This window comes from Ostrea edulis, chromosome 2 (assembly GCF_947568905.1).
Source record: "Ostrea edulis chromosome 2, xbOstEdul1.1, whole genome shotgun sequence".
In the NCBI taxonomy this organism is placed as follows: domain Eukaryota; kingdom Metazoa; phylum Mollusca; class Bivalvia; order Ostreida; family Ostreidae; genus Ostrea; species Ostrea edulis.
The window spans coordinates 67,695,618-67,832,412 of record NC_079165.1 but is presented as its reverse complement, the minus strand read 5'-3'; the positions used below and the strand labels follow the sequence as shown (position 1 = coordinate 67,832,412).

General features: G+C 34.7%; 6 protein-coding genes across 16 annotated transcripts in view; all 6 read left to right on the top strand.

The window, feature by feature from the left end:
- LOC130052360 (uncharacterized) overlaps nucleotides 1-2,257 on the top strand; it is a 10,986-nt gene extending 8,729 nt beyond the window's left edge. The window contains exons 3-4 of the mRNA XM_056157023.1: nucleotides 62-202; nucleotides 1,219-2,257. Coding sequence (XP_056012998.1) covers nucleotides 62-202; nucleotides 1,219-2,015 — 938 coding nt within the window. The 3' untranslated portion in view covers nucleotides 2,016-2,257. The remainder of the gene's footprint in view (nucleotides 1-61; nucleotides 203-1,218) is intronic.
- A 25,415-nt stretch (nucleotides 2,258-27,672) lies between these two features.
- Nucleotides 27,673-30,079, top strand: LOC125653189 (uncharacterized). The gene is made up of 4 exons (XM_056157020.1): nucleotides 27,673-27,805; nucleotides 28,794-28,949; nucleotides 29,265-29,401; nucleotides 29,491-30,079. The coding sequence occupies exons 1-4, from the start codon at nucleotides 27,728-27,730 to the stop codon at nucleotides 29,708-29,710; spliced, it is 591 nt and encodes a 196-aa protein (XP_056012995.1). The 5' UTR covers nucleotides 27,673-27,727; the 3' UTR covers nucleotides 29,711-30,079.
- Nucleotides 30,080-36,539: 6,460 nt separating this feature from the next.
- LOC130052358 (uncharacterized) lies at nucleotides 36,540-45,949 on the top strand. Of its 8 annotated transcripts, XR_008800668.1 has the most exons (7): nucleotides 36,540-36,775; nucleotides 37,179-37,225; nucleotides 37,440-37,580; nucleotides 38,531-38,731; nucleotides 43,501-44,736; nucleotides 45,042-45,251; nucleotides 45,433-45,949. XR_008800668.1 is itself a non-coding variant. In XM_056157017.1 (4 exons), the coding sequence occupies exons 1-4, from the start codon at nucleotides 36,660-36,662 to the stop codon at nucleotides 39,358-39,360; spliced, it is 1,134 nt and encodes a 377-aa protein (XP_056012992.1). In that variant the 5' UTR covers nucleotides 36,541-36,659; the 3' UTR covers nucleotides 39,361-39,504. The 8 variants fall into 8 exon arrangements, 1 of the variants encoding a protein (XP_056012992.1); XR_008800667.1 differs by having other exon boundaries at nucleotides 43,501-45,251; XR_008800669.1 differs by having other exon boundaries at nucleotides 43,501-45,264.
- A 4,495-nt stretch (nucleotides 45,950-50,444) lies between these two features.
- Nucleotides 50,445-65,023, top strand: LOC130046406 (uncharacterized). Of its 3 annotated transcripts, XM_048922607.2 has the most exons (5): nucleotides 50,893-51,026; nucleotides 54,037-56,157; nucleotides 62,180-62,226; nucleotides 62,609-62,749; nucleotides 64,079-65,023. In XM_048922607.2, exons 2-5 carry the CDS (start codon nucleotides 55,976-55,978, stop codon nucleotides 64,906-64,908), a joined length of 1,200 nt encoding a protein of 399 aa, XP_048778564.2. In that variant the 5' UTR covers nucleotides 50,893-51,026; nucleotides 54,037-55,975; the 3' UTR covers nucleotides 64,909-65,023. The 3 variants fall into 3 exon arrangements, with proteins under 3 accessions (XP_048778566.2, XP_048778564.2, XP_048778565.2); XM_048922609.2 differs by lacking the exon at nucleotides 54,037-56,157 and having other exon boundaries at nucleotides 50,445-51,026; XM_048922608.2 differs by lacking the exon at nucleotides 50,893-51,026 and having other exon boundaries at nucleotides 55,979-56,142.
- Nucleotides 65,024-71,672: 6,649 nt separating this feature from the next.
- Nucleotides 71,673-85,183, top strand: LOC130052359 (cell death abnormality protein 1-like). The gene is made up of 5 exons (XM_056157021.1): nucleotides 71,673-71,815; nucleotides 72,952-72,998; nucleotides 73,212-73,352; nucleotides 82,500-82,598; nucleotides 84,896-85,183. Exons 1-5 carry the CDS (start codon nucleotides 71,694-71,696, stop codon nucleotides 84,955-84,957), a joined length of 471 nt encoding a protein of 156 aa, XP_056012996.1. The 5' UTR covers nucleotides 71,673-71,693; the 3' UTR covers nucleotides 84,958-85,183.
- Nucleotides 85,184-96,756: 11,573 nt separating this feature from the next.
- Nucleotides 96,757-117,123, top strand: LOC130046608 (uncharacterized). Of its 2 annotated transcripts, XM_056157019.1 has the most exons (5): nucleotides 96,768-97,335; nucleotides 102,387-102,433; nucleotides 102,807-102,947; nucleotides 103,716-103,916; nucleotides 116,592-117,123. In XM_056157019.1, exons 1-5 carry the CDS (start codon nucleotides 97,202-97,204, stop codon nucleotides 116,702-116,704), a joined length of 636 nt encoding a protein of 211 aa, XP_056012994.1. In that variant the 5' UTR covers nucleotides 96,768-97,201; the 3' UTR covers nucleotides 116,705-117,123. The 2 variants fall into 2 exon arrangements, with proteins under 2 accessions (XP_056012993.1, XP_056012994.1); XM_056157018.1 differs by lacking the exon at nucleotides 116,592-117,123 and having other exon boundaries at nucleotides 96,757-97,335; nucleotides 103,716-104,629.
- The last annotated feature ends 19,672 nt before the right edge of the window (nucleotides 117,124-136,795 follow it).

Here is a 136,795-nt window from a genome sequence, read left to right as displayed (position 1 = left end):
TATTCACGCTGTCTCTAACAACATTAAGAGTTTTATCATCTTACTTTCATTTTATATGTAGCCTGCCCTAGCGGTTCCTATGGAGATAACTGTTCCACTACTTGTCCATACCCGTCTTGGGGGGAGAACTGTCGTTTCCAGTGTAATTGTAGTGCGGATGAAGTTTGTAGTCCCCATATAGGGTGTGTCAAAACAAGTACCGGTAAGCATACAAATGGTTAGCAAAACATTAACCGGAAAGAGTAGAAAGGGTGAAACAGAATAACTGTATATAAGTGTATAAGGAAAAGATACCACCACGAGTGCAACGGGTGTGGAGGAAAAACTGGTAACTGTACAAAGAATGTATCAGAATAACTACCAGTGACTGTACAAAGAATGCATCAGAATAACTACCGGTAACTGTACAAACAATGCATCAGAATAACTACCGGTGACTGTACAAATAATGCACCAGAATAACTACCGGTGACTGTACAAAAAATGCATCACAATAACTACCGGTGACTGTACAAACAATGCATCACAATAACTACCGGTGACTGTACAAAGAATGCATGACAATAACTACCGATAACTGTACAAACAATGCATCAGAATAACTACCGGTAATTGTACAAACAATGCATCAGAATAACTACCGGTGACTGTACAAACAATGCATCAGAAAAACTACCGGTGACTGTACAAACAATGCATCAGATTAACTACCGGTAACTGTACAAACAATGCATCAAAATAACTACCGGTAACTGTACAAAGAATGTATCAGAATAACTACCGGTAACTGTACAAAGAATGTATCAGAATAGCTACCGGTAACTGTACAAATAGTATATTAGAATAACTACCAGTAAACGTACGAGGGGTGCATCAAAATAATCACAGGTAAGCAATCATAAATGTTTATCAAAATGAATGCCACTAATTTTACAAAGGTTGTATTGGAATAAATTACGGCTTGTGTATAGAAAGGATATATCAGTAGAATAACTACCAGGGGTATACAAATGGTGTAGCAGACTTACTACTGGTAAGTACAGAAAGGGAGTACAAAAAGAACTATCAACGTACAAAGGGTAAGTGTTGATTTCATATAAGTATCAACTAATCAGTGTGTATAATGAATTATTTAATGGATTATATAAAGACGACAATTCTTAAATTGATACATTCATATAAAACATGTATGCATTAACATTTCTAATTTTCTAATAGCGTCCACTTCTACAACAAGTACCGAAGCAGGAAACGACATGAAGTCAATTCAAAAATCCCCAAAAGTCGAAACAAAATCAACGAGAAATCCTAACAGTTCAAAAGTAGACGAAGTATATCCTGTTCCTACGGATATCATTCCTACCTTAGCAGTGGTATCCAAGGAAACAAATTCTGTGACTCCTAAGTCAGCTTCTGGAGGTAAGTCACAAACTTTGCAGGTCATCATAATCACAGGATCTGTATTATCTTTATTTCTGATTATTATAATAATTAACCAGATTCACGGAAAACTGAAAAAGCGTAGGAAAAACATTTCTGCAAGCAAAAAGCCCAAGCCCTCGGCTACAAACGAAGCAGAGGAAGAGCTTTATGTAGAAATAAACGAGTCTGGCATGCTGGAAAATATTTCAAGATACGACAAAATCGAGTCGCAACCGTCAATAAAACAACAAAACTCAAACGGAGATGTTTCGAAAATTGAAATCAATAATGAAACAAAACCAATGCTTCCAAAATTAAGAAATGAAGTCATTGGTACAAAATCAGAAGAACTTAGTATTAGACAAGAAGATGAAAGTTTGGAAGAGAGACGTTCAGTTTATCTGGATGTTGTGACAGACAATCTTAATGAATCCCCAGATAATTCTTACCTGAAACCAGTCTGTATGTTAAACACGTATATAGACGTGATAGGTTCGCCACCAAAAGGGATGTCAGAAAGCGGAAGTCGGACCGAGTGTCACACCTTTGAAGTGGAAAGTCCATCGATCTGTCAAAGAGAGCTAACCAGTTAAATGGACACATATCTTGAAGTTATCCATGAGTAGAGATAATTCACATATGTATTTTGATTTTTAATCTTGTATGACAAATACTTGTAAAAACTTATGTGGATCAACATCTACTAATACAGATTAAACGTAACTTTCAACGATAAAAACGAGATCAATCTTGTGATTGTATTATCTGAAACTGTCACCTACTTGATTTACATTTTATATCACTTAGACTATAATAACGTTCTTACAAATAGCGATGAATGATTGTAATTCGTTTGTGATTAATAGAATCCTTCATTAGTATGAGTGTGGGATAGGGAAATTCCACCGAGGGGACAAGATTCCCAGTCTAGGACGAGGCTTTGCCGAGTTCTAGACAGCGAATCTTGTTCCAGAGGTGGGATTTTCCTATCCCACACGAGTAGATAATGAAGGATTATTTTCTCACATTTTACCTACAATTTAGTACATAAATTTAGGAGCTTTGAGAAAATTAAAGATTATCAAAATCCTCATTTGAACTTCAATGCAAAAACTAATTAGATAGGCAGAAAGAGCATGCCCGAAAATTGTTTACACTGTAAGTGTAAACTAAAAAACCCAATCTTGTCCACCAGAAAGTATACTGCATTAAAATTTAAATAAATAATGCAAAATATTTTTATTTCACCATGTAACGTAAATCTTCACCGTGTAACGTAAATAATAGAAAATATATGACGGCACAATCAAATGACTTCGCAGCAGTGTGAGACAGAAAAATGTGAGAAAAAGTAGTCTTTAAGTTTTCTTTCTACACAAACTATTTAGGTTTTGTAAATTCCAGTTCTTAAAGAGAATGAGAAAATCCCTAATCCGTTAAACAAAGTACTTATTTTCTCAAAACTTTTTATAAAAGTCACCTTCCCATATTCCCATTTCTGCGTACAAATCGGCTTTCACTGAATACAATACTTTTATCTCTTGGAGGTTTGGGCAGTCAGCAAAACCAATACCTTTTTCTCTCAACCACTTGTCAGCATTCAGCTCACACTGTTTCCTAAAGAATCTGGCAGCTTGATCTGCTCGAATGCTTGTATATTCCTCAAGCTTTAGTTTTCACCTAGAAGGTTACCAAGACATTACGCAACATTTCATTATCAAGAAAATGTTATCAGGTTTAATCCTTCGTCGGAGTCCAGACGTCCAATAACGTCGCCTACTGTAATTCAACTTGTGAAGGCCCTAAATCACACCACCTCATCAACTTTCCTTAGACACCTTTTAAGATCCATGTTCATTTTTAGCATTTTGCGCTTTCTTGTGGATTCGGAAAATCACCTAGACACCCCGCCTAACCCAGCATTTTCTGTTGGTTAGAAATATTTCATTCCAATATGGACCCGACCAGCAACAAGTTATTGACATCAATATTCCACATTTCAAACATCCAAAGACAAATGTTACTTCTCTTAGGTTACACCAAAGTGCTAAACAACCAATTATTTGCCCCTGTGCTACGCTTAATTAGTGCTTTGGAATCATCATTGTTCGTGGTGAATTGATGTTCGTGGTTTTCGTGGGTCACTCTTTCCCACGAATTTGCGTGTCCTCGAACATTTTTTTAAAAGCAAGTAGAGTTAATATCAACTAGTGGCATCGTATTGTTTATCCACGAAATTACGTCCCCACGAACCAGCAAGATTTTACTTACCCACAAACATTGGTCCCCACGAATTAAAATGATTCCACAGTATTTGAAATTACAAAACATTCGTCTCAGTCTGAACCACTTTTTTCTTTCATGTACTGCGTCTCAGTTTCAAAACAATTCGTTACACAGCATCTTCGTTCCGCTCTGGCATTCTGTAATCTTGACTTGCAGCGTTATCAAACGCATAGCTTTAGAATAGGAGCAGCAACTACCGTTGCAGCATCTGGGTTCTCTAATCTTCAGATACAAAACATGGGTAGATGGAATTCAACTGTACTCAATAAATACATCCGTATTCCTACTCTTAATGTGTGAACATTCGCTATTTGATCATTAAGTCATGCAGACAGGGGTTATATGTCGTGATTGAGCTGCTAACCCAAAACAATGGACAATGTCATCAATTACCAATTGGTCACATTTAATTGAATGTTTCTGTTATGGGATGTGTAGACAGGGGCTGCACATTCTGGAATGTGAACCATTCAGTCAGGAACTGAGAGTTCCTTAGTGCAGGATGTGAAGTTAAGCAGTTAGGGGCTGCGATCGCTATACAGGTTTCTAGCTTTTATTTTCTTTAGTATTACTTTGTTTATATCCTGTTCGTTGTTCTCTTTCCTTAAGTTACATATGTTTGTTTAATGGGGTGTTAACAAGGTAGCCCAATTTTTATGGGGAGCAGTGGCATAACAAATCTGCCTACCTTGTTAATGTGGCGAGGTAACGCCCAATACTAGGATGTTTTATTAAATGGTCTCAATTTTCTAGTCAAATGTACTAGTACCAGTATCACGAAACTTTGTACATCTGTTACCAATTTAGTGCATAATGTAGCATTAGTCAACTCTATTTCATTATTTGGAGTTTTTGCCTGGTTAGGTGTTTTATTCATTGCATATTGTTTTCATATTCTAGGCAGCTGTTTTTATGCGTGTTTATCTGTTGTCATTTATACTTAATGAATGACGTATTTTATCTTCTCACTTTTTCCTTACCAACTTGAAATGTAATATACACAAAGAATAAAATGAGCATGCACAGTCATGACATGTACTAAACTTCACATAAAGCAACCACATAAACAATTTATTGTCATGAATTAGTTACTGCTACATGATTATGGGAAGATGACGATGGAGAATATTGAAGTATTCTTGTACTAATTGCTCGTCGTAATCAGCTGGACAGTTAATATCAATGGAGCTTGTCATCACGGGTTCGTGTGAGGAAATTATGGTTTCTTTTTTTTTCAAATGATATCACTCGAATGAACTTTTTTCCTTTGTTTTCCATATAAATCAATATTGCTGCAATGTTATAATTCTAACTATCTATGAAATGTGTCTTGCAAATTGTTTATTGGGTGTATATATATGTTCACATTTAACTATCTACAGGCAATTGGTATAGCAACTTTGTACAACGATGCAGTTTCCTTACTACATTGGAGGAAATTGTAGTAGTAAAAGATGATCACACATTTAGAATTTTTCTTGTATTCACGAAGTAATAAACGGTTTTAAAATGGTTATTGAAGAAACTTGGTGCTTTTTAAACTTCTTCAACTACTTCCGGTATCTGAAAGTAGAACAAAGTATTTAGCATGATTACCAACTTCGAAAATGCGATGAAACAGGAATCAGTAATTCTCGGTTGTTCTCTTGAAAATAGCATCCACATCGTGTCTTCCCTCCCAATACCACTCATATCTTTCAGACACTTGAGCATTCCATTTTGGTAACCGTACAATATGGCTTGTTCAGAGAATCTGAAAATCCCATCAACAATGTAAATAAGTGGTTGCCCCTGGTTTAAGTAAAATAGCGTGGGAGAAGTCTGCCGCAAAACAGAATATCCAAAGTAGGTTCAAGGCTTCCGGAATTTTCCCTTTAAGGTAGCAACGGAGAGCAACCACGTGATTAGTACATATTGTGTATTTTCACGTGAATTTATTTGCGGATTTCCTTACACCTTCATACATTTGTTGAAAAACAAAAGGGGATTCTGATAGTGTCATGTGACTGTGTATGACTTCATGATTAAGGGGGACGGCTCGATGGGTACCTAGAGGAAATTAACCATAGTTTATATTAGGAATAGTATGCTTCTATATAATAAAGTGTTTAAATCGAGGCAGGCTACTGACAAACAAGTTGATGGTGCAGGGGTTTCAACAATATCGTTTAAAGTCAGCATTTCGCAAATTCTATAGTCTTTATAACGATCTAGTTTGCCAATACATCCTATCATTGGGTCAAATGCTGTCTGACATGTTACATACCGATTGTTAGACTGTTTACCTGATCAAGATAGGGTTCACGGCGTATGTGACCGGTCAACAGGGGATTATTGCTCCTCATAGGCACCTGATCCCACCTCTGGTATATCCAGGGGTCCGTGTTTGCAAAATATCTATTTTGTATTACTTCTAGGAGTTATGAAATTTATCACTGTTTGTTATCTTCACCTTTCAAATGAATGAAAATGATTGTTGTGAATAGATAAAGCGTCATCCATATATCTAAATGTCGAGTTGAAGGCCACAATCTCAATATCCTCCTAAATTAACTGGATTACTTATTACTGATTTACTTATTCCTTTTTGATATGTTTTAGGATAACGTTCAAATCTTATAATAAATAGAATTGAGGAAATCGAATGGTTTTTAGGGACTAGCTATCAATAACTAACTTTTGAATAAAGAAATCATATGTATTTCTAATTCTGCTTACGTTTCGTCAATTCCAACTGACACCTTTGTATCTCACACACCTGCTACCTCTTCTGATGCCCTGCCCATGTCATGTTAGTGCGTTGTCTACCACTCTTGTTACATTCTCAGAGTCTGTAAAATCTAGTGCTGGTGTTAGTAATGATGGTCGAATAATTTTCGTTTATGATTGAAGGCTGCCAAGAACTATGTCTCTTAGAAATATGATTTGGTGTTGATTCTGACTGTAATTCTAAACTATATTGGTAAACGTGTTTCCCAATCAATGAATCTTCCGGGGTATAACACACTTTACTATGATTGAAAAATAAATGTTTGAAGGGAAATTAGCCATAGAGTTTCCATAGTATCTTTAAAAAGTATAGATGGAATGGATTCAATATTTCAAATGATAATTTTTAATTCGCGGAGAGGTCGAAACATAGGATTATTAGCCTATTTGGTTTCATCACTCAATGCAGAAACAACAACTAAAGGCAGCTGTGTTAACGATCGGTACGTAGAACAAGGAAATGCATGTTTAAACAAATATCAAACTGTTAAGATTGACAAGATATTAATATTTCTATAGCCACTCTTATTACATATTTTGATACTTTTTGCTGTATATTTTATTTAGAGTACCTGGGCATTTATTGAGCTATAATTGTCGGTAATGCAGACGCTCGGAGACCACTTAACTTAATTGTGACATCGCATCTGCCTACTTAACACGATTATTGTGATATCAGTTTTCAAAACCATAACCTGGGAATAGACTTAAGTCTAAATTTCAAATCCAATTAACTTTTCAAATATTTTTCATAAGAACATAACATTTCTAGTGTTTTGATTTTTAAAAGTCTATTTTCAGTGTATGGATTTGAGGCCTGATATGTTCACAAATATTCATGGACGTAAAGAACATCGTTTGCTAATTATAATATTTTCTTTTAAAATTGAGCATTCATAGAGTTAGAAGTACATAGATGTAGAGCAAATGTGATGAAAGGTGAAGATAACGAACAGTGCTCAATCTCATAACTCCTATAAGCAATACAAAATTTAGTTGGGCAAACATGGACCCCTGGACACACCAGAGGTGGGATCGGGTGCCTAGGAGGAGTAAGCATCCCCTGTCGACCGGTCACACCCGCCGCAAGCCCTATATCCTGATCAGGTAAACGGAGTTATCTGTAGTCAAAATCAGTGTGCCAAGAACGACCTAACAATCGGTATAAATACGTCAGACAGTATTTGACCCAATGATAGGTTTTTACTGCATATCGGGAAATATGCCAGCTCGTTATCGTTTTGCAGAATTTACAATAACAAAAACACCTCACAGAGTCCGCTTTTCGGCACAAGAACTTCTGAAAATATATTTCCCTATATCCAGTCATTAACCTACATGTATAAATAATGATATGACTTGGAATAGTATCTTGTGAGTGAAATGAATCCAGTGGGAGGATAAATCCATATCAGTACATTTTGAATTTTATTCATGGGTTAATTTTTTCTCAATATTTACTGAATTTAGAAGAGTACAAAATTTGATTCTTGGTAAAGGTACACATACATGTATATTCAAAATATTAAAATATAGATATTCTTCTTAGATTTATTGGAAGATAGAATCTAATTACCACACATTTTTCCCACAAACGAGTGCTGAACGAATTTTCACCATCACAATGGTGAATGCATTCGTAAGTTTTTACTAATTCTTCTTCATTCTGATCGAAAGCCATATTTAAAAGTTAAAAAATTAAGTCAAAGAAAAAATGATTGACTTTGATCTATGTTCTAGCTTGCAGTTTTTTCTCATGGTACAATGTACAAACCATTGTATATGGTACTGTATTATTCAGGCTGCGTCTATAATAACATTAAGAGTTTTATCATCTTCCTTTAACTTTTTCTGTAGCCTGCCCTACAGGTTCCTATGGAGATAATTGTTCCAATACTTGTCCACCCCCGTCGTATGGGGAGAACTGTGGTTTCCAGTGTAAATGTAGTCTGGATGAAATGTGTAGTCCCCATATAGGGTGTGTCAAAATAAGTACCGGTAAGCATACAAATGTTAGCAAAACATTTACCGGTAAGAGTAGAAAGGGTGAAACAAAATAACTTTATCTAATTGTACAAGGAATAAAACAGAATAACTACTGGTAACTGTACAAATAATGTATCAGAATAAATACCGGTAACTGTACAAATGATGCATCAGAATAACTACTGGTAACTGTACAAACAATATATCAGAATAACTACTGGTAACTGTACAAAGAATGTATCAGAATAACTACCGGTAACTGTACAAATAATGTATCAGAATAACTACCGGTAACTGTACAAATAATGTATCAGAATAACTACCGGCAACTGTACAAATAATGTATCAGAATAACTACCGGTAACTGTACAAATAATGTATCAGAATAACTACCGGTAGCTGTACAAAAAATGCATCAGAATAACTACCGGTAACTGTACAAACAATATATCAGAATAACTACTGGTAACTCTGCAAAAAATGCATCAGAACTACTACCAGTAACTGGACAAGTAACTGGTAACTGTACAAAGAATGTATCAGAATAACTACTGGTGACTGTACAAATAATGTATCAGAATAACTACCGGTAACTGTACAAATAATGTATCAGAATAACTACCGGTAACTGTACAATGTATCAGAATAACTAATGGTAACTCTGCAAAAAATGCATCAGAATTACTACCAGTAACTGGACAAATAACTGGTAACTGTACAAATAATGCTTCAGAATAATTACCGGTAATACATATAGTACAACGAATGCTTCAGAATAAAGACCGGTAACTATACAAATAATGCATCGGAATAGCTACCAGGAACTGTACAAAGAATGCATCAGAATAAAGACCGGTAACTGTACAAATAATGCATCGGAATAACTACCGGTAACTGTACAAATAATGCATCGGAATAACTACCAGTAAGTGTACAAATAATGCATCAGAATAACTACCGGTAACTGTACAAATAATGTATCAGAATAGCTATCGGTAAATGTACAAAGAATGCATCAAAATAAGTACCGGTAAGCATACAAATGTTAGCAAATCATTTACTGGTAAGAGTGCAAAGGGTGAATCAGAATAACTACATTCAATTGTACAAGGAATAAAAAAAGAATATCTACTGGTAACTGTATTAGCATAATTACCTGTAATACAAAGGGTGTATCCAAATACGCATAGGTAAGAATTCACAAGGTTTATCAAAATTATACAAAAGCTGTGTTACAATAAATAATGATATAAAATGGATCTATCACAATGACTGTCGTTAAGGGTAAAAGTACGTGTTAGAATAATGCCGATAAGATTTCAAAGGATAAATAAGACTAGCTACATGTACATTGTACCGATAAGTGTACAAAAGGTTATTCAAAATGACGATTGGTTTGAAGCATGTATGAATAATATAATTTCTAATTTTATAACAGAATCTACTTCTTCTACAAGTATCAAAGCGGAAAACGACATAAAGTCAATGACTCCATATATTACAAATCAAAAGTAGACAAAGCACTTCCTTTTTCTTTGAATACCATTGCTATCTTAAAAGTATTATTGAGGGTTTTTGATTGGGAAATCTCAGGTAACTCTATAGTGATGCCTGTGCATGCACAAAGATTAGACTCCATGAATGTGAATAAAACAACAACTGTTGCTCTCGTGTTGTTTTGGGAAAATGGCGTTCGGCATGAAAATTGTATAAATGACAATTTATTTATATATCGTAGTTCATTTTGATACCGAGCAGTATTCAATTTCTATTACATGAATATACATATACATGCAACGTGAAGATAACGAACAGTGATCAATCTCATAACTCCTATAAGCAATACGAAATAGATAGTTGGGCAAACACAGACCCCTGGACACACCAGAGGTGGGATCAGGTGCCTAGGAGGAGTAAGCATCCCCTGTTGACCGGTCACATCCGCCGTGAGCTCCATATCCTGATCAGGTAAACTGAGTTATCCGGAGTCAAAATCAGTGTGCCAAGAACGGCTTAATACTAAAATAGTGTAAATATCGTCAAAATTAAACCAAACGTAGACCGTATATAATTTACCCCAAAAATTTACTTCACATACAACATATTGAAATCAAAGCATACATCTAGCAATGCTTACAAATAGTTATATCAATGATTAAAACAAAACATCATTTACTTAAACTTTAGCTAAATGTATCTTTTTTCATGGTAATTTTGCTTTATATTCCCAAAATGTTATAATTTCACATGTCAAACTCAACATTTCTCTTCATTCTCCGCCATGTTTAACAGGTGATGCTCCCGTTAAATCCAGTAGTAATTTTTTCCAACACGTGTTTAACATTAATGTTATGAAATACACAAACAATTTTACATGAGTGTTGTTCATGTAACAAGCGATAATTTTACAGTCGACTATATGTCATTATCGTTTTAGATAAAAACATGAATGAAATTGAAAATCAGAATTGCATGTATAATGATCGCAGTAATTGATAAAAACGTTATTATACTTCATTTTATAATATCTGTACTTCAAAAAACGTAACATTTATTTGTCATGCATTTATGTTATCTTAATATCAAATGTGTGTGATGCGGAAATTTTTCCGGAAATATAAGATTTGATGATTTCACAATGTGCAGAGGGAATGCGATTGACGAAAGGCCCTTTTTATTATCAATTGAAGTACTACATTTAACACACGCAATTATCACCCATCGCCTTGTATGTGCACATATCAAATTAATGACAAATGCAAGTAAAATTTTGAAGTTTTGGTTAAAAAATAGCGATCCGGGTAAAATCGGGAGTGTATTATTCTACTATGTAACGATTTGGCGCCATTTCGTTTGTATATTTAAAGAGAGGGTGTTGCCCACAAATGACTTTGATAGATAAAAGTGCATCATCTTCTACTTCATATTTCTTGATTTTACTAAGCCAAATTTATATGCTAAGCGTACCTTCTCCTTACATAACTATATATAAGGACCATCAACATCAAATTTATCAAATGCTCTCTCTCTCTCTCTCTCTCTCTCTCTCTCTCTCTCTCTCTTGAGAGACGTAAACATCATATGCAAGTGATAACGGAATATTCCTACATAAATATGGGAAGTTGACAGTGGAAAAGTTTAAGTCATCCCGTTTGTCAAAAACCTGAGTCGTTAGTTTGCTGTTAAAATCTATTTTCAATCAAATATCTATGTATGATTGAATATTGTTTTATGGCCCTCTTGAGAATATTTCACTCATATGGAGATGTCACTACTGCCGGTGAAGGGCTGCAAAATGTAGGCCAATGTTCGGCGCTTATGGCCATTGAGCAGGGAGGGATCTTTATCGTGCCACACCTGCTGTGACACGGGACCTTGCTTTTTGCGGTCTCATCCGAACGACCGCCCCATTTAGTCGTCTCTTACGACAAGCCAGGGAGTACTGAGGACCTATTCTAACCCGGATCTCCACGGGAATCTAAGTACAAAGCCGATGTGGAAGACTATGTGGCGTCTTTTATTTTGAATTCACTGGGATATATCTAATAAACATACGAATGAAAATAAATATTGTTATTAGATAAAGGGTCGTCGATATATCTAAATGTCGAGTTGAAGGCCACGAAAAGAATTTTGTTTTACATGTAAAAGCTTTTGAATAAATTCTGCCTCATAACAATACAAGAATAGGTTAGCTAAGAAACGAGCACGATTGGTGCTGATCGGAATTCCAATACTGTTGGAAGACGTGATCACAAAAAAAAAAACTACGAGGATATTGTCAATAAGTAAATCCAGCATCTTTTTAATATTAACTTTAGAGTATTTGTACATAGAATCAGAGTGGTGCTTAACAAAGTGAATGACTGATCACAAGATATAAATACACCCTTTTTCCATTTTATTGGGGAAAAACTGTCTATGATGTGAAAATATATGGTCTTTTTAATTCATCATGAGGAATGATCGAGTAAAGTGTTGAAAAGTCATACGTTCTTATGTTGTTCTGATGTTGTTGATTTTTAAGAAAAGCTTTGAGATTTCAAATTTACTAAAAGGTATTTAGATTTTTTTTTAATAATACACCACTTCTGGTATATGTTGTGGCATAATAAGTTTGAATATTCTCTTTCGACAACAGTAAAACTTTTCGCGAGGAGCAAAGATAGGGGTTTACTGCATCCAGTATATATCTGATTATTTTATCATACTTGGGGAAACCAGCTATTTATACAGTCTGATGAACAATGCGTTGAACCTTGTTTGTTGTTACGTACAAGTGAAGGTGTGCATCCTAAATTCTGTGTTTCAGAAAAAAGGCTGATCAAAATTGTCCTAAAAATGAAAAATGAAATCCACAGCTTAAAATACTGCGTAGTAAATCAACATAATATAATATTGATATTAAGACGATATTTTCACTAGAATGAAAAGAAACTTCATAAAATTATAGACCCTACAGGTTGAATGGAACATGTAGGGAAGGAGTACATCAAACACAAACTTTACCCAAATTTTGTCAGATGATTCTTACTAGGGTGAAATTCCTTCTGATGAAAGGTGAAGATAACGAACAGTGATACATCTCATATCTCCTATAAGCAATACAAAATAAAGAGTTGTACAAACATGGGTTCCTGTATATACCAAAGGTGGGGTCAGGTGCTTAGGAGGAGTAAGGATCCCCTGTCGACCGGTCACCCCCGCCGTGAGCCCTATATCTTAATCAAGTAAACGGAGTTATCCGTAGTCAAAATCAGTGTGCCAAGAACGGCCTAACTATCGGTATGAAACACGCCAGACAGCATTTGACCCAGTGATAGTTTGTATTGGCGAACTAAATCATTATAACGACCATGGAATTTGTTTAATGCTGACCTTAAACGAGATAGTTAAAACCCCTGTGACATGAACTTGTTTGTAAGTAGCCTACCTCGATTGTTCTATCAATTAAAGCATAATGATATAATATAAATTTTGGAGTAACGCTTTGATAAACTGAGAGTTATATATGAAATCTGAATTTTCCACTGACGAAAACAAAATACAAAGATAATAAACTTCATTCAAATTGTCATGTTATGCAATAATCACCATTCTCTTCTCGACCATCTTTACAAATTTGAATTTCAATCCAACCCATGCGGATATAAACATAATTTAACGCGACTCAAATCTAGCAGTATGATATGTAAACAATATTCATTTATTCTGAGCATTCGTGTCCTTCTCTTTTCATTCTTTCCTTCCTTTTTAATGCTTGATATTTTTTTCCCGCACTAAACCTGCAATTGCAATGTGTACTAAATGGAAGGTAATGCACTGATGAAATATCATTAATGAATTATGTTAACCTCGTATTATAAAGAATAGTGATTGGGTAACGAAATCAAATTAATTTCACTAATCATTGAAATATTGATATAAAAATTCAGTGATCAATTGGCCAATTATCATAGGTAAGTATTGGTAAAACATCATGGAGAAGTTATATTATAGTCAATATGAATGTTTCTCATCAAATATATCTTGCAAATAAAAAAATGTATGTTTTAATATAGAGTTTCCTCTTTCTGAAATCTGTCTAGCAATATTTCTCTAATGATTAAAAACTTTTAAACATGCCTGTCATTATTGTAAAGATAGTTTCTTCCTCTTCCCGGAGTATGTTTTTACATGATATATCTTATTTGATCAAAAATATCTCTTTAACTATTAGAGATACTGGTATATCCCCCATTGATAATAAAAATGTATATCTATTTTCTATTACAGCATCCACTTTTTCTACAAAAACCAAAGCCGGAAACTACATGAAGTCCACTCAAAACTCCATAAAACCGGAAACTGACGCTGCAACAAATAACATCTCTTGTATGTCCAATTGATTATGAAAAGCCCAAATTTCATTTAGTTTTCTGCATGTATTAAGCATTTCATATTTCAGTGAAAGGTACACAAATTTAAATGCATACAAAAACCCATTCTTGGACATCTTTTGTTTTCAATGTTGTCTTCCCATGTTTCATAGTAACAAAATGTGAACTTAATATTTTATTTCACTAATGATTTTCTTCCTTTTTTCAAAACATTATCTGCTGCATTGACTAACAAATCATTCACTTCTATTTCCCTTTACTTCTCTTCTGTCATTTCAACACCAATCTATGTGATGAAATAGTTTAACGTACAGAAAAGTCGTTTTAAAGGTGACAATGTATAAACCTGACAATATAGGCAGGTTTTTGAAAGTTTGCATATGTAAAAATAATATACGTAGCAATTCTCAAACTAAATTTAGAAACTACTTTCAATGGAGAAAAATATTACATGAACAATTCCAGTTATTCAATGGCTGTTTTTGAATTCTATAAATCCATCAAATAAAGTACATGTACACGGGAAAAGGTAAGTAAATCAAAGATGTTTTTTTCTTTTTCGTTTATCTACCCGTCTCACGTAGTCTTTGTAGCTGATAAATCCTATTCCCTAGAAATAAAAAAGATGTCAACTTATTATTATTAAACTATTATGACATGAAATCCTGGGAAATGATTACACAGAAGTTGAACTGGTGCTTGAAATGAACAAGTGGCTTCACTGGACGTTATACAGATAAATTACTATTCATTTAAAATATCAATTCTGTATTTTCATATTATGTTGTGTCTATTTTACGATGCCTTGTTAGAGATTAGAATTGAATGATAGGGCGTTCCATTTATCTATTCTGAATATCCTCACAAAGCATCCATGACTAAAACTTCGTGTAGTTTCGGATAAATCTCTGTTTATCTTAATATTGATGTTCCAAGATTAAATAGCGTACATGTTATCCGAATTTCAATGCCCAAGACATTGTTCACCACCATTTTCATACCACTTTTAAACCCGACGGTCAATCTGGAATTCACGCGAAGGTTAAAATCGGCAAAAACGCAAACAAACAGGTGTATCACAACTCTTATAGCAAACCACAAAGTAGCATGTCTGAAGTTGAAATGGAATGAATGGTAAGTTAGGTGTCTTTATTATATAACGAATCAAACATATTTCATTTATTTGCTGTCGTGTACCATTTCACTGCTTATTACTTCTTTATGCTAAATAGATGATATTTGGTGCAAGGAATTATAAGTAGTCTTTTTGAAACTGAGATTTCTTATTTTTGGTATTAAATATTGTAATGCATTTCCCTCAGATTTTTCGCTATGGAGTTACCGATATATCAAGAATTTATTAATATTTCTATAGATATTCAACAATTCATTACGTAAAATTCGAATTATTGGTGTCCAGAATTCACCTGGTCTTTTCATATTAGTAAAAAGATAGGAATTTAAGGAGGGATTTGGCTTCACTAACTGGATCTTCAGGGTCATCTTCAGATGGTCTAGTCATACAACCATCAACATGTGATGCAAGTTTCTATAATCCAGAAGCTCGATATTTGCTGTGCTTCACGTACTTGAAATGAAGTGTCCTCTCAATAACGTGCAGCAGATTTAACAATAGATGATGCAATGCAGTCGAAAGGTATTTTATCTTGGTAAATACACGTATATAATACTTTGTATATTGGATATATATATATACATTGTATCGATAAGATATTAATGGTGCTTTTTGTAATCTATGTGCTTGTTGGTTTACTTTTTGTCCAGTTTATTCATTGATGCTGTTTTGTTATTCAATATGTAGATCTAGAAATTTCTTGTTGCTTTTAGATTGCAGAGTCTCAAGTAAACCTATCCCCACTATCACTAGATACAAGGCTAGCTCCATTTATACAACAATATATGTTGTGATTTGATTATATCGACTAGAGTAGACTGTCAAATTGTTTGGATCATGAAGGACTCCGAGTTGACCCCCCCCAAAAAAAGCATTGCAAAGTCGATCTGATTTTTTCAACACTTTCATTTCTGAAATAATTCAAGGGAACATAGAAGCAGAGCTGCTGTATACGGTGTAAATGCTTTTACATCCACATAGCCAGCTTGTCTAACATGTCAAGTAGCCAGTTTATCCTCTAAGTGAAGAGGGTGTACCGATAGAGTAAAGTAACTAGTCCAAGGATACAAATGATACCACAGAGCTTAGCTACTGACCGGAGATTTTTCAGCACTGCATATCATTTATATATGAACATGTCATAAAACTAATAAGCAAAAGATTTTTGTAGTTGAAAATGAGACACGAGATCAAATATTTTATCATCTGAGATGATGAAATAACAATTTAATCAAGTTGTTTCTTTCAAAGGGGTGCTTGCAATTTTACAAGAGAGGTACAAAGTTGGAAAATATTTGTTGATATAGGTGGGTATATTTCTGGAATGTGACGGAGAATTTTATGGTTCTTGATACCCTCATTTGCTTTTTAAACATGAGTACGGACCATTGCTATCTTGTAACATAGTGCTGCTTTTTGGGGCGTAAACTCATCACATGTTAATGAAAAAAAGCTATGTTCAAAGAAACATCTTGTGGCAACTGATCATGAATAGTAAAACCTTTGTCGGCTAGAATAAGATTCCTGCCTTAAACTTGTTTAAAACTTGACTAAAGCTTCGAGGCGGAACCTGGATATATATCTACAAATGTATATGGGAAAAATATCCCAACACTAGCTTTTCTATCTTAGCTTAAGTGTGATGATTAATTTAACACTATAACATGAATAACAATTTTCATGTTTGACGTTATCTTTTTAATATCATCACTTGATCTTTAAAATCGTTTTAAAAAACACATCAGTAAATGCATTCATTGACATTATTTTTCAAAGATGAGAAAATGTTTTGAGTAAAACTTTAAGTTGACAGCGATGCCTCTATGTATTGATTCAAATGATTATTATGAATGAAATAAAGCTGATAAGGTTAACATGTGTAAATAGATTTTTCAGCATCTAGCGTAACTTCCGTGGACACGAATGACCGACTCTGAGCATCTTCTTAAACCTTTGAACAGACGTCGAATTTCATGTTGTTGCCACTCCTGATACATTGCCTGTACTATTTCATTTAATGTTTGAATTTGCCGTGTCGTTTGACGAACTCGGCGACTGATGGAAAAGTGAAGAGTGAACAGTAATTAATCTCATAATTCCTATATAGAATACCGAATTATAAGAAGGACAAACACGGACACACCAGAGATGACATTAGGTTCCTAGGGGGATTAAGCATCCACTGTTGACTGGTCACATGCAATGTATCTCTGTAAGGGTATTCGGGTAGTTTTGGAATCCAATATCGATGCGGTAATTCATAGTCATCCGTTCCATGGACTGAAATATGAGATGTATTTTAAATAAAAACTGTAAGTTGGATTACCAAATGTGGAATTAAAGTCAAGTTCGTTTAAAATACAGGTGTACTGATGGACCTTATAAACAAAAACAATGTTGTTACAAGCATTGTCAGCTTCAATATCTAAGTCTTTCATCACCTCTGGTTTATCAGATACAGAAGAATAGGTAATACACACTTTTGTTTTAAAGTGTCTAATACAAGACTGAAATTGCTCTTATATTTTGTATCCGCTCTGACAAAATGTCAAGTTCTTCTTCGTATTTAGACCATCATCTGGCATAATCTTCGACATAATTCATAATAGAGATGAAGCTTTGTCGTCAATTGAACGATCGGAGCTCCTGAATTTTGGATCTTTTAAGATAAATGACTTGAGGTCGTCATTTTCAACTATGGCAACAGTAATTATATGTCCAGGTGAACTAAAGTTCAAAGATGTAGGTGAAATTTGTATAACATAGTACGAAAACCCAGAAGGCTCATTGGAGATTCGAAATTCAAAATACGAGATACGAAATTCAAAATACGATATTCGAATTTCGAAATTCAAAATCAAAATTAACCAATCAAAATGAAGGTCACAATAGATTAAAGGTTAGAGGGTACATGCATATACATGTGAACTTAAAATAATGAGAGAAATCTTATTTCTCTAATATGTTTACCAAACAACGAAACATTTCTTCTAAAACTATGAATGTTTTGATGTATCTTAGCACACAGACAGGCCCGTAGAAAGCGGGAAAGGAGGCAAACAGAAAACTTGTTCCAGCTCCCGCATATTAATTCTACACTGTATATGATAACCAGATCAAATAATGACGAATACACATCATGATATACCTTAAAGTGGCATCTTATATGAAGCCTATTAACCGATAATACCCCTCCAACAATTGATTCTAGTTTGATTTATTCGGTTATCTATATACATAATGTATAAACAATGCAGGAAATTCGATTCATGAATATATATTTATCTCGGATTTATGTTGTATTTTTTTTTTTTTTTTTTTTTTTTTTTTTTTTTTTACAATTTTCAGGCTCCAGGAAGCTTAACTACGTGCGTGATAACGGCAGAATACTAATCTATCCACGTTTTAAATTTATTTTATGCACTGATTCATATTATATCAGCCTAAGTACCACAGGAACTGGTAATTTTGTCTGTGATATAATAATAGTAGGGGTATATACTATATCACCTCCTAGTATTTATTGGGGATGATATAGTATAGAACCCTACTATTACTATTACGGACAAAATTACCGGTTCCTAGGATTATACATACTTGAACATAGAACATGCATGTACAAATATAAATCAATGGGACAAGCTATTTTTTTTAAAAACGTGGATAAATTAGTGTTCTGTTGTAAAGACTAATGACGCACGTAGTTAAGCTTCCTGTTCAAATATTAAAAAATATAAAAAGAGACAACATAGATAGGAGAGAAATAATTATCCATGGTTCGAATTTCCTCTGTTATTTACACCCAGGCGCATATAAAAAATAAACTGGTGAGGAAGATATTTGTACAGGTATCTGAAGTATGGACACTACTACCACCACCCCTCCCCCTTCTGATCTTTTCTGCGGCGATAAATTCTCCGAAATGTGTGGATTTCTTGTCGATCCCATCCCGAATTCGATTTATATATATATTATATATAATCGTTTCACGCCTTTTGTAAGTTTTAAAGATTGACATTCTACCGGTATAATAGAATACAAGTTGTTATACCAATAGAAGGCTAAGACAATCTCTAAAGCTTACAAAAGGCGTGAAACGATTATATAAATCGAAATTTATATTAAGCTTAACTACGTGCTTATCATTGTTATATAATTTTATATTTTTATTATATAAATTGGGGTCTGATAGACAAGGAATCCACACATTTCTAAGAAATTATCGTCGCAAAAAGAAAAAAAATCAGAAAAAGGGGGGATGGGTGTTGGTAGTAGTGTCGATACGGTGTACTTCAGGAGCCTGTAGATATTTGGTCAAACACTATAATGGGTGGATTGTTCCCAGTTATTTTTCCCTCTCCTCCCCCTTTTGAAATATTGCCAGCCGGGGGACGATGGGGGGGGGGGGGGGGGACCATGAGCCTGTGTCATTGTTAACATGTACGGTTATCTTCATGTAAAATAAATTATAACAATATGATTATTCAAGCAGAAAAAAAATGGTATACGGGTAAACCTATAGATTAATCTAAAATCAGAATCCATTGCTACGGGGTGTCATCAGTTAATTTTATTCATATAACCTTCGATTCCATTTCGATCAAAGTGTACTATTTGAGGTGTATTCCACCTGGTTCCACCCCCTCCCCGCTTTCTATGAATCTGACTTTCTACAGGCCTGTTTGCATATAATGACATGATTTATGATGTCAAAATATTGCCCATAATATGAATCAGTGGGATAAGATAATCTTTAAAACGTGGATAGATTATTTTTCTGTCATAATGACACATGTAGTTAAGCTTCCTGGACCCTAAAAAAATGAAAAATAGATCGGAGAGAAATATTTATTCATGGTTCGAATTTCCTCTATTGTTTATATATGATAGATAAAATCTTGTCCCAAACACCCTCAGCCTACGGGCCTGTCTGCATTCTAAGCATACATCATAACATTTGTAGTTTTAAAAGAAATGTTTCATTGTTTGGTAAACATATTAGAAGAAAAAGCTTTCTGCTATATTTTAAGTTTATATGCATGTACTCTCTACCCTTTAATTTATTATGACCTACATTTTGATTGGTTAATTTGGATTTTGAATTTCGAAATTCGAATCTCGTATTCTGAATTTCGAATCTCGTATTTTGAATTTCGAATTTCGAATGAGCCTTCTGGGCTTTCGTAACATAGTCTATATCTTTACACTATAAAGTTTGTAATTAAAAAGATTGCACACAATTGTGAATTTATATTTCTAGGAAGTACAAGTTGCAGACTAGAACTTGAAGTATGATGGAATGAACTTTTTATGACGATCTTGTTTATGCTGACAACATTTACTTCTTTGTTAGTAAATTTAAGTTTAAGAACAAGAAGGCGTGATTCGGAAGGATCATCATCCGTAACCCGCACTGTTTTAAAGATCCTATGATGGATTCAAAATTACTCCTACCATACTGGTGAACATACTTATCACGAATGAAATTTTCAAAAAAAGCTAAATGCACCATCTCCTCATTTTCTTTGATACCATCAATGGACAATGGTTTCTGCTTTACACACTCTAAATCCTGTGTGTGTTCAATTGGGATCTCAAAAACTAGACATTAAATAGGCCCAAGACTTATTGATATTATCAGAGATTTTAGAGAATTTGTGGTAATGATATTAATATATTTATTACTGCAGTAAAATAGTTTAATTCTCCTACATGCTGCGTTGTTGAGTTACATTCCGTTGTTTATATACGGTGAATACTTTAGTACGGTACTGTACAAACACAGTATTATTTTCATACGAAAAGAGTATTAAATCATCGAACTACATCATCTAAAGAGTATGATTACAACATGGAAGATTCCTATCAACTATTATACAACTTTAAGGTATTAGAAGTTGAAGATTAACGTAGTTAAACAACCCCAGACAGTTGAATACTTCGACGAACATCCTAAACGCACGTGCTCAGCACCTTCAAATCTCAGCGAGATTTTAACTTTAATACGTCTTATCATGCAATAAGAAAATGTTAGGCAAGACCTACAAGTGTCAAAAACTTACATTTAACTCTCTTGATGATGTTAAATATCGGAGATAATCCGTATCAGCCGTTTTCTCTGCAGAATATATCTGCACGGTTTACTCTGCAGACAGCCATTTTACTTCATGAATAATCATGAGGTCGGGGTCACGTGACGTCAACAGGCTATATATTGCCGAACCCGACTGGATTTCAGCACTTCGGTCACCGCATCCCCAGAGATGAGTCAACAACAACTGTTTCAGCCCGACATCCCCAGTCAGAAGGTGCATATTTAACATCTTATTGTTTAGTTGGAAATATTTGTTATTATGTTTCATTCATGAAACATCTCAATTAGCATCACCCTTCTGCATCAGCATCATCATCACCATCCCCTTATTTACTACACCTTCTCCATAGAATAGTCAACACCTTCTCCGGAATTGATTGATATCTATTAAGGACTTATTTAATAACCGTCTACTTAGAATTGTTGGTTTATACAGAAGGTTATCAACCTGTTGGTCAATGTTTTGCACCTTCTAATAGAAGTCAACACCTTCATACACTCAGTGTACCTTCTAATAGAAGTCAACACCTTCATACACTCAGCGTACCTTCTAATATAAGTCAACACCTTCATACACTCAGTGTACCTTCTAATAGAAGTCAACACCTTCATACACTCAGCGTACCTTCTAATAGAAGTCAACACCTTCATACACTCAGCGTACCTTCTAATAGAAGTCAACACCTTCATACACTCAGTGTACCTTCTAATAGAAGTCAACACCTTCATACACTCAGCGTACCTTCTAATAGAAGTCAACACCTTCATACACTCAGTGTACCTTCTAATAGAAGTCAACACCTTCATGCACTCAGTGTACCTTCTAATAGAAGTCAACACCTTCATACACTCAGCGTACCTTCTAATAGAAGTCAACACCTTCATACAATCAGTGTACCTTCTAGTCAAAGTGAAAGTCAGCACCTTCATACATTCTGTGTATTTGAGAGAATATCCGGTCAGCACCCCCAAGATAGGAGAAGGTCAACCCCGAGATTAACCCATGGAATTTACGGAACATATTTTGACTTTGTGTTTTTCTCTTAACCTTAATAAATTTTATAGGAACTTTTAATCATCTTGGTCATTGCTTGATTTGAGCCAGGTACAGAAGGGCTCACATACTTTGAAACCATCGAAACCATTAATTATAGTAATTTACAATTGGTCTCGGAGCGGAACGTTTCAATATATATGTTTTGTATGACATGTTAAATTTGTTTCTTCCACGTTTGATGGATGTTGGGTATGGACATTTTTCTGTTTGAGCCCCCTCCCCTTTTTGGGGGATGCCTCATATTGGTATGTTTCATATCGTCGCTGTCTTGGGTGGAAATTTTCGATCAGGCAAGCTGTACTTAGCCTATTACATGGATGACCAATCACAGCGCGCCGTTAGGACGCTTTGTTTGCTTGGAGTGCAACGACTGCTCAAGTAATTTGTATACACAAAGAAAAACTCAACCCTCCACATCCTCCTTTTGTTATGCTACTTTGATATGTGTGAGCTGGCCTGTTTTATTTGTAAGACCCACCTTATTTGATTGCAGGCAACTCTATTTTGATCTTTCATTATGTGTTGAAGGGGTCATATTGCATAATCATACCTATGCGATACATATGTTCTTGTATTTTTGTTTTCGACTCATTCTGACCCCCACTAGCTATTCTGTAATATAACTTCGTCATTTTCAAAATAAATGACATTTTTTCAATTCACATTACTGTCCTGTTTTCACTGCCTTTATCAAGTAACAAGCAAAGACTACTTGGCAAGTCATATTAGATAAGGAACATAGATATATTCTTGTATCAACACTATCATTGCTCTTGATTGTCTGATATTTGAATCAAGAAAATTCCGAATTTTCAATTCAAAGAAGATACAAAACTTTACACCAACCAAATGTTTGATTTCCCATATTGTCATTATCCTACACAGGAATTATATATATATTCAACATATACCAAATTCAATGTTGTGTGTGTATATGCCTGCGTGTGCGCACGCGCTGAATTCTTGGCCATCACAGGTTCTTTAAACCACTGCTGGCTATGGATGACGAAAGGCGAAGATAATCGAATAGTGATCAATCTCATAACTCCTATAACCATTACAAAATAGAGAGTTGGGCAAATACGGACGTCTGGACAAACCAGAGGTGGGATCAGGTGCTTAGGAGGAGGAAGCATCCCCTATCGACAGGTCACACCCGCTGTGAGTCCTGTATCTTGATCAGGTAAACGGAGTTATCCGTAGTCAAAATAAATGTACCAAGAACGGCCTAACGATCAGTATGAAACACGTTAGACAGCATTTGACACAATGTAATAATAATTGTTCTGAATAATACCGTTAGTTCCTTAAATTAACTTTACTAACAAAGGAATAGCTGCCTTCGTCATCAGCAACACATTTTGTCATAAAAAAGTGATGTCTTGTATTCCAGCATATTTCAAGTTTAAGTCTGCACCCTGTATTTATTACAAATATACTTCTACTTTTCGAATCCAAACTTTTTAATACAAAAAAAGAACAACTTTACAGCGCCTAGAAATAGAGCATCATATACATAATCCACCTACGTGTTCTTGTTCTTCGTCTTCTTTACGCCATAGGCCAGCTGGGCATGTCATTACTGATGATGCTGATACAGTTGAAAATGAGGACGTGAATAACTTATTTTTAAAGATCTTAAATTCAGAGAATCACGATCTTTCAATTGGCAATGCACCTTCATCTCTATTATGAATTCTGTCGAAGATTATGACAGTTGATAGGCTAAATATGAAAAGAAAGATCTTGAAACATTGTTAGAATGAAAACAAATTATCAGAGGAATATTAAAATCACTTATTAGGTACATTAAATCAAAAGTGCATACCACTCATCCATCTGTGTTTAGTAAACCAGAAGTGATAGAAGATTTTGATAGGTTACGTGAGGAATATATATTAGTTGCAGATGACAAAGTTTTAACAACATTGTCTTTGTAAGGCCAATTATCAAAACTCTTATTTTAAATAAATTCGGCATGAATCCCACTTTTGGCCTTTCTACTCAAACGTTGTCGTAGTCATCGTCTTATCACATTTCCGACTTCTTTTTTCAAACCAAGAATGGATCAATATCTATCAAACATGGTACTTAACTACATTTTTTAAAGGGAATTGAATTTTCACATGGATATACTAGTACTAGAGAGAGATAGGAGCGAGAGAGAGAGAGAGAGAGAGAGAGAGAGAGAGAGAGAGAGAGAGAGAGAACACAGGCTATCAAAGTCTTATCTCTCGCATCGTTCTGATGAACGGGAATAAAGTCCATTTACCAGCGAAATCAATCGTTAGTTATCGTCTACTGCTTCTCAAATGCGAAAAATCGATAAAGTGATTTGTGTGTAGCCTACCTAAGTTTGGAAATTGATCATACACAGAGCATGTTCTCGTGTATCGAATTAGTTGAGAGACATACACATTTCAGGGTCGTACAATAGTACAGAGTATGATTTAAATTGTGTTCTTAATACATGGTATAGGACAGTCGGTTCATGAATTTCAGTTTAAAGATTATGAAGAAAATCCATTTTCAAATAGAAGAGGATGAAGAAGCATGGGAGGGCCATCTTTTTCGCTATTTTCCTTGGGGTTTTTTAAATGAGGGGAAGTGTATTTGTTTTTTATGTTTGTTGTTCACTTTTTGGTCAATTGTTTTTGGATTTGTTATTGGTTTTTCAAACAAATATTTAGATATGTTCGAATAATACACAACACATCCAGGGTTTCACAAAACAGTCTTAAGATCTGTCATAAGATAGATTATAAGAGCTTCATAACAGTCAAAATCAGTAAACATCAAACATTTTGTGAAAAATGTGGAAAGTGGCATAAAAATATATTTTGATGAAACTGATATAAAATATTCATGATACATAGTCTAATAAAAAATGAACAAATTTTTTTCATTTTTTCACATTGTTACCATGGAAACCACGTGCCTTTTAGAGAGCATGTTATGCATTTACGTATATCACTAGAATTTCTCTTTATGCAAGCACATGTTTATTTCTGGTTATCATGAAACACTTTTGATTGGATTTTTTATTCAAACATAACACTGATTTATGTTAATTAACATGAATAATTGAAATTCTTTTAACCCCTTTGATAATTATATTGGTTTTCTGGGGCAAATTTTGCGTTCAAAAAGCAGTAAATTTAATAGACTTTTTAAAATAAAATCTACAACCACGTCAAGGTGTACTAAAAGATGTGACGTATGATAATCATAAAATACGACAGTACCGTTTCACAAAACTATCTTAGCTTTACGAAATCTTAAGATAGATCTTGACATCTTATTACACATATTACATTGTAAAATGCCATGTTTCTTTTATCATCTTTTAATTACATAGGTGTATTTGTGAAAATATATATGAAATATTAAAGTAGATAAACTAGATTTTACAATAGTCGTGATCAAGTGTATCAAAGGGTTTTACGCTCGGTTTGTCTATCATTTTATTACAGACATTGTGATACAAAATGAAAGGATTGAATGGTATTTGATATAAACGCCTGTTAAAAGAATAAATGTGGGATTCTGGTATATGTTTATCCACTACTTCTGTTGTGACTACAAACAATAAATGAATGTCATCTGTTAGTGGAATGTTCTTAACGAATGATGAATTCATCACACAGTTCAAAGATTACATATCATGACAAACGAAACTCGTCGATTATGAACATATCCTCCATATAGTCTAATGAATTGTTTCTGTCCCTGAATGCACGTCTTCTCCATATGAAATATCTAACATAGGCAGCCGTCATTTCAAACTTGATGTCTTAAGATTTCTAGCCATCTTGCGGTGATCATAAGATATGACAGTTTGTGAAACAGCTATGAGGGAATCTTAAGATAAATTTTGGTCTTAAAACAGATCTTCCTAGTAAAATAGTTTTATGAAACTAGTCCCATAGTTCAATGTGGTTCCAATAACACATATTAAGCTATAAATCCTCCACATACATTTTACTGACAATTAATATATGCATCCACAATATCGACTATTGCTTTATGCCATTTTGAAATCACCAAGGTATGATTGTTTGTTCTGCTAAAATGTTTCATGAAATTTTAGAAAGAGTGTGGGTAGGTATCGACAGAAACCTTTCCGCTATCATCTATGTTTTAACCCCAAAAGGGCTCTTGATGTTTGGATCTGATTTCACTCGTTTTCTTATTAATTAATAAAAGTTTTCAGACAGAAAAAAATTGCCGAATTGCATGCTCATGATCATTTTGTCAGCATTGAGTATCCAGTACCAAAATCCAATTTCACCTTTAGAAAGGGACCAAAGATTGAAAATGAAAGATAATGATGCTGTTCCCAAACCTATTAATGTTTAAGTAAAGTTTAATCCTCTTAACAGGTCTTTATTTGCATTGAAACCTCCATCATCGTATGAAAGTACAGGTTCTCATAATTTCACATTAACAAAAACCTATAATTATTTCATTTGGAACTATGAACATTGGTTAAAAAGAAAAGAAAAGATTGTTCAGATATCTCTGATTAATACTCTGTGGAGTAATCAATAATATTTAACAAATTGTGAGTCCAGGCCAACAATCTCAGATATGAAAGTTACATTTACCTTATTGCAGGCAAGAGGTAGTGAGGATTATCACTTGGATCCAGAGCAATGGCGGATCGGAATATCATCTATTTTGACTTCTGCTATTGGTCTGACGCCATACAAAGACACTTTCTGGTCTACACGTCGGCAAAATGGCAACCCACTTTACCCTGGTAGGTATTAAGGTTCAGCTCATTTTATATCTTGTATTAACGAAGGGGATACGAACCCTTGATATATTGTCATCTCTTCAATTATATTTGAATGAAAATATTTTTAAGAAATCAAGAATCACGATATGAATTTCGCTAATACATTAGGACTTTTCAAGGTTGTTGATTTTCACACAAGCAATTAAAGTTTCACGTACATGTATAAATATGTAATGAGTTTGTTTGATAAGAAGCTGTTACGGAGCCCTACCCTGTGTTAGAGGTGTTAGTATCGACCTTTGGTGCTGGACCTGTAGGTCCAGGGGACAAGATCAATAGTTCAGATGTCTATTTGATCATGAAATGTTGTGACGGAAACGGACGTCTCTTAAAACCTTCACTTCCTGCTACTGCCATCGACAGACAAATCATCAAGGTCTGTATGAATGGAAGAGGCGTACACTTTTAACAGGATTGCAATATGCATGAAAAATTCTTAAATTTACACTGATACCTCTATTTGTCACGTTTCTAGCTATGACACAACACTTAAATTTTGAAAACAAAATTATTGCTTACAATTGTAAAAAGCATGAGGATCGCGTATAAGATAAAGAGATTGTTGAATATAAGGGAGAGGAAAACATTTGCTTATGCGACATCAAGACCAAAGCAACATGGCTCCTGTAACGTTTCCACGGACTACTAGTAATTCCCCATCAACATTTCACTTTATCATATGATTTAAACAATGGGAATACTAAATATGTATCATGTGATTTTTATGATTGTTTCTTGTTTTATATCACATTCGATAATGTATCACTCATACAGGAACGTCATCAGCTGTAAGTGAAATGCCACATTTTTTTCACCTATTCAAGGAACTTAGGGCTGCAGTGAGGGTTCTTTATTGTTGGTTGATTGTATATTGTTTAACTTTCCGCTCGAGAATCTTTCATTCACATGGAGACCATTGCCGGCGAAGGGCTGTAAAATTGTGGCCTATGCTCGGTGTTTACGGACTTTGAGCCCGTTTGGTAGTATGGTGCATTACTAGCGGGGGCTATGCTGTCTAATTATAAGAAAATTGGTATTTTTGCCTGTAAAACAATCCACCTTCAGTCCCTGGCTGATACTATCTAGTTGTAAGAAATTTCTGCTTAGTACCCTCAGAATACAACATTCCTGGTAAAGATATGTAAAAGTTTCTAAAACCTTAATTAGTTACCCTTTTCCCTCTCAGATTAGGCACCTGGTCCCACCTCTGGTGTGTCCAGGGGTTCGTGTTTACCCAACTCTCTATTTTGTATTGCTTATAAGAGTTATGAGATTGATCACTGTTCGTTATCTTTCCCTTTCATTAAGGTCTCAAATGAATTTGTCTCCTCTTTATCCATTGATTCATGGTTTTTAATTTACAGGATGCCATTCCATCCGCTGATGATCCTGTAGGGGAAGTGTGGACGTCTTATACAACCATCGTCTCTGACCGTCCACGTGACTTTGGTATTCTTATGGCAGCCAATCTGTCCTCTCCATACACGGTCAAGTTCTCGGACACAGGGTTTCCAGATAGTGTGAGTATAGTCAAACTTAGCATCCAGACACATCACTCCCAGTCAGCACCAGTATAGAAACAATAAGTATTCAGACATGGGATTCCCAGTACCAGTTTATGAACTCAGAGAGTGTGAGTTTAGCCCCCAATAAATATTCGGGACACAGGATTCCCAGACAGTCTCATTAAACAATGAACATTCCAGTTACTAATCTTGTTTATTTCAATAATGATATATTGTCCCATCACGCAGGATAAATAACAAACCATAAAGGAAATAATTTGTATTGAAGTCAAGTCAAGTCTTGTTGTTTTAAACACGTTATACCTACAGCTGAAGCAATCTCTTGCCTTCCCTTTCGGTTTACCGGATATGTGGCAGCCATTTGATGATGATCATCCATTAGTCCTCGGCAACTGCACGCGTGAGGACTTCTGCTTGTACTTGTTCAGTGCCAGAGAACCTGGTTTGTAAGTACCAGTTTTCCACCTCATCCGTGTGAATCATGCAGTACAAAGATCACAATGCCGTAACTAATACTATACTGGTATATTTACAGGAATGGAACAGATATAGTTATATTTGGAGAAATTTCTAAATGGGTATCCATGTCCCCTGAGAGAGTTACTAACATTGTACATGCCGAAATAAACATGCGAGTGGGTATCAGGGGCAAACCTGGAGAAGATGTTACCATGGCATTCTTGATAAACAATTCTACGCGCCAGTCTACATGTCGTATAGATTCATCGGGTACCGCCATGTTGGATGCCATGTAGGGATGCTTTCCAAGTCCCTCACCGTCATACAGACCGACATCAGATCTGACAACGCAGAATTATTACTCTTCAGCTATCGATATTCATAAACAAGGAATACTACTCTGTATGATAACCACATTGTGGAGTTTAGTGATTGTGTAGACAAACATATGCATAGTCGTAGTGTGATTTGTGTAAGACTTTCAAAATACATGAGGACATGAACTGCGACTCTTCACGCCGTCATACTTTTCATGAAGTATGCTAGTGTGAAACATTGCTGTTTATACCCATATGTAATACCAAAAACGAAATTTACTTTCTATAATTACATTTCACTTTCATTTCTGTCGGAATTCCCAGTCATTAAAATATTCGTACTATATTCATGACGTGTTTCATAGCGATTGTTAGGCCGTTCTTGGCACAGTGGTTTTGACTGCGGATAACTCCGTTTACCTGAACAGGATATAGGGCTCACGGCGGGTGTGACCGGTCGACAGGGGATGCTTGCTCCCTCTGGGCACCTGGTCCCACCTCTGGTGTTTCCAGGGGTGCGTGTTTGCCCGGCTGTCTGTTTTGTATTGCTTGTAGGAGTTATGAGATTGATCACTCTTCGTTGTCTTCACCTTTCATTCATCAAAATTCATACGCATATTGTCCACATTCATGAGGAAATGACTGTCATTTCAATTCGACAAAGGTAAAAACATTGGAAATGTGAATATACTAGTGTGAAACTTCTGTATTTGTTTGATCCAATATTGAAGTACATGTAAGGATGAGAATTGGGCAGCGTACACAGGTTTCTCTTCTATGAATAAGATGGTATCACAGTGTCCATGATTTCCTGTTTTAAATGAAATTGATTTCGTGATACTTTGTTTGTGTGGAGCTTTATCCCATTTAATGAATAAACTATCACAACCAAGAGACGTTACTGATATTGTTGCAGCATGCTTACTACTATTATTGAATTATTTGCATATATATTAAATGAATAACTTAAATTGATTTTACATTCCCATTTCGACTAATATAGAATACGATATTAATCATGTACATAATTAAGATATATATTCATTAGTAGAAGTGCCATTTATTGACAAAACCCGACTTTGACTTTGTGAATATATGTTTTACTAAACCATTAACACTATTTTGTGCCAAATAAAATCCATTATATATAGCATTGTTTTAGATACGTCAAGTGATACAAAGCTTAGGTAATAATGTAATGTTGATTCCCAATCCATTAGATTATCATTTCCTTTTGTAGGATTATCTTGTAGCACCTTTCGTTCTGCCTAATTCATGTATGTTTACAATGTAGTTAATGAGTTCGTTCATAAAAAGATGAAGATAACGAACAGTGATCATTTTCATAAACCCCGTAAAGAATACAAAATAAAGATTATGGCTAACACGGATCAGGTGCCTAGGAGGATTAAGCATCCTCTGTTGACAGTACATAACCGCCGTAAGCCCTCTATCTTGGTCAGATAAAGGGAGTAATCCATAGTTAAATTCAATATGTAAAGAACGGTCTAACATGAAACATTTCAGACTGCATTCGACATAACGACAGGTTGTATTTGCGAATTAGATTAGTATAACGACCATAGAATTTGCGAAGTGTTGACTTCAAACGAGATTGTTCAAACCCTTGTAACATCAATTTTTTTGGTCAATAGCTTGCCTCGGTTAAGAATTCATCATATACACTTTCCATTCATAAGTCGATTCGATATATCCCTATGAGCTCAAAATAAAAGACACCACAGAGTCGTCCACTTCTTCATACTTAGATATTTTATTGAAAGTAGACATTAAGGGCAAACTGACAACTCAAATGTATGACAAACAGGATGATTTCAGCTTCTCCATCGTCAACTTCCCATATTTATGTAGCAATATTCCATTATCACCTGCATATGGTGTTTATATCTCTCAACTGATTCGATACGCAAGAGCTTGTTCTGCGTATAGTCAGTTTTTAAATCGAGACAAGCTACTGACAAACATGTTGATGGTACAGAGGTTTCAACAGTCTCGATTGAAGTAAGCATTTTGCAAATTCTCTGGTCGTTATAACGATTTAGTTCGTCAATACAACCTATCATTGGTTCAAATGCTGTCTGACGTGTTTCATACCGATTGTTAAGCCGTTCTTGGTACACTGATTTTAGCTACGCATGACTCCGTTTACCTGATCAGGATATAGGACTCACAGTGGGTGTGACCGGTCGACAGGGGATGCTTACTCCTCCTAGGCATCTGATCCCATCTCTGATGTGTCCAGGGGTCCGTGTTTGAACAACTATCTATTTTGTAATGCTTGTGGGAGTTATGAGATTGATTACGGTTCGTTATCTTCACCTTTCACACTGGAAATGCTCATACGTATCGAATCAGCTGAGAGACATGAACACCGTATGTAGGTGATAATGGAACATTGCTAAAAGATGTCCCGGACGTCATGTTGCCGTCTAAATTTTGCTTCTAGTCGTCGAAAGAAATCTACTGCGGACCTTCCCTATGAGTGGATACAATTCAGTTTACTGCGGACTTCCCCTATGAGTGGACACAAACGAGTGAAAGTACTAGTGTAGAGGCTATTGCGCTCGCTTCGAATCTTGATCCCATCGCCGTGTGAAGACTTCTGAGAAAGGTTATAACTGTTCCTTCGCCAAGCGCCCAGTATCAGAAGTGAAAGTCACGGGTCGACCAATCCCAAAGATCATTCACTCGTTCTACACTATTTTTGGACCATATCCTTGCAATATGGTGTTAATGACATTGGATAAAAACGTTTCATTTCTTCTCGACAGTCATAACTTTTGATTTTATTTAATCCTACTCTGGTCTCTATTGGACAAAATCAAGCTTTGTGTGTTCCACTGTTGCACAGAACTATTGAGAAATGTGTGATTATTTGTCATATCCTGCATATAAGAGTATTGGATTTACGTTTCTTTACTGAACCGGTATCGAATCACATTAATTGATTGAACTACGAGGATAATACAAAGGAACATAATTTCTTTAGTTTTGAAATAAAAAAATATCTCTAGATTAATAAAAGTGTGAGATTTAAAGTGTCACACTGCTTTTTCTCTTAATTTGCAAACAAATGATCTCGCATCGGGAGGAAATATCTTTTCATTTTTTGATCATGTGTTATCGTTATTAATTTTATATAACTTTCATCGGTTTTCATTGAAAAGTTCTGATACTTAAGAGGGCTGGGTCGCTTTTACCATTGTAAAACATGAATTTCACTTCGAAGTTTTGTAGCTCTTACTTAGCCCCGTAAGAGTTAATGCTCTTTATACTAACTTAATGCAGATTGCTAATCACATCAACGGCAAATATAAAAATCCGATACCACGAGGCAAAAATGGGCGGTTTATAGGACAAGCTGAAGATTTATCTGTACATTCAGGTAATAACAACAACAACAACAATACAATAACAACAGTAGTAGTAAGGATGATTGCTTGTATATATCCTAGGAGTAAGTATACAGTTCCAAAGAGAAGTAACTAGTTCGTCGTCAGCACTAGTGTTTCAAATCCTAACGAATGACCAGTACGCAGTTCTCTTGGGGTACAGGCGCGGATCTAGAAATTTTTCAAAGGGGGGGGGGGTGAAGAGGAAATGTAGGAGCGGATCCTGGAATTACGGTTACGGGGGCGCCACTTTATGAGGCAGAGGGTTTGGGGACCACCTTGAGGCCCCCAGTGGGTCCAGTGCGAAGCCCTGGTAGGAAGCTCCTGGATTTTACAGATTTTATAGGGCTTAAAATAAAGTCTCCTATTTAAGTCATTTTCACTATTTTCTATCATTCTTAATAGGCTGAAATTAGTAAAATGACGCAAATTTTAAGGGTGTTTGGAAAAAATTAAGTTCTCTCAATGAAGTAATTCAAGAAATCAAAAAGATTTTCAATTTTTGTCATTTATTTTTCCGGGAGTGGAAGAAATTACTGCTCCTTTTATCGTTTACTACATTTGTGTAAACAATATACCACGATTTAACTTAAATTTGAAAATTTTAGGTGGGGGTGGGGGGTGGGGCGCCGGCTGGGCCCCCTTAAATAAGCCACTGAAATGAAAGTTGTTATAACGTACGTTGACATAGTTAAACGACAACTTAAGAGGAATGCTATCAATTTGTATTTCTAAATTCAAATTGGGATTAATGTTATTGTATAATTATCAGACTAAATCTGTCACTCTTGATTTTAAAACAAATCCTGTTTTAAAATGCATTCCGATTTACTCCCAGTAATTCATTTTTTTAATAAATAAAATGAAATATTACAGATACGAGGTATATAAAAGATAATTTGAATTCTCATCACCTGATAGAAATATTGACACACAATTGTATAAACAATTTCCATCGCCTAGGATTTTAATAAGCTATAGTCATTCTCTCTCTCTCTCTTTTATTTTAATGAATCTAAACGGGGGGGGGGGGGGTTGCAATTCCTGTAACCCGTACCCTCCGTCTAGATCCGCCACTGGGGTAATATATTTTATTTTGTTTCTAAAAAATATTTTCTTATCAATGAAATTTAATTGGGAAACTGCTTGTTTTTCTTGATTTAGATTATACGTGTACATGCATTTATCATTTGTGTATTAAAAGTTGAGCAATATTTTATGGTTATTATTTTCTTCTTTTCAATTTTTGTATTTGAGTGACGTATGATATATATTTTCTGTATATATGCCTTTGCCTCTTTCCACTTTATATTTATATTGCAAGTTATTTTTCTGATGGTTTTATGTTATCATGATGTGCAATGAAAGGTGAAGATAACGAACAGTGATCAATCTCATAACCCTTATAAGCAATACAAAATAGAGAGTTGGGCAAACACGGACCCCTGGATATACCAGAGGTGGGATCAGGTGCCTAGGAGGAGTAAACATTCCCTGTCCACCGGTCACACCCGTCGTGAGCCCTATATCTTGATCAGGTAAACGGAGTTATCCGTACTCAAAACAGTGTGCCAAGAACGGCCTAACAATCGATATGAAACACATCAGACAGCATGTGACCCAATGATAAATTGAATTTGCAAACTAGATAGTTAATAAATTTCATTTTTGAAAATGAGGGTATTAACTGCGACACTTCACGCCAATATACTTCATGAAAGGATCGTTATAACTACCATAGAGTTTGCGAAATGCTGACTTTAAACGAGACTGTTGGAACCCCTACACCATCATCTTGTTTGTCAGTAGCCTGCCTCGATTTAAAAACTGACCATACGTAGAACAAGCTCTTGCGTATCGAATCAGTTGAGATATATAAACACCATATGCAGGTGATAATGGAATATTGCTACATAAATATGGGAAGTTGATGATGGAGAAGCTGAAACCATCCCGTTTGTCATACATTTGAGTTGTCAGTTTGCCGTTAATATATTGTGATGCAATGGTTTCTCTGAATACGTTGGAATATGAAGCGGTCGTTAACACTATAATTTGATGTAGGATTTCTTCTGATTTGAGGAATTTGGAAAGAAACATTTATTGACTTCCCAGTCTGCTTAAAGTTTATTTTACAAATCTTAGAATCCACTTTCGGTTGGTTATATATATAGTTAAATGTCCCGCTCGAGAATTTTTCCCTCGTGTGGAGACGTCCCCATTGCCGGTGAAGAGCTGCACAATATAGGCCTTTGAACAGGAAGAGCTCTTTATCGTGCCACACTTGCTGTGACACGGGGCCTCGGTTTTGCGGTCTCATTTGGAAGACCGCCCCATTTAGTCGCCTATTACAACAAGAAAGGAGTACTGAAGACCTATTCTAACCCGGATCCCCACGAGATTCACTTTCGGCAGTAAGGGGAATCAACAAATAATCATTATGCAAACCTGCGTCCGAAGATAAATTGGGATATATTTTTATACTCTATGATTGTTGAGTTCTCCACAACACATTTTACGAAGCGGTTAGCAATTCCACCAACACTAAATGACAACGATAAAAAAGATTAATTACAATGTCTAAAAACTTTATTTCCAACCACTTGATTATGTTTTATTGCAAGAGAGAATTACTTACAACTTAGTTTCTGGCTATATGTTGGAAAACAGTTTAGAAAATATCGAAGCCAAAGGCCAACTCGTCATGTATGGTCGAAAATTTCAGGCTTTATCTATGATTAAGGACTTCGGGGAAATAGGTCTATCTTTTGCCTTAGTTCTGACTGAAATTATAGTCTATATTATTAGTAAGTTGGTTGGTTGAATATTGTTTAACGTCCCTCTTGAGATTCTTTAGTCATATGGAGACGTCACCATTGCTGGTGAAGGGTTGCACAATTTAGGCCTATACTGCGCACTTTTGACCGTTGAGTAGGGATCGTCATCGTGCCACACCTGCTGTTACACGGGGTCTCGGTATTTGCGATTTCATCCGAAGGACCGCCCCATTTAGTCGCCTCTTACGACAAGCAAGGGTTATACTAAAGATATATTCTAACCCGGATACCCACGGGACAGTAATTAGGTTGGATAAGCAAAACAAATTATGGTTAATGGAACATAAATATACTGTGAACAAAGTCATAAATAAGGACATTCTTATCATTTTTTATGATGGCCAAAACTAGTGATTATTCTCAACCATATGTATTCAGACACCAGTGACTACGAATAGACTGGTATCAGTTTGGAAGAAAATTCAATTTGTTTTCAGATATGCATGTTGTCACATTTGCTCGTTTATAAATGATCATTATGTAAAGAGTCTGACCGGTTCCAATGTACAAATTGTTTCCTGTGTTTGAAAACTGCGTCACAGCCAATGGAGTTTCCGCGTTTTCTAACATTCTATCAGGATACATTTATAACACACTTGATTATCATAAATAAAAATAGATGTTGTAAGGGAATTTGATCAAAATGCTTCCAGTTAAAACTTAGAAAACATAGATGGAATGGACTCAATATTTCAAATGAGGATTTTTAATTCATGGAGAGGGCAAAACATAGGATTAGCCTTATTGGTTTTATCACTCAATGCAGAAACAACTAAAGGCTGTGTTAACGATAGGTACGTAGAACAAGTGTATACCCAGATAAATATCGAACTTAAGGGATATATAGAATATTAATATTTCAAATTACGGCAGAGGTGGAGACCTGCTATTAGGGTGTTTTTATAGTAGAGGCAAAGGCGGCAAATGTATCAACGTAACGGAAAAGCAAATGATTTATGTTATATTGGATGGGACATTAAATGATATTTTGTGAATGACATGAATTTATAGCATGGAGCTATTTCTATATGTATGTATTTACAAGTGTAATATTTTTTCTGGATATGTAATGAATTTATACCATTACGATAGCATGTCTAAATTTCGCTCTTGGGAAACGTATTCAAAATGCCATTGTCTAGTTGTTCGTGATAGATTTATTGCAAGATAAAATTTCATTATAAAATATTTTTCCAGAGGCGAGTGCTGTACGAATTTTTACCATGACAATGGGAAATGCATTCGTAAGTCATTCTATAATTTACCAATAGCCTGATCGAAAGAGTATTATATACGTACAAACGCATATAATTAATTGATTCAGGAGTTTGCTCTAGCTTGGATTTTTTTTCCACATGAAACAAACCGTTGCATATAATAATGCGTTACGTACATTGTACCTAAGACAACATTAAGAACAACACTGAGAGTGTTATATTTATTATTGTTTGTATTTAGCCTGTCCTGCGGGTTCATATGGAGATAACTGTTCCATAACCTGTTCACCTCCGTTCTACGGGAAGGACTGTGGGCACCGGTGTACATGTAGTCCGGATGAGGAGTGCAATCCCTATAAAGGATGTGTCAGAATCGATACCGGTAAGAATACGAAGGTTTAGGAAAACACTTCAGGTGAAGGTACAAAGGGTGAAACAGACTAACCACTGGAAAGTTACAAAGAAGGAAACAGAAGAATGCCTGTGAGTGTACAAAGGATATGTTAGGATATCTACCGGTAAGTGTACAAAGGATGTGTTAGGATATCTACCGGTAAATGTACAAAGTTTGTGTTAGGATATCTACCGGTAAATGTACAAAGGTTGTGTTAGGATATCTACCGGTAAGTGTACAAAGGTTATGTTATGATATCTATCGGTAAGTGTACAAAGGATGTGTTAGGATATCTACCGGTAAGTGTACAAAGTTTAGATATTAAAAAAATTGCTAGTAAGCGTGTAAACATAACAGCATAACAATGGTAGGTATGCTAAATATATATTAGAATAACAACTGATACAGGTAAGCATACAAAGGGAGAGTATCATGTTAACGAAAGGTAAACGATAAAAAGACTATCGATACAACTACAGGTAAGAGTTTATGAGAATGAATACGTAAGGGTATGTGTTCTAATGATGTGTCATGATAACTACCACAAAGCGTACAAACTGTGTATCAGAAGAATTGTCGGTAGGTGTATAAAAGGTATATCCGATTAACTACCGGTAAGTGTTCCAAGGGTGTGCTGAACGAACTACCAGTAAGTATGGAAAGTGGGTATAAGAATAACTGTAAGTTAGAAAAAAGGCGAAGATAACGAACCGTGATCAATCTCAGGATGAATCAGAATGAATACCGTTAAGTGTACAGAAAGGTGTATGTAGCATATATAAATTTTAAATGCATTTACTAAATGTTGATTTCATCTAAGTATCAACGAATCGGTGTATATGATGAATGATTGAATGGATTATACAAGGAGAACAATTCTAATTTCATACATTTATATAAAGCATGTAAAAATGATAACAATTCTAAATTCATAACAGTGTCCACTCCTTCTACAAGTATCAAAGCAGGAAACGGCATGAAGTCAATTCAAAATTCAATGAAAGTGGAAAGAAAATCAACGAGAAATCGTAACAATTCAAAAGTAGACAAAGCATATCCTGTTTCTATGGATATCATTCCTACCTTAGCAGTGGTATCCAAGGAAACATATTCTGTGACTCCTACGTCAGCTTCTGGAGGTAACTCACAAACTTTGCAGGTCATCATAATCACAGGATCTGTTTTATCTTTATTTTTGATCATAATAATAATTAACCAGATTCACGGAAAACTGAAAAAGCACATGAACATCATTTCTACAAGACAAATATCTGACCCCGTGGCTACAAATGAAGCAGAGGAAGAGGCATATGTAGAAATCAACGAGTCTGGCATGCTGGGAAATAGTTCAAGATACGAGAAATTTGAGTCACAACCTTCAATAAAACAACAAAAAACAAACGAAGATGATTCGAAAATTGAAATATGTGATGTCACAAAACCAATGCTTCCAAAATTAAGGAATCGAGTCATTGGAACAAAATCAGAAGAATCTAGTGTTAGACAAGAAGATGAGAGTTCGGAAGATAGACGTTCAGATTATCTGGATGTTGTGACCGATAAACTTAATGAATCCCCGGATAGTTCTTACCTGAAACCAGTATGTATGCTAAACACATATATAGACGTGATAGGTTCGCCACCAAAAGGGATGTCAGAAAGCGAAAGTCGAACCGAGTGTCAGACCTTTGATATGGAAAGTCCATCGATCTGTCAAAGCGAGCTAACCGGCCAAAGGGACACATATCTTGAAGTTGTCCATCAATAGAGACCGTTCATATTTTGTTTTTAATCTTATATAACACATACTTGTAAAAAAAAATGTGAATCAGCATGTAATAAAACGGGTTAAACGTAACTTTCAACGATTAAAACAAGATCAATCTTGTGATTGTATTATCTGAAACTGTCACCTATTTGATTTACATCTTATATAACTTAGTGTATAATAGCTTTCTTTCAAATAGCGATGAATATTTGTAATTCATAAATTGGTCTTTAAGTTTTCTTTGTACACAAACTATTTAGGTTTTGTAAATTCCAGTTCTAGAAGAGAAAATCCCTAATCCGTCAAACAAAGTACTTGCTTTCTCCAAATTTTTATAAAAGTCAACTTTCCATATTACCGTTTCTGCATACAAATCGACTTTCAATGAATACATTTATCTCTTGGAATTTTGGGCAATCATCAAAACCAATGCCTCTTTCTCTCAACTTCAGCGCACACTGTTTCCTAAAGAAGATGGCAATTTGATCCACTTGAATACTTGCATCATTTTGACAGAGCTGGGTGCATGTCGAGTAACGTCACTGTTCACATGTGTTTGCTTTCGGGTTGACATTATTACTTCCGGTTGTTATAAAATAGCCGATAAATTTATATCAAAGTTATGAAGGCGGTATAAATTGAATCCGCGTTTATATGATGAAACAGAATTGTTAATTTGTATTTTGATTTAATTTGGATACAATGAAAAGATTTGATATGTGAGAAATGCACTGCAGAGATTTATTATTGTAATATAATTTTTCTATCATTTATCGGCTACGTTTGCATTAGACTGAGGCGTGATAATTCTTCTTACTCAATCAGAACGCCGGGTAGTTTGTCTGATTAATCGATAATCCAATCAGATAACGTAACGCACAAATCTGTTATTATCTGTTAAAATTCTTTCTTTTCTGTTACGCTACATCATGTTTTAGTATAAAAAGTTAAAACGCGCGTATTTTAGACACAGTCGTTTGATTAGATTTTGACTTGGTAGGTTTACGTTTTGTAAGGCACTTATTTATTTTTTAATTTTATTTTTATTTTGTCTATCCATTTATTTATTCAAGTTTATTATTTACATTTTTATTTCATAGGTGATCGTGAATGAACAATTATGCAATAATTATTGTTGCAGTTCTATCATGATCAAGAACTCATAAATTTCTATGAAATAGAGTTCTTTCCTTCATTATTCTAATCAAGTTCTTTATCTATTTATTTTATTTTCTTTCAATTTATTTTTATAGAAACAAATTAGCCATGCTATACATTTGTACTCTTTCTCTCTTTTTGGCCGAAATATGATCAATTCATCGAAAGGCCTGTTTTTATTTCATTCAATATTAAGATCTTTTAGATAATAATTTACATTGAAATATTGTTTTTGTATAGAATTGAGTACTTTCATAATTTTCGTAGACATTATGGTATTATCAACAAGCTATAACTGTTAAAACAGAACAACTTGCCGTTAAGTTTACAAGTCGGAAGTTACAAATAACTAAGACTTGCTTCATATAATTTAATTTTATTGTAAATGGGTTGTGACGGGTTTCAGAAGTCTGTTTTGGATTAATAGCGCCTGAGTACTTTAGTTCCAATTTTTAATCGACTGTCTAGATAGGTTTAACTTAGAATAGTTTTGTACGTTATGATCGTAGTATGGATGTGATGGTATGAATGTATGTTGAAATCTATTTGCATTTTTTGGTTATACTTTCATGAATTGTTTAATGTTTATTGATTTTCTGTCTTGAATTGGATATATCAGCGGATGATTTAGGTAATCGGAGAAGAGAAGGAAAAATAATCTTTTAATGCCTCCCCGTTATCGATACCGTTACAGTGTATCTTTGTATGCCCTCTGGGCCCAAAATTGGAAATGAATTACTTACTTAGTCGTATATGAAAGGTGAAGATAACGAACAGTGATCAATCTCATAACTCCTATAAGCAATACAAAATAGAAAGTTGGGCAAACATGGACCCCTGGATATACCAGAGGTGGGATCAAGTGTCTAGAAGGCCTAAGCACCCCCTGTCGACCGGTCACACCCGCCGTGAGCCCTATATCTTGATCAAATGATCAATACGTAAAATGGTTGACTGAATCTATTGTATAATTTGTTTCCTGTTTATTAAAAACGTGAATCTTCCGCATTCACTAACGTTCCATCAGGATATAACACACTTAACTATTATTGAAAAATAAATGTTGGAAGGGAAATGAATCATAGGGTTTCCATTCTATGTTTCCAAAGCGTAGATCGAATGGATTTGATATTTCAAATGATAATTTTTAATTCACAAGGATGTCGAGATATCATAAGATTAGCCTTATTGGCTTTAACACTCAATGCGGAAACAACAAATAAAGGCAACTGTATGAACGATCGGTAGGTAAAACAATGGTATGTACGTAGACAAATAGCCAACTGTTAAAATGGACACGATATTATTATTTCTATATGTACTCTTTATTACATATTTTGATATTTTTTCTTATAGATTCTATTTAGAGTGCCTGAGCTTTTATTGAGCTATGATTGTCGGTAATGCGGACGCTCAGGGATTATTTAACTTAAATGTGACATTTGCCTACATAACACGATTATTGTGATATCAGATTTCAAGACCCTATATTGAGAATAGTCTATATTTCGATTCCAATTAATTTTTGAAATAATTTTCATAAGCAAATAACATTTTCAAAATATGTTTGTATTTGATTTGTATATATAAACCAGCATTTTTTTTTTAAATCTGTGGTAATGAAATCTTAAATTATAAGTAAGCAACATTTTGACTAAAGCCTATTCTCAGTTTATGGTCTTGAGACCTCATATGTTAACAACTATTAATGGACGTAAAAAGTTCCTCTGCTAATAAAAGTCGTTTCTTAAAAAATTGAGCATTTATAGAATTAGAAGTACACAGAACTAATAAAAAATTATAAAAAGGATATTTACTGAATATCTGGAAATATACCCGCCTTTTACAGTTTTGCAGAATGAACAACAAAACACCTCACAAAATCAGTTAGCTTTTCGGCGCAAGAACCTTTTGCAGATATATTTCCCAATATTCAGTCAATAACCTATAAATAATGATATGACTTGGAATGGTATCTTGTGAGTGAAATCAATCTAGTGAAAAGGTAGATCTACTTGTATATCAATACATTTGGAATTTTAATCATAGGTTAATTTTTTCTCAATATTTACTGAATTTACAACAGTACACAATTTAATCCTTTGTAAAAGTACAAATGTATTCAAAATATCATAATATAGATATTCCTGTTAGATTTATTGGAAGATAGAATCTAAATACAATTTTTTTCCCAGAGGCGAGTGCTGCACGAATTTTTACCATAACAATGGTGGTTACCTTCATAAGTTACTCTCTAATTCTCCTTCAATCTGATCGAAATCCATATTTAAAAGTTGAAAAACGAAATCAAAACAAAAATGATTGATTTCGATTGATTATGTTCTAGCTTGTATTTTTTCTCATAGTACAAGCCCTTGTATATCGTATCATATTATTCAGGTTACTTCTATAACAACATTAAAAGTTTTATCATCTTACTTTCATTTTTTCCCCTGTAGCCTGCCCTACAGGTTCCTATGGAGATAACTGTTCCACTACTTGTCCATACCCGTCGTGGGGGGAGAACTGTGGTTTCTGGTGTAAATGTAGTGTGGATGAAGTGTGTAGTCCCCATATAGGGTGTGTCAAAACAAGTACTGGTAAGCATACAAATGGTTAGCAAAACATTTACCGGTAAGAGTAGAATGGGGAAATGAGAATAACTACATTGAATTGTAAAAGGAATGAATAAAGAATAACATCTGGTAACTGTATTAGCATAACTACCAGTATATATCTTTCAATTAGAAAAATGTATTTTTCATTAAAGAGTTTCCTCTTTCTGAAATCCGTCTAGGGATATTTCTCTAATGATTAAAAACTTCTAAACATGCATTCATTATTGTAAAGATAGTTTCTTCCTCTTCCCGGGGTATATTTTTACATGATATATCTTATTTGATCAAAATTATCTCTTTAACTATTAGAGATACTGGTACGTTCCCATTGATAATAAAAATGTATATCTATTTTCTATTACAGCATCCACTTTTTCTACAAAAACCAAAGCCGGAAACTACATGACGTCCACTCAAAACTCCATAAAACCGGAAATTGATGCTGCAATAAATAACACCTCTTGTATGTCCAATTGATTATGAAAAGCCCAAATTTTATTCAACTTCCTTCATGTATTACGCTTTCATATTTCAGTGAAAGGTACAAAAGTTTAAATGCATACAAAAGGTTCATTCTTGGATATCTTTTGTTTTCAATGTTGTCTTCCCATAATGTTTCATAGTAACAAAATGTGAACTTAATATTGTATTTTACTAGTGATTTTCTTCCTTTTTTCAAAATAGCATCTTTTGCATTGACTAACAAATCATCCACTTCTATTTCCCTTTACTTCTCTTCTGTCATTTCAACACCTTTCGATATGATGAAATAGTTTTAATGTACAGAAACGTCGTTTTAAAGTTGAGAATGTATAAACCTGACAATATAGGCAGGTTCTTGAAAGTTTGCATATGTAGAAATGATATACGTAGCAATCCTCAAATTAAATTTAGAAACCTATTTTCATCGGAGAAAAATATCACATGAACATGTCAAGTTATTAAATGGCAGCTTTTGAATTCTATAAATCCATCAAATAAAGTACATGTACACGGGAGAAGGTAAGTAAATCAAACAAGTATTTATAATATTTCCGTTTATAAACCCGTTTCACTTAGTATTTGTAGCTGATAAATCCTATTCCCTAGAAATAAAAAAAGATGTCAACATTAAATATTATGATATGAAATCCTGGGTAATAATTACACTAGAGTTGAATTAGTGCTTGAAATTAACAAATGGCTTCGCTGGACATTATACGGATAAATTACTATTCATTTAAGATCCATTTCTGTCTTTTCATATTATATTGTGTCTATTTTACGATGTCTCGGTAGATATTAGAATTGAATGATAGGGCTTTCCATTTATTTATTCTGATTATCCTCACAAAGCATCCATGACTAAAACTTCGTGTAGTTTCGGATAAATCTCTTTTTATCGTAATATTGATGTTCCAAGATTAAATAGCGTACATGTTATCCGAATTTCAATGCCCAAGACATTGTTCACCACCATTTTCTTACCACTTTTAAATCTGACGGTCAATCTGGAATTCACGCATGGGTTGAAATCGACAAAAACGCAAACAAACAGGTGTATCACAACTCTTACAGCAAACCCCAAAGTGACATGTCTGAAGTTGAAATGGAATGAATGGTAAGTTAGCTGTCTTTATATATCGAACAAACATATTTCTTTTATTTGCTGTGGTGTGCCATTCACTGTTTATTACTTCTTTATGCTAAATAGATTATATTTGGTGCAAGGAATCATAAGTAGTATTTTTGAAATTGAGATTTCTTATTTTTGGTATTAAATATTGTAATATTTCCCTCAGATTCTTTGCTATTTGAGTTACCGATATATCAAGAATTTCATGATATTTTTATAGATATTCAACAATTCATTGTGTAAAATTCGAATTATTGGTGTCTAGAGTTCACCTTGTCTTTTCATATCAGTAAAAAGATAGAAATTTAAAGAGGGATTTGGCTTCACTAACGGGAGCTTTAAGTACATCTCCAGATGATCTAGCCCTACAACCACCAACATGTGATGCGAGTTCCCATAATCCAGAAGCTCTATATTTTGCTGTGCCTCGCGTAGTAGTGAAGTGTCCTCTCAATCACCTGCAGCATATTTAACAATAGATGATGCAATGCAGTCTAAAGGTATTTTATCTTGGTAAATACACGTATATAATACTTTGTATACTGGATATATATGTACATTGTATCGATAAAATATTAATGGTTTAATATTTTGTAATCTATGTGCTTGTTGGTTTACTTTTTGTCCAGTTTATTATGTTATTCAATATGTAGATCTAGAAATTTCTTGTTGCTTTTATAGTGCAGAGCCTTGAGTCAACCCATCCCTGGTATCACTATGCACAAGGCTATCTCCATTTATACAACAATAACGGTTGTGATTTGATTATTTCGACTAGAGTAGGCTGTCAAATTGTCGGGATCATAAAGGACTCCGAGTTGACAAAAAAAAGCACATTACACAGCCGATATGATTTTTTCAACACTTTCATTCCTGAAATAATTCAAGGGAACATACAAGCAGAGCTGCCGTATACGGTGTAAATGATTTTACATCCAAATAACCAGCTTGTCTAACATTCCAAGTAGCCATTTTAACCCCTAAGTGAAGAGGGTGTACCGATAGAGTAAAGTAACCTACCCAAGGATACAAATGATATCACAGAGTTTAGCTACTGACCGGAGGTTTTTCAGCACTGCATACTGTATCATTTATACGTGAACATGTGATAAAACTAATAAGCAAAACATTTTCCTAGTTGAAAATGAGACACGAGATAAAATATTTTATCATCTGAGATGATGAAATAACAATTTAATCAAGTTGTTTCTTTCAAAGGGGTGCTTGCAATTTTACAAGAGAGCTACAAAGTTGGAAAATATTTGTTGATATAGGTGTGTATATTTCTGGAATGTGACGGAGAATTTTATGGTTCGTGATACCCTCATTTGCTTTCTCAACATGAGTGCGGACTCTAGTTATCTTGTTACATAGTGCTGCTTCTTCGGGCGTAAATAAGTAATCACATGTTGATAAAAAAACCCAGCTAATGTTCAAACAAACATCTTATGGCAACTGATCATGAATAGTAAAACCTTTGTCGGCTAGAATAAGATTCCTGTCTAAAACTTGACTAAAGCTTCGAGGCGGAACCTGGATATATATGTAAGACTCCAAAGTGCGATGGGACTCTAAAATGCTATGGTCACGTCAAACCCCGATAATCTGCGCCAAACCCCTATGCTGTGACACGACAAAGTGCGATGGTCCACACTAATGCGCCAAAGTGCGATGGTCTGACACGCCAAAGTGCGATGGTGGGACACGTCGAAATCCATTGGTTTGTAAACGACACAGTGTTTTTATACAGACTGTACAAACCGTGTGTTGTTTCACTAAAACATCAGTGCAAAATTCATGCATAAAAAATAAGAAGTTCAACTTATTTCATTACCATCTAGTTGTCATGTTATTAAACATAAAATTTTCCAACGCGAAATCGTATAGAATGTTTTGCATTATAGCATATCCCCAGGATTTTATTACGTGTACGTCACAAGTAATCAATTATCATGAATTAAAGACTGTTTGGGCGAAGTAGATACATGTAGTTCGACAACAAATGTAATTTGCTGTTCTCATTATACTCAACCTTGTATACCTTGCCGCTGTCGTCCGTGTTGCATTTCTTCGGTTTTATTTCAAAAGACGTTAAGAATGACGTCACAATGACGTGACGTCACAAACATTGTTCAACTCTGCACCATCTGACTTTGGCGTGGCCATCGCACTTTGGCGTCCGTAACGATAACAAACCATCGCACTTTGGCTAGACTATCGCACTTTAGAGTCTTACACACACACACACACACACACACACACACACACACACACACACACACACATATATATATATATATATATATATCTATCCAAATTGTGTTTTAACTTTGTGTACTGTTTATTCTATTTCTTTTGTTATATATATATATATATATATATATATATATATATATATATATATATCCAAAGTCTCTCTTTTGTAAGAATAATAAAAAAAACATTAAAACACTTTTAGAAATATTTCAGCCATTTTACCAGCCTTCATCAGTCGTGTTTATTAAAATGCATAGCAACTAACGTTGAACAACGTATTATGACGTCACAATGTACATAGAGGCAACGTCATGTATCAAAATTGCGCCAAAAACATCTGAAAAATTGCGAGAGCTACTGTAATAACCTTCTAAATCATACCTGTAAGTGGACTCTAATTGGTGTAAAGTAAATTCTTGCATATACATAAACATATATTTTTTTTAAAAAAATTTAAAAATAGATAGTACACATATACTACACTCAAAAATGTTCATTAAGATAGTTTATAGACAATAATGTTACCTTTTGTTTATACCAACTGGTACATATGTATTAAGCTTTTTCTTCACACCATAGATGATTATAGCATAATAGGCATTGAAAAACTGTACAAGAGCGATATTTACCGGAAATATAGAGAAAATCTATGGAAGAAAAAGCTTAATACATATGTTGCCTTTCAGATGTATGGAAATACAGTGCCTTGGAATTGAAATCCAACAGCTGCAAAACAAATGGTCACCTTACAATAGTACCAAGTATATGAAACAACCGAGTCATATAATCAAATCAATATTAAACTGATTACAACTAGATTTTTGAACCGCTTTTGATTGTGTATCACGTGTAATAATTTCGTAGTTATACCTAATTTTTAACCTTAGCTTAAGTACTAAGCTCTGGTGTCTTAAATTTTAGGTACTGCAAACATATCGCAGACTTGACTACATCAACAAACAATTTCGCCATGTGTACATTCAGAACTCCGTCTTTTAAAATATTCACAAAAAATACTACAATTCCTTACCTGCATAAATTTTCCCAAAGCAAATGGAAGGAGGTTTCGCATGTGCTAGAAATGGTTTTCTGTCTAGCAATGAGTTATATGAGTTATATAATATTCAACATGATTGAAAGCGATCACTCATCCAATAGAAATGATCGCTTTCTGTCGTCTATGGGAATTTTTACAGTTACTGGTGCCACTTCGGTGGTTACATGATCGCCATTTATTCACTAGAGGTACTCAAATCACGGTTGCTCTCGTTTATGAGCGTACATTTCTTTAGGTATGACGTCACATATTACCGCACTACTTTCCCATCTAATATCTAGTAAATGAACAAATAATGTTATTTGATATAGGCTAAGTTACACTATAGGCCTATCAATATTATAGAGGTTGTTTACTGTTGGGGATTTGCCCTCTATTCACAAAGCTGTCTTGCTATAAATCCTTGATGCTCTTAGATTTTTGGTTATCATAGCCTGAAAATCGTTACCTTTTACAGACTGCAAAACTTGGTAAATGATATAAAAGCAAACTAATTAGTCTTTAAATTGCAAATTATTATGCTCTGTGCTCATAAAATGGGCGTTCACCGCTACAAAATATCAGCTTGAACATCCAAAGAAGGAATTATGCAGATTCTAATTACTTCAAGAGGAACAACGAATTAGTTTCAGAGGACACAGAGGTATTAATTACAACATAAAACATTATGTTTGATGCTTGGAAACTGCACATCCGAAAAAATATTACAGATCTTAATGTTAGAAATGTTTCATCAAGTAGTTTCTATAAGTTCATAACCCTAGTAAGCACTATAAACTATTACCTACCCTATCAATTCATAAATTATATTCCTAACGACACCCAAAAGATCGTCTATACCTCCATCTTTTTACCGAATCACGTGACTTTAGAATCGACATGGCATCAACAGCTCTAAGGCCTCTATATACTGTAAAGTATGAAGCGCAAGTTTTGAGGACTTACGTACTAAGGCTATCAGTCCCTATAGTCCATTATCACTTGCATATGATGTTTATGTCTCTAAGCTGATTCGATACGCAAAACGTTCTTCTACGTATGATCAGTTTTAGATCGAAGCAATCTACTGACAAACAAGTTAATGTTACAGAGGTTTCAACAGTCTCGATTAAAATCAGCATTTCTGAAATTCTGTGCTCACTATAACGATCTAGTTTGCCAATACATCATATGAAATTGGTCACTGTTCCTTATCTTCGCCTTTCATCATTGGGTCAAATGTTGTCTGATGTGTTTCGTAGCAATTCTTAGGCTGTTCTTTTACACACTGAATTAGACTACGGATTACTCTGTTACCTGATCAAGATACAGGGCTCATGGTGGGTGTGACCAGTCGATAGAGGATGCTTACTCCTCCTAGGCACCTTGTCTCATCTCTGGTATGTCCAGGGGTCCGTGTTCGCCCATCTCTTAATTTTACATTCCTTAAAGGAGTTATGAGATTGATCGGTGTTCGTTATTTTCACCCTTTCTTCACCCTTCTACTCTGAAAAAAATGAAGTTTATAGAAATGTATCATTGACGACGATGGTGAAGATTTATGGTACAGACTGCCCAGTAGGGGTCTGTTACACTAGGTTTGTTGCGATGAGGCGACGATGGTGGTCGTTGTCATGCAAAGTCGAAGGTTATTTTATGTTCCTTAGTTAATATGACTTGCCAAGTAGCCTTTGCTTGTTACTTGATAAAGGCAGTGAAAACAAGACAGTGATGTGAATTTAAAAAAAATGTCATTTAGTATGAAAATGACGAAGATATATAAGAGAATAGCTAGTGGGGGTCAGAATGAGTCGAAAACAAAAATACAAGAACATATGTATTACATATTATAATATAAAACTTATACGGTACCAATTTTGATGCACCATATGCGCATTTTGACAAATAATGTCTCTTCAGGGATGCTCAACCGAAACTTTTGAAATCCGAAATACCAGTAAACGTGTAGGTCCTAAGAACTATTTTAGGGGTAAACAGTGTGCCAAAAAAGTGGAGTCAAATTCGTCAAAGGATAAGAGATATGCGTGAGGGAGATAATCCTTAATTTTGAAATGAATTTCTACATTTTATCACAGCGATTAAATATACATCCGTATTTTCAAGCTAGTAACGAAGTACTTAGGTATGATTATGCAATCTGACCCCCTACAACACATAATGAAATATCGAAAGAGCTGCCTGGAATAATTACCTATTCCTCATTTAGTTCTAGAATTGAAATTGATAGTGAAGTAAAACATGAAGATCGTTAAATCAAGAAAAATACATTATATTTTCGCAAATCATGTGATCAAAAAAAATAATTTACCCTTATCTCATTTGAGGAAGAAAACCTGCAGTTTATAGAGCTGATTTACATCTATTTATAGATTTTGATACTGTCATATTTCATACAATAACGACTATGATAGTCATACTAATATGCAGCTATTAGGTATCTGGAGTGATAAGTTTTACTTACAAACATCTGAGAAATATGAGAGATCTCTGTAACAATAACATGCCAGTGAAATCCGTCAGCTCCAAATAGATTTGTTCATACTTTGAAGGGGAAAAACTTGTTCATTCTTCGAAAGTAAAATTGATGAGGCTGCGAAAAAGGACTTGTTTGAACAATAGAAAAGCTGTAAATTAATTATCTGATGCGGTCGATGAAACAGAGGTGACTTCCGTCAAACAGATGAGAGACTCTGAAGTAATTTAGAGGAACACAAAGAAATCAAGAAAGTGTGTGAATACGCCAATCTACAAAATCGTGAAATGTGTGTCAATTTGGATGAAGTAGAGTTTGGAGTCATTATCCGAGCAGTCCAGGGAGAGAGCATAAAATGATGAGGAATATTTTGCCTTTATTCAATACACCATTGTTTAAATACGCCCAACACATTGTTTTGTTTGCTATCATCACAAGTCTGCATGTAAATATCATCAGTGGGTGTGGGTGTGTGAAGCACGGAAAACGGTAAGCATAAAAGCCTGCACTTCACAATATTTGAGATTTAGTAAGCAAAAGTCTTGATGCATTGTAAATTTTAGAAATAACCTGGGGAGAATAAATCGAATTTTATAGGCCTACATCAAAACCACCTACCGCCATAACTCTTCACTTTGACAAAATCATCAAATCAAAACCATTTGGTATTTCATTATGTTAAAAACTTTTTAAAACTGATAGTAAAATGTATAAAGTATAAGAAAATTAATTTATCAAAGCGAAGAAATCTTATTTTTTGTAGTTGAAATTACCTCTGCTGTTCAAATTTTCTAATTTATATTGTCGCATGGTCATGCTTTTTAAAGATGAAAGCAAACAGAAAGAACTCGGTAAGGTAAGCAGAGGACATCGGCCTTATCCGCACGTAAAATGAAAAATTATGTTATCTTATATCTTAAATGTCCAAATAATTTGTTCAAGACCAAGTGTGTATGAAACTGATTTTGTTTTTGAAAATACACGTGCGTCTCATAAATCTATAGAATCCAAAACTGGAGTGATTCTCCGGATTTTCAAAGAATTTATGTTTTTCTATAAGGCTACATAAATGTATACATGCAAAATTTTGTTCAATGAAAGGCGAAGATAACGAACAGTGATCAATCTCAAAACTCCTATAAGCAATACAAAATAGATAATTGGGCAAACACGGACCCCTGGACACAGCAGGGTTGGGTTCAGGTGCTTAGGAGGAGTAAGCATCCCCTGTCGACCTGTCACATCCGCCGTGAGCCGTAGATCCTGATCAGGTAAACGGAGTTGAATGCATTATTTCTTAACATGAATTTGAAATAAAACACAAAAAAAATCTATACAAAGATGTGAAATATGTGGCCAAGTTCATTTCAAATTATTTTTTTTAATATGAAAAGTCAAGTATATATATATATATATATATATATATATATATATATATATATATAATTTTAAGGAGAATTAGTACTGTCATATGAGGTAAAATAGCACAGTCATGTGAAACAGTAACGCTAAGTAGACGTAAATGATAATAGGTCATTTGTAATTAATGATGTAATTCCTTATTTTATGACTGTATGAATGATGCAAGGAGGAAATGTTTCATGACAAATAATATGCTTATAAAAATCACGGTAGCCATTTTGATAACATTCAATAGACATATTTGCTTTTGCTGTACTTATTTATCAGTCACGATGTAATGAATGTTGATGTAACGTACGTAAACAAATGACGTTATAAAGTATTTAAACACTTTTTTTTTACCCACGACGGTCGTTCTCCGCACAAATTTTTTCCCGATCACAATTCATATATCTAATTTGTAGATCATTTGTAAGATCTTATATGCTTCTGACAAATGACAAAGAGTTCAAAATTCAGAGTTATAACATGTACATACATATCAAACCTAGACTCTTTTTAGCAAATAATAACAATAATCATAAATCAGCCATTTTAGATGGTGCACCCCTCCCTTTCAAAATACTCCACTGTTACGACCGTCGTATATGTATAGTTAAGTCCTAAAAACAATAGAATATTTCTAACATTATTGCCCACATTTCAATAATCCTGATTTTAGGCATCAGCTAAAAGAGTTATATTTAGTGAATTCAAACCCTTCCCATGATTCCACACACATATACTTATACATTGTACAAAAAATTATCTTTATTAGATTGAGTTGAATATAGCTTTAGAAAATACTTTAAAATGGTCCAAAGTGTTTTCCTTGTAAACTTGACAAACCTATCTGCATTGTATTAAAGTACAACATGTGGACATTTTGGGAATACGGGGAAGAAGATATGTTTACATAGAAAACAAAACGAAATCTCCTTTAAGATCGGCAACCGTGGCGTATACTAACGAAAACTAAGAGCCTCCAACAAAACAAACTAGATATACCAACAACTACAGAAGTAATATATTGCTGTGTGTATAAAATACCTGGCCCAAAATCATAGTTGTTCTTTCTAAACTTCATCTTAATATATTTTTGAGGAAGGGTATCATAGTCTCAGCTAGAAAAAATGTATGGACAGTTAAATCATTTTCGCTGTTTGACAAAATAGTATTTTCGCTTTTAATGTCACACTTATTTAAAATCTGATAAAATTTTCCTTTATTTCATAGATTTCTTTCAATTCCAATTAGAAATGGAAATACTCTAACCCATTTAATTGAAAAGGTAGATATATTTATGTAAACCATTAAATCCTTGCACCAAAGAAACATTTTCACGTAATCTTGCTTGTCACCTTTCCAAGACGTTGTCAATAAACGTCGATATTTTTGCAAGAAACAATGCTATGTTTAACTTACTTTAAAAAGAAAACTATTTGAGATATAACGAATTTTTAAAAATGTTCTGACAGCGGTAGGTTGTGGACACCTCACACATTCAATTTGATGAATTTGTCGATTCGGATAAGAAAAATGTAATCAGATAAGAATTTGTAAAATATTCCAAAAGTCTCAAATATTGCCCACGTGGGACTTCCAATATGCTCTCTGCAACTTATTTATGTTGAGATGCATCTTAATTATGTTGACATGCGAGATAATAATACAGACATGCAACATATTTATGTCGAAATACAATTCATCTATGTCAGCATGCAACTTCGTTATGTTAACAGGCGAGATATATCCTAGTAGTTCTTCCTGGGACAGAGCTTAGTGCATAAACTATATGAACTGTATGTCCCAGAACTGAATCTGTAAATAAGAAATACATAATAATAGGGTCATACTTCATTATTCAATATAAAACCACCCCAAACCATAAATTTCCGGCGAAGTTCCGCAACAAAGGTAGTAGTATTTTCCAATTGCCTTGCACCTTTTAAATTTGAGTCATTCAGTGCTGAACACCTATAATGAAGTTTAAATATGGTTGACCCGTTTGAACTCGGAGGTTAATAGGTGGTGAAAACGGACGATCAACATTCATTTAAATATTGTGAGGGTGACCACAAGTAGCTATATTTTAAAGGTAACCCTAACATGGACTGCAAAGGATGAAGGATGCGTAAAATCCAACGTAATGAAGGAAATTGCGTGGAGAAAATGGTGCAAGGCTAATTCTCGGAAGTTGGACTTATTTTTTCAAAGTTTCTGTGAAATCAGGTGAACGATTTGTGTATTACAAAACAGAACAAAGTTCTGGATTTCGACTGGGAAAACTTCATACATTATCATCATAATTAATACCGAAGTTGTAAGAGTTTGAAGCGAGCACCCGAGAAGTTAACGGCAGTTTGTTAGTTCCCTTTCCTCCTATTATACTAAATAACACAAGTTTGCTCAGATTGTGTCAAAACCCTGTGGGTGCGAGAAAGAAGCAGATGAACAAGAAGCGGGGGAATAATAAGAACCAGCAAAAACAATAAGTCTCCATAAATCGAACAGCCAGGAAATGATGGAGAATACTTCATTATCAGTTAATGTTGTTCACGTTCTGACCCATGGATCTAATATTTTCCTACAATTTACAGTGGATGAAAGAGAAATGTTTTCTAGTTTTTTCTTCTTCGTGTACTAGGGAATGTTCACTTTTCTACTTGTACTTCTGCATAACAATCATTATTTTTGTATCATAGATCAATGTCATTGGTCACATCGATGCTGAATTTTTTCTCTATTTTTTTTCTTCAAGGCATAAAGTGCAGTTCATAATGTCTGTGTTTCTGCTCATCTTTCTCCTCCATACCATACTGTACGTTAAGGGGAAAGGGGTAATTTGGAGTACTTCTTGTCCTTTACTATTAAATGTCCAACAATCATCATAAGCAGTAGGCATTCGGAGAGCGGCGACTGAGATCAAATCCATCGTACATGTACATGTGATTGATTCTACCTCATATAATAATAATACACAACTTAAAAATGCTTCTACTTTTGTTATTTACCAAATGTGTGACGTTAAAGTTTAAAAAATTGGAATCGATTTAGATAAAAGTAGATTTTCGGTTTTCTTTCAAGGTATGGCAACACGAAAATAACTTTATTTCATAGAAGAAAAAAAAGAAGAAAAATATTCAGGGTCAGATATAAATATCGACTCGGCTAATTGTCAATTCGTATTATGGCATGTCAAATGTTGAATTGTTTTTTTTTTTATATTTTCCATTTGTATTGCATGATTTTTCATTTGTATTGTAAAAATATACATTCTGTATTGCATATTTTTTATTTGAATTATATATTTTTTTTCGTTTTATTGTATTTTTCCCATTTGTATTTTATATTTTCCTTTTGGTTTTATAATTTTCTTTTGCATTAATGGATTTTCATTTGTACTGTATAATTGTTTATTTGAATTGTATATTATTTTTCATTTGCGTATATTGTATCTGAGGGATTGTTTATTTTGGCTTGTTACAATCAATCTCATTGGTGTAAACTATGGTTCAATTATCAAACCATAGGCAATATATTTTTGATGACTACTGTTTACTTACATGTAGATTCTAACTCTGTCACTCATCAACCTCGTGTTTAAACTATTCATGCATCAAAATTGGTACCGTATAAGTTTTACATGCAGAAAAAAGAGGGTCAGTTTATGTTGTGGTTGAGCATTCAGAACATTTCGCTAGTTTTCAATACGATACAGACTAAAACTTGACCAATAAAATTCTTCATAACTAATCAAAATAAACAATTCCTCGAATACAATACTAATGAAAAATATACAATACAAATGGAAAATGGAAAGAAAACTAAAGAAGACAAATACAATATTATACAAGATCAAGTATTACAACATTTGGAATGTCGAATATATGCATAATGTTTTACTGGTTCAATTGCATAATTTGTTTCTAGTGTGTGAAAACGTGCATACAATTAATGAATCTTCCGTGTTCTCTAATATTCCATCAGGATATAGCACACTTGACTATTATTGAACAATAAATGTTTGAAGGGAAATGGGTCAAAGAGTTTTCAATGTAAGTTTAGAAAGCATAGACGGAATGGATTTAATATTTCATATGAACATTTTTAATTCATGGAGAGGTCTAAACATAGGATTGGCCTTATTGGTTTTATCACTCAATGCAGAAACAGCAACTAAAGGAAACTGTGTTAACGATGGGTACGTAGAACAAGGGTATGTACCTAGATAAATATCAAACTGTTAAAATGGACATAATATTAATATTTCTATATGTACTCTTATTACATATTGTATTTTAAACGAACTTGGCATTAATTCCATTTTTGGTAATCTTACATATAATCTAACTACCCTTTCAAAAGATGAAATTCTTCAAAACCATGCTTCAGTTTTAGACGAATTTAATATTTCAGTCAATGGGTCGGATGAATATGAGTTACCGTACTTATACTGGATTTCTAAACTTCATAAAAACACTCAAAAAGATACATTGCTGGATCCAGTAAGCGTTCTACAAAGCCCCTATATTTGCTCCTCACGAAAATATTTACAACTTTGAATGAGAAACTTCAAACGTACTGTGCGACCACATATGCCAGAATTGGTGTACATCAAGTGTGGATACTAAAAACATTCTAAACAACTTTCAGTGAATTTGAAATCACAAAACTTTTCTCAAATCAACAACATCAAAACCTATGACTTTTCAACACTTCGCACAACCATTCCTCACGATGAATTAAATACTAGATTTTTTGACAACAAATCACTCATCCAAAAAATTACTTTGTTAAACACCACTCTGATTGCACGCACAAGTCTCTGAAGATAAAATAAATAATATGCTGGAGTTCATCATTGACAATATCTTCGTGGTCTTTGGTGATCAGGTCTTCCAAGAATCTGTTGGAATTCCCATGGGCACGAATTGTGCTTACTTTGTCAGCTGACCAGTTTTTTTTTATTCCTATGAAGCAAAATTTATTCAAAAAGTTATAAGTGAGAAAAAAAAACCCTCTTGGTGTGGCCTTCAATTCGACATTAAGATATATCGACGAAGTTTTATCTATTTATAACCAAGCGACGTAGGTTTTATTAAATTTATTAACAACTAAAGGCAATGGCAGATCTGAAATTAACAAATCACACACCACATTACATATGCAACAAAATATACAATTACATAAATTCATATTCGTATTTCCCTTTAAAGAAGTCAAAATATTCCAATGAAATGTATATGATCGACTTTATTACTTTACTTCAAAAAGTAACAAAATTTATAGTCCTTGATCAAAAAACGGTCATTTCATAGTAGAGAAATATACTGATAAAAAAATAGTTCAACGTACATAATTATCAATCAGTTAATAATAAACATTTCAAATATATACCTTAAGGTGTGGCACAACGGGCAGCTACATGTATAGGTCTACTCCCTCGAAAACAAATTTCCTGCACTGATGAAAAAGCCCGCGAAACTTATTTATAGAAGAAAAAGTTATTAAACTGGTTTTAGCTAGAGTGAGTGAATTCCTACAAACAACCTGGTCAATAGAATGTTGTGAATAGATTTCATTCAATTAATATAGCAGAGCTTAGTATTGAAAAATGTAGAAAATTCAATTAGATATAAAGATCACCCTGCCACATACTCCCCAGCTTTAAATTTAGCGTCTCGATAAATGAAAAACATTAATCAAATATAAACAGCCACATACTTCCTACTAATAATATTTACATGAAAACACAAAGCAACAAAAAAAGTTCATAATATCAGACATAATATGTATAGAATTGTCATCTTGAAACAGATTTGGTAACGTCACGGCGGTTTAATGTTTCCATGCCTGGTAAATTCAATGTTAGAATGATTTTCAACTATCTCACCATGTACAAGAACTGCAACTCTTGCTCTGGGTGCTAGCCACACTTCGTCACTGCCAACGTTTGCTATGCGGAAACTCAAAAATCCCCGGTTCACTTTGGTTAAAGTACGAACGACAATAATATTTGACGACAAATGCTGATTAGATGCTAAAGGTTCCACCATTGCTTCATATAATCTTGGTAGCTTTGGTCCTGTACCATTGATAACAGTCACTGATTTTCCAGGAATGCGAACTGGAGATTTAGCACAGACTTTCACATATCCTATGACATCATGTTTTACATTTCTGTTACACGCTTTGAATTGTTCCTTTAACTTGTTGTTCACTGAAATCTCTTCTACTTTTTCTGTGTAATCAGTGCCATGTTGTGTTTCCAATAGCTTTCTACAAAGTGAAATAGTGTTCATTCCTAAAATAGCCGGAATTTTCTCTTTGCGTTGTCGAGTTTCATAGTCAACAGAGTCCTTCACTATTAATACTCCAACTTGCTCTAATAGCTGACCCATGACCTCTATGTTGACCTCTACGTATCCAATGAATGGAATAGAAAATCCATTTGTAGCTTTCAGTGAAAACACAATGTCAGTATTCAGTTTGCTTGCTGCTTTTAAATGTTTTTGATAAAAAGATTCAGTCACTGTTGAAACTGATGAACCAGTATCTACTAAACAATTTACTTTAACACCGTTCATATTTACAAATGTAGTAGGACATTTACCGACTAATCGAGTGTTCATTCTCCAAGAGTCCGTTTGATTCCCTTCTATAACTGGACTCGGCATTACGAAGGGCTGTTGTTTTCCGGTGGAGCTTTTGTAGACTGACGTTTTGAATCTGCATTTGTAGACTCGGATTTTGATGGACAGTCAGCTATTTTGTGGCCCTGCTTCTTGCATCCAAAACATATCAGTGGTCGTTCATAATACCAGTCAGGTTCATACCTTTGCGTTGAATTAACTGCTTTTGTTAAACTGTCTATTTGTCGCGATTGTTTCTTCAACATTTCGGACAGTTCTTTGATTCTGCTTTCACTTCCGCTTTCCGATTGTTTTGTTGACATATCAAGTTTCGTTTCATTTGATTTCTCAATTTGTTTTTCACTTGAGTCTTTTACATCGGTGTTTTCGTCTTCCTCTGCCCAGAGTGTAGCCTCCTCACGAAGTTCGATAAATGTTATATCCGGCTGTGTCCGCAGAATACGCTTTAGATGTTTCCGTAGAAAGGTATCCCTGACGTTTCCTGAAAACTGGTCACGCATGGCTTTATCTTCATTCCTAAACACTGACGAATCCTTGCGCAATAACTTTTTCATGATATCCATAAGTGCGTATGAATATTGACGTAGAGTTTCACTTTCGCTCTGTTTTCTATCTAGAAATTTCTTTTGTAGTTTCATAGCATTTTCTTTATCCCCGAAAGCTTCTCTTAATACATTGATCATTTGCAACGGATTTTTTCTCACATTTCCATCCAGGAACTTGATTTCGTCTCTCGCATTTCCAGATAGGTGTTGGTAGATTAGATCCGCGCCCTCTTCTGTCGTTGTTCCGCGTGCTGCGTAATGGACATCCTCTATCCAGTCCTCGATGTCCATGTTGTAACCGTTAAATTTGGGAAGTGTTCGATCTCGTTGTACATACACTGTTTTCGCTTCAGTATTTTCCCAGCCCATTTCACTGATTTTATTCTGCAATGCGGTAACCTCTTTTTGTAATGACTTCACGGTCGGGTGAGCCGCCATTGTCGTTGTCGGGTAGGTGTGAAATCCAGCACAAAGTACTCACGGCGTCCACGATATTAATATGTAGAGAGATCTACCCATGAATTCCGCCATCCGTTGTTACCACAAGCCATTGCCTTACAAAGTTGATGCGGGATAACCGGCGACGCCAAATATAACCAAGCGACGTAGGTTTTATTAAATTTATTAACAACTAAAGGCAATGGCAGATCTGAAATTAACAAATCACACACCACATTACATATGCAACAAAATATACAATTACATAAATTCATATTCGTATTTCCCTTTAAAGAAGTCAAAATATTCCAATGAAATGTATATGATCGACTTTATTACTTTACTTCAAAAAGTAACAAAATTTATAGTCCTTGATCAAAAAACGGTCATTTCATAGTAGAGAAATATACTGATAAAAAAATAGTTCAACGTACATAATTATCAATCAGTTAATAATAAACATTTCAAATATATACCTTAAGGTGTGGCACAACGGGCAGCTACATGTATAGGTCTACTCCCTCGAAAACAAATTTCCTGCACTGATGAAAAAGCCCGCGAAACTTATTTATAGAAGAAAAAGTTATTAAACTGGTTTTAGCTAGAGTGAGTGAATTCCTACAAACAACCTGGTCAATAGAATGTTGTGAATAGATTTCATTCAATTAATATAGCAGAGCTTAGTATTGAAAAATGTAGAAAATTCAATTAGATATAAAGATCACCCTGCCACATATTAACAATAATAATTTTCATTCATATGTCATTTCGATAAAACCCGTGGGGATCCGGGTTAGAATAGGTCGTCAGTACCCCCTTGCTTGTCGTAGGAGGCGACTAAATAGGGCGGTCCTTCGGCTGAGACCGTAAAATCCAAGGCCCCGTGTCACAGCAGGTGTGGCACGATAAAGATCCTTCCCTGCTCAATGGCCATAAGCGCCGAGCTTAGGCCTATATTTTATAATCGATCAATCATTTCGATAAACCGACGTGGTGGCCTAGAGATTAAAGCGTTCGTCCCGTATGCGGAAGGCCGGGGTTCGAATCCCGGCCACGACAGACCTAAGTCGTTAAAATAGTGACAGTTCCATCGCCAAACGCTCGGTATAAGGTGTGAATGTCATGGGTCCTCAGAGATGACCTTAAAAACGGATGTTCCATGTCACAATAGGTGTGGCATAATAAAGAATCCTCACTGCTAAATGACCGTAAATGCCGAGCAAAGGCCTAAATTTCACCGGTCTTGTTGACGGCTCATATGAGTGAAACTCGATAGATCGACCGATCGATCGATCGAGAGAGAGAGAGAGAGACGTTAAACAAGATACAATCAATCAATGATTTCGATATATCCCTGTGAACTCGAAATAAAAGACACCACAGAGTCGTGTACTTCTGCTTCCTAGATATTTTATCGAAAGTAGATGTTAAACGGCAAACTAACAACTCAACTTTATGTCAAACGGGATGATTTCAGCTTGTACATCGTCAATTTCCCCTATTTATGTTGCAATATTCCGTTATCAACTGCATATGGTGTTTATATCGCTCAACTCATTTGATACACAAAATATAGTTTGCCAGAACAACCTTTCATTGGGTCAAATGCTGTCGGACATGTTTCATACCGATTGCTAGGCCGTTCTCGGCACATTGATTTTGACTAAGGATAACTCCGTAGAGCTGGTCAAGATATAGGACTCACGGCGGGTGTGATCTGTCGACAGGGGATACTTACTCCTCCTAGGCACCTGATCCCACCTCTGGTGTGTCCAGGGGTTCGTGTTTGCCCAACTCTATTTTGTATTGCTTAGAGGAGTTGAGACTGATTACTGTTCGTTATATTCCCCTTTCATACCTGTAGATTTTAAAGTACCCCGATTTTAAGTGAGCCTTAATTGGCCGCTTTGTAGATACCTACTTAACCTAATTGTGGCGTCATATATGCAATAGATAGGTTGTTTAGTGAATATCGGAATCAGTTCTCGGTCTTTTCGCGGAAACAAACCTCGCAAACTCGGTCCGCTTTACCGCGCAACAACTTCCCGATGGGTATGTTTCCCGATTTCAGTCAACGACGTATGACTAATGATATAAGACTTGTGTTGTCTGACGTGTTTCATACCGATTGTTAAGCCATTCTTGGCACACTGATTTTGACTGCGTATAACTCCGTTTACTTGAACAGGATATAGGGCTCACGTCGGGTGTAACCGGTCGACAGGGGATACTTACTCCTCCTAGGCACCTGATCCCACCTCTGGTGTGTCCAGGGGTCCGTGTTTGCCCAACTATCTATTTCGTATTGCTTGTGGGAGTTATGAGATTGATCACTGTTCCGTTATCTTCATTTTTCACTTGGAATAGTATCTTGTGAGTGAAATGAAACTAGTGGATCCATGGGGCTATGTAAATACACATGACATTTTATTGATGGGTTCATTTTTTTCTTCTTAATATGTTGCCTATTGAATTTACAAATTTCCGCTAATTCCAAAATATCATCCTTGGTAAACATACAAATGTATTCAAAATATCATTATATAGATTCTCTTGTTAGATTTATTGGAAGATAAAATCTAATTACAAAACTTTTTTCCAGAGGCAAGTGCTGCACGAATTTTTACCATCACAATGGTGGATGCATTCGTAAGTCACTCTCTATTTCTCCATCAATATGATGTAACAATTAAAACACGAAGTCAAAACATGAATTATTTACTTTGCAGGGGCGGATCCAGGAATTCTTAAAGGGGGTTCTACCATAATTTTGGTTTTGAAGGGGTTATCCACCCTCAAAATGCGTTAATTTTACCTTTTTAGCAAAATTTTCTTACGAAAGTGGGGAGGTCCAATCCCCAGAACCCCCCCCCCCCCCACTCTCTGGACCCGCCACAGTTTTGAATTGTGTTCTGACTTGCATTTTATTCTCTCCTAGTACAAACCGTTGTAAATCTTAACTTATTACGTATTCACGTTGTCTCTAACAACATTAAGAGTTTTATCATCTTACTTTCATTTTTTTCTGTAGCCTGCCCTACGGGTTCCTATGGAGATAACTGTTCCACTACTTGTCCATACCTGTCTTACGGGGAGAACTGTGGTTTCCAGTGTAAATGTAGTGCGGATGAAGTTTGTAGTCCCCATATAGGGTGTGTCAAAACAAGTACCGGTAAGAATACAAATTGTTAGCAAAACATTTACCGGTGGGAGTAGAAAGGGTGAAACAGAATAACTGTATACAAGTGTATAAGGAAAAGATACCGCCACGAGTGCAACGGGTGTGGAGGAAAAACTGACAATGTACAAAGAATGTATCAGAATAACTACCGGTAACTGTACAAACAATGCATCAGAATAACTACCGGTGACTGTACAAACAATTCATCAGAATAACTACCGGTAACTGTACAAACAATGCATCAGAATAACTACCGGTGATTGTACAAACAATGTATCACAATAATAACCGGTAACTGTACAAAGAATACATCAAAATAATTACCGGTAACTGTACAAACAATGCATCAGAATAAGTACCGGTAACTATACAAAGAATACATCAGAATAACTACCGGTGACTGTACAAACAATTCATCAGAATAACTACCGGTAACTGTACAAACAATGCATCAGAATAACTACCGGTGATTGTACAAACAATGTATCACAATAACAACCGGTAACTGTACAAAGAATACATCAAAATAACTACCGGTAACTGTACAAACAATGCATCAGAATAAGTACCGGTAACTATACAAAGAATACATCAGAATAACTACCGGCAACTGTACAAACAATGCATCAGAATAACTACCGGTAACTGTACAAACAATGCATCAGAATAACTACCGGTGATTGTACAAACAATGTATCACAATAATAACCGGTAACTGTACAAAGAATACATCAAAATAACTACCGGTAACTGTACAAACAATGCATCAGAATAAGTACCGGTAACTATACAAAGAATACATCAGAATAACTACTGGTAACTGTACAAACAATGCATCAGAATAAGTACCGGTGATTGTACACAGAATGTATCAAAATAACTACCGGTAACTGTACAAAGAATGTATCAGAAAATTACCGGTAACTGTACAAATAGTATATTAGAATAACTACCAGTAAATGTACGAGGGGTACATCAAAATAATTACAGGTAAGTATGCATAAATGTTTATCAAAATGAATATCAGTAATTTTACAAAGGCTGTATTGGAATAAATTACGGCTTGTGTATAGAAAAGATATATCAGTAGAATAACTACCAGGGGTGTACAAATGGTGTAGCAGACTAATTACTGGTAAGTACAGAAAGGGAGTACAAAAACAACTATAAACGTACACAGGGTAAGTGTTGATTTCATATAAGTATCAACTAATTAGTGTGTATAATGAATTATTTAATGGATTATATAAAGAGGACAATTCTTAAATTGGTACATTCATATAAAAGATGTATGCATTAACACTTCTAATTTTCTAATAGCGTCCACTTCTACAACAAGTACCGAAGCAGGAAACGACATGAAGTCAATTGAAAAATCCCCAAAAGTCGAAACAAAATCAACGAGAAATCCTTACAGTTCAAAAGTAGACGAAGTATATCCTATTCCTACGGATATCATTCCTTCCTTAGCAGTGGTATCCAAGGAAACAAATTCTGTGACTCCTACGTCAGCTTCTGGAGGTAACTCACAAACCTTACAGGTCATCATAATCACAGGATCTGTATTATCTTTATTTCTGATCATAATAATAATTAACCAGATTCACGGAAAACTGAAAAAGCGTAGGAAAAACATTTCTGCAAGCAAAAAGTCCAAGCCATCGGCTACGAACGAAGCAGAGGAAGAGCTTTATGTAGAAATAAACGAGTCTGGCATGCTGGAAAATATTTCAAGATACGACAAAATCGAGTCGCAAACGTCAATAAAACAACAAAACTCAAACGGAGATGTTTCGAAAATTGAAATCCGTAATGAAACAAAACCAATGCTTCCAAAATTAAGAAATGAAGTCATTGGTACAAAATCAGAAGAACTTAGTGTTAGACAAGAAGACGAGAGTTTGGAAGAGAGACGTTCAGTTTATCTGGATGTTGTGACTAACAATCTTAATGAATCCCCGGATAATTCTTACCTGAAACCAGTAGGTATGTTAAACACGTATATAGACGTGATAGGTTCGCCACCAAAAGGGATGTCAGAAAGCGGAAGTCGGACCGAGTGTCAGACCTTTGAAGTGGAAAGTCCATCGATCTGTCAAAGCGAGCTAACCAGTCAAATGGACACATATCTTGAAATTATCCATGAGTAGAGATCATTCACATATGTATTTTGTTTTTAATCTTGTATGACAAATACTTGTAAAAACTTATGTGGATCAGCATGTACTAATACAGATTAAACGTAACTTTCAACGATAAAAACAAGATCAATCTTGTGATTGTATTATCTGAAACTGTCACCTACTTGATTTACATTTTATATCACTTAGACTATAATAACGTTCTTACAAATAGCGATGAATGATTGTAATTCGTTTGTGATTAATAGAATCCTTCATTAGTACGAGTGTGGGACAGGGAAATTCGACCGAGGGGACAAGATTCCTAGTCTAGCACGAGGCTTTGCCGATTTCTAGACAGCGAATCTTGTTCCAGAGGTGTGATTTCCCTATCCCACACGAGTATATAATGAAGGATTATTTTTCTCACATTTTACCTACAGTTTAGCACATAAATTTAGGAGCTTTGAGAAAATTAAAGATTATCAAAATCCTCATTTCAACTTCGATGCAAAAACTAATTAGATAGGCAGAAAGAGCATGCCCGAAAATGGTTTACACTTTAAGTGTAAACTAAAAAACCCAAGGTTGTCCACGAGAAAGTATACTGCATTAAAATTTAAATAAAATAATACAAAATATGTTTATTTCACCATGTAACGTAAATCTTCACCGTGTAACATAAATAATGAAAAAATATATGACGTCACAATCAAGTGACGTCGCAGCAGTTTGAGACAGAAAAATCTCACATGGCTGTCTCACATGGGTAAAGTCGATCTCACACTGGTGTTAATGTGAGAAAAAGTGGTCTTTAAGTTTTCTTTCTACACGAACTATTAAGGTTTTGTAAATTCCAGTTCTTAAAGAGAATGACAAAATCCCTAATCCGTCAAACAAAGTACTTATTTTCTCAAAACTTTTTATAAAAGTCAACTTCCCATATTCCCATTTCTGCGTACAAATCGGCTTTCACTGAATACAAGACTTTTATCTCTTGGAGTTTTGGGCAATCAGCAAAACCAATACCTCCTTCTCTCAACCACTTGTCAGCATTCAGTGCACACTGTTTCCTAAAGAATCTGGCAGCTTGATCTGCTCGACCACTTGTATATTCCTTAAGCTTTATTTTTCACCTAGAAGGTTACCAAGACATTACGCAACATTTCATTATCAAGAAAATGTTATCAGGTTTAAGCCTTTGTCGGAGTCCAGACTTCCAATAACGCCACCTATTGTAATTCAACTTGTGAAGGCCCTAAATCACACCACCTCATCAACTTTCCTTAGACACTTTTTAAGAGCCATGTTCATTTTTAGCATTTTGCGCTTTCTTGAGGATTCGGGAAATCACCTAGACACCCGGCCTAACCCAGCATTTTCTGTTGGTTAGAAATATTTCATTCCGAAATGGGCCCGACCAGCAACAAGTTATTGACATCAATATTCCACATTTCGAAATTCAAAGACAAATGTTACTACTCTTAGGTTACACCAAAGTGCTAAACAACCAATTATTTGCCCCTGTGCTACGCTTAATCAGTGCTTTGGAATCATCATTGTTCGTGGTGGATTGATGTTCGTGGTTTTTGTGGGTCACTCTTACCCACGAATTTACGTGTCCTCGAATATTTTTTTTAAAAGCAAGTAGAGTCAATATCATCTAGTGGCATCGTATTGTTTATCCATGAAATTACGTCCCCACGAACCAGCAAAATTTTACTTACCCACAAACATTGGTCCCCACGAATTAAAATGATTCCACAGTATTTCAAATTACAAAACATTCGTCTCAGTCTGAACCACTTTTTTTCTTTCATGTACTGCTTCTCAGTTTCAAAACAATTCGTTACACAGCATCTTCGTTCCGCTCTGGCATTCTGTAATCTTGACTTGCAGCGTTATCAAACGCATAGCTTTAGAATAGGAGCAGGAACTACCGTTGCAGCATCTGGGTTCTCTAATCTTCAGATACAAAACATGGGTAGATGGAATTCAACTGCGCTCAATAAATACATCCGTATTCCTACTCTTAATGTGTGAACATTCGCTATTTGATCATTAAGTCATGCAGACAGGGGTTATATGTCGTGATTGAGTCATATAGGAGCTGCTAACCCAAAACAATGGACAATGTCATCGATTACCAATTGGTCACATTTAACTGAATGTTTCTGTTATGAGATGTGTAGACAGGGGCTGCACATTCTGGAATGTGAACCATTTAGTCAAGGACTGAGAGTTCCTTAGTGCAGGATTTGATGTTAAGCAGTTAGGGGCTGCGATCGCTATACAGGTTTCTAGCTTTTATTTTCTTTAGTATTACTTTGTTTATTTCCTGTTCGTTGTTCTCTTTCCTTAAGTTACATATGTTTGTTTTATGGGGTGTTAACAAGGTAGCCCAATTTTCATGGGGAGCAGTGGCATAACAAATCTGACTACCTTGTTAATGTGGCGAGGTAACGCCCACTAGTAGGATTTTTTATTGAATGATCTCAATTTTCTTATCAAATGTACTAGTACCAGTATTTTTGGTAAAATACAAATCACGAAGCTTTGTACATATGTTACCAGTTTAGTGTATAATGTAGCATTAGTCAACTCCTTTTCATTATTTGGAGTGTTTGTCTGGTTTGATGTTTTATCTATTGCATATTGTGTCATTTTCATATTCTGGCCAGCTGTTTTTATTCGTGTTTATTTGCTGTCATTTATACTTAATGAATGACGTATTTTATCTTTACACTTTTTCCTTACCAACTTGAAATGTTATATACACAAAGAATAAAATGAGCATGCACAGTCATGACATGTACGTGAAGGCTAAACTTCACATAAAGCAACCACATAAACAATTTATTGTCATGAATTAGTTACTGCTACATTATTATGGGAAGTTGACGATGGAGAATATTGAAGTATTCTTGTACTAATTGCTCGTCGTAATCAGCTGGACATTTAATATCAATGGAGCTTGTCATCACGGGTTCATCTGAGGAAATTATAGTTTCTTTTTTTCCAAATTATTTCACTCGAATGAACTTTTCCCCTTTGTTTTCCATATAAATCAATATTGCTGCAATGCTATAATTCAAACTATCCATGAAATGTTTCTTGCAATGTGTCTTGCAAATTGTTTATTGGGTGTATATATATGTTCACATTTAACTATCTACAGGCGATTGGTATAGCAACTTTCTACAAAGATGCAGTTTCCTTACTACATAGCAGGAAATTGTAGTATTAAAAGATGGTCACACTTTTAGGATTTTTCTTGCATTCGCGAAGTAATAAACGGTTTGAAAATGGTTATTGAACAAACTTGGTGCTTTTTAAACTTCTTCAACTACTTCCGGTACCTGAAAGTAGAACAAAGTATTTAGTATTATTACCAACTTCGAAAATGCGATGAAACAGGAATCAGTAATTATCGGCTGTTCTCTTGAAAATAGCATCCACATCGTGTCTTCCCTCCCAATACCACTCATATCTTTCAGACACTTGAGCATTCCGTTTTGGTACCCGTACAATATGGCTTTATCAGAGAGTCTGAAAATCCCATCAACAATGTAAATAAGTGGTTGCCCCTGGTTTAAGTAAAATAACGTGCGCAGTTGTGTTAAGTAGGGCCATAGAAATATGTCAGAAAAAAGCGTTAATAAACAGATCAATTTGTGACAAATTCTGTAAACGCAACCCTTTTATATAAAAACAATATGTATATATCATTAAGTGCAGATTGACCTCTTATACATTTTTCACCAGACCGACAGTCTCTACATCAACTCTGTATCACGTGATCAAATATCAAGATAAAAACGTATCGTGTATGTATAAATCGTTGAATTGGCACGATATCCAGATATCAATGCAAGTTGAAGTTAATATAACTTCAAAGCATATTAATTTCTTAATTTGAAAAGTGCTTAGAGCAAGTTTATTGTGACTTTTAAAATGTCTAATGTTTGCATTGAATATGCAAGATGCAGCGAATTTTGCACATACGAAGTTGAATCTAGCATGAAAAACATGTTTTCTTTTGAAGCCAGAACTTGCTCTCCTAACTTTTCTTTGGCACTGAAGTTCACATGTCACATAAATCAAACATTTTTCACTTAAAAACCTCGGGGTGTCGTGCCAATGATGAAATTTTTATGTACGGAAACCCTGTTTATGCAAATGAGTCCATTGTGAAAGTAACTATACGTGTAGACTAGGGGCGATATCAAGATCACAATATAATATGGATATTACGTTAGCATGTATTTTATATAAAGAAGAAATTGAAACTTTTTCAATATCAAAGACAATTAATATAACCCATTTGACTGAAACTTTTACGCGATTGCAGTTTACCGTTTGACAGCGGCGGTAAATAACGAAACACTATTTTGACATTTCCAACCACAAAAGGACTGTAGATATGTACGTCATGACCTTCGTAATGAGGTATTTTTCATTGTGACGTCGTGCAATGTGCCAGTGCGGTAAAGTAGATTTATGTACAGCACTGGTATTAAAAATTTTATGGGGAAAGCCTTAACTCAACCGCGTGGGAGAAGTCTGCCGCAAAACAGAATATCCAAAGTAGGTTCAATGCTTCCGGAATTTTCCCTTTAAGGTAGCGACGGAGAGCAACCACGTGATCAGTACATCTTGTGTATTTTCACGTGAATTTATTTGCGGAATTCCTTACACCTTCATACATTTGTTGAAAAACAAGAGGGGTTCTGATAGTGTCGTGTGGCTGTGTATTACTCGATGATCAAGGGGGACGGCTCGATGGGTACCTAGAGGAAATTAGCCATAGTTTATATTAGGAATTGTATGCTTCGATATAATAAAGTGTTTAAATCGAGGCAGGCTACTGACAAACAAGTTGAGGGTGCAGAGGTTTCAACAATATCGTTTAAAGTCAGCATTTCGCAAATTCTATGGTCGATAAACGATCTAGTTTGCCAATACATCCTATCATTGCGGCAAATGCTGTCTGACGTGTTACATACCGATTGTTAGACTGTTTACCTGATCAAGATAGGGTTCACAGCGGAAGTGACCGGTCGACAGGGGATGATTGCTCCTCCAAGCACCTCTGGTATATCCAGGAGTCCGTGTTTGCCCACTATCTATTCTGTATTGCTTATAGGAGTTCTGAGATTTATCACTGTTTGTTATCTTCACCTTTCAAATGAATGAAAATGATTGTTGTAGATAAAGCGTCGTCGATATATCTAAATGTCGAGTTGAAGGCCACAATCTCAATATCCTCCAAAAATAACTGGATTACTTATTCCTTTTTTATATGTTTTAGGATAACGTCCAAATCTTATAATAGATAAAATTGAGGAAACTGAATGGTTTTTAGGGACTAGTTATCAATAACTAACTTTTGAATAAAGAAATCATATGTATTTCTAATTCTGCTTACGTTTCGTGAATTCCAACTGACACCTTTGTATCTCACACGCTTGCTGCCTCTTCTGATTCCCTGCCCATGTCATGTTAGTGCGTTGTCTACCACTCCTGTTACATTCTCAGAGTCTGTAAAATCTAGTGTCAGTGTTAGGAATGATGGTCGAATAATTTTCGTTTTCGATTGAAGGCTGCCAAGAACTATGTCTCTTAGAAATATGATTTGGTGTTGATTCTGACTGTAATTCTAAACTCTATTGGTAAGTAGGTGAAACATACGACACAAATTATTACTTAATAATGGATCGTGAATTTACTGTGAACAAAGTAGCAACTACGTACAGCTCTTACCCTGTTCAAAATCGCCATTATCATAAGCAGTAGGTATTTGGAGATCTATTATACCTGTGCATAATTCTACATGAAGTGCTGGATATATATGAAATTAATAATAATATATGCCTATAGCAAAGAATGATTTCTTTCTTTACCAAATTTGTGATGTCATATCGAAAAATAGGAATCGTCTTGGAGAACGTATAGCAATATGAAAATTACTATTTCATAGAAGTCAATACATTTTGAAATATTCGGGCCAGGTGTGGGCATTTTCACACCTGTTGGAGATATTTACAAAGAATTCCCAAGTGAATTCCTTATTTAAAATGTTGTACATGAAAACAATGTATTATTTGATAATAACAAAAGCAGTTGGATCAGTAGCATTTATTATATTTTGAATAAGTTGGATATGCAATGCCCTATACATGATAACATTTTGTTTCAATTGTTACGAATAAGTTATATGAAAGATTTAAGTATCAGTGGTGTAGTACACTCTCAGATAATACAGACAAACAATTTGATAAACTGCGAACATATGCATTATTCAAATCAAGATTCTGTACAGAAAAATATTTTTCAGTAATTCATAATCGTCATGTTTTGCAACGTTTCACAAATTTCAGAATCAGTTCTCATTCTGTCTGCAAGTCAGACTGTGTAGAAGATAAATTCCATTTTGTATTTGGCTGTATAATATACCAACACCTAAGAGAACCATTCATAGAGTCCATGAACATTTTGTGCAAGAATTTTATAAACCTGTGTAATAAAGAAAAGTTTATCTGGCTTATGAGCTACGAATATACATATCAATATTATTGAAAAGATCGTCAATTATATACATGTATATAGATGTTCCTTATTAAGAAAAGTTGAATTTTCATAAACTTAAAAGTTTGACTGACTCTATTGCAGAATTTGTTTCCTGTTTATTAAAACCTGCCTCCCAATCAATGAATCTTCCGGGATATAACACTCTTGACTATTATTGAAAAATAAATGTTTGAAGGGAAATTAGCCATAGAGTTTCCATTGTATCTTTAAAAAGTATAGATGGAATGGATTCAATATTTCAAATGATAATTTTTAATTCACGGACAGGTCGAAACATAGGATTATTAGCCTATTTGGTTTTATCACTCAATGCAGAAACAATAACTAAAGGCTGTGTTATCAATCGGTACGTAGAAGAAGGGTATGTACGTAGAAAACATATCGAACTGATAACATGGACACGATATTAATATTTTTAAATGTACTCTTATTATATATTTTGATACTTTTTCCTGTATATTTTATTTAGAGTAACTGGGCTTTTATTGAGCTATAATTGTCGGTAATGCAGACGTTCGGAGACCAATTAACTTAATTGTGACATCGTATCTGCCTACTTAACACGATTATTGTGATATCAGGTTTCAAGACCATAACCTGGGAATAGACTTAAGTCTAAATTTCAAATCCAATTAACTTTTCAAATATTTTTCATAAGCAAATAACATTTCCAGTGTTTTAATTTTTAAAAGTCTGTTTTCAGTGTATGGACTTGAGGCCTGATATGTTTGCAAATATTCATGGACGTAAAGAACTTCGTTTACTAATGATAATCTTTTCTTTAAAAATTGAGCATTTATAGAGTTAGAAGTACATAGATGTAGCGCAAATGTGATGAAAGGTGAAGATAACGAACATTGATCAATCTCATAACTCCTATAAGCAATACAAAATTTAGTTGGGCAAACATGGACCCCTGGACACACCAGAGGTGGGATCGGGTGCCTAGGAGGAGTAAGCATCCTGTCGACCGGTCACACCCGCCGCAAGCCCTATATCCTGATCCGGTAAACGGAGTTATCTGTAGTCAAAATCAGTGTGCCAAGAACGGCCTAATAATCAGTATGAAATACGTCAGACAGCATTTGACCCAATGATAGGTTTTTACTGCATATCGGGAAATATGCCAGCCCTTTATCGTTTTGCAGAATTTACAATAACAAACAGAGTCCACTTTTCGGCGCAAGAACTTCTGAAAGTATATTTCCCTATATCCAGTCATTAACCTACATGTATAAATAATGATATGACTTGGAATAGTATCTTGTGAGTGAAATGAATCCAGTGGGAGGATAAATCCATATCAGTACATTTTGAATTTTATTGATGGGTTAATTTTTCTCAATATTTACTGAATTTAGAAGAGAACAAAATTTGATTCTTGGTAAAGGTACACACACATGTATATTCAAAATATCAAAATATAGATATTCTTCTTAGATTTATTGGAAGATAGAATCTAATTACAACACATTTTTCCAGAAACGAGTGCTGCACGAATTTTCACCATCACAATGGTGAATGCATTCGTAAGTTTTTACTAATTCTTCTTCATTCTGATCGAAAGCCATATTTAAAAAATTAAGTCAAAAGAAAAAAATGATTGACTTTGAATTATTTTCTAGCTTGCATTTTTCTCTCATAGTACAATGTACAAACCATTGTATATGGTACTGTATTATTCAGGCTGCGTCTATAATAACATTAAAAGTTTTATCATCTTCCTTTAATTTTTTCTGTAGCCTGCCCTACAGGTTCCTATGGAGATAAATGTTCCACTACTTGTCCACCCCCGTTGTATGGGGAGAACTGTGGTTTCCAGTGTAAATGTAGTCTGGATGAAGTGTGTAGTCCCCATATAGGGTGTGTCAAAATAAGTACCGGTAAGCATACAAATGTTAGCAAAACATTTACCGGTAAGAGTAGAAAGGATGAAACAGAAGAACTTTATCTAATTGTACAAGTAATAAAACAGAATAACTATCGGTAATTGTACAAATAATGCATCAGAATTACTACTGGTAACTGTACAAATAATGATTCAGAATAATTACCGGTGACTGTACAAACAATGGATCAGAATAGCTACCGGTAACTGTATTACCAATGTATCAGAATAACTACCGGTAATTGTACAAACAATGCATCACAATAACTGCCAGTGACTATACAAAGAATGTATCAGAATAACTACCTGTATCTGTACAAAGAATGCATCAGAATAACTACCGGTAACTGTACAAACACTGGATATGAATTACTACCGGTAACTGTACAAACAATGTATCAGAATTACTACCGGTAACTGTACAAATAACTGGTAACTGTACAAATAATGCTTCAGAACAATTGCCGATAACTGTACAAAGAATACATCAGAATAACTACCGGTAACTGTACAAAGAATGCTTCAGAATAACTACAGGTGACTGTACAAACAATGTATCAGAATAACTACCGGTAATTTTACAAACAATGCATCAGAATAATTACCGGTAACTGTACAAATAATGCATCAGAATAACTACTGGTAACTGTACAAATAATGCATCAGAATAACTACTGGTAACTGTACAAATAATGCATCAGAATAACTACCGGTAGCTGTACAAACAATGTATCAGAATAACTACCGGTAATTTTACAAACAATGCATCTGAATAATTACCGGTAACTGTACAAATAATGCATCAGAATAACTACTGGTAACTGTACAAATAATGCATCAGAATAACTACCGGTAGCTGTACAAACAATGTATCAGAATAACTACCGGTAATTTTACAAACAATGCATCTGAATAATTACCGGTAACTGTACAAATAATGCATCAGAATAATTATCGGTAACTGTACAAATAATGCATTAGAATAACTACCGATGACTGTACAAATAATGCATCAAAATAACTACCGGTAATTGTACAAACAATGCATCAGAGTAACTACTGGTAACTATACAAATAAAGCCCCATAATAACAACCGGTGACTGTACAAAAAATGCATCAGAATAACTACCTGTAACTGTACAAACAATGCATCAGAATAACTACCGGTAATTGTACAAATAATTCATCAGAAAAGCTACCGGTAAATGTACAAAGAATGCATCAAAATAAGTACCGGTAAGCATGCAAATGTTAGCAAATCATTTACCGGTAAGAGTGCAAAGGGTGAATCAGAATAACGATATTCAATTGTACAAGGAATAAAAAAAGAATATCTACTGGTAACTGTATTAGCATAATTACCTGTAATGAAAAGGGTGTATCCAAATACGCATAGGTAAGAATTCACAATGTTTATCAAAATGAATACCAGTAATACAAAAGCTGTATTACAATAAATAATGATGTAGAAAGGATCTATCACAATGACTGTTGTTAAGGGTAAAAGTACTTGTTAGAATATTGCCGATAAGATTTCAAAGGATTAGCTACATGTACATTGTACCGATAAGTGTACAAAAGGTTATTCAAAATGACGATTGGTTTGAAGTATGTATGAATAATATAATTTCTAATTTTATAACAGAATCTACTTCTTCTACAAGTATCAAAGCGGAAAACGACACAAAGTCAATGACTCCATATATTACAATCAAAAGTAGACAAGTCACTTCCCTTTTCTTTGGATACCATTGCTATCTTAAAAGTATTATTGAGGGTGCCCCTTTTTGATTGGGAAAACTCAGGTAACTCTATAGTGATGCCTGTGCATGCACAGAGGCTAGACTCCATGAATGTGAATAAAACAACAACTGTTACTCTAGTGTTGTTTTGGGAAAATGGCGTTTGGCATGAAAATCGTATGAATGACAATTTATTTACATGTGGTAGTTCATTTTAATACCGAGCAGTATTTAATTTCTATTACATGAATATACATGTACATACAGTACTAAAATAGTGAAAATATCATCAAAATTAAACCAAACGTAGACCGTATATAATTTACCCCAAAAATTTACTTCACATACAACATATTGAAATTAAAGCATACATCTAGCAATGCTTACAAATAGTTATATCAATAATTAAAACAAAACATCATTTACTTAAACTTTAGCTAAATGTATCTTTTTTCATGGTAAATTTGCTTTATATTCCCAAAATGTTATAATTTCACATGTCAAACTCAACATTTCTCTTCGTTCTCTGCCATGTTTAACAGGTAATGCTCCCGTTAAATCCAGTAGTAATTTTTTCAACCCGTATTTAACACTAATGTTATGAAATACACAAACAATCTTACATGAGTGTTGTTCATGTAACAAGCGATAATTTTACAGTCGACTATATGTCATTATCGTTTTAGATAAAAAAAAAAACAAAAACATGAAGGAAATTGAAAATCAGAATTGCATATATATTGATTGCAGTAATTGATAAAAACGTTATTATACTTCATTTTATATCTGTACTTCAAAAAAGGTAACATTTATTTGTCGCACATTTATGTTATCTTAGTATTAAATGTGTGTGATGCGGAAAATTTTCCGGAAATATAAGATTTTATCATTTCACTATGTGCAGGGGAAGGCGATTGACGAAAAGCCCTTTTTATTATAAATCGAAGTATTACGTTTACATATCAAATTATTGACAAATGTAAGTAAAATTTTGAAGTTTTGGTTAAAAGATGGCGATCCGGGTAAAATCGGGAGTGTGTTATTCTACTATGCAAGGTGAAGATAACGAACAGTGATCAATCTCATAACTCCCACAAGCAATACAAATGAGATAGTTGGGCAAACACGGACCCCCGGACACACCAGAGGTGAAGTCTTGGCGCCATTTCGTTTGTATATTTAAAGAGAGGCTGTTGCCCACAAATGACTTTGATAGATAAAAGTGCATCATCTTCTACTTCATATTTCTTGATTTTACTAGGCCAAATTTATATGCTAAGCGTACCTTCTCCTTACATAACTATATACAACGACCATCAACATCAAACTTATCAAATGCTGACTTTAAACGAAACTATTGAAACTCCTGTAACATCAAATTACTTGTCAATAACCTTCCTCGATTGAAAAAAACTGATCATATGCAGAACAATCTCTCTCTCTCTCTCTCTCTCTCTCTCTCTCTCTCTCTCTCTCTCTCACTTGAGAGACGTAAACATCATATGCAAGTGATAACGGAATATTTCTACATAAATATGGGAAGTTGACAGTGGAGAAGCTTAATTCATCCCGTTTGTCAAAAACCTGAGTTGTTAGTTTGCTGTTAAAATCTATTTTCAATCAAATATCTATGTATGATTGAATATTGTTTTATGTCCCTCTTTAGAATATTTCACTCATATGGAGATGCCATTACTGCCGAAGAAGGGCTGAAAATTTTAGGCCAATGCTCGGCACTTATTACCATTGAGCAGGGAGGGATCTTTATCGTGCCACACTTGCTGTGACAAGGGACCTTGCTTTTTGCGGTCTCATCCGAAGGACCGCCCCATTTAGTCGTCTCTTACGACAAGTGACGGGGTACTGATGACCTATTCTAACCAGGATCTCCACGGGAATCTAAGTACAAAGCCGATGTGGAAGACTATGTGGCGTCTTTTATTTTGAATTCACTGGGATATATCTAATAAACATACGAATGAACATAAATATTGTCATTAGATAAAGGGTCGTCGATATATCTAAATGTCGAGTTGAAGGCCACAAAAAGAAGTTTGTTTTACATGTAAAAGCTTTTGAATAAATTCTGCCTCATAACAATACAAGAATATGTTAGCTAATAAACGGGCACGATTGGTGCCAATGGGAATTGCAAGACTGTTGGAAGATATGATCACAAAAAAAACTACGAGGATATTGTCAATAAGGAAATCCAGCATCTTTTTAATGCAAGGTGAAGATAACGAACAGTGATTAATCTCATAACTCCTACAAGCAATACAAAATAGATAGTTGGGCAAACACGGACCCCTGGACACACCAGAGGTGGGATCAGGTGCCTAGGAGGAGTAAGCATCCCCTGTTGACCGGTCACACCCGCCGTGAGCCCCATATCCTGATCAGGTAAACGGAGTTATCCGCAGTCAAATCAGTGTTCCAAGAACGGCTTAACAATCGGTATGAAACACGTCAGACAGCATTTGACCCAATGCGAGGTTGTATTGACGAACTAATTAATATCAACTTCAGAGTACTTGTACGTAGAATCAGAGTGGTGCTTAACAAAGTGAATGACTGATCACAAGATATAAATACATATATCCTTTTTCCATTTGATTGGAAAAAACCTGTCTATGATATGAAAATATCACTGTCATGATCATGTGCAGGATTGGACAAAACAAGATGGCAGATGGCATTTCCAAACAAAGGTAGGCTCTTAAAACTCTTCATTTTACCGACTTATTAGACGACGAATTTATGAATTTAAAACACTGCCTGGCCAGGGAGGCATCATTAAGTTGATTGGTTGTTGGAATTCTTACTCATGTACACGTGAAACTCTAAATTCATTGATCGAAGTTGATGATGTTGCCTCGATAGAATTCGAAGCGGTCGAAGATGTTTCTAATCATGTTTTCATGCATTTTAAGAAAGATACTTTCGGTAAAATAGACTCTGCACATATCTTTTGATGAAAACTTGAACCAGTGTATGCGATTTGTCCCTTAAATTGCTTTGATTAGATAGATATCTTGACTTGAACATTTGCTAATGTGCAGGATTGGACTGTGGTCGTTTCCACGATAAACGTGCCGGATTGGACCTCGATTTTGGTTCAGGATTGGACTCTTTCTTAAATACATGCATTTTTTTTTCTTACAGATCCAGTCAGGAGCGGACTTCCTTAAGCTTAAAAGTTGCAAGTGAATGAAGTGTGTTCTATTTTATGTCTCCTACTAAAACCATGGTTTTGACAAACCTAAAAGAGCACGTGGAGCAAGGAACTATCAGTAAGCCGGAAGAGCCAGCTCGAAAATCTTTAAGTGTTTGAGAATTTCACCGCGCACATGAATCTAAAGTTCTGCCACACGTTAGAAGGAGCCTTGTTCTCGAAGATCAACATGTTAAAAAGTCTTCATTTAACAGAAGCAAATACACTTATATTGTATATACACATGTAGACCATGTTCGACTCCCAACCACTTAACATTTGTGATATCTGCATGGAATTATTAAAACTGAGCATGGTTTAACGTATAATAATCTCTTCAGGCATGATGGTTTACATTTCACAAAGCTGTTCAATGACAATAAAGACTATAAGATGTTGAGATATTCATGTTTTCAATACTTAATCATCTGTCCACATGCACTTGTTCCTTTCATATATGCTTCTGCTGGAACCATTTTTGATTGTTAAAGCGGGATTTATTATCTTTTGAAAAATTTCCCTATCATTCTAATTCTAATAATCTTGAGTGCATATGTCGTGCAAGATATCGAGGCCGACTCACTTACAAGGATAATTACTTACGGTAAAAGTGTTTGTTGGAATGTAGTAAATATCAGTATTTCTGTATTTAAAAACCTTTCGTTTCTTGTAATTACATTGAATTCAACCTTAGAGTGCATATACTGATAAAATAAAATAAAAAGGATATTTCTCTCAGAAATTCGCAATATCACTCCTGTAGCTGAAATATGAACCTAAATGAAAAGCAGTTTTGTCCATAATGTTTTTTCTTCTTCAATATTTGCTGCTCAGATGAGAGGTTACTCTTCAATACAAATTTTTCACTAGTTGTTATCAGTTCAATACAAACGCAATAACATTGAAATATATTTAATAACAAGTAAAAATTAAGAACACTTCTGGTTCAATGAAATAACAAATCAACATGTGTAAAATGCAATGTAAAAGATTAGTAATATCTCTGTAAAACAAAGCACAATACCGTAAAAATAAACGTTTCATAATGTACATAAACGGATATGTAAAACGGCTGCCATGGTATATGTATGCACTTCGTGTATTCAGAAAACAATGTATTTTTTTTTACTTCATGTTTCTTTTATAATGTGCAAAAGCGTGTGTTGCACTGGTCACAAACGAAGACAATTTCTCTGATTGATGTTTCCTTTTTACATGCCTACGAAATTCAGAATTGGTCATGAATTCCTCACCACCAATTTCGCACATTCGAAGTGTACCCATCTCTAGGAATGAAGTTTTAGGGCTTGATACCTGAAACAAAGGAGAAAATCTATATAACAGAGTTTGGAATTGGGGAATATGTAAGCGGGTTAATTGAATTTAGGAAACGTCGAATTTATATTGTTACAGAGGATTATAAAATGATGATAATTTCTCACGTGTTTTATAGGTCAAAATGGCCTTAAATATCCTGGATACGAACAGTCCACGTTACATCTGTCGTAAACAAAGATTGGTGATTCATGTATAGATCTGCTATATTGGTTCAATTTGAAGGAGATAGCGAATGAATATTTTTACAGTAGCAATTGTCGTTGTTGGGAACTTAAACGACGATGTAATTTGATAACAGTAAAAAAAATCAAAATACACCATGGTCATATTGGAAATGTCTGAGAATCTAATAAGCTACATTAATCAAACTAAAATATGATAAAGTGAAGTCGAGATTCGAAAATATAAAGGATCTTGATATAAAGATAAAAAGAGGGTCCAATCCTGAACCAAAATCGAGGTCCAATCCGGCACGTTTATCGTGGAAACGACCACAGTCCAATCCTGCACATTAGCAAATGTTCAAGTCAAGATATCTATCTAACCAAGGCAATTTAAGGGACAAATCGCATACACTGGTTCAAGTTTTCATCAAAAGATATGTGCAGAGTCTATTTTACCGAAAGTATCTTTCTTAAAATGCATGAAAACATGATTAGAAACATCTTCGACCGCTTCGAATTCTATCGAGGCAACATCGTCAACTTCGATCAATGAATTTAGAGTTTCACGTGTACATGGGTAAGTATTCCAACAACCAATCAACTTAATGATGCCTCCCTGGCCAGGCAGTGTTTTAAATTCATAAATTCGTCGTCTAATAAGTCGGTAAAATGAAGAGTTTTAAGAGCCTACCTTTGTTTGAAAATGCCGTCTGCCATCTTGTTTTGTCCACTCCTTATACGATCATGACAGTGAATGTGTGGTCTTTAATTCATCATGAGGAATGATCGAGTAAAGTGTTGAAAAGTCATACGTTCTGATGTTGTTCTGATGTTGTTGATTTTTAAGAAAAGCTTTGTGATTTCAAATTTATTAAAAGATATTTAGATTTTTTTTAATAATACACCACTTCTGGTATATGTTGTGGCATAATAAGTTTGAATATTCTCCTTCGACAACAGTAAAACTTTTTGCGAGGAGCAAAGATAGGGGTTTACTGCATCCAGCATATGTCTGATTATTTTATCAATTTTTAGATAACATACTTGGGGAAACCAGGTATTTATACAGTCTGATGCACAATGTGTTGAACCTTGTTTGTTGTTATGTACAAGTGAAGGTGTGCATCCTAAATTCTGTGTTTCAGAAAAAAGGCTGATCAAAATTGTCCTAGAAATGAAAAATGAAATCCATAGCTTAAATATTGCGTAGTAAATCAACATAATATAATATTGATATTAAGACGAGATTTTCACTAGAATGAAAAGAAACTTCGTAATATTATAAACACTACGGGTTGAATGGAACATGTAGGGAAGGAGTACATTAAACACAAACTTTACCCAAATTTCGTCAGATGATTCTTAATAGGGTGAAATTCCTTCTGATGAAAGGTGAAGATAACGAACAGTGATACATCTCATAACTCCTATAAGAAATATAAAATAAAGAGTTGGACAAACATGGGCCTTTGGATATACCAAAGGTGGGATCAGGTGCCTAACCGGAGCAAGCATCTCCTGTCGACCGGTCACACCCGCAGTGAGCCCTATATCTTAATCAAGTAAACGGAGTTATCCGTAGTCAAAATCAGTGTGCCAAGAATGGCCTAAATATCGGTATGAAACACGTCAGACAGCATTTGACCCAGTGATAGTTTGTATTGGCAAACTAAATCATTATAACGACCATAGAATTTGCGAAATGCTTACCTTAACCGAGATAGTTAAAACCCCTGTGACATCAACTTGTTTGTAAGTATCCTACCTCGATTGTTATATCAATTAAAGCATTATGATAAAATATAAAGTTTGGAGTAACGCTTTGATAAACTGAGAATTATATATGAAATCCGAATTTTCCACTGACGAAAACAAAATACAAAGATAATAAACTTCATTCAAATTGTCATGTTATGCAATAATCACCATTCTCTTCTCGACCATCTTTACAAATTTGAATTTCAATCCAAGCCATGCGGATATCAACATAATTTAGCGCGAATCAAATCTAGCAGTATGATATGTAAACAATATTCATTTATCCTGAGCATTCGTGTCCTTCTCTTTTCATTCTTTCTTTCATTTTTAATGCTTGATATTTTTTTTGTCAAAATTAGCGAGGTCTTAAGGACATGTACTAACACTTATTATGCCAAAATTCTGAACCCATCATCGTAATCATCCACACTAAACCTGCAATGTGTATTAAATGGAAGGTAATGCACTGATGAAATATCATTAATGAAATATGTTAACCTCGTATTATAAAGAATAGTGATTGGGTAAAGACATCAAATTAATTTCACTAATCATTGAAATATTGATATAAATATTCAGTGATCAATTGGCCAATTGTCATAGGTAAGTATTGGTAAAACATCATGGAGAAGTTATGTTATGATCAATATGATTGTTTCTCATCAAATATATCTTTCAATTAAAAAAATGTATCTTTTACTATAGAGTTTCCTCTTTGTGAAATATGTCTAGGGAAATTTCTCTAATGATTAAAAACTTCTAAACATGCCTTTCATTATTATAAAGATAGTTTCTTCCTCTTCCCAGGGTATATTTTTATGTGATGTATCTTATTTAATCAAAAATATCTCTTTAACTATTATAGATACTGGTACGTTTCCCATTGATAATAAAAATGTATACATGTATCTATTTTCTATTACAGCATCCACTTTTTCTACAAAAACCAAAGCTGGAAACTACACGACGTCCACTCAAAACTCCATAAAACCGGAAACTGACGCTGCACCAAAAAACACCTCTTGTATGTTCAAATGATTATGAAAAGCCCAAATTTGATTTAGTTTTCTGCATTTATTAAACATTTCTTATTTCAGTGAAAGGTACAAAAGTTTAAATGCACACAACAGTCCATTCTTGGATATATTTTGTTTTAAATGTTGTCTTCCCATGTTTTATAGTAACAAAATGTGAACTTAATATTCTATTTCACTAATGATTTTCTTCCTTTTTTTCAAAATATCATCTATTGCATTGACTAACAAATCATCCACTTCTATTTCCCGTTACTTCTCTTCTGTCATTTCAACACCTTTCTATATGATGAAATAGTTTTAATGTACAGAAAAGTCGTTTTAAAGGTGACAATGTATAAACCTGACAATATAGGAAGGTTATTGAAAGTTTGCCTATGTAAAAATGATATACGTAGCTATTCTCAAACTTAATTTAGAAACTATTTTCAATGGAGAAAAATATCACATGAACATATCCAGTTATTCAATGGCAGCTTTTGAATTCTATAAATCCATCAAATAAAGTACATGTACACGGGAAAAGGTAAGTAAATCAAACAAGTATTTATAATAATTCCGTTTATATACCCATCTCACTTAGTATTTGTAACTGATAAATCCTATTCCCTAGAAATAAAAAAAGATGTCAACTTTAACTATTATGACATGAAATCCCCGGTAATAATTACACTAGAGGTGAACTAGTGCTTGAAATGAAAAAGTGTCTTTGGTGGACATTATACCGATAAATTACCATTCATTTAACCCTTTCTCTACCGGCAGATTTTAGAGGTTTTTAAAGACTAAATGACAATATTTTTACATTGATTTAAATCTGCGTGTATCACGATTTGGTGTAAACATACGACATATAATTTTGTTAGGAATTGGACAGGGAACAATTTCTTATAAAGTTTGTCAAGGTATCCCATGACCTCAAGGAGGTCTACGGGGTCAAAGGTCATATAAGTGCACAATTTTGCAACCTTTTATCTCTGAAATATATATATTACAACCCCTCTTACAAGATTAGAGTCAAAAATAGGAAATTCTAAATGCATGAACTGATGTGCCTTTTAAAATACTACAAAAACACCACAATCAAATTAATCAATTTTATTGAAAAACAAATATTTTTGGTTGCTAAGTAACAACACTTTTAGTACAATTTTGACCATAATTTGACTTTCTGCATCCATTCGACACAATTTAAACATAATTACATTGCATGATGATTAGTAAATGTCACATGATTTTAAAAATATAATCTTAAAATAGATCTCAATCATTTTAAAGGGTTTTTAACAAAATATATGATGAAGAGAATTAAGGTCAAAGGTCATAAAATGGAAACTTCGTACTTTATATACATATCCATCATTTTCTAATATGACGTTTTGCCATATGTTCCACTAAATAGAATAAGTATTGCAACATTAAAACAAAGATCTTTATTGTTAATCTAAAATAAATATTTTTTTTTTGTATTCAGATATATTTGGTTTCTAAGCAACAACACTTTATCAAATGTTATCAAAAAGTACTCCCGTTTTTCCTTCCCAAGTTCAACATATACGAATGATTGATTGATTGAATATAATTTAACGTCCCTCTCGAGAATATTTCACTCATATGGAGACGTCATCACTGCCGTTGAAGGGCTGCAAAATTTAGGCCTATGCTCGGCGCTTATGACCTTTGAGCAGGGAGGGATTTTTATCGTGCCACACCTGCTGTGACATGGGACCTCGGTTTTTGCGGTCTCATCCAAAGGACCGCCCCATTTAGTCGCCTTCTACGACAAGCAAGGGATACTGAGGACATATTCTAACCCGGATCCCCACTTACTTTCAATCACTAGATTTAAATATACTTGCATTATATTTAACAAAAATATTTCTAGATACAATTCTTGATACTGGGTTGTTCCGATAGGGGCATGCATTGACCAACATCTGTCTATCGACTGGAACTTCACAGCAGACATGTATAAGATAATGCACAAAAATCGGGGGGGGGGGGGGGAGGGGGGATTTCTTAATACTAGGCCCTAAATACTAATGTATTGTCAGAGCTTTCGAATACTCAATTGGCTCTGTAAATGTTTCCTATAATCAAGGCACTCTGAAAATTTAATTATGAAATTTTATATTCACCTTGCATCTGAGGTAAATGAGTACACATTTAATAAATGTGTTAGATGTGCAGCCAGATTAATTTTGGCAAAGATAATATTTTTATTATGCATTTTATTACTCGTTTTAAACTGGAAATCACTGTCACAATATCGGTTTTTTTTAACTAGTATCCTCTTCAGTGAGAGGCTGCGAACTTCGTTGGGAAGCATATGACGATCCTTCCCTCTAGATATGACCATCTCAGCATAATGGTTGATGGCAACACAGATGGAGAAAACTAAATCTTCTGTCAAAACAGTTTCATAAAATCTGCAGTTCTCTGAATAAACGGATCCCATATCTGAAAGGAAATTGCAAATAATTATTAATCAGTATTGGCCACCATACCTTATTTGTCAGCATTTAGAAAACTTGTCATACCTTTTAATTAGAAACAGAATAATGATATAATGATTTCCCGTGTTGTGTCTCTTTTTGTATGTATGTGATACCTAGTAATGCAGTAAAAAACAGTAAAATGGTACATGCGTATCAGTGTATCATAACGCCATGATTCCATTTGTGAATGTATTATCTAGGTTCATTCGAATGTTAACCAAATGTATACGGATTTAACCCTATATTCAACCTCAAAGAGTCATACCAACTGAATGCCAGGTTGTCACTCCGAAACCGAATGAAATATAACAGTTCTTGGATCAGGTGTCCCTGTGTCCTCCACATCAACATCCTTCCAATGCATGTCTGGGTTTGCCAGTAGTCACTGTCACTAGCGGATGATACCTGGGACCTTCCCACTAAATATTGGGATGTCAATACCCTTTTTAAAGATGAAAAGAAATTACAATTAAGAATTGTTGGCTTATGTTTTAAAACAAAATATAAGTTTCATGGTAGCAAGGGACAGTTTCGCACTTAAATACAGCTCAAATTTATTTAAAGATAGAGGTGTCCTGTATTTGAAGTGACATTTGGTAAGGGATTGCATACATGTGTTAGAAATGAATGGACTATTTCATTATACATTGCGAGTGTACCAAAGTGTGTAATGAAAAAAGATATGCATCATGTAGGTGTCAGCATTATGCCTAGCATATACATGGGGGCAAATACTGAAGAAATTCAGGTTAAAACCTACAGGGTCCAGCGAAAATACTGCAACTCTGAGGGAAAGTGAATGACCCCAGATATAAAAGTAGAATTGAATTGGTTCTTCATGGTACACAGTGTCTAAATCCCCTTGCATGTTACTCTGATGGGGTGTGGATTCAGTCGAAATTAGAGAAAAATCTAGGCAAGAAGGAGACACATGCACATCAGCTCATACCATACAAGCACCAGCATGTATGGATCACATGTAATTCATGGTCATAGGCTACTAAGTGTATATAAAATACATGCATTTGGATAAAAGAGGAATCAATATGATTTTTCATTAGCCTGTCATAATCACTTTGATTGGTGTTACCCCCCCCCCCCCTCCATTTTGGCCCAAACACACAATTTGTTTTTATTTCTGTTATAATATGAAGAAAAGAATTCAAATTATGATAATAAATTCTGTCATTACAATAATGTAAAATGTGTTTTTCTAACAGATTGTGATTTATTTTCATAGAAAGATAATTTTTTATAAACATGGAAAAATCTTTGAAAAATAGCCTTCTCACCAGCGGTCATGAATGCCCAGTCTGATTAAAATCACCCCATCCCCCTTCTCATTGCACACTAAATCCACCCACTTCTTACACTCGCGCGTCAGTTAAGGAGATAATTCTGGGGGGGAAGGGGGGTGTAATCAGACTGATCAATGCCGGACCAGGACGGATTAAATGATGTCAGCTCTTACTAAACAATTGGGTGTTATTCACTTGGTTTAGATATAATAAAATATAAATATTTTCTTTCATGAAACGACAAATTATGGCATCAAATCGCGGTTAATTAATCGTGAATTTTTCATAACATCACAAAACCGCAATTTTTTTCCCTTTCTAGTCGGCCTATGTGGCTACACCAACTTACATGTACATGTTTATACTGAATGCATGATCGTTTGGGTCATCCTGCAACAGGAGATCCAGGGCATCTTCTTCTGACATCAGGTCGTTTTAAAGATGTAAAATACAAGCGTTCGCTGTGACAATCACAGTGAAGCTGTGTTGTTTTCGTTGAAACGGAAACACGTGTGTTCCCCGTGCACACTTTCAAAAAAACCCGCGGGGCCCGGGGATCACGGATGCGAAAATTTTTTTTTTTCTTTCTTTGGCAGGGAAAAAATATTACTATTACTATTCTGAACAAATATAGCGTTTATATCTGAATTTGAAGTAGTTTATTTATCTTTTTTTTAAATTTACTTTGCCGATGTAACATTCTCAATAGGTGTTTGTAGCTTGTGTAACTGTTATATACCAATACTGGTTTTAAGCTTTTTGAAAAAAAGCAAGGATAACCAGACTGATTATTTCATACATATATGTATATTGTTGTAGTGTATCAAAAGGTACTGAATTTACTAATAGAGGACAATACAAATAGTTTTCACCACTTTATTGTGCGACGCGCGTCGATTGCTTTCAGCGACGACGTTTTGTCGTTAATTTTAAAGAAAACCGCACAACATGTCCCAATTTTATTTTATCGTAATATAAAAATTACCGAGAATTATAACACGAATAAGGGCCCATCTGAAAGGAAATTTCCTATACTTTTAGCGACTGTATTTACTTTTCCCTATTTCTATATATAAGTATAGGTAAAATGCCGACCTGTTTAAACATTGAGAAATAAAATCGTAAGAAAACGTACATATGTAAAAAATTGCTATTTTCCAATAACTTTGCAAGGCATTAAAAATAATTTTTATATCTTCTGAAAGCAGGGAATATATGCTTTTCAAAAATATAAAAAATATTGCATTCATAAGGGAAATAAAAAAAATCATATCGAGGGGGAAAATGACCTTGCGACAAAGCATTGCGTCATATTTAGACGAATCCATCCTTTGCTTTAAATGCTTTTGTTAATCTAATGGCTTTACTTACTCAATTGATTTTTACATATTTAAAAAATAGAGACAATTTCCAAAAATATGATATATAGATAATATATCTTATGGCCGTAATGTCACAGATTTAGAGTCACTCCTTTTGCGTAGTCCTGTTTTTACACGCCATCGGTCAAATTGACCGATACGGTAGAGAAAGGGTTAAAATATAAATTCTGTCTTTTCATATCATGTTGTGTCTATTTTACGATATTAAAATTGAATGGTAGGGCGTTCCATTTATTTATTCTGATTATCCTCACAAAGCATCCATGATAAAAACTTCGTGTAGTTTCGGATAAATATCTTTTTATCTTAATATTGATGTTCCAAGATGAAAAAGACGTACATAATATCCGATTTTCAATGCCAAAGACATTGTTCACCACCATTTTCTCACCACTTTTAAATCTGACGGTTAATTTGGAATTCATTCATGGGTTGAAATTGGCTTTAAAAACCAAACATACAGGTTTATCACAACGCTTACAGCAAACCCCAAAGTGGCATATCTAAAGTTGAAATGGAATGAAAGGTGAGTTAGGTGTCTTTATTATCTATCTAATCAAACATATTTCATTTATTTGTTGCGGTGTACCATCTCACTGCTTATTACTTCTTTATGATAAATGCATGTAGATGATATTTGATGCAAGGAATTATAAGTAGTATTTTTGAAACTGAGATGTCTTATTTTTTTATATTAAATATTGTAATATTTCCCTCAGATTTTTCGCTATGGAATCAATGTTACATTCTGTCATTCTTAAATTTGGGAGAACGTACAGAAAGGATTATTGTTTTCTACTTTCATCAATTATTGATAAAAAAATTCAGTTGCTGATATATCAAGAATTTCATAATATTTTTATAGATATTCAACAATTCAAATCTATTGTCTAAAATTCTAATTATTGGTGTCCAGAATTCACCTCGTCTTTTCATATCAGTAAAAAGATACCAATTTAAGGAGGGAGTTGGCTTCACTAACTGGAGCTTTAGCTACATCTCCAGATAGTCTAGCCCTACAACCACCAACATGTGATGCGAGTTTCCATAATCCAGAAGCTCAATATTTGCTGTGTCTCACGTAGTTGAAATGAAGTATCCTCTCAATCACATACAGCACATTCAACAATAGATGATGCAATGCAGTCTAAAGGTATTTTATCTTGGTAAATACACGTATATAATACTTTGTATACTGGATATATAAATAATTATTATATGTACATTGTATCGATAAAATATTAATGGTGCTTTTTGTAATCCATGTGCTTGTTGGTTTACTTTTTGTCCAGTTTATTCGTTAACGCTGTTTTGTTATTCAATATGTAGATCTAGAAATTTCTTGTTGCTTTTACATTGCAGAGCCTCGAGTCAACCCATCCCTGCAATCACTATGCACAAGGATATTTCCATTTATACAACAATAACGGTTGTGACTTGATTAAATCGACTAAAGTAGGCTGTCAAATTGTTCGGATCATGAAGGACTCCGTGTTGACCAAAAAAAACAAAAAACAAAAAAAAAAAACACACATTGCACAGCCGATACGATTTTTTCAACGCTTTCATTCCTAAAATAATTCAAGGGAACATACAAGCAGAGCTGCCGTATACGGTGCAAATTATTTTCCATCCACATAGCCAGCTTGTCTAATATGCCAAGTAGCCATTTGAATCCCTAAGTGAAGAGGTTTACCGATAGAGTAAAGTAACTTGCCCAGGGATACAAATGATATCACAGAATTTAGCTACTGACCGGAGGTTTTCCAGCATTGCATACTGTATCATTTATATGTGAACATGTTATAAAACTAATAAGCAAAAGATTTTCCTAGGTGAAAATGAGACATGGGATAAAATATTTTATCATCTGAGATGATGAAATAACAATTTAATCAAGTTGTTTCTTTCAAAAGGGTGCTTGCAATTTTACAAGAGAGCTACAAAATTGCAAAATATTTGCTGATATAGGTGTGTATATTGCTGGAATGTGACGGAGAATTTTATGGTTCTTGATACCCTCATTTGCTTTTTCAACATGAGTACGGACTCGCGCTATCTTGGGGGTAAAGTGATCAAATGTTGATAAAAACAGCTATGTTCAAACAAACATCTTGTGGCAACTGATCATGAATAGTAAAACCTTTGTCGGCTAGAATAAGATTCCTGCCTTAAATTTTTAAAAACTTCACTAAAGCTTCGAGGCGGATACTGGATATATATCTACAAATGTATATGGGTAAAATATCCCAACACTAGCTTTTCTATCTTAGCTGAAGTGTGATGATTAATTTAACACTATAAGATGAATAACAACTTTCATGTTCGACGTTATCTTTTGAATATCATCACTTGATCTTTAAAATCGTAAAAAAAACACACATCAGTAAATGCATTCATTGACATTATTGTTCAAAGATGAGAAAAAATGTTGAGTAAAACTTTAAGTAGACAACGATGCCTCTATGTATTGATTCAAATGTCTATTATGAATGAAATGAAGTTATTAAGGTTACCATGTCTAAATAGATTTTTTAGTATCCAGCGTAACTTCCGTGGATACGAATGATCGACTCTGAGTATCTTCTTAAACCTTTGATCAGACGTTGAATTTCATGTTGTTGCGACTCCTGAAACATTGCCTGAACCATTTCATTTAATGTTTGAATTTCCCGTGTCGTTTGACGAACTCGGCGACTATGGAAAAGTGAAGATAATGAACAATGATTAATCTCATAATTCCTATAAAGAATACCAATAAAGAATACCAAACTATAAGAAGGATAAACACGGATCCCTGGACACACCAGAGATGACATTAGTTGCCTAGGAGGATTATGCATCCACTGTTGACTGGTCACATGCAATGTATCTCTGTAAGGGTATTGGGGTAGTTTTGGAATCCAATATCAATAAGGTAATTCATAGTCATTCGTTTCATGGACTGGAATATGAGATGTGTTTTAAACAAAAACTGTAAGTTGAATTACCAAATGTGGAATTAAAGTCAAGTTCGTTTAAAATACAGTTGTACTGATGGGCCTTACAAACAAAAACAATGTTGTTACAAGAATTGTCAGCTTCAATATCTAAGTCTTTCATCACCTCTGGTTTATCAAATACAGAAGAATAGGTAATACACACTTTTGTTTTAAAGTGTCTAATACAATACTTTGAAATTGCTCTTATAGTTTGTATCCGTTCTGACAAAATGTCAAGTTCTTCGTATTTAGCCCATCATCTGGCATAATCTTCGACAGAATTCATAATAGAGATGAAGCTTTGTCGTCAATTGAACGATCGGAGCTCTCTGAATTGTGGATCTCTTAAGATAATTGACTTGAGGTCGTCATTTTCAACTATATCAACAGTAAATATATGTCCAGGTAAACTAATGTTCAAAGATGTAGGTGAAATTTGTATAACATAGTCTATATCTTGACACTATAAAGTTTGTAATTAAAAAGATCGCATACAATTGTGAATTTATATTTGTAGGAAATACAAGTTTTAGACTTGAACTTGAAGTATGATGGAATGAACTTTTTATGACGACGTTGTTTATGTTGACAGCATTTACTTCTTTGTTAGTAAATTTAAACTTAAGGACCAGAAGGCGTGATTCGGAAGGATCATCATCCGTAACCCGCACTGTTTTAAAGAGCCTATGATGGATTCAGAATTACCCATATCATACTGGTAAACATACTTATCACGAATTAATTTTTCAATAAAAAAGCTAAATGCACCATCTCCTCATTTTCTTTGATGCCATCAATGGATATTGGCTTCTGTTTTACACACTCTATATCCTTTTTGTGTTCGATTGAGATCTCTAAAATTAGTCATTAAATAGGACCAAGACTAAGTCAACGTTGATTTAGTAAGCGTTCATACAATTGTGCATCTATATATTCTTGTATCAACACCATCATTGCTCTTGATTGTTTGATATTTGGATCAAGAAAATTCCGAATTTTCAATTCAAAGAAGATACACGACTTTACGCCAAGCAAATGTTTGATTTCCCATATTGTCATTATCCTACATTATAATAACACAGGAATTATATATATATTCAACATATACCAAATTCAATATTGTGTGTATGTGTCTGCGAGTGTGGGCGCAAAATGTATTCTTGGCCATCACAGGCTCTTTAAACCACCGCTGGCTATGGATGAGGAAAGGCGAAGATAACGAACAGTGATCAATCTCATAACTCCTATAACCAATACAAAATAGAGAGTTGGGCAAACACGGACGCCTGGACATACCAGAGGTGGGATCAGGTGCCTAGGAGGAGTAAGTATCCCCTATCGACAGGTAACATCCGCTACGAGTCCTGTGTCTTGATCAGGTAAACGGAGTTATATGTAGTCAAACTCAGTGTGCCAAGAACGGCCTAACAATCGGTATGAAACACAGCATTTGACCCAATGTAATAATATTTCTCCTGAATCATAGCGTTAGTTCCTTAAATTAACTTTACTAACAAAGGAATAGCTGCCGTCGTCATCAGCAACACATTTTGTCATAAAAAGTGATGTCTTGTATTCCAGCATTTTTCAAGTTTAAGGGTAAACCCTGTGTTTACTACAAATATACTTCTACGTTTTGCTTCCAAACTTTTGCATTACAAAAAACCCAACTTTACAGCGCCTAGAAATAGACCATCATATACATAATCCACTTACGTGTTCTTGATCTTCGTCTTCTTTAAGCCATAGTCGAGCTGCGCATGTCATTACTGATGATGCTGATACAGTTGAAAATGAGGACCTGAATGTAAAACTTATACGGTACCAATTTCGATGCAACAGATGCGCATTTCGACAATAATGTCTCTTCAGTGATGTTCAAGCCGAAATTTTTAGAAATTCGAAATAATAATAAAAAATAATAATAAACTTGTAAGACCTAAAAGGAAAAATGGAGCCAAATTCGTCAAAGCTTCAGAGCTATGCATGAGGGAGATATAATCCTCAATTTTGAAATGAATTTCTAAATATACATTCGTATTAACTTATTTTTAAAGATCATAACATATTCAGAGATTCAGAGAATCACGATCTTTCAATTGGGCAATGTATCTTCATCTCTATTATGAATTCTGTTGAAGATTATGCCAGTTGATAGGCTAAATATGAAAAAGAAGAACTTGAAACATTGTTAAAATGAAAACAAATTATCAGAGGAATATTTAAATTACTTGTTAGATACATTAAATCAAAAGTACGTACTTGATCACTCATCCATCTGTGTTTAGTAAAGCACAAGTGATGGGGTTTCAACAGTCTTGTTTAAATTCAGCACTTCACAAATTATATGGTCGTTATAACGATCCAGTATGTCAAATGTTGTCTGACGTGTTTCATACTAATTGTTAGGCCGTTCTTGGCACACTGATTTAGACTACGGATTACCCTGTTTACCTTATCAAGACATAGGTCACAGTGGGTGTGACCGGTTGACAGGGATGCTTACTCCTCCTAGGCACCTCATTGCACCTCTGTTATGTTCAGGCGTCCGTGTTCGCCCAACTCTTAATATTGTATTCCTTATAGGAGTTATCCGATTTATAACTGTTGATATTCTTCATCTTTTTTGTAAATGTATTTTGCCATGCATATAGATTTTATCATTTTCGCCAAAATGGCAGACATTTTAACTATATTTTTGGTCCCAAACAAAAAATAGTGAAACGTTCCTTCTTATTTGCTGAGATGTTTAAAATTGATATATTTTCTTCAAATAATGGTAGAGCACAATTACTCTGCATCTTGCACATCACTTTGTACGCAGGAAATACAGTGCCTTGGAATTGAAATCCAACAGCTGCAAAAATAAATGGTCACCTTACAATAGTACCAAGTATATGAAACAACCGACTGTCATATAATCAAATCAATATTAAACTGATTACAACTAGATTTTTGAACCGCTTTCGATTGTGTATCACGGGTAATAATTTCGTAGTTATACCTAATTTTTAACCTTGGCTTAAGTACTAAGCTCTGGTGTCTTAAATTTTAGGTACTGCAAACATATCGCAGACTTGACTACATCAACAAACAATTTCGCCATGTGTACATTCAGAACTCCGCCTTTTAAAATATTCACAAAAAATACTACAATTCCTTACCTGCATAACTTTTCCAAAAACAAATGGAAGGAGATTTCGCATGTGCTAGAAATGGTTTTCTGTCTAGCAATGAGTTATATGAGTTATATAATATTCAACATGATTGAAAGCGATCACTCATCCAATAGAAATGATCGCTTTATGTCGTCTATGGGAATTTTTACAGTTACTGGTTCCACTTCAGTGGTTACATAATCGCCATTTATTCACTAGAGGTACTCAAATCACGGTTGCTCTCGTTTATGAGCGTACATTTCTTTAAGTATGACGTCACATATTACCGCACTACTTTCCCCAAACTCCCCGTCAAGGCATCGATACGTCACCTACGAATAGACCTCTCCTATGTGACGCAGTTCAATATACAGATTTGTATATTGTGAGTCCGCGATTATTCCCCAGGAAAATAACACTAATGAAGTAGTTCGTAGTTAAAAGTTTGAAGATGCATTACTATAAAAGTATGGATTTTATTTTAAACATAAAATGATCAAAAGATCATTAAAAAGTAGGGAGACTGTTCAAATTATTGTGTAAATTAATGAACTTAATGTTTACTTTCTTGTATTGAAAGTTTGACGTTATGTTTTTTCGTCATTCTACAGTGACGTCACACAGTAAACGCGGCCTAAGAAATCGCTATCCCATAATGCCTAAATGGAAGAGTTTGGTTTGTAAGCCAACGAACTCTGGCAGAAGTTTGCTACTTTCCCATCTAATATCTAGTAAATGAACAAATAATGTTATTTGATATAGGCTAAGTTACACTATAGGCCTATCAATATTATAGAGGTTGTTTACTATTGGAGATTTGCCCTCTATTCACAACGCTGTCTTGCTAAATCCTTGATGCTCTTAGATGTTTGGTTATCATAGCCTGAAAATCGTTACCGCTTACAGACTACAAAACTTGGTAAATGATATAAAAGCAAACTAATTAGTGTTTAAATTGCAAATTATTGTGCTCTGTGCTCATAAAATGGACGTTCACCGCTACAAAACATGAGCTTGAACATCCAAAGAAGGAATTATCCAGATTCTAATTACTTCAAGAGAAACAACGAATTAGTTTCAGAGGACACAAAGGTATTAATTACAACATAAAACATTATGTTTGATGCTTGGAAACTGCACATCCGAAAAAAAATTACAGATCTTAATGTTAGAAATGTTTCATCAAGTAGTTTCTATAAGTTCATAACCCTACTAACCACTATAAACGATTACCTACCCTATCAATTCATAAATTATATTCCTAACGACACGCAAAAGATCGTCTAGACCTCCATCTTTTTTACCGAATCACGTGACTTTAGAATCGACATGGCATCAACAGCTCTAAGGCCTCTATATACTGTAAAGTATGAAGCGCAAGTTTTGAAGACTTACGTACTAAGGCTAACAGTCCCTATAGTCCATTATCACCTGCATATGATGTTTATGTCTCTAAGCTGATTCGATACGCAAAACGTTCTTCTACGTATGATCAGTTTTAGATCGAAGCAATCTACTGACAAACAAGTTAATGTTACAGAGGTTTCAACAGTCTCGATTAAAATCAGTATTTCTAAAATTCTATGGTCGCTATAACGATCTAGTTTGCCAATACATCATATGAAATTGGTCACTGTTCCTTATCTTCGCCCTTCATCATTGGGTCAAATGTTGTCTGATGTGATTCATACCAATTCTTAGGCTGTTCTTTTACACACTGAATTAGACTACGGATTACCCTGTTACCTGATCAAGATACAGCGCTCACGGTGGGTGTGACCAGTCGATAGAGGATACTTACTCCTCCTAGGCACCTGGTTTCATCTCTGGTATGTCCAGGGGTCCGTGTTCGCCCATCTCTTAATTTTACATTCCTTAAAGGAGTTATGAGATTGATCGGTGTTCGTTATTTTCACCCTTTCTTCACCCTTCTACTATGAAAAAAAAATGAAGTTTATAGAAATGTATCATTGACGACGATGGTGAAGATTTATGGTACAGACTGCCCAGTAGGGGTCTGTTACACTAGGTTTGTTGCGATGAGGCGACGATGGTGGTCGTTGTCATGCAAAGTCGAAGATTAGTTTATGTTCCTTAGTTAATATGACTTGCCAAGTAGCCTTTGCTTTCTTACTTGATAAAGGCAGTGAAAACAGGACAGTGATGTGAATTTAAAAAATGTCATTTAGTTTGAAAATGAGAAAGGTATATAACAGAATAGCTAGTGGGGGTCAGAATGAGTCGAAAACAAAAATACAAGGACATATGTATTACATATTATAATATAAACCTTATACGGTACCAATTTTGATGCACCATATGCGCATTTCGACAAATAATGTCTCTTCAGTGATGCTCAACCGAAACTTTTGAAATCCAAAATACCAGTAAACGTGTAGGCCCTAAGAGCTATTTTAGGGGGAAACAGTGTGCCAAAAAAGTGGAGTCAAATTCGTCAAAGGATAAGAGCTATGCGTGAGGGAGATAATCCTTAATTTTGAAATGAATTTCTAAATTTTATCACAGCGATTAAATATACATTCCTATTTTCAAGCTAGTAACGAAGTACTTAGGTATGGTTATGCAATCTGACCCCCTACAACACATAATGAAATATCGAAAGAGCTGCCTGGAATAATTACCTATTCCTCATTTAGTCCTAGAATTGAAAGAGATAGTGAAGTAAAACATGAAGATCGTTAAATCAAGAAAAATACATTATATTTTCGCAAATCATGTGATCAAAAATGATTTACTCTTATCTCGTTTGAGGAAGAAAACCTGCAGTTTACAGAGCTGATTTACATCTATTTATAGATTTTGATACTGTCATATTTCATACAATAACGACTATGATAGTGATACTAATATGCAGCTATTAGGTATCAGGAGTGATAAGTTTTACTTACAAACGTCTGAGAAATATAAGAGATCTCTGTAACAATAACATGCCAGTGAAATCCGTCAGCTCCAAATAGATTTGTTCATATTTTGAAGGGGGAAAACTTGTTCATTCTTCGAAAGTAAAATTGATGAGGCTGCGAAAAAGGACTTGTTTGAACAATAGAAAAGCTGTAAATTAATTATCTGATGCGGTCGATGAAACAGAGGTGACTTCCGTCAAACAGATGAGAGACTCTGAAGTAATTTAGAGGAACACAAAGAAATCAAGAAAGAGTGTGAATACGCCAATCTACAAAATCCTGAAATCTGTGTCAATTTGGATGAAGTAGAGTTTGGAGTCATTATCCGAGCAGTTCAGGGACAGAGCATAAAATGATGAGGGATATTTTGCCTTTATTCAATACATCATTGTTTAAATACGCCCAACACATTGTTGTGTTTGCTATCATCACAAGTCTGCATGTAAATATCATCAGTGGGCGTGGGTGTGTGAAGCACGGAAAACGGTAAGCATAAAAGCCTGCACTTCACAATATTTGAGATTTAGTAAGCAAAAGTAAATTTTAGAAATAACCTCGGGAGAATAATCGAATTTTATAGGCCTACATCAAAACCACCTACGGCCATAGCTCTTCACTTTGACAAAATCATCAAATCAAAACCATTTGGTATTTCATTATGTTAAAAACTTTTTAAAACTGATAGTAAAATGTATAAAGTATAAGAAAATTCATTTATCAAAGCGAAGAAATCTTATTTTTGGTAGTTGGAATTACTTTTGCTGTTCAAATTTTCTAATTTATATTGTCGCATGGTCATGCTTTTTTAAGATGAAAGCAAACAGAAAGAACTGGGTACGGTAAGCAGAGCACATCGGCCTTATCCGCACGTAAAATGAAAAATTATGTTATCTTATATCTTAAATGTCCAAATAATATGTTCAAGACCAAGTGTGTATGAAACTGATTTTGTTTTTGAAAATGCACATGCGTCTTATAAATCTATAGAATCCAAAACTGGAGTGATTCTCCGGATTTTCAAAGAATTTATGTTTTTCTATAAGGCTACATAAATGTATATATACAAAATTTTCTTGAATGAAAGGCGAAGATAACGAACAGTGATCAATCTCATAACTCTTATAAGCAATACAAAATAGATAATTGGGCAAACACGGACCCCTGGACACACCAAGGGTGAGATCAGGTGCCTAGGAGGAGTAAGCATCCCTTGTCGACCTGCCACATCCGCCTTGAGCCCTACATCCTGATCAGGTAAACGGAGTTGAATGCATTATTTCTTAACATGAATTTGAAATAAAACACAAAAAAATCTATTCAAAGATGTGGCCAAGTTCATTTCAAATGATTTTTTAATATCAAATCAAGTATATATATATATGTCAAGTATATATAAGTATATATATAAATATATATATATATATATATTAAAAGTTTAAGGAAAATTAGTACTGTCATATGAATGAGGTAAAAATAGCACAGTCATGTGAAACAGTAACGCTAAGTAGACGTAAATGAAAATAGCTCATTTGTGATTAATGATGTAATTCCTTATTTCATGACTGTATGAATGATGCAAGGAAGAAATGTTTCATGACAAATAACATGCTTATAAAAATCACGGTAGCCATTTTAATAACATTCAATAGACAACATCTTTTCTTTTGCTGTACTTATTTATCAATCACGATGTAATGAATGTTGATGTAACGTACGTAAACAAATGACGTAATAAAGTATTTAAACACTGTTTTTAACGCACGACGGTCGTTCTCCGCACAAATTTTTTCACGATTATAATTCATATATCTAATTTGCATGATTATAGATCTTATATGCTTCTGAAAAATGACCAGACTCTCTTATAAAACCAGACTCTTTTTAGCAAATAAGAACAATAATCATAAATCAGCCATTTTAGATGGTCACCCCTCCCTTTCAAAATACTCCACTTTTACGACCGTCGTATATGTATAGTTCCGTCCTAAAAACAATAGAATATTTCTAACATTATTTCCCACATTTCAATAATCCTGATTTTAGGCATCAGCTAAAAGAGTTATATTTTATGAATTCAAACCCTTCCCCATCTTCACAAGTCAAGGGTTATTGATTCGTTACCTCGCACTAACCCTTGACATCAGTCGCTATTTAAAAGTTGGGCTCGAGAAGAAGGATGACGCAATACGCTAAAATTAATCAGCCAATGGAATTTCTTGTTTCAGATGAAAGTTTGGTAAGGGAATAAACAGAAAGTAAAAATTGGCGTCCGTTGACGAAAAGATATGTGAAAAACATCAAATCGATCATTTGACTGAAAACCAAAAGCTTTCGATATCATGTATTAGAGAAGGAAAAGATGTTTTTATTGGGACTAAAACCGGCAGTGGTAAATCGCTATCTTACGAAGTTGTTCGCATTATTTTGGACAATTTGTTTAATTTGTTAAAACATAGTCGACAAACGTACTTCGACAATCCATCATTTTCATTCGGATCATACCCCAAATCCTCGTCTAATTGTTTCTTCAAGCTAAACGAACTCCCGAAAATCAATCGACGGTATCTGTCTTGTACTAATTGGCCACAAATTTTACACCATAATGCCTTCGCCATGCGTGTTTACTGTTTAGTTTTGTTTTCGACCGATATAAAAGCCATTGTCTGATTGGTTTGCAGCTTCAGGCTGCAAACCAATCATATGCTTCTTCTCGAGCCCAACTTTTAAATAGCGACTGATGTCAAGGGTTAGTGCGAGGTAACGAATCAATAACCCTTGACTTGTGAAGATGACCCTTCCCGTGATTGCACACACATATCATACTTATACATTGTACAAAAAATTATCTTTATTAGATTGCGTTGAATATAGCTTTAGAAAATACTTTAAAATGGTTCAAAGTGTTTTCCTTGTTAACTTGACAAACCTACCTGCATCGTATTAAAGTACAACATGTGGACATATTGGGAATACGAGGAAGAAGATATGTTTACATAGAAAACAAAACGAAATTTTCTTTAAGATCGGTAACCGTGGCGTATACTAACGAAAACTAAGAGCCTCCAACAAAACAAACTAGATATACCAACAACTACAGAAGTCATATATTGCTGTGTGTATAAAATACCTGGCCCAATTCCAATTAGAAATGGAAATACTCTAACCTATTTAATTGAAAAGGTAGAGATATTTATGTAAACTATTAAATCCATGCACCAAGGAAACATTTTCACTTAATCTTGTTTGTCACCTTTCCAAGACGTTGTCAATAAACGTCGATGTAACGACGTTATATGCGATATTTTGCGAGAAACAATAGGGTCATACTTTATCATTCAATATAAAACCACCCCAAACCATAAATTTCCGGCGAAGTTCCGCAACAAAGGTAGTAGTATTTTCCAGTTGCCTTGCACCTTTTAAATTTGAGTAATTCAGTGCTGAACACCTATAATGAAATTTAAATATGGTTGACCCGTTTGAACTAGGAGGCTAATAGGTTGTGAAAACGGACGATCAACATTGATTCAAATATTGTGAGGGTGACCACAAGTAGCTATATTTTAAAAGGTAACCCTAACATGGACTGCAACGGATGAAGGATGCGTAAAATCTAACGTAATGAAGGAAAATTGCGTGGAGAAAATGGTGTAGGGCTAATTCTCGGAAGTTGGACTTATTTTTCAAAGTCTTTGTGAAATCAGGTGAACGATTTATGTATTACAAAACAGAACAAAATTCTGGCTTTCGATTGGGAAAACTTCATAATTTATCATCACGATTAATACCGAAGTTGTAAGAGTTTGAAGCGAGCACTCGAGAAGTCAACGGCAGCTTGTTATAGTTCCCTTTCCTCCTATTATACTAAATAACACAAGTTTGCTCAGATTGTGTCAAAACCCTGTGGGTGCGAGAAAGTAGCAGATGAACAAGAAGCGGGGGAATAATAAGAACCAAGCAAAAACAATAAGTCTCCAAACCACTTAATTATGATTTAAAACTTATCGTGAATTTACTGTGAACAAAGTAACAGTTCTTGTCCTTTTCAATTAAATGTCCATAAATCGAACAGCCCGGAAATGATGGAGAATACTTCATTATCAGTTAATGTTGTTCACGTTGTTCTGACCCATGGATCTAATATTTTCCTACAATTTACAGTGGATGAAAGAGAAATGTTTTCTAGTTTTTTCTTCTTCGTGTACTAGGGAATGTTCACTTTTCTACTGGTACTTCTGCATAACAATCATTATTTTTGTATCATATACATCAATGTCATTGGTCACATCGATGCTGAATCTTTTCTCTATTTTTTCTTCAAGGCATAAAGTGCAGTTCATAATGTCTATGTTCCTGCTCATCTTTCTCCTCCATACCATACTCTCTCTCTCTCTCTCTCTCTCTCTCTCTCTCTCTCTCTCTCTCTCTCTCTCTCAATAAATATTTTGATGTTGAAAATTTTCAAATCTACTTTATTTTGTAAAAAAAATAGATTTAGTAGAAGGTAATCTGGAAAAAATGTGAAAATCCCTGCTGCACTTGAACCTGCCATCTACAGTTCAGCAGTCCGTATTCTGTACTACTGAGTTACTCGGCTAGCTATTTAAATGTAAAAGGAAAAGTCAAATATTGCTCATGTCGATTTTTCATCCATGTTTTTAAAGGAAGTCAGCCATTATGACGATGTAGAGTATTTATGTAGCAATATTCCATTATCACCTGCATATGATGTTTATATCGCTTAACAGATTCGATACACAAGATCTAGTATGCCAGTACAACCTTTCATTGCGTCAAATGCTGTCTTACATGCTTCATACCGATTGCTAGGCCGTTCTTGGCACACTGATTTTGACTCCGGATAACTCCGTTTAGCTGGACAAGATATAAGACTCAGGGCGGGTGTGATTGGTCGACAGGGGATACTTACTCCTCCTAGGCACCTGATCCCATCTCTGGTGTGTGACAGGTTCCGTGTTTGCCCAACTCTATTTTATATTGCTTAGAGGAGTTATGAGATTGATTACTGTTCGTTATCTTCCCCTTTCATACCTGTAGATTTTAGAGTACCCTGACTTTGATTGAGCCTTAAATGGCCGCTTTGTAGATACCTACTCAACCTAATTGTGGTGTCACATATGCAATAGATAGGTTGTTTACTGAATATCGGAACCAGTTCTCGGTCTTTTCGCGGAAACAAACCTCGCAAACTCGGTCCGTTTTACATCGTGACAACTTTCCGGTGGGTATGTTTCCCGATTTCAGTCAATGACGCATGACTAATGATATAAGACTTGGAATAGTATCTTGTGAGTGAAATGAAACTAGTGGAAACATGGGGCTATGTCAATACATATGAAATTTTATTGATGGGTTCATTTTTTTTCTTAATATGTTGGATATTGAATTTACAACTTTCCGCTAATTCCAAAATATCATTCTTTGTAAACATACAAATGTATTCAAAATATCATTATATAGATTCTCTTGTTAGATTTATTGGAAGATAGAATCTAGTTACAAAACGTTTTTTCCAGAGGCGAGTGCTGCACAAATTTTTACCATCACAATGGTGGATGCATTCGTAAGTCACTCTCTATTTCGCCATCAATCTGATGTAACAATTAAAACACAAAGTCAAAACATGAATTATTGACTTTGCAGGGGCGGATCCAGGAATTCTTAAAGGGGGGTTCGACCATAATTTTGGTTTTCAAAGGGATTTTACACCCTCAAAATGTGTTAATTTGACCTTTTTAGCAAACTTTTCTTACTAAAATGGGGGGGTCCGATCCCCGGAAATCCTCCCTCTGGATCCGCCACAGTTTTGAATTGTGTTCTGGCTTGCAATTTTTTTTCTCCTGGTACAAACTATTGTAAATTTTAACTTATTACGTATTCACGCTGTCTTTAACAACATTAAGACTTTTATCATCTTACTTTCGTTTTATATGTAGCCTGCCCTACAGGTTCCTATGGAGATAACTGTTCCACTACTTGTCCATACCCGTCGTGGGGGGAGAGCTGTGGTTTCCAGTGTAATTGTAGTGCGGATGAAGTGTGTAGTCCCCATATAGGGTGTGTCAAAACAAGTACCAGTAAGCATACAAATGGTTAGCAAACCATTAACCAGAAAGAGTAGAAAGGGTGAAACAGAATAACTGTATATAAGTGTATAAGGAAAAGATACCAACACGAGTGCAACGGGTGTGGAGGAAAAACTGGTAACTGTACAAAGAATGTATCAGAATAACTACCAGTGACTCTACAAAGAATGTATCAGAATAACTGCCGGTGATTATACAAACAATGCATCAGAATAACTACTGGTAACTGAACAAAGAATGTATCCGAATAACTACTGGTAACTGTACAAAGAATGTATCAGAATAACTATCGGTAACTGTACAAATAATGTATGAAAATAACTACCGGTAACTGTACAAAGAATGTATCAGAATAACTATCGGTAACTGTACAAATAGTATGTTAGAATAACTACCAGTAAACGTACGAGTGGTTCACCAAAATAATTACAGGTAAGCATGCATAAATGTTTATCAAAATGAATGCCACTAATTTTACAAAAGTTGTATTGGAAAAAATTACGGTTTGTGTATAGAAAGGATATATCAGTAGAATAACTACCAGGGGTGTACAAATGGTGTAGCAGACTAACTACTGGTAAGTACAGAAAGGGAGTACAAAAAGAACTATAAACGTACAAAGAGTAAGTGTTGTTTTCATATAAGTATTAACTAATTAGTGTGTATAATGAATTATTTAATGGATTATATAAGGAGAATTCTTAAATTGATACATTCATATAAAAGATGTATGCATTAACATTTCTAATTTTCTAATAGCGTCCACTTCTACAACAAGTACCGAAGCAGGAAACGACATGAAGTCAATTCAAAAATCCCCAAAAGTCGAAACAAAATCAACGAGAAATCCTTACAGTTCAAAAGTAGACGAAGTATATCCTGTTCCTACGGATATCATTCCTACCTTAGCAGTGGTATCCAAGGAAACATATTATGTGACTCCTACGTCAGCTTCTGGAGGTAACTCACAAACCTTGCAGGTCATCATAATCACAGGATCTGTATTATCTTTATTTCTGATCATAATAATAATTAACCAGATTTACGGAAAACTGAAAAAGCGTAGGAAAAACATTTCTGCAAGCAAAAAGTCTAAGCCATCGGCTACAAACGAAGCAGAGGAAGAGCTTTATGTAGAAATAAACGAGTCTGGCATGCTGGAAAATATTTCAAGATACAAGAAAATCGAGTCGTAACCGTCAATAAAACAACAAAACTCAAACGAAGATGTTTCGAAAATTGAAATCAGTAATGAAACAAAACCAATGCTTCCAAAATTAAGAAATGAAGTCATCGGTACAGAATCAGAAGAACTTAGTGTTATACAAGAAGATGAGAATTGTGTCTGACAATCTTAATGAATACCCGGATAATTCTTACCTGAAACCAGTATTTATGTTAAACACGTATATAGACGTGATAGGTTCGCCACCAAAAGGGGTGTCAGAAAGCGGATGTCGGACCGAGTGTAAGACCTTTGAAGTGGAAAGTCCATCGGTCTGTCAAAGCGAGCTAACCAGTCAAATGGACACATATCTTGAAGTTGTCATTGAGTAGAGATCATTCATATATATATTTTGTTTTTAATCTTGTATGACAAATATTTGTAAAAACTGATGTGGATAAGCATCTACTAATACAGATTAAACGGAACTTTCAACGATAAAAACAAGATAAATCTTGTGATTGTATCATCTGAAACTGTCACCTATTTGATTTACATTTTATATCACTTAGACTATAATAACGCTCTTACAAATAGAGATGAATGATTGTAATTCGTTTGTGATTAATCTAATCCTTCATTAGTACGAGTGTGGGATAGGGAAATTCCACCGAGGGGACAATATTCCCAGTCTAGGACGAGGCTTTGCCGAATTCTAGATAGCGAATCTTGTTCCAAAGGTGGAATTTCCCTATCCCACACGAGTAGATAATGAAGGATTATTTTTCTCACATTTTACCTACAGTTTAGTACATAAATTTAGGAGCTTTGAGAAAATTAAAGATTATCAAAATCCTCATTTGAACTTCAATGTAAAAACTAATTAGATAGGCAGAAAGAGCATGTCCGAAAATGGTTCACACTAAAAGTGTAAACTAAAAAACCCAAGGTTGTCCACCAGAAAGTATACTGCATTAAAATTTAAATAAAATAATGCAAAATATTTTTATTTCACCATGTAACGTAAATATTCACCGTGTAACGTAAATGATAGTAAATATATGACGTCACAATCAAATGACGTTGCAGCAGTGTGAGACAGAAAAATCTCACATGGCTGTCTCACATGGGTAAAGTCGATAAAACGCTGGTGTTAATGTGTGATAAAGTGGTCTTTATGTTTTCTTTCTACACAAACTGTTTAGGTTTTGTAAATTCCAGTTCTTAAAGAGAATGAGAAAATCCCTAATCTGTCAAACAAAGTACTTATTTTCTCAAAACTTCTTATACTTCTGCGTACAAATCGGCTTTCCCTGAATACAAGACTTTTATCTCTTGGAGGTTTGGCAGTCAGCAAAACCAATACCTCCTTCTTTCAACCACGTATCAGCATTTAGCGCACACTGTTTCCTAAAGAATCTGGCAGCTTGATCTGCTCGAACACTTGTATATTCCTCAAGCTTTAGTTTTCACCTAGAAGGTTACCAAGACATTACGCAACATTTCATTATCAAGAAAATGTTATCAGGTTTAAGCCTTCGTCGGAGTCCAGACTTTCAATAACGCCGCATATTGTAATTCAACTTGTGAAGGCCCTAAATCACACCACCTCATCAACTTTCCTTACACACCTTTTAAGAGCCATGTTCATTTTTAGCATTTTGCGCTTTCTTGCGGATTCGGGAAATCACCTAGACACCCGGCCTAAACCAGCATTTTGTGTTGGTTAGAAATATTTCATTCCAAAATGGACCCGACCAGCAACAAGTTATTGACATCAATATTCCACATTTCAAAAATTCAAAGGCAAATGTTGCTACTCTTAGGTTACACTAAAGTGCTAAACAACCAATTATTTGCCCCTGTGCTACGCTTAATCAGTGCTTTGGAATCATCATTGTTCGTGGTGGATTGATGTTCGTGGTTTTCGTGGGTCACTCTTACCCACGAATTTACGTGTCCTCGAACATTTTTTAAAAGCAAGTAGAGTTAATATCACCTAGTGGCATCATATTGTTTATCCACGAAATTATGTCCCCACGAACCAGCAAAATTTTACTTACCCACAAACATTGGTCCCCACGAATTAAAATGATTCCACAGTATTTGAAATTATAAAACATTCTTCTCAGTCTGAACCACTTTTTCCTTTCATGTACTGCTTCTTAGTTTCAAAACAATTCGTTACACAGCATCTTCGTTCCGCTCTGGCATTCTGTAATCTTGACTTGCAGTGTTATCAAACGCATAGCTTTAGTATAGGAGCAGCAACTACCGTTGCAGCATCTGGGTTCTCTAATCTTGAGATACAAAACATGGGTAGATGGAATTCAACTTCGCTCAATAAATACATCCGTATTCCTACTCTTAATGTGTGAACATTCGCTATTTGATCATTAAGTCATGCAGACAGGGGCTATATGTCGTGATTGAGTCATATAGGAGCTGCTAACCGAAAACAATGGACAATGTCATCAATTACCAATTGGTCACATTTAATTGACTGTTTCTGTTATGGGATGTGTAGACAGAGGCTGCACATTCTGGAATGTGAACCATTCAGTCAGGGACTGAGAGTTCCTTAGTGCAGGATGTGAAGTTAAGCAGTTAGGAGCTGCGATCGCTATACAGGTTTCTAGCTTTTATTTTCTTTAGTATTACTTTGTTTATATCCTGTTCGTTGTTTTCTTTCCTTAAGTTACCTATGTTTGTTTTATGGGGTGTTAACAAGGTAGCCCAATTTTTATGGGGAGCAGTGGCATAACAAATCTTCCTACCTTGTTAATCTGGCGAGGTAACGCCCAATACTAGGATTTTTTATTAAATGGTCTCAATTTTCTAGTCAAATGTACTAGTACCAGTATCACGAAACTTTGTACATATGTTACCAATTTAGTGCATAATGTAACTCTATTTAATTATTGGGATTTTTTTCCTGGTTGCGTGTTTTATTCATTGCATATTGTTTTCATATTCTAGGCAGCTGTTTTTATGCGTGTTTATTCGTTGTCATTTATACTTAATGAATGACGTTATATTTTCACTTTTTCCTTACCAACTTGAAATGTAATATACACAAAGAATAAAATGAGCATGCACAGTCATGACATGTACGTGAAGGCTAAACTTCAAATAAAGCAACCACATAAACAATTTATTGTCATGAATTAGTTACTGCTACATGATTATGGGAAGTTGACGATGGAGAATATTGAAGTATTCTTGTATTAATTGCTCGTCGTAATCAGCTGGACAGTTAATATCAATGGAGCTTGTCATCACGGGTTCGTGTGAGGAAATTATGGTTTCTTTTTTTTTTCAAATTATATCACTCGAATGAACTTTTTTCCTTTGTTTTCCATATAAATCGATATTGCTGCAATGTTATAATTCAAACTATCTATGAAATGTGTCTTGCAAATTGTTTATTGGGTGTATCTATATGTTCACATTTAACTATCTACAGGCAATTGGTATAGCAACTTTGTACAACGATGCAGTTTCCTTACTACATTGGAGGAAATTGTAGTATTAAAAGATGGTCACACTTTTAGAATTTTTCTTGCAATCACGAAGTAATAAACGGTTTTAAAATGGTTATTGAACAAACTTGGTGCTTTTTAAACTTTTTCAACTACTTCCGGTATCTGAAAGTAGAACAAAGTATTTAGCATGATTACCAACTTCGAAAATGCGATGAAACAGGAATCAGTAATTCTCGGTTGTTCTCTTGAAAATAGCATCCACACCGTGTCTTCCCTCCCAATACCACTCATATCTTTCAGCCACTTGACAATTCCATTTTGGTACCCGTACAATATGGCTTGTTCAGAGAGTTTGAAAAATCCCATCAACAATGTAAATAAGTGGTTGCCCCTGTTTTAAGTAAAATAGCGTGGAAGAAGTCTGCCGTAAAACAGAATATCCAAAGTAGGTTCAAGGCTTCCGGAATTTTCCCTTTAAGGTAGCAACGGAGAGCAACCACGTGACTAGTACATATTGTGTATTTTCACGTGAATTTATTTGCGGAATTCCTTACACCTTCATACATTTGTTGAAAAACAAAAGGGGGTTCTGATAGTGCCATGTGACTGTGTATGACTCGATGATCAAGGGGGACGGCTCGATGGGTACCTAGAGGAAATTAGCCATACTTTATATTAGGAATAGTATGCTTCTATATAATAAAGTGTTTAAATCGAGACAGGCTACTGACAAACAAGTTGATGGTGCAGGGTTTTCAACAATATCGTTTAAAGTCAGCATTTCGCAAATTCTATAGTCTTTATAACGATCTAGTTTGCCAATACATCCTATCATTGGGTCAAATGCTGTCTGACGTGTTACACACCGATTGTTAGACTGTTTACCTGATCACGATAGGGTTCACGGCGGATGTGACCGGTCGACAGGGGATGATTGCTCCTCCTATGCACCTGATCCCACCTCTGGTATATCCAGGGGTCCGTGTTTGCAAAATATCTATTTTGTATTGCTTCTAGGAGTTATGAGATTTATCACTGTTCGTTATCTTCACCTTTCAAATGAATGAAAATGATTGTTGTGAATAGATAAAGCGTCATCGATACATCTAAATGTCGAGTTGAAGGCCACAATCTCAATATCCTCCTAAATTAACTGGATTACTTATTACTGATTTACTTATTCCTTTTTGATATGTTTTAGGATAACGTCCAAATCTTATAATAAATAGAATTGAGGAAATTGAATGATTTTTAGGGACTAGCTATCAATAACTAACTCTTGAACAAAGAAATCATATGTATTTCTAATTCTGCTTACGTTTCGTCAATTCCAACTGACACCGTTGTATCTCACACGCCTGCTGCCTCTTCTGATGCCCTACCCATGTCATGTTACTGTGTTTTCTACCACTCCTGTTACATTCTCAGAGTCTGTAAAATCTACTGCTGGTGTTAGTAATGATGGTCGAATAATTTTCGTTTATGATTGAAGGCTGCCAAGAACTATGTCTCTTAGAAATATGATTTGGTGTTGATTCTGACTGTAATTCTAAACTATATTGGTAAACGTGTTTCCCAATCAATGAATCTTCCGGGATATAACACACTTTACTATTATTGAAAAATAAATGTTTGAAGGGAAATTAGCCATAGAGTTTCCATAGTATCTTTAAAGAGTATAGATGGAATGGATTCAATATTTCAAATGATAATTTCTAATTCACAGAGAGGTCGAAACATAGGATTATTAGCCTATTTGGTTTTATCACTCAATGCAGAAACAACAACTAAAGGCAGCTGTGTTAACGATCGGTAGGTAGAACAAGGGAATGTATGTTTAGACAAATATCAAACTGTTAAAATTGACACGATATTAATATTTCTATAGCCACTTTTATTACATAATTTGATACTTTTTCCTGTATATTTTATTTAGAGTGCCTAGGCATTTATTGAGCTATAATTGTCGGTAATGCAGACGCTCGGAGACCACTTAACTTAATTGTGACATCGCATGTGCCTACTTAACACGATTATTGTGATATCAGTTTTCAAGACCATAACCTGGGATTAGACTTAAGTCTAAATTTCAAATCCAATTAACTTTTCAACTATTTCTCATAAGGAAATGACATTTCCAGTGTTTTGATTTTTAAAAGTCTATTTTCAGTGTATGGACTTGAGGCCTGATATGTTCACAGATATTCATGGACGTAAAGAACTTCGTTTGCTAATGATAATATTTTGTTTTAAAAATTGAGCATTTATAGAGTTAGAAGTACATAGATGTAGAGCAAATGTGATGAAAGGTGAAGATAACGAACAGTGATCAATCTCATAACTCCTATAAGCAATACAAAATTTAGTTGGGCAAACATGGACCCCTGGACACACCAGAGGTGGGATCGGGTGTTTAGGAGGAGTAAGCATCCCCTATCGACCGGTCACACCCGCCGCAAGCCCTATATCCTGATCAGGTAAACGGAGTTATCTGTAGTCAAAATCAGTGTGCCAAGAACGACCTAACAATCCGTATGAAATACGTCAGACAGCATTTGACCCAATGATAGGTTTTTACTGCATATCGGGAAATATGCCAGCCCTTTATCGTTTTGCAGAATTTACAATAACAAAAACACCTCACAAACAGAGTCCGCTTTTCGGCGCAAGAACTTCTGAAAATATATTTCCCTATATCCAGTCATTAACCTACATGTATAAATAATGATATGACTTGGAATAGTATCTTGTGAGTGAAATGAATCCAGTGGGAGGATAAATCCATATCAGTACATTTTGAATTTTATTCATGGGTTAATTTTTCTCAATCGTTACTGAATTTAGAACAGTAGAAAATTTGATTCTTGGTAAAGGTACACATACATCTATATTCAAAATATTAAAATATAGATATTCTTCTTAGATTTATTGGAAGATAGAATTTAATGACAACACATTTTTCCAGAAACGAGTGCTGCACGAATTTTCACCATCACAATGGTGAATGCATTCGTAAGTTTTTACTAATTCTTCTTCATTCTGATCCAAAGCCATATTTAAAAGTCTAAAAATTAAGTCAAAACAAAAAAATTAATGACTTTGAATTATGTTCTAGCTAGCATTTTTCTCTCATAGTACAATGTACAAACCATTGTATATGGTACTGTATTATTCAGGCTGCGTCTATAATAACATTAAGAGTTTTATCATCTTCCTTTAATTTTTTCTGTAACCTGCCCTACAGGTTCCTATGGAGATAATTGTTCCACTACTTGTCCACCCCCGCCGTTTGGGGAGAACTGTGGTTTCCAGTGTAAATGTAGTCTGGATGAAGTGTGTAGTCCCCATATAGGGTGTGTCAAAATAAGTACCGGTAAGCATACAAATGTTAGCAAAACATTTACAGGTAGGAGTTGAAAGGGTGAAACAATAAATTTATCTAATTGTACAAGGAATAAAACAGAATAACTACTGGTAAATGTACAAATAATGTATCAGAATAACTACCAGTATCTGTACAAATAACGTATCAGAATAACTAACAGTATCTGTACAAACAATGCATCAGAATAACAACCGGTAACTGTACAAACAATATATCAGAATAACTACCGGAAACTGTACAAATAATGTATCAGAATAACTACCGGTAACTGTACAAATAATGTACCAGAATAACTACCGGTATCTGTACAAACAATGTATCAGAATAGCTACCGGTAACTGTACAAATAATATATCAGAATAACTACCGGCAACTGTACAAATAATGTATCAGAATAATTACCGGTAACTGTACTGACAATGTATCAGAATAACTACTGGTAACTCTGCAAAAAATGCATCAGAATTACTACCAGTAACTGGACAAGTAACTGGTAACTGTACAAAGAATGTATCAGAATAACTACCGGTAACTGTACAAACAATGTATCAGAATAACTACCGGTAACTGTACAAATAATATATCAGAATAACTACCGGCAACTGTACAAATAATGTATCAGAATAACTACCGGTAACTGTACAGACAATGTATCAGAATAACTACTGGTAACTCAGCAAAAAATGCATCAGAATTACTACCAGTAACTGGACTAATAACTGGTAACTGAACAAATAATCCTTCAGAATAATTACCGGTAATACATGTAGTACAATTAATGCATCAGAATAAAGACCGGTAACTATACAAATAATGCGTGTGGAATAGCTACCAGTAACTGTACAAAGAATGCATCAGAATAAAGACCATTAACTGTACAAATAATGCATCAGAATAACTTCCGGTAACTGTACAAATAATGTCTCAGAAAAGCTAACGGCAAATGTACAAAGAATGCATCAAAATAAGCACCGGTAAGCATACAAATGTTAGCAAATCATTTACCGGTAAGAGTGCAAAGTGTGAATCAGAATAACTACATTCAATTGTACAAGGAATAAAAAAAGAATATCTACTGGTAACTGTATTAGCATAATTACCTGTAATACAAAGGGTGTATCCAAATACGCATAGGTAAGAATTCAGAAGGTTTATCAAAATTATACAAAAGCTATATTACAATAAATAATGATATAGAAAGGATCTATCACAATGACTGTCGTTAAGGGTAAAAGTACATGTTAGAATATTGCCGATAAGATTTCAAAGGATAAATAAGACTAGCTACATGTACATTGTACCGATAAGTGTACAAAAGGTTATTAAAAATGACGATTAGTTTGAAGCATGTATCAATAATAGAATTTCTAATTTTATAACACAATCTACTTCTTCTACAAGTATCAAAGCGGAAAACGACATAAAGTCAATGACTCCATATATTACAAATCAAAAGTAGACAAAGCACTTCCTTTTTCTTTGGATACCATTGCTATCTTAAAAGTATTATTGAGGGTACCCCTTTTTGATTGGGAAAACTCGAGTAACTCTATAGTGATGCCTGTGCATGCACAAAGGTTTAGACTCCATGAATGTGAATAAAACAACTGTTGCTCTAGTGTTGTTTTGGGAAAATGGCGTTTGGCATGAAAATCGTATAAATGACAATTTATTTATATATCGTAGTTCATTTTGATACCGAGCAGTATTTAATTTTATTACATGAATATACATATACATACAATACTAAAATAGTGTAAATATCATCAAAATTAAACCAAACGTAGACCGTATATAATTTACCCCAAAAATTTACTTCACATACAAAATATTGAAATCACTTTAAACTTTAACTAAATGTATCCTTTTTCATGACAATTTTGCTTTATATTCCAAAAATATTATAATTTCACACGTCAAACTCAACATTTCTCTTCATTCTCCGCCATGTTTAATAGGTAATGCCCCCGTTAAATCCAGTAGTAATTTTTTCCAACCCGTGTTTAACACTAATGTTATGAAATACACAAACAATTTTACATGAGTGTTGTTCATGTAACAAGCGATAATTTTACAGTCGACTATAGGTCATTATCGTTTTAGATAAAAACATGAAGGAATTGAAAATCAGAATTGCATGTATAATGATCGCAGTAATTGATAAAACTGTTATTATACTTCATTTTATAATATCTGTACTTCAAAAAACGTAACATTTATTTGTCGTGCATTTATGTTATCTTAGTATCAAGTGTGTGTGATGCGGAAATTTTTCTGGAAATATCAGATTTTATCATTTCACTATGTGCAGAGGGAAGGCGATTGACGAAAGGCCCTTTTTATTATCAGTCGAAGTATTACATTTAACACACGCAAATATCACCTATCGCCTTGTATGTGCACATATCAAATTAATGACAAATGTAAGTAAAATTTTGAAGTTTTGGTTAACAAATAGCGATCCGGGTAAAATCGGGAGTGTATTATTCTACTATGTGACGTTTTGGCGCCATTTCGTTTGTATATTTAAAGAGAGGGTGTTGCCCACAAATGACTTTGATAGATAAAAGTGCATCATCTTCTACTTCATATTTCTTGATTTTACTAAGCCAAATTTATATGCTAAGCGTACCTTCTCCTTACATAACTATATATAAGGACCATCAACATCAAATTCATCAAATGCTGACTTTAAACAAAACTATTGAAACTCCTTTAACATCAAATTACTTGTCAATAACCTTCCTCGATTGAAAAAACAAGATCATATGCAGAAAAAGTTGAGAAGCAGTAGACGATAACTGACGATTGATTTCGCTGGTAAATGGACTTTATTCCCGTTCATCAGAACGATGCAAGAGATAAGACTTTGATAGCCTGTGTACTCTCTCTCTCTCTCTCTCTCTCTCTCTCTCTCTCTCTCTCTCTCGATCGATCGATCGATCGAATCACTTGAGAGACGTAAACATCATATGCAAGTGATAACGGAATATTTCTACATAAATATGGGAAGTTGACAGTGGAGAAGCTTGTCATCCCGTTTGTCAAAAAGCTGAGTTGTTCGTTTGCTGTTAAAATCTATTTTCACTCAAATATCTATGTATGATTGAATATTGTTTTATGTCCCTCCTGAGAATATTAAACTCATATGGAGATGTCACTACTGCCGGTGAAGGGCTGCAAAATTTAGGCCAATTCTCGGCGCTTATGGCCATTGAGCAGGGAGGTATCTTTATCGTGCCACACCTGCTGTGACACGGGACCTTGCTTTTTGCGGTCTCATCCGAAGGACCGCCCCATTTAGTCGTCTCTTACGACAAGCAAGGGGGTACTGAGGACCTATTCTAACCCGGATCTCCACGGGAATCCAAGTACAAAGCCGATGTGGAAGACTATGTGGCGTCTTTTATTTTGAATTCACTGGGATATATCTAATAAACATACGAATGAAAATGATCATTGTTATTAGATAAAGCGTCGCCGATATATCTAAATATCGAGTTGAAGGCCACGAAAAGAAGTTTGTTTTATATGTAAAAGCTTTTGAATAAATTGTGCCTTATAACAATACAAGAATAGGTTAGCTAAGAAACGAGCACGATTGGTGCTGATGGGAATTTCAATACTGTTGGAAGACGTGATCACAAAAAAACTACGAGGATATTGTCAATAAGAAAATCCAGCATCTTTTTAATATTAACTTTAGAGTACTTGTACGTAGAATCAGAGTGGTGCTTAACAAAGTGAATGACTGATCACAAGATATAAATATATCCTTTTTCCATTTTAATGGGGAAAAACTGTCTATGATATGAAAATATATAGTCTTTAATTCATCATGAGGAATGATTGAGTAAAGTGTTCTTGTTTTGTTCTGATGTTGTTGATTTTTAAGAAAAGCTTTGAGATTTCAAATTTACTAAAAAGTATTTAGAGTTTTTTTTAATAATACACCACTTCTGGTATATGTTGTGTCATAATAAGTTTGAATATTCTCCTTCGACAACAGTAAAACTTTTCGCGAGGAGCAAAGATAGGGGTTTACTGCATCCAGCATATCTGATTATTTCATCCATTTTTAGATATCATACTTGGGGAAACCAGCTATTTATACAGTCTGATGCACAATGCGTTGAACCTTGTTTGTTGTTACGTACAAGTGAATGTGTGCATCCTAAATTCTGTATTTCAGAAAAAAGGCTGATCAAAATTGTCCTAGAAATGAAAAATGAAATCCACAGCTTAAAATATTGCGTAGTAAATCAACATAATATGATATTGATATTAAGACGAGATTTTCACTAGAATTAAAAGAAACTTCGTAAAATTATAGACCCTACAGGTTGAATGGAACATGTAGGGAAGGAGTACATCAAACACAGAATTTACCCCAATTTCGTCAGATGAATCTTGCTAGGGTGAAATTCCTCTGATGAAAGATGAAGAAAACGAACAGTGATACATCTCATAACTCCTATAGGCAGTACAGGTGCTTAGGAGGAGTAAGGATATCCTGTCGACCGGTCACACCCGCCGTGAGCCCTATATCTTAATCAAGTAAACGGAGTTATCCGTAGTCAAAATCAGTGTGCCAAGAACGGCCTAACTATCGGTATGAAACACGTCAGACAGCATTTGACCCAGTGATAGTTTGTATTGGCGAACTAAATCATTATAACGACCATAGAATTTGCAAAATGCTGACCCTAAACGAGATAGTTAAAACCCCTGTGACATGAACTTGTTTGTAAGTAGCCTACCTCGATTGTTCTATCAATTAAAGCATTATGATATAATATAAATTTTGGAGTAACGCTTTGATAAACTGAGAATTATATATGAAATCTGAATTTTCCACTGATGAAAACAAAATACAAAGATAATAAACTTCATTCAAATTGTCATGTTATGCAATATTCACCATTCTCTTCTCGACCATCTTTACAAATTTGAATTTCAATCCAATCCATGCGGATATAAACATAATTTAACGTGAATCAAATCTAGCAGTATGATATGTAAACAATATTCATTTATTCTGAGCATTCGTGTCCTTCTCTTTTCATTCTTTCCTTCCTTTTTAATGCTTGATATTTTTTTCCGCACTAAACCTGCAATTGCAATGTGTACTAAATGGAAGGTAATGCACTGATGAAATATCATTAATGAATTATGTTAACCTCGTATTATAAAGAATAGTGATTGAGTAACGAAATCAAATTAATTTCATTAATCATTGAAATATTGATATAAAAATTCAGTGATCAATTGGCCAATTGTCATAGGAAAGTATTGGTAAAACATCATGGAGAAGTTATGTTATAGTCAATATGAATGTTTCTCATCAAATATATCTTGCAATTAGAAAAATGTAAGTTTTAATATAGAGTTTCCTCTTTCTGAAATCTGTCTAGCAATATTTCTCTAATGATGAAAAACTTCTAAACATGCCTGTCATTATTGTAAAGATAGTTTCTTCCTCTTCCCGGGGTATATTTTTACGTGATGTATCTTATTTGATCAAAAATATCTCTTTAACTATTAGAGATACTGGTACGTTCCCATTGATAATAAAAATGTATATCTATTTTCTATTACAGCATCCACTTTTTCTACAAAAACCAAAGCTGGAAACTACATGAAGTCGACTCAAAACTCCATAAAACCGGAAACTGATGCTGCACCAAACAACACCACTTGTATGTCCAAATGATTATGAAAAGCCGAAATTTGATTTAGTTTTTTGCATGTATTAAGCATTTCATATTTCAGTGAAAAGTATAAAAGTTTAAATGCATACAAAAGCCCATTCTTGGACACCTTTTGTTTTCAATGTTGTCTTCCCATGTTTCATAGTAACAAAATGTGAACTTAATATTCTATTTTACTAGTGATTTTCTTCCTTTTTTTCAAAACATTATCTGTTGCATTGACTAACAAATCATCCACCTCTATTTCCCTTTACTTCTCTTCTGTCATTTCAACACCAATCTATCTGATGAAATAGTTTTAACGTACAGAAAAGTCGTTTTAAAGGTGATAATGTATAAACCTGACAATATAGTTTGCATATGTAAAAATAATATACGTAGCAATTCTCAAACTAAATTTAGAGACTACTTTGAATGGAGAAAAATATCACATGAACAATTCCAGTTATTCAATGGCTGCTTTTGAATTCTATAAATCCATCAAATAAAGTACATGTACACGGGAAAAGGCAAGTAAATCAAAGACGTTTTTTTTCTCGTTTATCTACCCGTCTCACTTAGTCTTTGTAGCTGATAAATCCTATTCCCTAGAAATAATAAAGATGTCAACTTATTATTATTAAACTATTATCACATGAAATCCTGGAAAATGATTACACACAAGTTAAACTAGTGCTTGAAATGAACAAGTGGCTTCGCTGGACATTATACAGATAAATTACTATTCATTTAAAATATCAATTCTGTATTTTCATATTATGTTGTGTCTATTTTATGATGCCTCGGTAGATATTAGAATTGAACGATAGGGCGTTCCATTTATCTATTCTGACCATCCTCACAAAGCATCCATGACTAAAACTTCGTGTAGTTTCGGATAAATCTCTTTTTATCTTAATATTGATGTTCCAAGATTAAATAGCGTACATGTTATCCGAATTTCAATGCCCAAGACATTGTTCACCACCATTTTCTTACCACTTTTAAACCTGACGGTCAATCTGGAATTCACGCGAAGGTTGAAATTGGCAAAAACGCAAACAAACAGGTGTATCACAACTCTTATAGCAAACCACAAAGTGGCATGTCTGAAGTTGAAATGGAATGAATGGTAAGTTAGGTGTCTTTATTATATATCGAATCAAACATATTTCATTTATTTGCTGTCGTGTACCATTTCACTGCTTATTACTTCTTTATACTAAATAGATGATATTTGGTGCAAGGAATTATAAGTAGTCTTTTTGAAACTGAGATTTCTTATTTTTGGTATTAAATATTGTAATGCATTTCCCTCAGATTTTTCGCTATGGAGTTACCGATACATCAAGAATTTCATAATATTTCTATAGATATTCAACAATTCATTACGTAAAATTCGAATTATTGGTGTCCAGAATTCACCTCGTCTTTTCATATTAGTAAAAAGATAGGAATTTAAGGAGGGATTTGGCTTCACTAACTGGAGCTTTAGGGTCATCTTCAGATGGTCTAGCCATACAACCATCAACATGTGATGCACGTTTCTATAATCCAGAAGTTCGATATTTGCTGTGCTTCACGTACTTGAAATGAAGTGTCCTCTCAATCACATGCAGCAGAATTAACAATAGATGATGCAATGCAGTCTAAAGGTATTTTATCTTGGTAAATACACGTATATAATACTTTGTATATTGGATATATATATACATTGTATCGATAAGATATTAATGGTGATTTTTGTAATCTATGTGCTTGTTGGTTTACTTTCTGTCCAGTTTATTCATTAATACTGTTTTGTTATTCAATATGTAGATCTAGAAATTTCTTGTTGCTTTTAGATTGCAGAGTCTCAAGTCAACCTATCCCCACTATCACTAGATACAAGGCTAGCTCCATTTATACAACAATATATGTTGTGATTTGATTATCTCGACTAGAGTAGACTGTCAAATTGTTTGGATCATGAAGGACTCCGAGTTGACGAAAAAAAAAAGCATTGCAAAGTCGATCTGATTTTTTCAACACTTTCATTTCTGAAATAATTCAAGGGAACATAGAAGCAGAGCTGCTGTATACGGTGTAAATGCTTTTACATCCACAGAGCCAGCTTGTCTAACATGTCAAGTAGCCAGTTTATCCTCTAAGTGAAGAGGGTGTACCGATAGGGTAAAGTAACTAGTCCAAGGATACAAATGATACCACAGAGCTTAGCTACTGACCGGAGATTTTTCAGCACTGCATATCATTTATATATGAACATGTCATAAAACTAATAAGCAAAAGATTTTTGTAGTTGAAAATGAGACACGAGATCAAATATTTTATCATCTGAGATGATGAAATAACAATTTAATCAAGTTGTTTCTTTCAAAGGGGTGCTTGCAATTTTACAAGAGAGCTACAAAGTTGGAAAATATTTGTTGATATAGGTGGGTATATTTCTGGAATGTGACGGAGAATTTTATGGTTCTTGTAACCCTCATTTGCTTTTTAAACATGAGTACGGACCATTGCTATCTTGTAACATAGTGCTGCTTTTTGGGGCGTAAACTCATCACATGTTAATGAAAAAAAGCTATGTTCAAAGAAACATCTTGTGGCAACTGATCATGAATAGTAAAACCTTTGTCGGCTAGAATAAGATTCCTGCCTTAAACTTGTTTAAAACTTGACTAAAGCTTCGAGACGGAACCTGGATATATGTCTACAAATGTATATGGGAAAAATATCCCAACACTAGCTCTTCTATCTTAGCTGTAGTGTGATGATTAATTCAACACTATAACATGAATAACAATTTTCATGTTTGACGTTATCTTTTTAATATCATCACTTGATCTTTAAAATCGTTTTAAAAAACACATCAGTAAATGCATTCATTGACATTATTTTTCAAAGATGAGAAAATGTTTTGAGTAAAACTTTAAGTTGACAGCGATGCCTCTATGTATTGATTCAAATGATTATTATGAATGTAATAAAGCTGATAAGGTTAACATGTGTAAATAGATTTTTCAGCATCTAGCGTAACTTCCGTGGACACGAATGACCGACTCTGAGCATCTTCTTAAACCTTTGAACAGACGTCGAATTTCATGTTGTTGCCACTCCTGATACATTGCCTGTACTATTTCATTTAATGTTTGAATTTGCCGTGTCGTTTGATGAACTCGGCGACTGATGGAAAAGTGAAGAGTGAACAGTAATTAATCTCATAATTCCTATATAGAATACCAAATTATAAGAAGGACAAACACGGACACACCAGAGATGACATTAGGTTCCTAGGGGGATTAAGCATCCACTGTTGACTGGTCACATGCAATGTATCTCTGTAAGGGTATTCGGGTAGTTTTGGAATCCAATATCGATGCGGTAATTCATAGTCATTCGTTCCATGGACTGAAATATGAGATGTATTTTAAATAAAAACTGTAAGTTGGATTACCAAATGTGGAATTAAAGTCAAGTTCGTTTAAAATACAGGTGTACTGATGGGCCTTATAAACAAAAACAATGTTGTTACAAGCATTGTCAGCTTCAATATCTAAGTCTTTCATCACCTCTGGTTTATCAGATACAGAAGAATAGGTAATACACACTTTTGTTTTAAAGTGTCTAATACAAGACTGAAATTGCTCTTATATTTTGTATCCGCTCTGACAAAATGTCAAGTTCTTCTTCGTATTTAGACCATCATCTGGCATAATCTTCGACATAATTCATAATAGAGATGAAGCTTTGTCGTCAATTGAACGATCGGAGCTCTCTGAATTTTGGATCTTTTAAGATAAATGACTTGAGGTCGTCATTTTCAACTATGGCAACAGTAATTATATGTCCAGGTGAACTAAAGTTCAAACATGTAGGTGAAATTTGTATAACATAGTACGAAAACCCAGAAGGCTCATTGGAGATTCGAAATTCAAAATACGAGATACGAAATTCAAAATACGATATTCGAATTTCGAAATTCAAAATCAAAATTAACCAATCAAAATGAAGGTCACAATAGATTAAAGGTTAGAGGGTACATGCATATACATGTAAACTTAAAATAATGAGAGAAATCTTTTTTCTCTAATATGTTTACCAAACAACGAAACATTTCTTCTAAAACTATGAATGTTTTGATGTATGCTTAGCACACAGACAGGCCCGTAGAAAGCGGGAAAGGAGGCAAACAGAAAACTTGTTCCAGCTCCCGCATATTAATTCTACACTGTATATGATAACCAGATCAAATAATGACGAATACACATCATGATATACCTTAAAGTGGCATCTTATATGAAGCCTATTAACCGATAATACCCCTCCAACAATTGATTCTAGTTTGATTTATTCGGTTATCTATATACATAATGTATAAACAATGCAGGAAATTCGATTCATGAATATATATTTATCTCGGATTTATGTTGTTTTTTTGTTTTTGTTTTTTTTTTGTTTTTTTTTTTTTTTTTACAATTTTCAGGCTCCAGGAAGCTTAACTACGTGCGTGATAACGGCAGAATACTAATCTATCCACGTTTTAAAATTATTTTATGCATTGATTCATATTATATCAGCCTACGTACCACAGGAACTGGTAATTTTGTCTGTGATATAATAATAGTAGGGGTATATACTATATCACCTCCTAGTATTTATTGGGGATGATATAGTATAGAACCCTACTATTACTATTACGGACAAAATTACCGGTTCCTAGGATTATACATACTTGAACATAGAACATGCATGTACAAATATAAATCAATGGGACAAGCTATTTTTTTTTAAAACGTGGATAAATTAGTGTTCTGTTGTAATGACTAATGACGCACGTAGTTAAGCTTCCTGTTCAAATATTAAAAAATATAAAAAGAGACAACATAGATAGGAGAGAAATAATTATCCATGGTTCGAATTTCCTCTGTTATTTACACCCAGGCGCATATAAAAAATAAACTGGTGAGGAAGATATTTGTACAGGTATCTGAAGTATGGACACTACTACCACCACCCCTCCCCTTCTGATCTTTTCTGCGGCGATAAATTCTCCGAAATGTGTGGATTTCTTGTCGATCCCATCCCGAATTCGATTTATATATATATTATATATAATCGTTTCACGCCTTTTGTAAGTTTTAAAGATTGACATTCTACCGGTATAATAGAATACAAGTTGTTATACCAATAGAAGGCTAAGACAATCTCTAAAGCTTACAAAAGGCGTGAAACGATTATATAAATCGAAATTTATATTAAGCTTAACTACGTGCTTATCATTGTTATATAATTTTATATTTTTATTATATAAATTGGGGTCTGATAGACAAGGAATCCACACATTTCTAAGAAATTATCGTCGCAAAAAGAAAAAAAATCAGAAAAAGGGGGGATGGGTGTTGGTAGTAGTGTCGATACGGTGTACTTCAGGAACCTGTAGATATTTGGTCAAACACTATAATGGGTGGATTGTTCCCAGTTATTTTTCCCTCTCCTCCCCCTTTTGAAATATTGCCAGTCGGGGGAGGATGGGGGGGGGGGGGGCATGAGCCTGTGTCATTGTTAACATGTACGGTTATCTTCATGTAAAATAAATTATAACAATATGATTATTCAAGCAGAAAAAAAAATGGTATACGGGTAAACCTATAGATTAATCTAAAATCAGAATCCATTGCTACGGGGTGTCATCAGTTAATTTTATTCATATAACCTTCGATTCCATTTCGATCAAAGTGTACTATTTGAGGTGTATTCCACCTGGTTCCACCCCCTCCCTGCTTTCTATGAATCTGACTTTCTACAGGCCTGTTTGCATATAATGACATGATTTATGATGTCAAAATATTGCCCATAATATGAATCAGTGGGATAAGATAATCTTTAAAACGTGGATAGATTATTTTTCTGTCATAATGACACATGTAGTTAAGCTTCCTGGACCCTAAAAAATGAAAAATAGATCGGAGAGAAATATTTATTCATGGTTCGAATTTCCTCTATTGTTTATATATGATAGATAAAATCTTGTCCCAAACACCCTCAGCCTACGGGCCTGTCTGCACTCTAAGCATACATCATAACATTTGTAGTTTTAAAAGAAATGTTTCATTGTTTGGTAAACATATTAGAAGAAAAAGCTTTCTGCTATATTTTAAGTTTATATGCATGTACTCTCTACCCTTTAATTTATTATGACCTACATTTTGATTGGTTAATTTGGATTTTGAATTTCGAAATTCGAATCTCGTATTCTGAATTTCGAATCTCGTATTTTGAATTTCGAATTTCGAATGAGCCTTCTGGGCTTTCGTAACATAGTCTATATCTTTACACTATAAAGTTTGTAATTAAAAAGATTGCACACAATTGTGAATTTATATTTCTAGGAAGTACAAGTTGCAGACTAGAACTTGAAGTATGATGGAATGAACTTTTTATGACGATCTTGTTTATGCTGACAACATTTACTTCTTTGTTAGTAAATTTAAGTTTAAGAACAAGAAGGCGTGATTCGTAAGGATCATCATCCGTAACCCGCACTGTTTTAAAGATCCTATGATGGATTCAAAATTACTCCTACCATACTGGTGAACATACTTATCACGAATGAAATTTTCAAAAAAAGCTAAATGCACCATCTCCTCATTTTCTTTGATGCCATCAATGGACAATGGTTTCTGCTTTACACACTCTAAATCCTGTGTGTGTTCGATTGGGATCTCAAAAACTAGACATTAAATAGGCCCAAGACTTATTGATATTATCAGAGATTTTATAGAATTTGTGGTAATGATATTAATATATCTATTACTGCAGTAAAATAGTTTAATTCTCCTACATGCTGCGTTGTTGAGTTACACTCCGTTGTTTATATACGGTGAATACTTTAGTACGGTACTGTACAAACACAGTATTATTTTCATACGAAAAGAGTATTAAATCATCGAACTACATCATCTAAAGAGTATGATTACAACATGGAAGATTCCTATCAACTATTATACAACTTTAAGGTATTAGAAGTTGAAGATTAACGTAGTTAAACAACCCCAGACAGTTGAATACTTCGACGAACATCGTAAACGCACGTGCTCAGCACCTTCAAATCTCAGCGAGATTTTAGCTTTAATACGTCTTATCATGCAATAAGAAAATGTTAGGCAAGACCTACAAGTGTCAAAAACTTACATTTAACTCTCTTGATGATGTTAAATATCGGAGATAATCCGTATCAGCCGTTTTCTCTGCAGAATATATCTGCACGGTTTACTCTGCAGACAGCCATTTTACTTCATGAATAATCATGAGGTCGGGGTCACGTGACGTCAACAGGCTATATATTGCCGAACCCGACTGGATTTCAGCACTTCGGTCACCGCATCCCCAGAGATGAGTCAACAACAACTGTTTCAGCCCGACATCCCCAGTCAGAAGGTGCATATTTAACATCTTATTGTTTAGTTGGAAATATTTGTTATTATGTTTCATTCATGAAACATCTCAATTAGCATCACCCTTCTGCATCAGCATCATCATCACCATCCCCTTATTTACTACACCTTCTCCATAGAATAGTCAACACCTTCTCCGGAATTGATTGATATCTATTAAGGACTTATTTAATAACCGTCTACTTAGAATTGTTGGTTTATACAGAAGGTTATCAACCTGTTGGTCAATGTTTTGCACCTTCTAATAGAAGTCAACACCTTCATACACTCAGTGTACCTTCTAATAGAAGTCAACACCTTCATACACTCAGCGTACCTTCTAATAGAAGTCAACACCTTCATACACTCAGCGTACCTTCTAATAGAAGTCAACATCTTCATACACTCAGTGTACCTTCTAATAGAAGTCAACACCTTCATGCACTCAGTGTACCTTCTAATAGAAGTCAACACCTTCATACACTCAGCGTACCTTCTAATAGAAGTCAACACTTTCATACAATCAGTGTACCTTCTAGTAAAAGTGAAAGTCAGCACCTTCATACATTCTGTGTATTTGAGAGAATATCCGGTCAGCACCCCCAAGATAGGAGAAGGTCAACCCCGAGATTAACCCATGGAATTTACGGAACATATTTTGACTTTGTGTTTTTCTCTTAACCTTAATAAATTTTATAGGAACTTTTAATCATCTTGGTCATTGCTTGATTTGAGCCAGGTACAGAAGGGCTCACATACTTTGAAACCATCGAAACCATTAATTATAGTAATTTACAATTGGTCTCGGAGCGGAACGTTTCAATATATATGTTTTGTATGACATGTTAAATTTGTTTCTTCCACGTTTGATGGATGTTGGGTATGGACATTTTTCTGTTTGAGCCCCCTCCCCTTTTTGGGGGATGCCTCATATTGGTATGTTTCAAATCGTCGCTGTCTTGGGTGGAAATTTTCGATCAGGCAAGCTGTACTTAGCCTATTACATGGATGACCAATCACAGCGCGCCGTTAGGACGCTTTGTTTGCTTGGAGTGCAACGACTGCTCAAGTAATTTGTATACACAAAGAAAAACTCAACCCTCCACATCCTCCTTTTGTTATGCTACTTTGATATGTGTGAGCTGGCCTGTTTTATTTGTAAGACCCACCTTATTTGATTGCAGGCAACTCTATTTTGATCTTTCATTATGTGTTGTAGGGGGTCATATTGCATAATCATACCTATGCGATACATATGTTCTTGTATTTTTGTTTTCGACTCATTCTGACCCCCACTAGCTATTCTGTAATATAACTTCGTCATTTTCAAAATAAATGACATTTTTTCAATTCACATTACTGTCCTGTTTTCACTGCCTTTATCAAGTAACAAGCAAAGACTACTTGGCAAGTCATATTAGATAAGGAACATAGATATATTCTTGTATCAACACTATCATTGCTCTTGATTGTCTGATATTTGAATCAAGAAAATTACGAATTTTCAATTCAAAGAAGATACAAAACTTTACACCAACCAAATGTTTGATTTCCCATATTGTCATTATCCTACACAGGAATTATATATATATTCAACATATACCAAATTCAATGTTGTGTGTGTATATGCCTGCGTGTGCGCACGCGCTGAATTCTTGGCCATCACAGGTTCTTTAAACCACTGCTGGCTATGGATGACGAAAGGCGAAGATAATCGAATAGTGATCAATCTCATAACTCCTATAACCATTACAAAATAGAGAGTTGGGCAAATACGGACGCCTGGACAAACCAGAGGTGGGATCAGGTGCTTAGGAGGAGGAAGCATCCCCTATCGACCGGTCACACCCGCTGTGAGTCTTGTATCTTGATCAGGTAAACGGAGTTATCCGTAGTCAAAATAAATGTACCAAGAACGGCCTAACGATCAGTATGAAACACGTTAGACAGCATTTGACGCAATGTAATAATAATTGTTCTGAATAATACCGTTAGTTCCTTAAATTAACTTTACTAACAAAGGAATAGCTGCCTTCGTCATCAGCAACACATTTTGTCATAAAAAAAGTGATGTCTTGTATTCCAGCATATTTCAAGTTTAAGTCTGCACCCTGTATTTATTACAAATATACTTCTACTTTTCGAATCCAAACTTTTTAATACAAAAAAAGAACAACTTTACAGCGCCTAGAAATAGAGCATCATATATATAATCCACCTACGTGTTCTTGTTCTTCGTCTTCTTTACGCCATAGGCCAGCTGGGCATGTCATTACTGATGATGCTGATACAGTTGAAAATGAGGACGTGAATAACTTATTTTTAAAGATCTTAAATTCAGAGAATCACGATCTTTCAATTGGCAATGCACCTTCATCTCTATTATGAATTCTGTCGAAGATTATGACAGTTGATAGGCTAAATATGAAAAGAAAGATCTTGAAACATTGTTAGAATGAAAACAAATTATCAGAGGAATATTAAAATCACTTATTAGGTACATTAAATCAAAAGTGCATACCACTCATCCATCTGTGTTTAGTAAACCAGAAGTGATAGAAGATTTGGATAGGTTACGTGAGGAATATATATTAGTTCCAGATGACAAAGTTTTAACAACATTGTCTTTGTAAGGCCAATTATCAAAACTCTTATTTTAAATAAATTCGGCATGAATCCCACTTTTGGCCTTTCTACTCAAACGTTGTCGTAGTCATCGTCTTATCACATTTCCGACTTCTTTTTTCAAACCAAGAATGGATCAATATCTATCAAACATGGTACTTAACCACATTTTTTAAAGGGAATTGAATTTTCACATGGATATACTAGTACTAGAGAGAGATAGGAGGGAGAGAGATAGGAGAGAGAGAGAGAGAGATAGGAGAGAGAGAGAGAGAGAGAGAGAGAGAGAGAGAGAGAGAACACAGGCTATCAAAGTCTTATCTCTCGCATCGTTCTGATGAACGGGAATAAAGTCCATTTACCAGCGAAATCAATCGTCAGTTATCGTCTACTGCTTCTCAAATGCGAAAAATCGATAAAGTGATTTGTGTGTAGCCTACCTAAGTTTGGAAATTGATCATACACAGAGCATGTTCTCGTGTATCGAATTAGTTGAGAGACATACACATTTCAGGGTCGTACAATAGTACAGAGTATGATTTAAATTGTGTTCTTAATACATGGTATAGGACAGTCGGTTCATGAATTTCAGTTTAAAGATTATGAAGAAAATCCATTTTCAAATAGAAGAGGATGAAGAAGCATGGGAGGGCCATCTTTTTCGCTATTTTCCTTGGGTTTTTTTTAATGAGGGGAAGTGTATTTGTTTTTTATGTTTGTTGTTAACTTTTTGGTCAATTGTTTTTGGATTTGTTATTGGTTTTTCAAACAAATATTTAGATATGTTCGAATAATACACAACACATCCAGGGTTTCACAAAACAGTCTTAAGATCTGTCATAAGATAGATTATAAGAGCTTCATAACAGTCAAAATCAGTAAACATCAAACATTTTGTGAAAAATGTGGAAAGTGGCATAAAAATATATTTTGATGAAACTGATATAAAATATTCATGATACATAGTCTAATAAAAAATAAACAAAAATTTTTCATTTTTTCACATTGTTACCATGGAAACCACGTGCCTTTTAGAGAGCATGTTATGCATTTACGTATATCACTAGAATTTCTCTTTATGCAAGCACATGTTTATTTCTGGTTATCATGAAACACTTTTGATTGGATTTTTTATTCAAACATAACACTGATTTATGTTAATTAACATGAATAATTGAAATTCTTTTAACCCCTTTGATAATTATATTGGTTTTCTGGGGCAAATTTTGCGTTCAAAAAGCAGTAAATTTAATAGACTTTTTAAAATAAAATCTACAACCACGTCAAGGTGTACTAAAAGATGTGACGTATGATAATCATAAAATACGACAGTACCGTTTCACAAAACTATCTTAGCTTTACGAAATCTTAAGATAGATCTTGACATCTTATTACACATATTACATTGTAAAATGCCATGTTTCTTTTATCATCTTTTAATTACATAGGTGTATTTGTGAAAATATATATGAAATATTAAAGTAGATAAACTAGATTTTACAATAGTCGTGATCAAGTGTATCAAAGGGTTTTACGCTCGGTTTGTCTATCATTTTATTACAGACATTGTGATACAAAATGAAAGGATTGAATGGTATTTGATATAAACGCCTGTTAAAAGAATAAATGTGGGATCCTGGTATATTTTTATCCACTACTTCTGTTGTGACTACAAACAATAAATGAATGTCATCTGTTAGTGGGATGTTCTTAACGAATGATGAATTCATCACACAGTTCAAAGATTACATATCAGGACAAACGAAACTCGTCGATTATGAACATATCCTCCATATAGTTTAATGAATTGTTTCTGTCCCTGAATGCACGTCTTCTCCATATGAAATATCTAACATAGGCAGCCGTCATTTCAAACTTGATGTCTTAAGATTTCTAGCCATCTTGCGGTGATCATAAGATATGACAGTTTGTGAAACAGCTATGAGGGAATCTTAAGATAAATTTTGGTCTTAAGACAGATCTTGCTAGTAAAATAGTTTTATGAAACTAGTCCCATAGTTCAATGTGGTTCCAATAACACATATTAAGCTATAAATCCTCCACATACATTTTACTGACAATTAATATATGCATCCACAATATCGACTATTGCTTTATGCCATTTTGAAATCACCAAGGTATGATTGTTTGTTCTGCTAAAATGTTTCATGAAATTTTAGAAAGAGTGTGGGTAGGTATCGACAGAAACCTTTCCGCTATCATCTATGTTTTAACCCCAAAAGGGCTCTTGATGTTTGGATCTGATTTCACTCGTTTTCTTATTAATTAATAAAAGTTTTCAGACAGAAAAAAATTGCCGAATTGCATGCTCATGATCATTTCGTCAGCATTGAGTATCCAGTACCAAAATCCAATTTCACCTTTAGAAAGGGACCAAAGATTGAAAATTAAAGATAATGATGCTGTTCCCAAACCTATTAATGTTTAAGTAAAGTGTAATCCTCTTAACAGGTCTTTATTTGCATTGAAACCTCCATCATCATATGAAAGTACAGGTTCTCATAAGTTCACATTAACAAAAACCTATAATTATTTCATTTGGAACTATGAACATTGGTTAAAAAGAAAAGAAAAGATTGTTCAGATATCTCTGATTAATACTCTGTGGAGTAATCAATAATATTTAACAAATTGTGAGTCCAGGCCAACAATCTCAGATATGAAAGTTACATTTACCTTATTGCAGGCAAGAGGTAGTGAGGATTATCACTTGGATCCAGAGCAACGGCGGATCGGAATATCATCTATTTTGACTTCTGCTATTGGTCTGACGCCATACAAAGACACTTTCTGGTCTACGCGTCGGCAAAATGGCAACCCACTTTACCCTGGTAGGTATTAAGGTTCAGCTCATTTTATATCTTGTATTAACGAAGGGGATACGAACCCTTGATATATTGTCACCTCTTCAATTATATTTGAATGAAAATATTTTTAAAAAATCAAGAATCACGATATGAATTTCGCTAATACATTAGGAGTTTTCAAGGTTGTTGATTTTCACACAAGCAATTAAAGTTTCACGTACATGTATAAATATGTAATGAGTTTGTTTGATAAGAAGCTGTCACGGAGCCCTACCATGTGTTAGAGGTGTTAGTATCGACCCTTAGTGCTGGACCTGTAGGTCCAGGGGACAAGATCAATAGTTCAGATGTCTATGTCATCATGAAATGTTGTGATGGAAACGGACGTATGTTGAAACCTTCGCTTCCTGCTACTGCCATCGACAGACAAATAATCAAGGTCTGTATCCGTAGAAGAGGCCTACACTTTTATACACATATAGGATTGTAATATACAAGAATAATTCCAAGGTACGTTTATTTGTCACATTTCTAACTATGACACAACGCTTATGTTGTCGTTGAAAACAAAAGTATTGCTTACAATTGTAAAAAAGCTTGAGGATAGCGTATAAGATAAGGAGATGGTTGAATATAAGGGAAAGGAAATCATTTCCTTATCCGCCATCAAGATTGAAGCCACATGCCTCCTGTAACGTTTCCACGGACAAATTCCCCATCAACATTTCACTTTATCATGTGATTTAAGCAATGGAAATACTAAATATGTATCATGTGATTTTTATGATTGTTGTTTTATATCACATTCGAGAATGTATCATGCATACAGGGACGTCATCAGCTGTAAGTGAAATGCCACATTTTTTCACCAATGCAAGGAACTTAAGGTCGCAGTGAGGGTTCTTTATTGTTGATTGGTTGTAAATTGTTTAACGTTCCGTTGGAGAATCTTTCATTCACATGGAGACGTCACCATTGCCAGTGAAGGGCTGTAAAATTGAGGCCTATACTCGGTGCTTACGGTCGTTTAGCAGGGAGGGATCTTTATCGTGTTACACCTGCTGTGACACTGGGCCTCGGATTTTGCGGTCTCACTCGAAGGACCATCCCCATTTATTCGCCTTTTACGATAAGCAAAGGATACTGAGGATCTATTTTAACCCGGATCTCCAAGGGGCGGGTTTTTTTTGTGTCAACACGAAACGTTAAACGGGACTTTCGTTTTTAACGTTTCAACCGAAACTGATTTGCACTTCTGATACCAGACGCTTAGCGAAAGAACAGTTACTATACATACTTCGGTGGAGATTGAACCCAGAATCACCCAATTGCGAAGTATTCTAACCATTAGGTTTCCGCGAACGGTTCATTGGTAATTAGTTAGACAGAGTTGACACCTTCCTCTTGCAGCATATTGATAAGTAAGCGACTGTGACTACGGGTATAAGGAATCTCCTGACTAATATTATCTGATTGTAATGAATAACTGGCTGGAACTGACCAGCTGTAAGAAATAACCTAGATGACACTGTGTGATTGTAAGGAATTCTGAGATGGTACTGTGTTGTCTAACTGTAAGGAATTCCGGGTTGGTATCGTGTACTAGGCTGTCTAAATGTAAGAAACTCCCAGTTAGTGCTCAACTGTTTTACTGTATGGAATTCCCAACTAGTACTGTACAATATAACGGTAAGGAAATCCCTTCTGGTAGTACGTTGCATTACCAGCGGGGGCTATGCTGTCTAATTGGAAGAAAAGTGGTATTTTCTGCCTGTAAAACAATCCACCTTCAGTCCCCGGCTGATACTTTCTAGTTGTAAAGAATTTCCGCTTTGTATCCTCAGAATACTAAATTCCTGGTAAAGATATGCAAATGTCTCTGAGACCTTAATTGGTTACCTTTTCCCTCTCAGATTAGGCACCTGATCCCACCTCTGGTGTGTCCAGGGGTTCGTGTTTGCCCAACTCTCTATTTTGTATTCCTTATAGGAGTTATGAGATTGATCACTGTTCGTTATCTTTCCCTTTCATTAAGGTCTCAAATGAATTATTTTCTTCGTTATCCATTGATACATGGTTTTTGATTTACAGGCTGCCATTCCATCCGCTGATCGTCTTGTAGGGGAAATGTGGATCTTATATACAACCATCGTCTCTGACCGTCCACGTGACTTTGGCATTCTTATGGCAGCCAATCTGTCATCTCCATACACGGTCAAGTTCTCGGACACAGGGTTTCCAGATAGTGTTTGTATATTCAAACTTAGTATCCAGACAAATCACTCCCAGTCAGCACCAGTATAGAAACAATAAGTATTCAGACATAGGATTCCAAGTACCAGTCTATGAACTCAGAGAGTGTGAGTTTAGTCCCAATAAGTATTCGGGACACATGATTCCGAGATAGTCTCATTAAACAACGACCATTTCAGTTACTAATCTTGTTAATTAAATTAACAATGATATATTGTCCCATCACGCAGGATAAATAACAAACTACATGTATAAAGGAAATAATTTGTATTGAAGTCAAGTAAAGTCTTGCTGCTTTAAACACGTTATACCTACAGCTTAAGCAATCTCCTGCCTTCCCTTTCGGTTTACCGGAGATGTGGCAGCAATTTGATGATGATCACACGTTAGTCCTCGGCAACTGTACGCGTGAGGACTTCTTCTTGTACTTGTTCAGTGTCAGAGAACCTGGTTTGTAAGTACCAGTTTTCCACCTCATCCGTGTGAATCATGCAGTAGAAAGATCACTATGTCGTAACACGTACTATACTGTTATATTTACAGGAACGGAACAGATATAGTTATATTTGGAGAAATTTCTAAATGGGTACCCATGTCGCCTGAGAGAGTTACTAACATTGTACATGCCGAAATCAACATGCGAGTGGGTATCAGGGGCAAACCTGGAGAAGAAGTTACCATGGCATTCTTGATAAACAATTCTACGCGCCAGTCTACATGTCGTATAGGTTCATCGGGTACCGCCATGTTGGATGCCATGTACGGATGCTTTCCAAGTCCCTCACCGTCATACAGACCGACATCAGATCTGACAACGCAGAATTATTACTCTTCAGCTATCGATATTCATAAACAAGGAATACTACTGTGTATGATAACCACATTGTGGAGTTTAGTGATTGTGTAGACAACATATGCATAGTCATAGAGATTTGATTTGTGCAAGACTTTAAAACTACATGAGGACATGGACTGCGATGCTTCACGCCAGCATACTTTTTATGAAGTATGCTAGTGTGAAACATTGCTGTTTATACCCATATGTATTTCTGAAAACGAAATTTACTTTTTATAATTACATTTCATTTTCATTTCTGTCGGAATTCCAAGCCGTTAAAATAGTCGTACTATATTTTTCAAAATTCATATGCATATTGTTCACATTCAATTCGTCAAAGGCAAAAACATTGGAAATGTGAATATGCTAGTGTAAAACTTCTGTATTTGTTTGATCTACTTTTGAAGTACATGTAAGGATGATTATTGGGCAGCGTACACAGGTTTTTGTTCCATTGGGAAAAAAAATCATGAAATGGGCTTCACAAATAAGATGGTATCACAGTGTCCATGACTTCCTGTTTTAAATGAAATTGATTTCGTGATACTTTGTTTGTGTGGACCTTTATCCCATTTCATTAATAAACTAACACAACCAAGAGACGTTACTGATATTGTTGCAGCATGTTTACTACCATTATTGAATTATATTAAATGAATAACTAAAGTTGATTTTACATTCCCATTTCGACTAATATAGAATACGATATTAATCGTGTACATAATTAAAATATACATTCATAGTAGAAATGCCATTTATTGACAAAAACCGACTTTGACTTTGTGTCAAACAAAATCTATGATATATAGCATTGTTTTAAATACATCAAGCGATACAATGCTTAGGTAATAATGTAATGTGCATTCCCAATCCATTAGATTATCATTTCATGGTGTAGGATTATCTTGTATCACCTTTCGTTCTGCCTAATTCATGTATGTTTACAATGTAGTTAATGAGTTCGTTCATAAAAAGGTGAGGATAACGAACAGTGATCAATTTCATAAACCCCATAAAGAATTCAAAATAAAGATTAAGGCTAACACGGACCTCTGAACATACCAGAGATGGGATCAGGTGCCCAGGGGGGGTAAGCATCCTCTGTTGACAGTACATACCCGCCGTAAACCCTCTATCTTGGTCAGATAAACGGAGTAACCCATAGTTATATTTGGAGAAATACTTCAGATTGCATTGGACCTAAAGACAGGTTGAATTTGCGAATTAGATTATTATGACGACCATAGAATTTGCGAAATGCTGACTTCAAACGAGATTGTTCAAACCCTTGTAACATTTAAAAAAAATTGTCAATAGCTAGTTTCGGTTAAGAATTGATCATATACACTTTTCATTCATAAATCGATTCGATATATCCCTGTGAGCTCTAAATACAAGACACCACAGAGTCGTCCACTTCTGCTTCATACTTAGATATTTTATTTAAAGTAAACATTAAGGGCAAACTGACAACTCAATTGTATAACAAACGTATGGTGGCATATTTATGCGATCCAGATAATTTTTGTCAACATAAGATATTATGTCAAGTCAAGATAACTATCTCGCCAAGTCAAGATAATATTCTGGTTTTCTTGACATAAACCAAAGTATATCTCGTGTAGTCAAGGTAAGTTATTTCATTTTGTTGCGATAGCTATCTCGACAAGAACAGATAGTGTATCTTGCATCGTGACTAAAATTTGTTGCAATGTCAAATACCGCCATCCACAGAACAAGATAAGTTATAATTAAATATTACATGAAACGTATTTTGGAACTCATTATCCAGTACCCTGACGTTCAGCATAGAGAAGCACGTGCGCACAGACATATATGCGCGGCTCCTAGATCCACCGCTATGGATTATAAGAATGATGGTAGGTTAAAGGTTTATGTATTCTGTATACTCATACCCAATCTCAGGCACACATTAACTCAATAACTCACACACCTCATCATATATGTGTTTATTTAGTGTTGTAAGTTTATATGCCCCCCCCCCCGCCCTTTTCAATTTTCAAACAACAGCTTACGCGTGTTACGACTGTGACTAAAATATGACTAGTTCTCTATTTCAGGTAACTGGTTGGTTGTTTTTTTTTCTTTCCTTTTTAAATTAAGATTTCATTGTTTTCTAAAAACTTATATTATTTACAATATACTCTTTTGTAAAGATTTTCTACGACTTGCTGTACAGCTTTTAAATTATATACAACCTATCATTGGGTCAAATGCTGTCTGACGTGTTTCATACCGATTGTTAGGCCGTTCTTGGCACACTGATTTTGACTACGGATAACTCCGTTTACCCGATCAGGATATAGTCTAGAGGCTATTGCGCTCGCTTCGAATCTTGATCCCAACGCCGTATAAAGACTTCTGAAAAAGGTTATAACTGTTCCTTCGCCAAGCGTCCAGTATCAGAAGTGAAAGTCACGGGTCGACCAATCCCAAAGATCATTCACTATTTCTACACTATTTTTGGACCATATCCTTGCAATATGGTGTTAATGACACTGGGTAAAAACGTTTTGTTTCTTCTCGACAGTCGTAACTTTTGTTTTTATTTAATCCTACTCTGGTCTCTATTGGGGAAAATCAAGCTTTGCGTGTTCCACTATTGCACAGAACTATTGCAAAATGTGTGGTTATTTGTCATATTCTACATATAAGAGTATTGGATTTACGTTTCTTTACTGAACCGGTATCGAATCACATTAATTGATTGAACTACGACGATAAAGAAAAATTCTTTATTTTTTAAATCAAAAAAATATCTCCAGATTGATAAAGGTGTAAGATCTAAAATGTCACACTGTGCTTTTTCTCTTCATTTGCAAACAAATCCCGATACTTAAGAAGTCTGAGTCGCAGTTGCCATTGTAAAACGTGAATTTCACTTCGAAGTTTTGTAACTCTTACATATTCACGTAAGAGATAATGTTCTTTATACTAACTTAATACAGATTGCTATCACAATATCAACGGCAAATAAAAACGTTTATCCGAAACCACGAGGCAAAAATGGGCGGTTTATAGGACAGGCTGAAGATTTATCTGTACATTCAGGTGTTAACAACAACAACAATACAATAACAACAATAGTAGTAAGGATGATTGTTTGTATATATCCTAGGAGTAAGTAAACAGCTCCAAACAGAAATAACTAGTTCGTCGTCAGCACCAGTGTTTCAAATCCTAACGAATGACCGGTACGCAGTTCCCTTGGGGTAATATATTTTGTTTTGTTTCTAAATTTTTCCCCTATAAATGAAAATTAATTGACAAATTGCTTGTTTTTCTTGATTTAGATCATACGTGTACATGAATTAATCATTTGTGTAATAAAAGCAGAGCAATATTTTATGGTTATTATTTTCTTCTTTTCAATTTTTGTATTTGAGTGTCGTATGATATATATTTTCTGTATATTGTTATCTTCCCTCATACTTTTCTCCTATTGTATTTAAAATTCCATCTGATATTGTCGGTATGCCTTTGCCTCTTTCCACTTTATATTTATATTACAAATTCTTTTTCTGATGTTTCCATGTTATCATGATGTGCAATGAAAGACGAAGATAGCGAACAGTGATCAATCTCATATAACTCCTATAAGCAATACAAAATAGAGAGTTGAGCAAACACGGACCCCTGGATATACCAGAGGTGGGATCAGGTGTCTAGGAGGAGTAAGCATTCTCTGTCGACCGGTCACACCCGTCGTCAGCTCTATATCTTGACCAGCTAAAAGGACTTATCCGTAGTCAAAATCAGTGTGCCAAGAACAGCTCAACAATCGGTATGAAACAGGTCAGAGAGCATATGACCCAATGATAGGCTGTATTGGCAAACTAGATTGTTATAACGACTATATAATTTGCGAAATACTGACATTAAATGAGACTTTTGCAACCCCTGTATCATAAACTTGTTTGTCAGTAGGCTGCTTTGATTTAAAAACTGACCATTCGCAGAGGAAGCTCTTGCGTATCGAATCAGTTGCAAGATATAAACACCATATGCAGGTGATAATGCAATAATGCTACATAAATATGGGAAGTTGACGATGGAGAAGCTGAAATCATCCCGTTTCTCATTAAGTTGATCTATTAGTTTGCCGCTAATATATTG

Excerpts from the sequence above, each read along its gene's own strand:
- LOC125653189 (XM_056157020.1), top strand. The coding sequence starts at position 27,728 with ATGAAATGTTGTGACGGAAACGGACGTCTCTTAAAACCTTCACTTCCT. Across the intron at positions 27,806-28,793 it reads TCGACAGACAAATCATCAAG|GATGCCATTCCATCCGCTGA; the intron begins GTCTGTATGAAT and ends TTTAATTTACAG. Across the intron at positions 29,402-29,490 it reads AGTGCCAGAGAACCTGGTTT|GAATGGAACAGATATAGTTA; the intron begins GTAAGTACCAGT and ends GTATATTTACAG.
- LOC130052358 (XM_056157017.1), top strand. The coding sequence starts at position 36,660 with ATGGACTCAATATTTCAAATGAGGATTTTTAATTCATGGAGAGGGCAA. Across the intron at positions 36,776-37,178 it reads AAAGGCTGTGTTAACGATAG|AGGCGAGTGCTGTACGAATT; the intron begins GTACGTAGAACA and ends ATATTTTTCCAG. Across the intron at positions 37,581-38,530 it reads ATGTGTCAGAATCGATACCG|TGTCCACTCCTTCTACAAGT; the intron begins GTAAGAATACGA and ends AATTCATAACAG.
- LOC130046406 (XM_048922607.2), top strand. The coding sequence starts at position 55,976 with ATGGGTCAAAGAGTTTTCAATGTAAGTTTAGAAAGCATAGACGGAATG. Across the intron at positions 62,227-62,608 it reads TCACAATGGTGGATGCATTC|CCTGCCCTACGGGTTCCTAT; the intron begins GTAAGTCACTCT and ends TTTTTTCTGTAG. Across the intron at positions 62,750-64,078 it reads GTGTGTCAAAACAAGTACCG|CGTCCACTTCTACAACAAGT; the intron begins GTAAGAATACAA and ends ATTTTCTAATAG.
- LOC130052359 (XM_056157021.1), top strand. The coding sequence starts at position 71,694 with ATGGATTCAATATTTCAAATGATAATTTTTAATTCACGGACAGGTCGA. Across the intron at positions 71,816-72,951 it reads AAAGGCTGTGTTATCAATCG|AAACGAGTGCTGCACGAATT; the intron begins GTACGTAGAAGA and ends ACATTTTTCCAG. Across the intron at positions 73,353-82,499 it reads GTGTGTCAAAATAAGTACCG|CATCCACTTTTTCTACAAAA; the intron begins GTAAGCATACAA and ends TTTCTATTACAG.
- LOC130046608 (XM_056157018.1), top strand. The coding sequence starts at position 97,202 with ATGATGAGGGATATTTTGCCTTTATTCAATACATCATTGTTTAAATAC. Across the intron at positions 102,434-102,806 it reads TCACAATGGTGGATGCATTC|CCTGCCCTACAGGTTCCTAT; the intron begins GTAAGTCACTCT and ends TTTTATATGTAG. Across the intron at positions 102,948-103,715 it reads GTGTGTCAAAACAAGTACCA|CGTCCACTTCTACAACAAGT; the intron begins GTAAGCATACAA and ends ATTTTCTAATAG.